The sequence below is a fragment of the Pelobates fuscus genome, chromosome 2, assembly GCF_036172605.1.
Source record: "Pelobates fuscus isolate aPelFus1 chromosome 2, aPelFus1.pri, whole genome shotgun sequence".
NCBI classification, from domain to species: domain Eukaryota; kingdom Metazoa; phylum Chordata; class Amphibia; order Anura; family Pelobatidae; genus Pelobates; species Pelobates fuscus.
In genome coordinates this window covers 303,513,782-303,657,960 of record NC_086318.1, presented here as the reverse complement: position 1 = coordinate 303,657,960, position 144,179 = coordinate 303,513,782, and the positions used below count along the sequence as shown (strand labels likewise).

At 41.4% G+C, this 144,179-nt stretch overlaps 2 protein-coding genes, 1 long non-coding RNA gene and 1 other non-coding gene across 4 annotated transcripts; 3 read left to right on the top strand and 1 right to left on the bottom strand.

Moving 5' to 3' along the window:
- Nucleotides 1–9,229: 9,229 nt before the first annotated feature.
- Nucleotides 9,230–37,708, top strand: LOC134585799 (nephrocan-like). The gene is made up of 3 exons (XM_063441269.1): nt 9,230–10,127; nt 33,638–34,539; nt 37,114–37,708. Exons 1-3 carry the CDS (start codon nt 9,900–9,902, stop codon nt 37,559–37,561), a joined length of 1,578 nt encoding a protein of 525 aa, XP_063297339.1. The 5' UTR covers nt 9,230–9,899; the 3' UTR covers nt 37,562–37,708.
- TRNAC-GCA (transfer RNA cysteine (anticodon GCA)) lies at nt 9,241–9,312 on the bottom strand. Its single transcript has one exon. It is a non-coding gene; the product is annotated as a tRNA-Cys (tRNA).
- Nucleotides 37,709–62,244: 24,536 nt separating the features above from the next.
- Nucleotides 62,245–79,714, top strand: NUS1 (NUS1 dehydrodolichyl diphosphate synthase subunit). The gene is made up of 5 exons (XM_063441268.1): nt 62,245–62,801; nt 70,007–70,135; nt 73,133–73,285; nt 75,875–75,974; nt 79,087–79,714. Exons 1-5 carry the CDS (start codon nt 62,375–62,377, stop codon nt 79,175–79,177), a joined length of 900 nt encoding a protein of 299 aa, XP_063297338.1. The 5' UTR covers nt 62,245–62,374; the 3' UTR covers nt 79,178–79,714.
- Nucleotides 79,715–80,054: 340 nt separating this feature from the next.
- Nucleotides 80,055–133,294, top strand: LOC134587232 (uncharacterized). Its single transcript, XR_010086620.1, has 2 exons — nt 80,055–80,140; nt 132,302–133,294. It is a non-coding gene; the product is annotated as an uncharacterized LOC134587232 (long non-coding RNA).
- Nucleotides 133,295–144,179: the final 10,885 nt, after the last annotated feature.

Here is a 144,179-nt window from a genome sequence, read left to right as displayed (position 1 = left end):
GGGTACTAACAGAGGCCTTTCCAATACACAATGGCACACGCCAGGGCTGTCCCCTCTCCCCGTTACTATTTGTGTTGGCCCTGGAGCCATTCTTAAACACCATCAGATGCCACCCCGACATCACCGGCCTATATACAGGGGATACACATCATAAAATAGCCGCATATGCGGACGACCTGTTATTCTTTATCACCCACCCAGAGGTCTCCCTACCCAACCTAGTGCAGGCATTCCGGGCATTTGGGCTCCTCTCGGGCTTGAAAATTAACTTTTCCAAATCTTATATACTAAATATCAATGTACCCGCGCATAGAGCCGACCACTTGCGTAGGAGTCATAACTTCCAATGGGCTTTAGACAAGATACGCTACCTAGGCACCTGGCTGACAGCGAACGCGACGAACTTATACTCGGCCAACTTCGTCCCTCTGCTGACCCAGTTTCGAAAGGAGATGAGGGAGTGGGCCTATCCCCACATATCCTGGCTAGGTAGGGTGCAAATCGTAAAGATGAATTTCTTACCGAGACTGCTATACCTCTTTCAGGCATTACCCATAGTGATCCCAACTTCCTTTTTCACAACACTCCGGGGAGCACTGGGAACCTATGTTTGGGATGGGAGGAGACCCAGACTGAAACATACACTACTGTCACAACCCAAAGACAAAGGCGGTCTCGCCCTACCAGACTTTGCCTTATATTACAAAGCATGTCACCTGCAACGTGTGGTAGAGTGGTCCAAACCGGGGGTTAGCAAGCTTTGGAAAACAGCAGAGGAGTGCGACGCGGGCATACCAGCCGCCCTCCTTCCGTGGCTCCCCGCAAGGGGGTCAGGGAGGGAAACACGATACACGACCTACACAAAAGCGACACTGACGGTGTGGCGAGGCAGTGTCGGACGTCATGCCCTCTCCACATACCCGTCCCCACTGCTACCCCTGGTTCATAACCCGGACTTCCAGCTGGGCCTGGACCCGAGGGCCTTCAGGGCACTGGTGAACGACCCCATGCCTCGCCTACGACACATCTGCACTAGACGAGGAATGAAAAGCCTGACAGAATTGTGTGGGGAGACCTCCCAACCCTTCCTAACACGTTTTAAATATAAACAATTACGCAATTTCATAAAGCTACTCCCACAGGGCCAGGCACTCGGTAGAGATCTCACGGTCTTTGAAAGACTATGCTCTGACCCGGACCCCTTACCACATGGGGTATCGCACCTGTACTCCCTTCTCCAGTCACAAACACCAACTGAAACACCGAATTTTATGGGTAAATGGGAGGAATCCCTGAACCAAACCTTTAGCGCCCTGGAATGGGAGAAGTTGTGTAATATTATACACCACTGCTCCATATTCAGCAAGAGCCAAGAGACAGCCTACAAATTGCTCACACGCTGGTATCGCACACCAGCCACAGCACATCACATAAACACGAATGAGTCTCGCCTCTGCTGGAGGTGCGAAAAGGCGATAGGCACACTCAGACATATCTGGTGGGATTGCGAACTGATACAACCCTTCTGGCACACAATTCACGCTATTATAACCCGCTTTTCGGACAATCCCCCACCATTTGAACCGGCAGCCATGCTGCTCCACCACACAAACATCTCCACATCCAAATATAAAAAATCGCTCACGATCCGGATCATAAACATAGCAAAGCAGACGATCGCAAGGTACTGGAAGACGAAAGAGACCCCGTCCTTACCCTTATGGTTTGCCCAAATGGAAGACCTCAGAGCCATAGAGGAACTCACTATGTACGCGGCTGGACCGCAACAACAGACATACCTAGACATCTGGACGCAGTGGATACTGACGACTGCGAAACCAGACTTCCAGACGATACTGACGAATCTAACACCTACGAGCCCAAGACCGACTGACACAGAGACAACACACTAACCCTACTCCTCCTTCCCTACCCGATAAATCCCCCCCCAACCCCTGTCCCAATTGATACGCACCGACCAGAAAGGTGCGGAGCCCTAACCTAGTACACAAGGCTTAAATAGGTCGGTTACCCGACAGGGATAGGTAGAAGCTGCAGAAGAGATCGACTATTCCCATATGTTATCCCTGGCTCTTACAGAGTCCATATGACCCGGAATATATGCTACAGGTTAGGATCTGTCACAATTTCTGCCATGAATGAAGCTAAAAGATTTCATTGCTACCCGGTTCATTAGACAGGACCGCTTACTATGGTTGAGGACCTGCGAGTCCGATGTTATGGCGGGCCTGCGCGCCCAACCACACAAGATACATATTGTGCCTTACGCTTTCTTCTGTTCCGACACATGTTGTGTCCTATACAATTGATTTACATGCAACTGGAGACCTGCGAGTCTCACATTGACCCGTTTCTGTGATAATAAAAATCATATTTACAAAAAAGAAACAGGTCACCTTGCAAGCGGAAAAAATGGCAGATTCTGAAGACAGGAGCAGGCGTAATAATTTGAGGATCAGGGGGATACCTGATAATGCACAACCAAAAAGAGGTAAAAGCGCACACACACACCAACCAGGAGTGATTACCTTAAATCGGACAGATAGGTATCTCCTCCTTTATATACAACAATAAGTATCTCTATTGGAAAATCCCTATACAAAAAATATAAACACAGAGAAGAACATAGTGCAACCTGTATATTATATATAAAACAAAGGGAAATTCTGAGATGAAATCACTCACACTTTTATGAGCCGTTTAGAAGTAGGCTCAGGACTTATGCAACTTTCATGTCACTTAAATGGGACATGTGCATTTCCTTGAATCCTCAGGCCAGTTCCCCTTAGGTCTCAATGATCATCTAGTTTGGAGTCAGGAGTCAGGAGCCAGGAGCCAGGAGCCAGGAGTATCAGGATAAGTAGTTTTATTTTAACAAAATTGTTAAAAAGATAAATAATAAAAAGCAGTATTGCAACACAACGCGTTTCAACCAACTGTTTGTGGTCTTCCTCAGGTGCTCTTCCAAATCACAATGGATGTATCACAGTTTATATAGGGGGTAATATTACATGCTTAATTGTTAAATCAGAAACATATGTATAGGTAATTACCCATATATGGTCCGGACCGGATGTGGTCTGCCACCTCCAATATGGCTGCACATCCGGTTCGGAGGAACACACAAAATCAAATACAATAATGCATAAGTAGCAATAAAGCACAGTATTCATAGTAAAAGCCATCTCCCATCGTAATCAACATCCATGATATAGTAAAATCATGTGTGACTACGAAAAGGGAGGTATTGGGAGTCATATCGGTATTTCGTTGCCCCACTTCCGGTCACGTGTCTAAAGATGGAGTCCGTCCGTCGCGTCACTTCCGGTGACGTGTATAGCAGCTGAAACCGTCCGTGTCACTTCCGGTTTCACAATTCAATTCGGTTTCCGAACCATAGTGTATCTAGACACTTCTCACAACACCATAACTCGGATCCCAAGTTTCTAAGTTTTTTCGCTATTGAAAAAGTAGTAGGGCACTGGAGAGGTGGGGACATATCCAAAGCCCTTAGTTTAAAGGAATCAAAATGGATTTTTGAATTGCGTTCCCTGGCTCCAAAAGGTCTAAATATCGATTTTGAGATCAACAAGCTGCTATAACTGACGTCATCCAATATTTTTATTATTTTTTATATAGTTCTTATCTCTATGGCCCTTTTTACTTTTTTATTGGGTTTTATAGTTTTTACCTATTTATTGGAGACAATTCGATTTTCTGTTCTGTCTAGTTGGGGATCAAGAATTTGCTGGACAGCTGCTTTTATATATATATATAGGATTGAAGTTGCCCTTGCATAGTGATTTTGCATTGGGTTTATGTACCATTTTTGAGTTTATATTGGAGTTTCCCTATTATTTACATTAATGAGTATCATTAGGGATATAGTTATTTATGTTTAATTATGTAACTAATATGTGTTTTTTATTTTGCTTTTTCTTTGTATGCAATACTTGCCACTTGCAATGCATATATTTGCATGAGGACTGTTTGCCCACTCTTAAGATGGCCACCTTATCCTCAATGGACACCTTAGAATGGACATGATTATACCCTTAGAGGAAGAAAGAGAGCTCCTTTCGCTATTGAATTGTGAAACCGGAAGTGACACGGACGGTTTCAGCTGCTATACACGTCACCGGAAGTGACGCGACGGACGGACTCCATCTTTAGACACGTGACCGGAAGTGGGGCAACGAAATACCGATATGACTCCCAATACCTCCCTTTTCGTAGTCACACATGATTTTACTATATCATGGATGTTGATTACGATGGGAGATGGCTTTTACTATGAATACTGTGCTTTATTGCTACTTATGCATTATTGTATTTGATTTTGTGTGTTCCTCCGAACCGGATGTGCAGCCATATTGGAGGTGGCAGACCACATCCGGTCCGGACCATATATGGGTAATTACCTATACATATGTTTCTGATTTAACAATTAAGCATGTAATATTACCCCCTATATAAACTGTGATACATCCATTGTGATTTGGAAGAGCACCTGAGGAAGACCACAAACAGTTGGTTGAAACGCGTTGTGTTGCAATACTGCTTTTTATTATTTATCTTTTTAACAATTTTGTTAAAATAAAACTACTTATCCTGATACTCCTGGCTCCTGGCTCCTGGCTCCTGACTCCTGACTCCAAACTAGATGATCATTGAGACCTAAGGGGAACTGGCCTGAGGATTCAAGGAAATGCACATGTCCCATTTAAGTGACATGAAAGTTGCATAAGTCCTGAGCCTACTTCTAAACGGCTCATAAAAGTGTGAGTGATTTCATCTCAGAATTTCCCTTTGTTTTATATATAATATACAGGTTGCACTATGTTCTTCTCTGTGTTTATATTTTTTGTATAGGGATTTTCCAATAGAGATACTTATTGTTGTATATAAAGGAGGAGATACCTATCTGTCCGATTTAAGGTAATCACTCCTGGTTGGTGTGTGTGTGCGCTTTTACCTCTTTTTGGTTGTGCATGTTTCTTTAAGTATATATAGTGGTGATATACTTGGTTTTGGCTGCACCATCCACCTATTTGACCCTTGAGCGCCACATCTATACTGTTTTCTGTTACGGATACCTGATAATGTGGACACCTCAGACTTGATACATTATTTCCAAAAAATGGTTAAAACGATTTTACCCAGAGCTACTGATTTGGATCTAATAGTGGATCGTATCAACAGACTCCCTAAATCTGGCAATGCACCTGCAACAGTTCCAAAACACACTATAGTGAGACTACACTTTTTTTCATATAAAACAGGAACTCCTGAGCACTATTCGCAAATCAGGTCTCCCTGCGGATTATAAATATATAACATTTTTACAAGATTTCTCAGCCTACACTATGAGATGCCGCAGAAAATTTTAACCCTTCATGACAGAGCTGAGACAAAGAGAGATTCGTTACAGATGGGGATTCCCTGTAAAACTACTCTTTCATATGGGTGGCAGAAATTTCACAATCACTTCTCCTGAGGAAGGGATGGATCTTCTTAATGCCATGAACAGACATCAAACCCAACCTCATGTAACCTCACCCTCTACTCCAAGACACACCCATAAGAAAAGCAGGGCGGATGACACTTGAAGCTACTGTCTTTTCATTTTTTGAAGGCACAAAAGCTCCAACATACATATTGCCGATTTCGATTTATTACTTTCTCCACGTTGTTTTATCACATCCATTTTATTACTTACAAATAGTTTTTTCTCTTTCCCTTTTTTTTTTTTCCCTCTCTCTCCCATTTTTTGGTTCCACATTCTTTATGCTCTTTAGTGTGCATCAGCACTTGGTTCAATGTCTATAGGACACTGACGTTCTTGAATGTATATTACTGATTTCTGTTATAGGCCTGGGACATACTGAGCATATATCGGACTTCATTAGAGATGTGATCACGGAACTAGAAGGACTCCATTCTTTATTGATCTTCTCTTCATACCACTGTTCATTTTTTCTTTTTCTTTAACGCTCTGATTGTTTTCCCCTTGCCGAAGGCAGTTTCTCTCCCCCCAACCGGGGCCTAATACCCTGAGATGGAGAATTATTTTTTATTTTCCCTCATGGCCCTTTTTCTAAACATAGTTTTTTTTCTTTCCCCGTATAGGGGAATTTATCCAAGTTTATCATTCACCATTTTTTATTTTTCCTTTTTATCCCATCCATTTACTAATGCACTGTAAGCAATTCAAGAAGCTTCAAATGTTTTAGCACGCTCACTCTTGTCTAAACAAATGTATTTGTTATTACGATTGTTGGATTTCATAACTCTCCTCTTGGGACATGGGCCTTTGGGTACAGGGTACATTGGGGATATCTATATAAGACACTGAGCAGATTTGATATTTCACAATCTTTCATTACTCCGATGAAGGCGCTGTACAGTGCACCCACAGCTCACGTATCGGCCTCGGGTTTCCAATCCAGAACGTTTTCTCGAACTAATGGGACGCGTCAAGGCTGCCCCTCATCTCCAATTCTCTTTGTCCTGGCGATGGAACCTCTGGCCGAACTGATTAGGATGACCCCAGAAATCGCAGGTATTAATATGAAGGGATCCACTCATAAAATAGGGTTATTTGCAGATGACGTCATTCTAGCACTCAAAAACCCAAAAGACTCTCTGAAATCTCTCAATACTATTCTACTCCAGTTTGATAAACCCCGCTGAGTGAGGTGATAAAACCCGCTGTATGAGGTGATAAAGTCCGCTGTGTGAGGTGATAAACCCCGCTTTGTAAGGTGATAAAGTTCGCTGAGTGAGGTGATAAACCCCGCTGAGTGAGGTGATAAACCCCGCTGAGTGAGGTGATAAAATCCGCTGAGTGAGGTGATAAAATCCGCTGAGTGAGTTGATAAAGTTCGCTGAGTGAGGTGATAAAATCCTGCTGCGTGAGGTGATAAACCCCGCTGAGTGAGGTGATAAAGTTTGCTGAGTGAGGTGATAAACCCCGCTGTGTGAGGTGATAAAACCGCTGAGTGAGGTGATAAAATCCTGCTGCGTGAGGTGATGTGTGAGGTGATAAAGTTCGCTGAGTGAGGTGATAAAATCCTGCTGCGTGAGGTGATAAACCCCGCTGAGTGAGGTGATAAAATCCTGCTGCGTGAGGTGATAAACCCTGCTGTGTGAGGTGATAAAACCTGCTGACTGAGGTGATAAAACCCGCTGTGTGAGGTGATAAAGTCCGCTGTGTGAGGTGATAAAACCCGCTGTGTGAGGTGATAAACCCTGCTGCGTGAGGTGATAAACCCCGCTGAGTGAGGTGATAAAACCCGCTGAGTGAGGTGATAAAACCCGCTGAGTGAGGTGATAAAGTTCGCTGAGTGAGGTGATAAAACCCGCTGTGTGAGTTGATAAAGTTCGCTGAGTGAGGTGATAAAATCCTGCTGCGTGAGGTGATAAACCCCGCTGAGTGAGGTGATAAAGTTTGCTGAGTGAGGTGATAAACCCCGCTGTGTGAGGTGATAAAACCGCTGAGTGAGGTGATAAAATCCTGCTGCGTGAGGTGATGTGTGAGGTGATAAAGTTCGCTGAGTGAGGTGATAAAATCCTGCTGCGTGAGGTGATAAACCCCGCTGAGTGAGGTGATAAAATCCTGCTGCGTGAGGTGATAAACCCTGCTGTGTGAGGTGATAAAACCTGCTGACTGAGGTGATAAAACCTGCTGTGTGAGGTGATAAAGTCCGCTGTGTGAGGTGATAAAACCCGCTGTGTGAGGTGATAAACCCTGCTGCGTGAGGTGATAAACCCCGCTGAGTGAGGTGATAAAACCCGCTGAGTGAGGTGATAAAACCCGCTGAGTGAGGTGATAAAGTTCGCTGAGTGAGGTGATAAAACCGCTGAGTGAGGTGATAAAACCCGCTGAGTGAGGTGATAAAACCGCTGAGTGAGGTGATAAAACCCGCTGAGTGAGGTGATAAAATCCTGCTGCGTGAGGTGATAAACCCCGCTGTGTGAGGTGATAAAGTTCGCTGAGTGAGGTGATAAAACCCGCTGTGTGAGATGATAAACCCCGCTGAGTGAGGTGATAAAACCCGCTGAGTGAGGTTATAAAACCCGCTGAGTGAGGTGATAAAATCCTGCTGCGTGAGGTGATAAACCCGCTGTGTGAGGTGATAAAGTTCGCTGAGTGAGGTGATAAACCCCGCTGTGTGAGGTGATAAAGTCCGCTGTGTGAGATGATAAACCCCGCTGAGTGAGGTGATAAAACCCGCTGAGTGAGGTGATAAAACCGCTGAGTGAGGTTATAAAACCCGCTGAGTGAGGTGATAAAATCCTGCTGCGTGAGGTGATAAACCCGCTGTGTGAGGTGATAAAGTTCGCTGAGTGAGGTGATAAACCCCGCTGTGTGAGGTGATAAAGTTCGCTGAGTGAGGTGATAAACCCCGCTGTGTGAGGTGATAAAGTTCGCTGAGTGAGGTGATAAAACCCGCTGTGTGAGATGATAAACCCCGCTGAGTGAGGTGATAAAACCCGCTGTGTGAGGTGATAAAGTCCGCTGTGTGAGGTGATAAAACCCGCTAAGTGAGGTGATAAAACACGCTGAGTAAGATGATAAAATCCGCAGGGTGAGGTGATAAAGGCGGGAAAAATGGAAATGCTGAACGAGCCTATTAGAAGCTAAAGGGTAACAAAGCAAATCCCTTTAGACAAGTAAGACAAGGAATAGAAATAAAAGAAACATGTAACAAATGAAAAATATATATTAAAAGTAAACTATCAAAAGTTACAAGGTATTTTAATTTAAAAACTTAAGGCAATATAATTAGAATAGACTCGCCTGAAAGGCAAGCAACAAAGAAAGAGGAAGTGTGAGGAGTCTGATTGCACTACATGTTATTGATATACATTCTGATTGGTTGATTTTTTTATTTATTTTTTATCCACATTGTTAACTATTTCTTTGCTGCTGAGTGGTTTCAGTAAAGAAGGATAAGCAAATATGAAGCCTCCTGTCTTGCCATAAAATTGGCAGCCAACTTCTGTCCAGGTGATCTAGACCTCCCATGATGTTTTGCCATTCTTTATCTAGTAAAGAAAGTATAATTTGTATCTGTAACAACTAGAGGACCAGCACTGCAGCAATGCCAACTTCCTTTGTGGAATGATTTGGATTAGAGTAATTTTAAAATATGTGGTTTGCATAAATAGGCAATATAGTAAATATTACATAAAGGAAAAATAGAAAAGCTGTGAAGGGGGCACCCGGATTTGAACCGGGGACCTCTTGATCTGCAGTCAAATGCTCTACCACTGAGCTATACCCCCACTTGCTCCTGCCAGTTGAAATAACTACTAACAACCACAAGGAGTGCTGTAGAACAGTGTTGTGCATTCCTGGGATTGTGCAGCTTATATAAATAATACAAGACATAGATTTACTGTTGTCATAGAACTGCAACTCACATGATGCGTTACCAGCCTTAGGGTTGGCAAATCATCAAGGGAGCTGCAGTTCTGCAACACCAGGAGAGCCACCTTAACCCTCCCCCTGTAGTTTTTTTTACTATTTAGAAAGGCTTTCCAACTACTCCTCTTGTTGTGTATCCTCCTTCTGCAGTTCATGTGAAATCTCTTATCACACCCCTGCCTTATCTTTAATTTGTAAAGTATTCAGTAAATCCAATGAATCCAACCTTGTTTAACCATGATCTCCTGTAGGATAACAGGGTCAGCTCCCAGATGCTCAAATCCCAAAAATTCTAAAGAGAACCTACCTTCCTTGGTGTATTTACTATGATTTCTTGGGGATTAATTGCTCTATTGTCTATGTGGCCTGTGTCACCTTCTGGTTTAGATAAAGAGCAACAGTGGGATTAATTCTTAATCAGATGGCATGATATATTGGTGTGGGAATGCAGTCTAGCAGCCATTCTGAGTCAGCTCTTCTGATGATAATGTTTCTTGCCTGCCTCTTGTGTCTGGCTGCCCACCTGGGCAGCAGCCTGGCTTCTTGTCCCAAAAGATGTACTTGCAATTTCCCCAGGTTACTTCAGTGTTTTAGGGTGTCAGATGTACCTGGGGACATCCCTGACAGCACCAGGAAGCTGTACATCAGCCACAGCAAAATCAAGCACTTTCAGGTAATTATAATACTATTATTATTCTCATTACTGTCAATTTATTTATATTATTGCTAATAATACTAATAATACCTTAGGACTGATTTTTGTTCCTTTTCAGATGTTATTATTTTAATGATATGCAATTTTGTTTTAAATATAGTATACACTATATAGGATTTGCATTGTCATAAATATATTTATTCTCTTAAAAGTGCTATTGAGATTAGAATTGTTATATAAATATCCAAGCAAAGTAATTTTATGAATGACATAGTAGGACGGAATAGATATAAAATGGTCAAATAAAAAGTGTAAACATACAAATCAAAACAATGTCCAGAGATGTGAAGATTTTTTTTTAAAGTTATTTATTTGTCAGAAACAGAAAATAGTTTCAGATTCGGGCGCCTGCCAAGAGACATTAACATTGACAGGGTTAGTCATTGACATGATGACATTTGCATTTTTTTACAAATGAAATCAGAATGCAAAACCGAAGGAAAAAAAAAAAAAGTTAAGTTGATCTGAAATTTTTTCCAACTCGGCTATAGTTGCAACATTTTGCCCCAGTTTTTCCATTTGAATTTAATTTGTGAACATGTAGAGTTTAGTGAATAACCATGAGTATCTCGTTGTCTGCCCCCCGTTGTGTATGTTTGTAGTGACTGTATGTAATGTGTTTGATGGATATTTGTAGTGTGTGTGTGGTGTTCAGTGGCAGTGTGTAATATGTGAAAATAAAAGAAGTAGTTACCTAAAAGATAGATGGTAATCCAAAGACAATCAATCAAATCCTACATCCAAAGACAATCAACATAATGTAGTGGACCAGATTGAATCAGGCTCTGAAACAGTACAAAGAAGATACCCACATAGTGTAAGACCTTACTAACAGAAATTGATTAAAAAAAAATTATAATCGTAGGAACACTCACAAACGTAGAACTATGAACCTAGCTCTGGTATGCATAACTTCGGGTCCATTATGGCGACCCACCCCTATAGAGAAATCTGTGTGTGGTCCTAGTAAGGTCTTACACTATGTGGGTATCTTCTTTTTACTGTTTCAGAGCCTGATTCAATCTGGTCCACTACATTATATTGATTGTATTTGGATGTAGATTACCATTTTAGGTAACTACTTCTTTTATTTTCATATATATAAGCGCCACACTATCTACCACTTTGTCTATTGTATTTTTTGTGCCTTATGGGAAAGTCACTTTCTTCAGTGTTTAGCAGCTAGTATATAAATATTTCTCTTATATATATTTCTATATTTTTATTATATTAGCGCTGGTACCTATTCCCAATTTTTTTAATTATAGTGTGTAATATGTGTGGTTTGTGTAATCTGTGTATGTGGTGTCTTCTGGTTGTGTTTATTGTTTGTGTGTGTGTGTATTGTCTTTAATGTGTGCTTGTAATATAAATGTATTGTCTGTTTGTGCGTGTGCTTGCTGTGTTTTGACCCCTCTTGCTTACATTTATTCAGCAAGGTGTCTAGGATACCTGTTGGCCCAGCGGGGGTTATAAGGCCTGGTGGATAAGTAGTAGGGGGTTAAACTCACTGGATGTGTAGCTGTGATTATAATCCTTGGTAATCTAGCAGTGTTCCTGTGCTCCACATGGAGACTAATCTCCATGATGGTTAAATGGTGCAGACCACAGTAATCACTCCTTCTCGGTAAGTCAAAGCACAGGCTGGGAATAGCAGGGGCTGTGCTTTGACATTAGTGATTGCCTTGACTGCAAGGGAGCAATTTATGTAGTCTGTACGCAACAGAGGTGCAGACCACACATATCCTTGTCTGTCCTGGAATACCCTGGGTTTACCAGCAGCGGCCCTGTATTTTTGCACATGGAAGGGCTAAAGGAAAAAAAACAACTGCCTGTCCATCACCCACAACTGCATGTGCCAGTTGATAGGAATTACCCATCTCTGACTTCATCTTAAAAGGTAAGTCTAAGCACCGTGATCACTTTAGTGATTGGAAGTTGTCATGGTGGTATGAGCAGGGCCGGATTAAGAGCACAGTGGGCCTGGTGCTGACAATTATGATGGGCCTAATTATGGAATTTTATCGACCAAAAACACTAAAACAGTCATACCTCCCAAGCGTCATGTATCTGATGGAGATGGTGCTGGAGGGAAACTCATAGGATGCAGCTATAAGAAAACACATACTCTATGCTAATTTCTCTCTAATTTATGCTTTCATCTTTCAAGTAAATCCATAACCCCTAACAGCAGTGAAGCAGGAAGTCAATGGGTGGGGTAAAAGGTTGTGCCACTGGCGCAAATCACGTGACAAGACCTGCCAAAAGGGGTGAACATGCCCAAAAAGGGGGCATGTTTGTCCAAAGAATTGGAAGGTTAGCCTGGCATGAATGCATGTCAGGCTGCCTGCCAATCCTGCAGGCTGTCCAACTAAGGGCATACTATGCAGGCAGCACCTTGAGCTTGACATAAATGCGTCTAATGATGCGCTCACTCCATGCTTTCTAAGGACTGTCCCCTAGCACTCGCTGGTCCACTTGCCTCCTTACCTTCTTACTAGCAGGCAGAAGTTCCTGGTATATAGTCTGAGACAGAGAAAAGGTGTATGTAGTTAGTGTAGAAGAAAGGGGACATGCCACAGTGTTAGAGAGACCAACGTCTGCATTACTTAAACTAATTTTAATATCAGCCAGTCCACAAAAGTTTTGTTCCCATACATCCCTCTTAAGCTTCCAAACTTAAAGGGACACTATAGTCACCAGAACAACTACAGCTTATTGTATTTGTTCTGGTAAGTAGAATCATTCCATTCAGGCTTTTTGCAGTAAACACTGTCTTTTCAGAGAAAACTCCACTGGCCGCTCCTTAGATGGCTGCTAGAGGTGCTTCCTGGGGCAGTACTGCCTAGTGTGCAGCACTGCCATTCAGTGTCTCCACCATCTGCATGCAGACACTGAACTTTCCTCATAGAGATGCATTGATTCAATTTATCTTGAGGAGATGCTGATTGGCCAGGGCTATGTTGGACTTGTGCTGGCTCTGCCCCTGATCTGCCTAGTTTACAGTCTCAGCCAATCCTATGGGGAAGTATTGTAATTTGCTCAGACCACCACTTCTGAGCCAGCAGCTGCAGTAATGAATACAAGTAATATTTTACTATATTTAGGGAGGCAAGAAGGGGCCAGGGTGGTGGTTTTAACATAATAGGGTAAGAAATACATGATTGTGTTCCTGACCCTATAGTGCTCCTTTAAGCAAGAGTATGTGACGAGTAGTTAAGGTTGCCACCTTTCTTGGAAAAAAATACCAGCCTTAATCATTTGTATAATTAATTAGTTATGCGTGACATCACATGATGTAAATCACAAGGAGTGACATCAGAGAAAATTCTGTAAAATCACCAACAAACTACTCACAGTTTGATTCTGCTGTATAGATGGATTGCTCCCAGTGTCTCCCTGTCTCCCAGTGTCTCAGTCTCGCAAGTCACCCAGTGTCTCAGTGTCCCTATGTATCACAGTGTCAGTGTCCCCATGTCGCCCAGTCCCCTAGACTCCCAGTGTCTGTGTCCCCATTTCTCCCAGTGTCCCAATGTGTCAGTGTGTCCCCATGTCACTAGGATACTGGGGACACAGAGACATGGGGACACAGGGAGACATGGGGACACAGATATTTAGGGAAACTGGAAGAAATGGGGACACTGAGACACTAGGGACACAGACACTTGGGGAGACATGGGGACAGTTGTGGACATAGACATGGGGACACTGGGACATATAGGGACTCTAGGCACACTGAGAGACATGGGACACAGACACTGGGAGACTTGGAGACACTGAGACACTATGGACACTGGCTGGGGGACATGGGAACATAGTGTCTCCGTGTCCCAATGTCTCAGTGTTTCCCAATGTCTCTATGTCTCACAGCGTCCCCTAGTGTCTCAGCATCCCCATGTGTCCCAGTGTCCTAGTGTCTCAGTGTCCCCATGTTTTCCAGTGTCCTCAAGTGTCTGTGTCCCCATGTTTTCCTGTGTCCCCATGTTTTCCTGTGTCCCCACGTGTCTGTGTCCCCATATGTCAGTGTCTCAGTGTCCCCATGTTTCCCTACTGCCTTTCCCCCATCCCTCACTTACCTGAGCTGTAGAGCTGCTGTCTGGACTGTCCACGGACCACGGATCAGTGAGTAGTAGAAAGAGGCAGGGATATGCTGTAACTTCCTATCCCTGCCTCTCTCCACACACAGTGACCCCTACTGGCCGGTGCTGGTATTGCAGAGTAATCTCCATTTATTCAGAGAAAATTACCTGCATTTGTATTGCCGGCACGGCCAGGCAGCCTCAAATACCGGCTCGGCCAGTAAAAAAACAAAACAGTCAGGTGGCAAACCTAAGAGTAGTGTGTAAAAAAAAAATGTTTTTTTCTTCTTTTTTTTTAAATGGGCCTATTCCATGGGCCTGAGCCTGGAGCTGCAGCTCCATCAGCCCCTATGTTAATCCGGCCCTGGGTATGAGTCTGTATTTGCAGCAGTTTTGCTTGAAATACTGCACATCCAGAGATTTATAACCTTTTGTGCTGGGGGATAGTTAGACCCCATCCCCCAGCACCCCCCACCACACGTGATTTTGGCAACCCACACCAATTGGACTGCCAAATGTCAATTCAAATGTGCATAATATTTCAGCTGCTCCCTCCCTCTTTGTCTCTCTGCTTTCACCAGCTAAATAAAGTACCGTATTTTTCGCTCCATAAGACGCACTTTTTCCCCCCTCAAAAGTGAGGGGAAATGTCTGTGCGTCTTATGTAGCGAATATGAAGCTTTACTTACCTGTCTTGTAGCGTTTCTCGGCAGCACAGGGCGCACCGCGGTACTGGAACTTGAATTTCATGTTCCGGTTTCCGGCGGGACTGAAAGGAAGTGCGCACTCAGCTCAGAAATTCAAGTTCCAGTACCGCGGTGCGACCTGTGCTGCCGAGAAACGCTACAAGACAGGTAAGTAATTATGGGACATGGGGAGGGACAGAATGGGAGAGAAGAGAAGACTATGGGGAGGGGTGGGGAGGGGGGATGAAGACTATGGGGAGGGGAGGGGGGATGAAGACTATGGGGAGGGGAGGGGAGGGGGGATGAAGAATATGGGGAGGGGAGGGGGGATGAAGAATATGGGGAGGGGAGGGGAGGGGGGATGAAGAATATGGGGAGGGGAGGGGGGATGAAGAATATGGGGAGGGGAGGGGGGATGAAGAATATGGGGAGGGGAGGGGAGGGGGATGAAGAATATGGGGAGGGGAGGGGAGGGGAGGGGGGATGAAGAATATGGGGAGGGGAGGGGAGGGTGGATGAAGACTATGGGGAGGGGAGGGGGGATGAAGACTATGGGGAGGGGAGGGGGGATGAAGACTATGGGGAGGGAAGGGGGGATGAAGACTATGGGGAGGGGAGGGGAGGGGGGATGAAGACTATGGGGAGGGGAGGGCAGGGGGGATGAAGACTATGGGGAGGGGAGGGGGGATGAAGACTATGGGGAGGGGAGGGGGATTAAGACTATGGGGAGGGGAGGGGGATGAAGACTATGGGGAGGGGGGATGAAGACTATGGGGAGGGGAGGGCAGGGGGGATGAAGACTATGGGGAGGGGAGGGGGGATGAAGGCTATGGGGAGGGGAGGGGAGGGGGGATGAAGACTATGGGGTGGGGAGGGGAGGGGGGATGAAGACTATGGGGTGGGGAGGGGAGGGGAGGTGAAGACTATGGGGAGGGGAGGGGAGGGGGGATGAAGACTATGGGAAGGGGAGGGGGGATGAAGACTATGGGGAGGGGAGGGGAGGGGAGGAGAGGGGAGGGGGGATGAAGACAATGGGGAGGGGAGGGGAGGGGGGATGAAGACTATGGGGAGGGGAGGGGAGGGGAGGGGGGATGAAGACTATGGGGAGGGGGTGGATGAAGACTATGGGGAGGGGGGGGAGAAGACTATGGGGAGGGGGGGGAGAAGACTATGGGGAGGGGGGACACTATGGGACAGGGGAGAAAAAAAATATTCTGAACAAACTGTCCCATAGTAAGAAACACTATGGGACAGTTTGTTCAGAATATATTGTTTTCTGGGTTTTTTCCTCTAAAAACTAGGTGCGTCTTATGGTGAGGTGCGTCTTATGGAGCGAAAAATACGGTATGTTTCCATAGCTTTTAAAGTGGGTAAGGGGAGGAAAGCCACCTACATGGTGGTTTTAACACTATAGGGGAAGGAATACATTTATGTTTCTGACCGTATAGTGTTCCTTTAAGTCCACTGCAAGGTCCGTATTATGGTTCTTCTATCCCTTCAACTGTTTCTTTGTTAGTGGCTGACATATCTTGCTGAAGATCCGATCTGTTCCTGTGTTTGAGTGTCTGCATACAACCTCCACACACAATCACTTTCACACAACCTCACCCTCAATCACATTCAGACAACCTTAACACATAATCACACTCTTTGCCAAATTTGCAATTAAATATCAGACTCAATCAACCACCACAATCACACTCAGCCAAGCCTCACACACAATCACACAACCAACCCCGCACAATCACACATAGCGCTCACACACATTCCACTCAGGTCTATTTCGAATGGGACTAGGTCTAGGGAACATTTGCGCAGGAGTGCTCTTTTGTGCATGCTTAAAAAAAACAAAAAACTCTTTTTCAGGAAGTGTGTAGGGAGGCTGTGTCTTATCAGGGAGGATGAAACAAAATAAATTAAAGGGACACTATAGTCACCAGAACAACTACTTAATGTAGTTCTGGTGAGTATAGTCAGTCCCTTTAATTTATTTTGTAGAGAAAAGGCAGTGTTTACATTGCTCCCTAGGGACATCTCCAGTGGCAGTTGCTCAGACAGCCACTAGAGGTGCTTCCTGGGTCACGCTCTGCATCATATGCGTGCACAGCCTATTGCTTATAGATGTGCACCCTAAAGCACAAACACACAAGCCGCATGTGTGTGTTTGTATATGTGTGTGTATATGTATATATATATATATATATAATGGCACTCACCCTTGCTGGTGACACAATGCTTAGTTAGATGCCCTGGTGCACTCCCACGCTGAAGTTATATATAATATGTATAAAGAAAGGATGCACTCTCTGGTCTTTCAAACAGTAGAAAAGTATTTAATCCATCAAAAGGTATACAATAATATGACCGACGTTTCGACCCATTCGGGTCTTCCTCAAGGTCACCTATAGGTAAGCAGGGGGCTAGAGTTTATATAGGGAAAAACTCCTCCCACAAATTTAGGCCTATGGCCTTTTACTTGTGGTCAGAACTTAAATCGCACAGTTGCAAGAAAAAGTATGTGAACCCTTTGGAATGATATGGATTTCTGCACAAATTGGTCATAAAATGTGATCTGATCATCATCTAAGTCACAACAATAGACAATCACAGTCTGCTTAAACTAATAACACACAAAGAATGAAATGTTGCCATGTTTTTATTGAACACACCATGTAAACATTCACAGTGCAGGTGGAAAAAGTATGTGAACCCTTGGATTTAATAACTGGTTGAACCTCCTTTGGCAGCAATAACTTCAACCAAATGTTTCCTGTAGATGCTGATCAGACGTGCACAACGGTCAGGAGTAATTCTTGACCATTCCTCTTTACAGAACTGTTTCAGTTCAACAATATTCTTGGGATGTCTGGTGTGAATCGCTTTCTTGAGGTCATGCCACAGCATCTCAATCGGGTTGAGGTCAGGACTCTGACTGGGCCACTTCAGAAGGCGTATTTCCTTCTCTTTAAGCCATTCTGTTGTTGATTTACATCTATGCTTTGGGTCATTGTCCTGTTGCAACACCCATCTTCTGTTGAGCTTCAGCTGGTAGACAGATGGCCTTAAGTTCTCCTGCAAAATGTCTTGATAAACTTGGGAATTCATTTTTCCTTCGATGATAGCAATCCGTCCAGGCCCTGACGCAGCAAAGCAGCCCCAAACCATGATGCCCCCACCACCATACTTCACAGTTGGGATGAGGTTTTGATGTTGGTGTGCTGTGCCTCTTTTTCGCCACACGTAGTGTTGTGTTTCTTCCAAACAACTCAACTTTGGTTTCATCTGTCCACAGAATATTTTGCCAGTACCGCTGTGGAACATCCAGGTGCTCTTGTGCAAACTGTAAAGGTGCAGCAATGTTTTGTTTGGCCAGCAGTGGCTTCCTCTGTGGTATCCTCCCATGAAATCCATTCTTGTTTAGTGTTTTACGTATTGTAGATTCGCTAACAGGGATGTTAGCATTTGCCAGTGACTTTTGTAAGTCTTTAGCTGACACTCTAGGATTCTTCTTCACCTCATTGAGCAGTCTGCGCTGTGCTCTTGCAGTCATCTTTACAGGATGGCCACTCCTAGGGAGAGTAGCAGCAGTCCTGAACTTTCTCCATTTATAGACAATTTGTCTTACCGTGGACTGATGAACAGCAAGGCTTTTGGAGATACTTTTATAACCCTTTCCAGCTTTATGCAAGTCAACAATTCTTAATCGTAGGTCTTCTGAGAGCTCTTTTGTGCGAGGCATCATTCACATCAGGCAATGCTTCTTGTGAAAAGCAAACCCAGAACTGGTGTGTGTTTTTTATAGGGCAGGGCAGCTGTAACCAACACCTCCAATCTCATCTCATTGATTGGACTCCAGTTGGCTGACATCTCACTCCAATTAGCTCTTGGAGATGTCATTAGTCTAGGGGTTCACATACTTTCTCCACCTGCACTGTGAATGTTTACATGGTGTGTTCAATAAAAACATGGCAGCATTTCATTCTTTGTGTGTTATTAGTTTAAGCAGACTGTGATTGTCTATTGTTGTGACTTAGATGATGATCAGATCACATTTTATGACCAATTTGTGCAGAAATCCATATCATTCCAAAGGGTTCATATACTTTTTCTTGCAACTGTATATGGAAATAGAGGAAAGGTGGAAAGTTGGTAGTGGTGTGCCGAAACCAACGTACGGGTAGGCCTGTAATATAGAGGGCAAAAAGATAAACACACTTTATTGGAAAACACACTTTATTGCATACTCATAATACTAAACCTTTAAAAGCTTTCCTGAGTTCTTTCTCAGGCTGCGGGATATACGTGCTGTAGACAGAGGATTTCCAGCAGTCCATTCTTTTAATGATATGGACTGGTGTGTCTGTACTGGAGGCTGCCCCAATTCTGAAGGAGTGACCAAAAAACAAGGTGGGGTTATGTCCCAATCTTAGCAGCAAGGTTTTATCATGAAATATGAACTTGGAAGTGGTAAGTGGGTGTCCGTGAAGAAGTAGTAAGAGAGAGTTAGCTGGGAGACTGTTGCGCGTGGATAGAAATGAGTTGAGTATTTTAACGGGACACTAGAGGTAATCTGGTGTAAGAGAGGGATTGTAGTAGGATAGTTAGTGTGGTTAGTCTTAGATTTGTGTAAAGACATGACGTAATGGTCGCCGTGCTTGACCATGTCCGATAATTTTAAACATGTGCTGATATCGGATTGACGGACCACAGTGAACCCTTGGGGTCTAAGGAAGCCGTAGAATGCAATGTAAATGGCTACTTTGTTGATAGAGTTAGTCTGGACGTGAAAGGGGCTTCTGTTCAATAGGTCTGATATGTTCCTGAATATGGGTCCGTCTATGGGTAATCTATTGGTAGTAAGAGGTCAATCTATTTTGTTGATGCCTTTAAGAATGGTTTTGATGGGGTATATAGAAAGGAAAGATGGGTGATTGGGAAAGGTAGTAAGGACGTGGTGCTGTATACCTGTAAGATATAATTTGATAGTGTTATATGCTAATTTGAGTTGTAAGTGACAAAAAGAGGCAAAAGCCACCATGCTCTCGATAGAGTAACTATCTAAAACGTGAAAATCCCCACCAAATTTGCAGAAAACAATCAACTCCCTATCGTATGCTGTCTTAGTGTTGGCTGACAGAGTGTTGTGTGAGAGTCACCGTGCATGGGTCAATAATCCCGTTAGTCCAGGATTAGCTTTGGAAATGTCGGTATTCTGGATGGGAGCTCGTTGGCGGAGAGATGCACCTTGTAGAATGCCTGAAAATTAGACTGGGACAAAGCATTGCCGTGTCATGAATGCCCGAAATGTGTTCGCACACCAAGAAAAATTGTAGTTTGGTGGCCAGTCACATCAATTTTCATACCAATCGCATTATGGTGAATGAAATTCTACTTTAGTCTTACTAACAGCTATTTGTTCACAATTTACCTGTTTTAGTGCCTTACCCTCCTGACCTTTTCCAACACTGCTTCTTTTTTGTTCAGAGTATTCTCGATGTAGGGGTACTCTATTCTAGTAGCAAGGGATAGATTGAGTCAGTACTACTAGTATACAGTTGACTCTTTACTTATATGCACATTCTATCCTCCTGATTTACCCTATCATTTAATATATGCTGTCCTAGAGGACATTCTATATAGGGATACGTTCTCTGGAGTATTAGGAGGAGATAATATATGCTTCTGAGCATCTACTGGTAAAGACTGAACCTTTTTTTCATATTTCCTTTTGTCCCCTCTGTATTACTATCTTTTCAGTTACATAGACTTTAATAAGCAAGTATTGCAGGACATGTGTACACTTATCTCTGTATCCTGTTTAGTCTAACTGATTTGTACTTCCATACACTACGATCTCATATATAACTCAACACTACCCCTTACCTAACTCTCTTCATATTTATCTCCTGTGAAACACACATTTAAAGGGACACTATAGTCACCAGTACAACTACAGCTTATTGAATTTGTTTTGGTGAGTAGAATCATTACCTTTAGGCTTTTTGCTGTAAACACTGTCTTTTCAGAGCAAATGCAGTGTTTACATTACAGCCTAGTGATAACTTCACTGGCCACTTCTCAGATGGCTGTTAGAGATCCTTCCTGGGTCATGGCTGCCTAAAATGCATCCAAACATTCAGCGTCTCCTCCCTCTGCATTCAGACACTGAACTTTCCTCATAGAGATTCATTGATTCAATTAATCTCTATGAGGAAATGCTGATTGGCCAGGGCTGTGTTTGCATTGTGCTGGCTCTTCCCCTGAACTTCCTCCTTGTCAGTCTCAGCCAATCCTAGTGAGAAGCATTGTGATTGGATCATGCCACCACTTCTGATGATGTCAGCAGACAGCTTAATTTTCTGAGGCAAACAGCATGCAGAGCTACAGCTTCAGGAATAATACAAGTAAGATTTTGCTATATTTATGGAGGCATGAAGGGTCCAGGGGGGCTATATGGTGGTTTTAACACTATAGGGTCAGGAATACATGTTTGTGTTCCTGACCCTATAGTGTTCCTTTAATTCTGTGTATTACTCATCCAGGATAGTAATAAGCAGTCTGTTACTTTTGTAACACATTGGTCTTAATTACTAGTACTAAGTTGTTACTTTTGTAGCTTGTGGAGTTCCCAGCTGTAGTGCTTATGTTTATGGTACAATGCTAGCAGTCTTTTAACCCCAGTCTTTTAACACAGCTTTAGAAGCTTGTCTTTCCCTTAAGGACACTAGCCATTTTTGAATTTTTTTGCTGTTTGTGTTCAAACGCAATTTGCATCTCTGTCATTTATTGCACCAACACATATTGTATACCGTTTTTAGAGGGCAAACAGGGCTTTCATTTGATGTCACATATACATAGATACATTCTTATTAATTATAAAAAAAAAGCCAAACCAATTAAAAACAAACAAAAAAAATACATTTTTGCACAGTTTTGGCAATAATAGTGTGTGCATAATATGTCCAGCTAAGAAAAAGTAATTCAAAATAAATTCATGTTTCTTGATTTATAGAGTACATCATATGTATAAGATTTCACCTTTATTTGAAAGTTACAGGTCACAAAATAAAGGACTAAAATGAAATTTTAATTAGCAAAATTTTTAGAAATTGGTATGTTTGTCTTGTAGGTTTAGTAGCCATCACAGAAAAAAATTGCCACACAAAAGAATATATTTATATAAAGTAGACATCACAGGCTATTTTTCTAAGGTTAGTTTGACACTTTTTACGTAGCCATTTCATCGCCAATCTCTGCTAAATATTGGAGTAAAATTGTGTTTTTTTCTTTATTTTGGCATATACACATATAACAAGGTTTTTGTAATGTGTATTTCGTAAAAAGCTGGTGTGTGTTATTCCTGCACAGAACCCCATATTGTGTTCAGCTACATCTGCTGAGTATAACAATACCCCCATTGTATGCCTTTGGCACTACTCTGTAAAGCTACAATGTCATATAAGAGACAAGGCTATTTCAGTTTCTATAGTTAGAATTTTCGTAGATAGATTTGACGGGCCTATGTCTCATTTTAGGGTATTATAGCAGTGTGACTGTTAAAATAACCCCACAAAGGGCTTTCATTTAAAAAAGCAGACACCCCAGGGTATCTTATATGGTGTATATTGTGCCTTAACTTGTCACCATTTTTTCCACCAATTTATGTCAATGTTTGTGGTGAGGGGAAAAAAAATTGCATTTTTACATATATGTTGCATTTTTTGCTGAGTATTTCTTACACTTGATATGTACCACTGTCATAAAAAAAACAAATTATGCTAAATTACATCTTCTGAGTAAAACAATATGCTCAATGTATGACCTAGACATGATTTTGTGAAGTTACAGTGCTGTAAAAGAGACGTGACAGGTTCAGGTTTTTAAGTGTGAATTTTCATGGAAGGTTTTGATGCGTTCGTGTCCAACTTTGGAGCACTTGAGCAGGCTACATATTCCAGCTACACCATAAAGGCATACCATTTCTTAAAGAAGGCATCCCAGGGTATTTCAAAAGGCATATTTTGAACCTTGGTGTGGGATCATTTTTCCGCTAGCTTGTACCAAGTCTAGTAGTAATAAGCATTTTTTCAGCCTTTTTGACACACAAAGTGAGTTTGCACAGTATATTTTGCAAACCTTATGTGTGCTACGACTGTATAATACTTCATATGTTTCTCAGCTATGTCGTCTGAGTACAGCAATACCCCCATATGTACCTTTGCCAGGTATGTGTGGACATTGAAGGGGCACATTTGAGACACAGTCATTCCAGTTTTTTTCAAACTTTGAACTTTTATGCTGGGTCCATGTCCCATTTTAGAGTATTTTATCAGGCTATATAATCCAACTACCCCATAAAGGCATACCATTTCTTAAAGAAGACATCCCAGGTTATTTCAAAGGGCATATTTTGAACCTTAGCATCATTTTTTCCGCTAGCTTGTACCAAGTGTAGTGGTAATAAGTGTTTTTTTGCCTTTTTGACAAACAAAGTGAGTTTGCACAGTATATTTTGCAAACCTTATGCATGCTACAACTGTATAATACTCCATATGTTTCTCAGCTATGTCGTCTGAGTACAGCAATACCCCCACATGTACCTTTGCCAGGTATATGTGGACATTGAAGGGGCACATTTGAGATGCAGCCCTTTAGTTTTTTTCCAACTTAGAAGTTTTACGCTGTGTCCATGTTCCATTTTGGAGTAGTTTTGCTGGTTGGTTATTCAAACTTCCCTACAAACACATACTATTTATTAAAGAATACACCCCGGGGTAATTCAAAAGGCATATTTTGAACCTTAGCGCGGGATCATTTTTTCTCTAGTTTGTTACAGGTGTAGTGTTAATGAGCATTTTTAAATGTAATTGTTTACTTTTTAAAACTTCTTTTACTTTTTGAAACTTTGTTGTGCTTATTACATTTTTGAAACTTTTTTTTTACACATTTAACATTTTTATAAACTTTTTTTTTACCGTTAACCCCTAACTAACAGTAAGCAGCACTAACAGTACTAACAGTAAATTCCCCAATTTCCCATAACTTTCCCATAACTCCCACCCCAGCTAGCAAAATATATAATTTTAAAATATTTAAATTAATTCATGAAATAAATTAAACCCCTGAGGGTAAAAAAAAAAAAAAAAGTTAATCACAGTATAATACTGTGATCTGTATATTGATCACTGTAGGTAGTGATCAACTGGCATTATTATTATTATTATTATTATTATTATTATTATTATTATTATGCTATTATTTATATAGAGCCAACAAATTCCGCAGCGCTGTACAATGGGTGGACGAACAAACATGTAGTTGTAACCAGACAAGTTTGACGCACAGGAACTGAGGGGTTGAGGGCCCTGCTCAATGAGCTTACATGCTAGAGGGAGTGGGGTAAAGTGACACAAAAGGCAAGGATAGTATTAGACTAATGACAGTTTCAAGAGAGGAATCAGTAGGGAGCTATTAACAGTATAATTGATACGCTTTTATGAAGAAGTGGGTTTTTAACGATTTTTGAAGAAGTTGAGACTGGGTGAGCATCTAACGGAGGTTATCCACAGGAACGGTGCAGCATTTCTCTCTCTTTAGTAACTGACTTCTCTCTCTCTTTCTCTCTAGTAACTTACTGTATTTCTTTTTTTTTAGTAAATCTCACTTTCTCTCTTTAGTAACTGACTTCTTTCTCTTTCTTTCTTTAGTAAGTCTGATCTCTCTCTTTAGTAACTCTCACTGGTGTGTGTCTCTCTGGCTCTTGTTCCAAGCCTCTACTTATGTCTCCCATCCTAATCCATTCTGCTCTTGTCTCCCTCACCATTTATGTTTTCCTCCCCGTGTCCCTCTGTGCTTGCCTTTACCTTGTGCATGGTGGCTGGGTGCTGCTGCCTGTCCTCCATCCTCCCTGCACACATTGCTGACAATCCCTGGAGGGTAGCGGCTAGTTCCTATCCGGTAGAAGGACCCTGAAGGAGCTGTGTGTGTAGTGGGCGGGGCTCTGATGTCAGATCCTGCCAGAGCCCTCACACAAACAGGAAGTTCCTGCAGTACGGAGCACTCCCGTGTGTACCAGCCGGCAGGATAAGCAGTGCGAGAGGCAGTGTGTGCAGTCTGGGATGCCTGTAACTAGCACTCAGCTAGTATTGTGGGCTAATATGGAGATTTACTGATCTCCATAACTGACTCAATACTTCTCAGCTACTGCTGGGCCCCTGCCTGCTCTGAGCCTTCGTTCCGTGACCGAAGTGCCCGACTGCTCAGTCCGCCCCTGCACCCTAGATTAGGGTGTACCCAGGCACACCCCGTGCGCACGCCTATGCTCTGCATGGAGAAGCTGAACATTCCTCATAGAGATGTGTTGATTTAATGCATCTCTATGTGGAGATGCTTATTGGCCAGCGCTGCGTTTGATTCTCGTCCAACCTCCTTGGCTGAGATCAACAGAATTGACAGTCTTCACCAATCCAACAGTTTCCTATAGGAAATGGATACTTTTTACCTAATTTAAGGGTAGCAAGGGGGGGATATAGAGTGTGTAGTGTGTGAGTGTGTGTTTATAGGGGGTATAGAGTGTGTGAGTGCAGAGAATGTAGTGTGTCAATAGGGGTCAGGATGGCAGGCGGTGTAGTGGATTACCATGGGGTAAGATGGCAGGGGGTGTAGTGGGTTAATAGGGGGTATTATGGCAGGGGGTTAAGTGGGTTAATAGATGGTATGATGGCAGGGGGTATAGTGGGTTAATAGATGGTATGAAGCAGGGGGTGTAATAGCAAGACATTCTAAAAGTAATTAATGCAAGTAGAATGCAAAACACTACAATTATTTAAGAGTTGCTAAAAATAAGTACAAGATCCAGGTTGAAAAGTAATCTAGATCTGAAAATGGATATCTCAATGTGTTAATTGGCTGAAAATTGCATGATTTTGCTATTACATGACGAAAAGTCATGATTTTATTAAAGACACGGAGGCGAGTATTGCATATCCCTTTCTTTACTGTTGACAAATAGCAGCAAAGGAAACATACAGAATGAAAAAAAGAATGAACATGTGATAACCTAGGCCCCTCCCCCTCAGGTCCCAGTATAACAGGCAGCACTTCCCTTCCATTTCCCTCTTTCTGCAGATGCGACCAAAGAACAATGTCCATAACTAGAGTAATGCGAGAATAAAGTCCCAAGGTAATAACAGAAAAAACCGAGGAGGTATAACATCACAAACTGGGAAGTGTGGCCGTAGAATCCATAGGACCGATGGAGGACAGCGGGAGGAGACCAATAAACCGGACCCTTGCTAGACGTCTTGCCAGATTAAGCTGTGGAGACATAAAGGACAGGAGCCAACAGGTTAAAGTCGATACTTGTAACTAGTACAAGGTTACACCAGTGGGAACAAAGACCCTTGTATATACAATCCCACAAAACAATCAATGTTAACATATCCAGTAATATTGAAAACAACAAGTATAAGGACGGCCCCACTTACCGTCCCAAACTATAACATGTGGTGTATCGTGGTATGAGTAATATGGGTGGGGAGATATATACTTACCAGCGTGAGAGTAACAAAAAAAGGGTGGGGCAATACTCGCCTCCGTGTCTTTAATAAAATCATGACTTTTCGTCATGTAATAGCAAAATCATGCAATTTTATAACAAGACACGGAGGCTCATATTGCAAGTTTAAAGCTGATCCATTATTACAGCGAATGTGTGTGGGGCCGGCCGAAAGTAGAATTCTCGGAAGGTAGATTCCCTAGACCAATCAGCTGTTCTCATAATGTCTTCTAGGCGGGCGCCCGCAGACATCATAGAAGAGGCCGAAGCCCCTCGTACTGAGTGGGCGCCGAACACTGTAGTGTCAATGCCCGCTTGGGCCAGCAGCCATTTCACCCAGCGTGATAAGGTAGTGCTGGAAACTGGGTGAAAAGGGGGGCGGAAAGATAAGAACAACTGACGGGAGGCAGTAGATCGGTGTGGTTCGGTGCGAGATTCGTATTCACGAAGGCAGGTCACTGGGCATAGCGAAGGAGAGGCAGGGAAACTAGGGTAGGATACCGCCTTGATGGAAGTCTTAGTGCGTCTGCTGATGTTAAAAGTTACCCCGTCCGGGGTGTATGACTTGGCATCGACGTCCAGTGCACTGACATCCGAGACTCTCTTGCATGAGATGAGACAGAGCAGGCACACCAATTTGGCCGACAGCTGTTTGAGGGAGAGTCCTGCGTTGGCGGGCCAGGATGAGAGGAAAGCCAATACAACTGAAACATCCCAGGTCGTGGAGTAGCGGGGCCTGGGTGGCCTTGAAAATCTAGAGCCCTTGACGAGTCGGCACACTAGAGGGTGTTGTCCCGCGGGGCGGCCCTCGAAGCCTTGGTGAATCGCCGAGATAGCGGAGCGGTAAAGGTTAATGGTCCTGTAAGCCTTACCGGCTTCGAAGAGAGACGTCAGGAACTGCAGGATCGTTGTTACAGGGGCCGAAACGGGATCCTCGTTCCGAGCCATGCACCAGCTAGCCCAAGCTCGCCAAGCTGACCCATATGCCCGTCTAGTGCCGGGAGCCCATGCTGCAGCCAATAAGAGTCTAGTTGCGTCCGAAACTCCTTGGATTTCCCAGGGTCCCCGGAGATTCGCCACGCCAGAAGTGGGAGAGAGCCCTCCAGCCGGAGGGGATGATAGCGACCCGTCGGGTCTTGTAGCAGGTCGTGGCGACCCGGCAGGAGTCGAGGATAGTCCAACGTCATCTCGAGCATTTGGGGAAACCAAGACTGCGTCTCCCAGAATGGGGTGACCATGACTAGCTCCGCCCGGTGTTTGCGGGTCTGCAGGAGTGAGCGAGGGATCATGGAAAATGGGGGAAAGGCATAGAGGAGGCCTCCCTTCCACTCTTGTAGGAAGGCATCCACTGCCTCCGCCATTGGGTCCGGCCTCCAGCTGAAGAAGCGTGGGAGTTGAGTATTGAGCCGGGAGGCGAAAAGGTCTATGGTAAATGGTCCCCAAAGAGATGATATGTTGGAGAACACCTTCCTGGCTAATCTCCAGTCGCTGGTGTCTGAAAGATAACGTGAACCCCAGTCCGCTTGGACGTTGTGCAGGCCAGGTAAGTACTCTGCGTAGACCATCAGGTTCCGTTCCAGGCAGAATTCCCAAAAATCTTTCGCCAACCTGGCCAGGACCGCCGACTGTGTACCACCCAGGTGGTTGACATATCTCACCGCCGAAACATTGTCCATGCGGAGCCGAATACATGATAGGGCACGGTCCTTGGCGAAGCTGCGGATGGCGAAGGAGCCTGCCAGGAGCTCCAGGGCATTGATATGTAGTCGGGCTTCGGACTCCGACCACCGGCCCCCAGTTGAGATGCCCTCGCAGTGGGCTCCCCAACCGTGTAGACTCGCATCCGAGTCGATCGTGAATTCCGGCGTTAAGCCGAAGATGGCTTTGCCATTCCACGCAGACAGGTTGAGAATCCACCATCGCAACTCGTCTTTCGTCTCGTTGTCCAGGGAGACTAGGTCTGCGTAGGATGCCCCGGCTCTTAGGTGAGCGATTTTTAGGCGCTGTAGCGCTCGGTAGTGGAGTGGGCCTGGGAACACGGCCTGGATTGAAGAGGCCAGTAGGCCTATGAGGCGTGCCAATTGGCGTAAGGTGAGCTGGGGTCGGATAAGGGCCCTGCGCAATTCTTTGCGGATGGAACGAATCTTGGATATCGGGAGACTCAGCGTCGCTGCCCCCGAATCCACTTGGAAACCTAGGAATTCCAAGCGGGTGGCGGGGGTCAGGCATGACTTCTCCCAGTTGATTATGAAACCTAAGCGTGACAGGAGGTTTATGGCTAGTCGTAGGTGTGAGAGGAGGGTGGAGCGCTCCTGAGCCATGAGTAGAATATCGTCTAGGTAGACGATTAGCCGAACTCCTCGACTGCGTAGCCAGGCCATAACGGGCCGTAGAAGTTTTGTGAAACACCACGGGGCTGAGGATAGGCCAAAGGGCAGACAGGTGAATCGCCATATTTCGTGTCGCCAGTAAAAGCGTAGGAGGTCCCGAGAGGCCTCCGCTATTGGCACTGTCAGGTACGCGTCTTTTAGGTCTAGTTTCGCTAGCCAGTCTCCGTGGAGGAGGAGATCCCTTAGCAGGTGAATACCCTCCATCTTGAAATGGCGGTACCTGACTACGGCGTTGAGGGGGCGCAAATTTATGACTGGCCTCGATTGGCCGCCTTTCTTTTCCACTAGGAAGATATTGCTTATTACGCCCGCAGGGCTGGGGGGTGCTAGTTCGATAGCCCCTTTGAACTGGAGGGATGAAAGTTCTTCGTCGATCCGACCGCGATCCTGGATGGAAAAGCGGATCGGTCGGGGAGGGGGAATGTGTGTAGGGCGGCAGGTGAGTTCTATATGGAAGCCCTGAATAGTGGCCAGTACCCAGGGATCTGAAGTGATTTGTGACCAGGCTGGGAAAAAATGTTGGAGTCTGCCCCCTATGTAACCCGGAGAAGAAATGTGTGGTAGAAGGCAACTCACCGTATGGTCGTCTGGAGTTTGGGTTACTCCGAAGGCCTCTGGATCGCCATTGACGTCCACGGGATGGAAAAAACATGGGGCGGGAGGTCTCCTGGTATTGGTGATACTGTTGAAAGGAGCCTCTTCCCGTGCCACGGGATTGGGGATAGTTGCGGCCGGACAGACGGCTCCTGCTTCTGCCGGCCCTGGTAGAGACCCGCCCCTGGAATACTCGCCTCATGGAGGCCTGGGCCTTGTCTAGAGCCGTGAATGCCCCCACAAAACGCCCCAAGTCTTTGATGAAGGAGTCTCCGAAGAGGAGTCCTTGGGCGTCTTTGCCCGCCTCCGTAAGGGCGAGGTTGGCTAGTTTTGGCTCAATTTTGAACAATATGGCTTTACGCCTTTCAATAGACAGGGAGGTATTTACGCTCCCAGCAATACAAATTGCTCTCTGGACCCAACCTCTAAGGTCTTCAGGGTCGACCATGCGGTTCTCCGCTCTGGCGTCTTCCGCCAAGTCAAATAATTTGGCCAAAGGCCCGAATATGTCCAGGTGCTTGTCCTGGCAGGACTTCAAAGCGGACTCTAGTCCTTTACGGGGGTTCCAGCCCAGTTTAGTGAGGAACTGGGTCATTTTTGGATCAACCTCTGGGGTGTCACACACCTTGTTGGGCACCAGAGGCCTAGGACACTCCGCCCTCAATTTGTTGCGGGCCGCCTTGCTTAAGGGTTTTCTGACCCAATTTTCCAGATATGTGGCAACGTGGTCGGCTGGGAGCCACTCCGCCGACCTCGGATGATGAAGGTCATCCGGGTCGAAGAGTGGGACCCCCGAAGGATCCACGAGGGATGGCCCCGCAGCCGCAGGGTTCCTGGTCCCCGTCTCGCCTCCGGGCATCTCTGCCTGAGCAGAGGAAAGGAGGTCGAGAGCGCCATCGGCGGAATCCGCATCAGAGTCGGAATCTGACTCGTTCATAGCCTCCTCATTTGACCCGATTTCTGAGTCGGTGCCGCTCTCAATCTGTGCTCTAGCACATTTCCAAAGCCGCGCCCGTTCTGCCTGGCGCGGAAAGGCTCTTTTGCGTGGATGGGACACGCTTTCTGGGGCGACCGAAGGTACGCCAGTCATGGTGTTTCTGGAGGCAGAGGAGTGTTTAGATTTACGGGCAGCCTTTTTGAAGTCCCCTTTAGATACCTCTCCCTGGGGTGTCGAGGTGCCCGAGAGTTGCTCGTCTGAAGGACGGGGCAAGAGGGCTTGTGAAATGGTGTGGGAGAGGGTGGAGGACATAGACCCCATAGCAGCCATAATGGCGTCTGTCACTGAGCGCTGTAGCGCCAGAAACTGTGGTCCACCGGGTTGGGTAGTCCCATCCGCCATAGAAGGCGAAATATCTGAGGTGACAGGGACCTCAGTTCTGATTACTGGGGAATCCGACTCCCCAGAGTGAGCGGACCCAGTAGATAGTCTGGGTTTAGGCATGATCAAGGACGTATGGGTTAGTCACCCAAACAAACTAAGCAAAGGAAAAAACGCTCTCACCAGGGCCCAGACCAGCGACACACTAAGAGGTAGGGACAGAATGACAGAAAATGGCCGCCGGGAATCTCGCGGGATTCGCGGCACCCGCAAGCTACGCGGAGGAATAATGAAACAAGAAGAAGTGCGCAGAGAGGCGCTCGAGCAGAAGAAACAGACAAGGTTACATAAGCAGGGGAGGTCTGGGCCCTGAGGCTAGTGTATAACGACACAATTACTAACCTTAGAAATAAAAGACTAAATAAATACAAATTAAATAAAAATCCATTAAATTATCAATGAATAGTATATAAGAGAAAATATGGCATGTACTTATCTTTGTGTCAGAGCAGCAAAGAAAGAGGGAAATGGAAGGGAAGTGCTGCCTGTTATACTGGGACCTGAGGGGGAGGGGCCTAGGTTATCACATGTTCATTCTTTTTTTCATTCTGTATGTTTCCTTTGCTGCTATTTGTCAACAGTAAAGAAAGGGATATGCAATATGAGCCTCCGTGTCTTGTTATAAAATTGAGTGTTTGTGTGTATGTAATATGAATGAATGGATGCATGTTTTATTTTGCCAAATAAGGATTTCAGATAAGCAAAGAACAAAGCAACAATAAATAGAATTATCAATTAGCAAGTTTCCCGTGTTTTTTCGCTGCTTAATCAATGTAATCATTAAAATATACATAATCCTCTCCCCCTCTCTCTAATTACCTTGCCGGGGTACAGGGGAACGGGCTGGTGACGATCCCTGGTGGTCCAGCCGGCTGGTCATTTTGTCTGTACCTCCACAGGGTACAAACCATGCTTCTCCCTCTCGCGAGCGCCGGTATTAGCGAGCGTTGTTGTGAGTTACCATGGCAACGCTCTGATAATATCAGAGCTCACAAGAGAGACAGGCAGACACGCACGGATTCACTAACATTTCCTTCGGCCTGTGAAGGGACAGTGGTCTGTGATCTCCCCTGCCGGCCTCGGCTCATGGCCATCGCGGCCCACCGGGTATTTGCCTGGTTTGCCCGATGGCCAGTCCGGGCCTGCATACACATATATATGATGCTAAAATACCAGAGTATTGCAGTATGCACTGATACCTTTTTTTATTGGACTAACATAATATATAAAATACATAATATATAAAATACCAGAGTATTGCATACTGCATCTTGTCTATTGGACTAACACAGCTAATCCAAACTAAAATGTGGTATGTATGTGTATATATATATATATATGCGAATACCACATTTTAGTGCAACTCCTAGCCTATCTTTATAGGCTCTGTGGGGACAGCTCTAGCTCTATGGGGACAGCCATTTTTAAAGGGACACTATAGGCACCCTGATCACCACTTGATCTCATTTAGGAGGTCTGGGTGCAGTGTCCCTGTCCCCCTTTGCCCTATAATACATTGCAGGGTTAATACTCCTTCTAGTGGCTGCCTACAAGACAGCCACTAGAGGCACTTCCTGCTTTTTTACAGAGTTTGACTTGGTGGACTCGGAGATGTGAGTGAAAGAGAAGGTTATTCAGTGCTGCCGGGGGAGGGGGACACTTTTTTACCAACACTATAGTGTTCCTTTAACTCCTCAGAAACACAATGTATCTGCCAAAATATATACAGGTAATCAAGAACTAGAGCGCATTCAAGAATCCCAATGCCACGTGCAAAGCATCCCCAAAAATGCAATCTGTGACTGTTTCTCCCATTGAAATTGTACATGATCTCAACAGATATGTTATTTATGACCAAAGAGGATGGTGGCTTCTCCCAAAGAATAAGGGTAAACCTGGAGAGGTTATTAACCTATACATATTAATAACAAAATAATGCATACAATGGCTATTTTACTTAATGTACTCTTTTTTTCTTCACCTATTTTGTTAAAAATAAAATTTGAACTCTGTGGTGTTATGTAGCGCAGGACTTTATTGTCCGTTGACGGCAAAGCCAGTCATAAAATAAAAGTACAAGCTGCTGGCACTAAAGAACCCCATGTATCACTGGATACCTGAGGGTCCCCTTTATCAGCTGGGGTCACAATTAGTAGCCCAAGACCAAGAGATAAACTATGTGTAGCGTTCGAAGTGAGAGCTAATAATTAATTGAAATACTGCAGCTGACAAATTTTTCCCCATAGTGAAATAGACGCCCATGGTCTATCTGTAAGACTGAGAAAATTTTTTTTTTTTTTTTTTTTTACATTTTATTCATATTTAATATTGTGTTATGTAAACATAAAGGGTATCATATGAAAGACCTCTTTCTTTAAAAAAAAAAAAAGGATATATAATATGTATGGGTGGACTTAAGGATGAAATTGTGGTAGAATAAACACATGGCATAAGTGCCAAAAAGGCCTTGGTCACAAATGCATCACATCTTAAAATGACTACCCTTCATAAAACTGGCTTGAAAAATATGTTTCTATTCAAAACCAAGTTTTATGAATGGGGAGTCACTGATTGTCTGAGAGCATCCGCTGACCACTCATCCAATCTGCAGTGCCGTCTGCTGGGAGTGTTCCTTTAAGAAGAAATTTAGAAAGTTAATTTTGTAACAAATAATAAAAAGGACATACTTGAAAACCAGAGTAATCTGAATGTACCTTTCCTGGTTAAATAATTTGTTATTATTATTATTATTTTAATACAGTAACCTTACGTTTTTGTCCCTAGATTTCTGTCTTTGGTGGAATGTCAAATTTGCAAGAGCTGGCACTTTATTCAAGTGGAATTGAATCTGTTGACAACAATACACTTAAAGGTTTAAGTAAATTAAAAGCTTTAGAAGTATGGAAAAATAAATTGACACGTATTCCAAGACCTCTGCCTACAGATTTGGAAGTGTTAAAGTTGGGAGACAATTCTATCAGTTTTATTTTTTATGATGATTTTAAAGGTTTGAAGAAACTCAGAGTGCTTGAAATGCAGAATAACCTCATACGCCAATTATCATTCAATGTATTTTCTGAACTTTTGAATGTGGAAAGTGTGACTTTGGAGGGCAATGAGATAGAGACTATATCAGGACAGGCTAGACTTCCGCAGCTGAGATACCTCAACATGGACAATAACAGACTTCAGTTTTTCCCTGAAAACTTTTTTGCCTATTTTTCAAGCTTGCAGTATCTGAGAATGGCAGGCAACCAGCTTTTAAAGATCCCGGGTCACCTGCCCAAGACTCTCCAACACTTAAGATTAGAGAGAAATCACATAAAAAATGTAAAGATCAGAGACATTAAACATCTGGACAATCTTTCGGAGCTGAATCTCTCTGGGAACCAGCTTTCTACTGCAGATAGTGTACAAGTTCTCAGCAATTTGTCCTCATTTGATATCTCCAAGAACCAGATTCAATTTCTGCCTCATAAACTTCCAACCAAGCTACAGAGACTTGATTGCAGTAATAATCAAATCTCTAGGCTAACAGTGCTCAACTTTAAAAACCTACAAAGTCTCAAGCATCTATTCCTGGATAATAATATTGTAAGCAGTGTTGATGATAATTCATTTCATTGGTGTGTTCACTTATCCAACCTGGCAATGGAGCAAAATTTATTGACTTCACTCCCAGTAGGGTAAGTACTCAGTAAGATCATGTAACTAAAATGGAATGGAATACTTTTAAAAAAATAGCCCAATGTCGTATTATTATATTTATTCAGAGGTTTCAACATGGTGCACATTTTTCTTAATTTTGTTTTCACCAGCCATTCGAAAGTGTTACTCCAGCAACACAATGGGAGAGATTTTTTAAAAATGTCAGTAGTAGAAAGAATAGCAATCACCATGACAACCAATCAAATCAGCCCACCATTATTCTGGAAACATTTTTATAAATATTCTCCATTGTACAATAGCTCTCATCTTAAACAGATGTCAGTCATTTTTTTTTCACAAAAAAAAAAAACAGTTAGCAAACTCATATAAGCTAATTCATGCACTAACTCACATTTTAGAGAAGGGAACCGCAAACTGTAAGAGACAACAATTAGATTATAGAATTTTGGACAACATTCTCCAAATCAGCTGCTTTCACAATTCTGGTCCGAGTGTTATTTCGCCAGAATTCATGGTAAAGCAAATTAAATCCATAAGAGCAGCTCAAAGGATGCAAAAATGTATAGTAATTAGTTTTAATAATTGAGTAACAAAATGATTAAAGGGACACTCCAGGCACCCAGACCACTTCTGCCCATTGGAGTGATCTGGGTGCCAACTCCCACTACTCTTAACCCTGCAAGTGTAATTATTGCAGTTTTTTCATAAACTGCAATAATTACCTTGCAGGGTTAAAGGACCACTCTAGGCACCCAGACCACTTCAGCTTAATGAAGTGGTCTGGGTGCCAGGTCCAGCTAGGGTTAACTAATTTTTTTATAAACATAACAGTTTCAGAGAAACTGCTATGTTTATCAATTAGTTAAGCCTTCCCCTATTTCCTCTAGTGGCTGTCTCACTGACAGCCGCTAGAGGCGCTTGCGTGATTCTCACTGTGAAAATCACAGTGAGAGCACGCAAGCGTCCATAGGAAAGCATTATGAATGCTTTCCTATGTGACCGGCTGAATGCGCGCGCAGCTCTTGCCGCGCGTGCGCATTCAGCCGACGGGGAGGAACGGAGGCGGAGAGGAGGAGGAGAGCTCCCCGCCCAGCGCTGGAAAAAGGTAAGTTTTTACCCCTTTCCCCTTTCCAGAGCCGGGCGGGAGGGGGTCCCTGAGGGTGGGGGCACCCTCAGGGCACTCTAGTGCCAGGAAAACGAGTATGTATTCCTGGCACTAGAGTGGTCCTTTAAGTCCACCTCTAGTGGCTGTCTACTAGACAGCCACTAGAGGGCACTTCCTGGTTTTTAGCACAGGAAACCTGTGCTAGAGCGTCGCTGGAGGTCCTCACGCTATGTGAGGACCTCCAGCGTCGCTCATTTCCCCATAGGAAAGCATTGAAATGCATTTCAATGCTTTCCTATGGGAGCGCTAACGCATTAGGTCTCCTCGGCCGGTGGGCGGGATCAGTCTCGCCCACCGGCCGACGCAATCAGAGGGAGGAGCGGCACGGAGGGAGAAGCAGCGATGTTGGACATGTCGCTGCCTCAGGTAAGTTACTGAAGGGGTTTTCACTCCTTCAGCAACCGGGGAATAGGGGGTGGGAGGGAGAGGGGACCTGCAGTGCCAGGAAAACGGATTGTTTTCCTGGCACTGGAGTTTCCCTTTAAAACATAATATATAGTCCATGGGATAGACATCCTGTACATGTGTATACTATAAGAACGCAATATGAGACACAGAATTTTTAAAAAGACCTTTAAGAGGAGTCAGTGTAAAGTTCCTCATTTGCTATGAGCACTTGCTCAAAGCGGAAGTGAGGTCTGCTTCATAGAGATGTATTGAAACCAGGTATGGCAATGGTTTCTTTACATCCCTATGAGAAACATTGCGGGTGATTCAGATGATTGTTGTGCCTATGAGAAGCACTGGGAAGATTATCACTAGTGATGATCTCCAGAAGGTGGAATGACGCTTTAGTGAGAAGATAGATTAAAGCTAGGTAAGTTATTTTTGAGAGGGCCAAAAAAAACACAAACATTCCAGTGTTAGAAATAGATGTATTTATTTCTAACATTGTATTGTTTAATTTATAATAGATTGAAACACTGTCCATACTATGATACCGTACGAAAAAGATTAAAGGAATACTTGGCCTTGACCAAGGTTGTCGCTGATTGGCTGAGAGTGTCAGCTGATGCTCTAAGCCAGTGATTCCCAACCCAGTCCTCAAGTACCCCCTCCTTACCAGTCCAGGATTTAGGGATTACCCAGTTGTGTCTAAAGTGGCTTTCTTTTTTTTTTTTAACATCTTAGACACAATTGGGTTGTCCCTAAATCCTGGACTGTTAGGGGGGAATTGAGGACTGGGTTGGGAACCACTGCTCTAAGCCATTCAGTAGATACTCATTCACAAAACAACTTGAGAAACGTACAATAGGCAATGTAAGCTGGCGCAAGGGACCTGCTGGCCTCGTAAAAACTTTATTCCAAAATTGTCATGGCGCCTGAAGTGGTCCTATAATGTTAAAATTGTAATCTAATTTCATTAATATTCTGTTATAATTGTATACTTTGTAATTTATTTTATGTTATCATTTGTCATTCTTAGGCTCCCAGTCACATTAACAAGGCTGGATCTTAAAGGGAACAAAATAGAGTCCATTGGAGAATCAGACGTGAAAGGTTTAAGAAAACTCCAAGTTCTGAACCTTCGAAACAACAAGATTTCCTTGCTAGACCACCAAGTGTTAGAATGTCTGCCACGTCTCCGGCACTTGTATCTTGAAGGGAACCCCTGGAATTGCACATGCAAACTTCTCATGGTCAAAAGATTTTTAATTGATAAAGGAACCGATATAAAAGGAGGGCAATGTGCCGAGCCTAGCATATCTCGTGGAGAAAGCTGGATGTCCTCTGACACCATTTTAAGACACTGTGAAAACACATTTAGCAAAAGTAAAGAAAACAAGAAAAAGCTCAAAATAGATGAATTCTCTAATATGAAAATGCAAATTGAAGATGAGGATGATGAAGATTATGATTATGACATAGAATAATGATTTAACCGTACCTGTAAGAGTTACCATTGGTTTTTGTATTTGTTTTTAGGAGAAATCCATTATTTATTAGTTAAGCTTCAGGTAGTTCATTTATATTTAAACTATATGATTTATTGATTGACTTGGAATCCTGGAGACATAATATATATAGTGAGAGAGAGAGAGAGATAGTGATATGCAATGCTGTATAGTATGGTCTATATATTAATTTATAGATTATGCTAGCTTTAGTGTACCTATAATCTTAATTTTATTAATGACAGGAGGTGAGTATTTGCTTAAGTCTCTCTTTACTAGAACTCCACAGCAGCACAGAAAAAACAACCAATCAGAAAAAAGTTAGGTACTATAAAACTCCCCTCCCCATGCATCATTTCCTCTTTCAAGCTGCAACAAAAACAGAATAAAAGGCAGAAAACATAATGGGGAAGAAACGAAGTCCTAGATACGATGAATACAACGATGTCCACCATCCGAGAAGAACTGCCAAATCAGAGAGTGTTGATGGACTGTAAACTGAAACGAGAGAAAAAAAAAATCGAACAGGTTGATTATCCAATGAAAAGTACTCTGAATAAACATGTGTGCACCCAATGTAGCAACCAAAAATACCTTAATATGTAGATATCCCAACCCTACTTATGAAAAAATAGACATAAGAACAGGCGACAGGAGCAGAGACAACAAGCAGAGTTGCATACGTACCTGATTAAACCAAACTATTAACATAAAACAAGGGAGGGATAAGAATGGGTGGGAAATACTCGCCTCCTGTCATTAAAAAAATTAAGATTATAGGTACACTAAAGCTAGCATAATCTACAATTTTATAACATGACAGGAGGCTTCGTATTTGCTGTTTTAACGCTCAGTCAACAAATCCAACGCTGTTTGTTTCGCTGGTACCTATTCTCTGAGCTACCCGAGCAATCCTAAATGAACTTACCAACTGCGATAGATGACAATACACCGATCGATGGAGATGCCAGTTGATGAAGTATCCCAAAAACTGAAAAAACATCATCCGCCGATAGATCCATTGTACGTGGGGTTGCGACCTGTTACCTACCAGCTGGTCCATGAGCTGGCAAGCTGACCTATTAGCCATTTCCCTGCAGTTATAAAATGTCAAAGGTCCTTTGCGAGCTTAGGGCCGCGATAAAACACTGCCACCATGTCTCAATTCTTGATGTGTAAGGTTGCTTCACCGAACTTGCCAGGGTCACCCGGCAATGTGGCCTTGCAGGCAGATCTTCAATCTCAAGGAATGCGCCTGAGTCCACCACCAAATCGCAAGAGAGCCGAGTAGGATTTTTTCGTTCCCTCCTGGCCTACCTGGTGAGATGACTCATCCGAGAATACATTTATAACGCAGGCAAGAGTGTGGTCAAACTAGCCGTATCCTAAGTGATTCCAATATTCCAAGTGGACTGTGTAATCCTCGGATGCGGTAGAGGAAAGACTCCAAAAAGACGTCCATTCAGGGTTCCGAACTGAACTTGTGTGGAGGAACGGTGGTCGACTATTCTGGAAATAGTGAATCCCAGAAATATTCAAAGGGATGGGAAGTGCAAGCCGGAGTGCAGATTTCCATCCATATATGTCCTCGTCTAAGCGTGAAAGATGTCTGTGTAGGAGTCGGGGCACACCAGGTACTCCCATAAAGTCTCGTAGGTCTCCTTGACGGTAGTTGAAAAGTAGGTTAGCGCGAATCCAAAACAAAACGGCTCCCGTGAGGGATAAATAGAGTATAGACGGAGGACCCACCATCTCCGAGACCCTGTTCACCAGTATGCGTACCGAGGAGATGGGGCAGTCCTGCCATCTTATCCCAAGATCGTAATGACCGGGGAACTCAAGACAACCGGGGTTTCCGGTCTTACCATGTGATCCATGCGAAAGGTTTACCTTCAGACCGGGTAATAGGCCTTCCTTAATCTTGTTACTCGAGCAAGGCAGTGCCCGTTTGCTCCATGAAGGTCTCCGTATCTCCTGTCATCTAAATATGGAAGAAACTGTCTGCGCAGTTGTACGTAATGGACTGGATATCGAAAACAGAAAGCAATCCTCTGGTTTATATGGTGTAGAATATACCAAAACCTGTACTCACGTAATACCTGAGGTCCATCCGTTAGCTGTACTATCTCCAGGGGTGTGTGTAAATAAGTGGGGGTCTCCCCCCGTTATACCTCTGTGAGAATGTCTTGCGTGTGTTACAGCGGTCCGGATCCAGTAGATCCATTACAGGAGATAGAATAGAGGGATCAAGTCTAAATATGTATATCTTGCATAACCAGGCAGTCCTCTATAACGAAGTTAGTAGCACGGACGTCAGATCCAATTTAATGCAGGAGGGATGCCCCTCCATGTAGTCACCGATGTCTTGCACAAGTACAAGCCTGTGTGATGAACAAATGGCCGGCACTGTAGAGCGTCGAGTGTATGAGAGAGCGCGCTCTCTACTAATGTGATCGAATATCGTGATAGCGCCCGGCTGATAGCCTGAGCGGGCCGTACCTGTAAATAACCAAACAGTAGAGTCTACATCCGTGACCGGTTCTCTCTATGAGAATATGTCCTCCAAACATGTCCTCTGTATCCAGCTCAGTAACTGGTTGAGGTTGAGGGAGGGCTGCGCCCTCTAATAACAAATCAGTGTCCGGTTTCGTATCTGAGAGGGGTTCGCTCTCTGTTCCTGAAGATAAAATATTCTCGGATCGAGGTGATGGAGGGCCACACCCTCCTGTGATCCAAACTAGGAGCTAACCAATGCAGGAATAACTACCGATACCATATGGATACCGGGAGGCAGATACGGAGTTAGTTGTTAAAGACAAGGAAAACATTGTGTTCTCCTGTAGGTGTCTGAGTATCGGTCCTTGCCTGTGCGAAGCTCTCCTTGGAGATGTGCCATCGCCGGTCTGGCGTAAACCGTGGATGTGTGTCCGGGGTCTTCATAAGAAACCTTGCCCTACAGGCATGAGGTTTAGGGCCTTCACCCTTCCCACCATATTCAGATGGCCGTATACTGGTGTCCTCTTGGATAGTATGGCAATGGTGCTTGTCTGGACACCTGCCTATCTCCATGTCACTGGTGGGCACTGGCTTTTCCTCAGTGAAATTCCCCCAGGCCTGCGGCCAAAAGGAGTTCGGTACCAATAGATCAGGCCCATCAGAAGGGCAGAGGCCCAGCAGGCCAAACGAATGGACACAGAATAGTTGGCCAAGCAAATAGGCACAGACATAGCAGGCCATTCAAATAGGTACCGATATAGTAGGCCAATAAGTGGGGCACAGACATAGCAGGCCAATCAATGGGGCACAGGCATAGCAGGCCGTTGTAATGGGCACAGACATAGCAGGCCGTTTTAAATGGGCACAGACATAGCAGACCGTTCTAATGGGCCCAGACATAGCAGGCCGTTCTAATGGGCACAGACATAGCAGGCCAATCAATGGGGCACAGACATAGCAGGCCAATCCTGGTTTGTGTAATATTATTATATTATTATTATGCTATTTATATATAGCGCCATCCAATTCCGCAGCGAGTTACAATGGGTATTGAATGAGTAATGGGGACCTCTGAGTTTGGGTAGAGGTCCCTAAAGCAATTGTAGATCCTCAGAGCATCCTGTGACATAGGACCCCTAGACACCAACCCTTTTAGGCAGCGTACTGCCGTATGAATAACCTGAACCGGGACTGGCAGTCCCTAAATGCCCAGCAGGCAAATAGTGGTATTCCAGCTGTATTGGGTATAAGCGGAAGTAGTTCCAGTGACTATCATGTCCATGAATGTAAGATACACTGAGCAATACTCTCCTTAAACTGTGAATTGGTATGCCCATGCTCACACAGATCTGCTTGAAGTTTCTTATCATTATTATAGATTACCATCATCATACCACCTGAAGGGTATTGTAACCATGGACACTTCCAGGAGTAGGGCTAACGATAGCCAACTCAATGAATTCCCACGAGAATCTGATAAAATTGTATAGTATCAGCGTAGACTGGTCTCCCCTACCAGTTGAGTCAGAGCCAGGTCTGATAGCTTATATATATGCCATGGACAGAGAATTCACACCAGAGTAGTCTCATCTGAGACCTCCTAGCTGGACCAGAAAAAATATATACTGAGAAGCACATGAATCCTAGAGCTAACTGGCACTGTATACACCCTGTACAGAGCCTGAACAACTGAGTTCATATATACCTGTAACTCACAGTAATCTGTGATATACCCTGTCACAGTGATATACACTGTCCGCAAAACTCACAGCAACCTGTGATATACACTGTCAGCAAAACTAACAGCAATCTGTGATATACACTGTCAGCAAACTCACAGTAATCTGTGATATACACTGTCAGTAAAACTCACAGCAATCTGTGATATACACTGTCCGTAAAACACACAGCAATCTGTGATATACATTGTCAGTAAAACTCACAGCAACCTGTGGTATACACTGTCAGTAAAACTCACAGCAATCTGTGATATACACTGTCAGCAAAAACTCACAGCAATCTGTGATATAGACTGTCAGCAAACTCACAACAATCTTAGATACATTGCCAATAAAACTCACAGCATCTGAGATATAAGATGCCATGGAAACTCAGAAATCAGATATGTAAAATGCCAAAAGACTCACAGTAATCTGTGAGATATACACAGTAATAAAAACATAATACACATCTGAAGAAAACTGGAGGAGGGGCCGCGAATAGGTGCACTCTCCTCCACCCGGTCGGCCGCCCGCGGCTCTTAGAAGAAGTTGAGCATGGCGGGCGGCCACGTGGGTGAGCGGAGCGGCCGCCGGGTACTCGCGTCCGACCGCGAGTACCTCGGTTGCCGATAGAGTCACAAAGGGGTTCGGGGAAATCAGCAGGAGCAGCCAGAAGCTAGTCTCCTGAAACCCCGATACAACACATGCAGCCCGCGGAAAATAATGGCGGGACAAAGAGAGTGGGGCAGCGAGGGGGGGGAAGGCATGACTGAAAAGGAATCCCGAAGAACTTCCCTAAAACCACCACAAAAGGAAAGGAATCCCCAAGAAGACAGGAGAAGCAAAAATCAAAAGGCAGGAGTCCCAATAACATAACCAATATATCTAAATACAATATACATATACCTAAGCAGTAAGAAGTAAATATATATCAGAAAAATATAACTAAACACAAAATATATAACATATAAATATATAGTAAGTAGAAAACATATGATACTAAATAAATAAGTACAGTATAACAAAAAAGTAAATATACTAAGATACCAAATATAAATCATAATAAAACCCAAAGCCACCCTCTAGAAGCAGGAGGCAGTGGTACTCTGACCTGTACTGTCTGCGGAGCAGCAAAGAAAGAGGAAATTATGCATGGGGAGGGGAGTTTTATAGTACCTAACTTTTTTCTGATTGGTTGTTTTTTCTGTGTTGCTGTGGAGTTCTAGTAAAGAGAGACTTAAGCAAATACGAAGCCTCCTGCCATGTTATAAAATTGTAAAGTATGTTTGCAGTCCAATGTGTTAATGTAACTGTTAGTTTATTTTCATAACACAATATTGTTTCTTATAATGTGTATTTTTCTTTAGATATACTCACATTATTATAGTTTTATGGGGTAATCGGGGCAGATCAGTGATGGAAATTGTGCCACTGACACCACCCAAAGGGGAGGAGATGTCCAGAAAGGGGCAGTTCCACTCAGAGAATTGGCAGGTCAGCCTAGCATAAATACTAACCATGTTGCCTGTCAATCAAGCAAGCTGGCCCACTACAGTTTCATTGCTCCCTGCAGGATTCTACTGCAATGAGCATAGCGAGAGCGCTTCTAATGATTAGTTCACACTGTGCTTTCTTGGGGCAGTTCCCTGGTTTCCACAATCATGGGAAACCCGGAACAAAATTCAGAAGGGAGGGAAAGAACCCTGAAATCAGGACTGTGCCGCTGAAATTGGGAATATTGGGAAGTGTGCATTATGCCAACATGTTCATGAGGTTCACTATAATTTTCTGAACTTTGAAATATATGCTAGGATTATGTATGTTCTTTAATAAATTTAAATTCCAGGCTTATGTTATATTTATGTTGTAATAACCTGCAGGAACACTCTTCAACCCCACAACGAGTACAAAAACACAACAAAAAACATGCATGTTTCTGGAATGGAATATAGTATGCTTTGCTTCTTTGCTTTTTATTTGTTGCTTTTTTGAGCCTGAACTGTAATTTTTTTTTAATATAGAAAACAAACAAAGATGATACAGCGCTGTCTCCAATGGCAACAAAATTTGTGACTTGCACACCTTAACAATCCAAGATTATCTGAAAGAATGCATAGAAAGAAATAAAAAAAAAACAGGTTGCGCCAAATAATAATATGGGTACAAATAAACAATGTTGTCTAATGTATACTTAAAACTGATTTAAGACTGGTTTGTAAATGATACAGTATGGTTCCAAAATAGTCTTTGTGGTGAAGAAGGAATCTTGGTGGAGATATCCTCAGAACAGTCTAATATCCTCACAGATTCAGATAGGTTTCATGAAAGGTCAAGACAATAAACATATAGGGAGAACCAATAGTGTGATATTGTATAACCAAAGGTGAAATGATTAAATAAATAAAAAGCATCGTCACTTGAAAAAGCTTGCTGGTGAAACCAGGGCCGTTTCAAGGAATTTGGGGGCACCAAGCAAAATGGACATGGAGGCCCCCCCAAACTCCCTCCCCCCCTATGTTTTTTTTACTCTCCCCCTCCCTATGTTTTTTTTACTCCCCCGTGTTCTTTTTACTCTGCCCCCCTCCCTCCCTATGTTCTTTTTACTCCCCCATGTTCTTTTTACTCTCCCCCTCCCTCCCTATGCTCTTTTTACTCCCTTCCCCCCTCCCTCCCTATGTTCTCAGTTCTCACCTCCTCTTCCCTGTAGCGTGGCCGAGCTCCTCTTCCTCCTGGCTGTCAGTCTGGGTACCGCGCGGTAACAGGAGATTCAGTTTCCTGTTCCCGGACGGACTGAAAGGAAGTGAGCACTCAGTGCCACACTACAGGGAAGGGAAGGACAGAGGTGACGAGAGAGGAGTGCTGCAGCCGCCTGAGGCTCTCTATAGAGCGCTCAGGCGGCTGCAGCTTTATAGGAAGCACCGGCTCTGCTTGGGGCCCCAGGCCAGCTCGGGGCCCCAAGCAATTGCTTGGTTTGCCTGCCCGGTAGCAAGGAGCCTGGGTGAAACGAATTGTGATTTTATAGAAGAGTTTTTATCTGTCTGATTTTATTTACGTATTTATTTGTTTGGTAAATTGCAATAAAAGTTGTTTTTATCATCCAAACTTATTTTATGTTGTCCTGCATCCATCCTGATATCTCTTCAATCCAGAAAATTTCTATTGGCACTCAGTAATGGATTGACAGTGGTCTGGGCCCAGAGGTGCACCTATGGTCTCCAGCCCAAGAAGCTGTATTCCCCCCCACCCCCACTCTCTTCTGTCTTGGCACCCCCCCCCCCCCCCCCCGCCCCAATCATTAAAGAGTTAAAATTTAAGTTGTTTTTCTTTTTACATCAATTTCCATCATTTTTAATTGTCTGCATAACCATTAAAGATAATGTTTATGTTATACAGTCCCTTTTCAATTGTTTTGACTCAAAAACAGATATTGCATATAAGCATAGTACTCAGATGAAATTTAGGCTAAACATGTGGTATCACATTCAGAAGAAATATAAAACCCTAATAAGTTTAATAAGTTTTATATTTTTTCTGATAGAACTCATTTTACATTTTTAAAGGTGCAAAGTATATTAAAAGATAATAATCTGTATTCAGATTATATTAAAACAATATTATTTTTAATGCTATGTTTTTTTTTTATCAATTATGGATAAATCTCCAATTGTGTTTATATGTAATTTTGGTGTTTAACAAAGAGGTGTGTTTGTATGTAGTGTTGACGTTTCAATGCAGGAGTGTGTTTTTATGTAGTATTGAAGTTTGAATGCAGGGGGGTACTTGTGTGTAGTGTTGATGTTTTGAATGCTCAGATGTATGCACATACACATACACTGCCACACACACACTGAAACACATGCAGATACAGACTGACAGAGATACACACACTAGTAGTAAAAAATAAAACAAGGTAGGCACACTCCAAAATTAAATGCAAGCTAGCCCAAAATGGAGCTCTATACAAATGAGAAATAGGGTGCTCACTTACAAAAGGCTCTATCCCCAAAAGCCCAAATACATACAAATACAAATTGATTAAGGAGCACAACCATAAATGTTTATATACAAAAAAGTCTTTATTCAGTGGGTACACAATACTGGAATATCTCATTACGTGAGAAACCAAGATATAAAGTCATATCATATTATAAAGTAACAGCCAGTACAATTCTGGATTTATATATAAACGCCAAATGTGTAATGTATAAATAGCAAAGTATCAGTACAATAAGTAGTTAAATGAGATACCAATACAATACAATCCCACAAATATAAGTACATATAAAAAAATACAACAAGCATACCAGACCCATTGAGAAGCAGGGACAGAGTAACTCACCAAAGCACCCCCAACGTTTCAGCAACAATGCCTTTATCAAGGGAGCCTCACAGATACACACAATGACACATACACATCCTGACATATATACAGACACACGGCAAAACACACTGACTGTATATACAGATATACACACACAGGTATGCACACACACAGACACAGATACACAGATACACACACTAACTAGGGATGTGCATGGTCAAAAGATTTGGTTCGGTTCGCACTTCCGAAATTCGGGACTTTGGCAATTCGGGACTTCGGCAATTCGGTTCGGCACTTCCGAAATTCGGAATTTTGGCAATTCGGGACTTTGGCACTTCCCTAGAGTTATGGGTAGGGTTAAGGGAAGGTTGGGGTAAGGGTTAGGGTTAGAGGTAGGGTTAGGAGTAAGGTTAGGGTTAGGGTTAGGGTTAGAAGAAGGTTGGGGTAAGGGTTAGGGGTAGGGTTAGAGGAAGGTTGGGGTAAGGGTTAGGGGTAGGAGTAGGGTTAGGGGTAGGGTTAGAAGAAGGTTGGGGTATGGGTTAGGGGTAGGGTTAGGGGAAGCTTGGGGTAAGGGTTAGGGGTAGGGTTAGAACAAGTTTGGGGTAAGGGTTAGGGGTAGGGTTAGAGGAAGGTTAGAGTAAGGGTAAGGAGTAGGGTTAGAGGAAGGTTGGGGTAAGGTTAGGGGTAGGGTTAGGGCTAGGGCTAGGAGTAGGGTTAGGGTTAGATTTCTGTCATCATTCCCTTAATTTTCCCTCCCTCTCCTGTTTTGACACTTTTCAGAAATCCGAAGCACTTTGGCATTTCCGAAATTCAGTTTGGCATTTCCGAAATTTGGCACTTCTGCACTTTGGAAATTCGGTAATTTGGCACTTCGCCAATTCGGACATTCGGAAACATCCGATTGTCTGAATTGCCGAAATTCATACAAATTTAAATTCGGACCGAAACGAATTGCACATGTCTAACACTAACACACATAGACACATGCAGATACACATACACACAGATACACACACAGTGGCGTACATACCCAGTGTGGCCAGCCTCTTCTCCTGGAGGGCCCAGGAGCCGGCCACCTCAGGGCCCCCCGAGGCTGGCCCTGGTGTCACCAGGCGGACGGGCTGGCAGGCGCGCGAGGGAGCACTCTCCCCTGAGTGCTCCCTCTTCAGCTCCCTTGCGCACCACACTGATGCCATATTCCGGCTCTGGCATCAGTACGCGGCGCGTGAGGGAGCTGAACATAGAGCACTCAAGGGAGGCTGGGGGATTAAATTTAAAAAAAAACGTGCTTGTGTTAGTGTGTGTGTGTTAGTGTGTGTGTGTAAGTGTTAGAGTGTGTGTGTGTGTGTGTTAGTGTGTGTGTGTGTTTTAGTGTGTGTGTAGTGTTAGAGTGTGTGTGTGTGTGTGTGTGTGTGTGTGTGTGTGTGTGTGTGTTAGAGTGTGTGTGTGTTAGTGTGTGTGTGTGAGGTTAGTGTGTGTGTGTGCAATTTACAAACCAGTCTTAAGTATATAATAACTAAAAGTCAGTTTTAGGAATACATTAGACAATATTGTTTATTTGTACCTATATACATTTTTGGCACAACCTGTTTTGTTTTTTTTCTTTGTCATTTTTGTATATACACAAGGATTTATCACTCTTTCTGTTGCTTTTCTGCCGAAGTGTTTAGTTATCTTTTTTTTTCCCACTAGGAATTTGTCAGTCTTTTCTGAAATGTATATATACAAAAATGGTGGAATTTAGCAGAATTTTTATTTTACACATTTTAGAGCAACTTAACCCCTTAAAGACAGAGGCAATTGTACAAGTTCTGATCAAAATATAACGTAAACAAAACCTGGAATTTGCGCTACTATGTCTGTTCAACTGTAATTCACCTCTTTCATATTACGTGCACCCACACTTATCATATATCATTTTGTTCAGGAGAAACAGGACTTTTATTTCACATCAAGTATTTATATAAGAAACATAATTTAATATGAATAAAATTTAAAAATAAATTGGGAAATTAAGACATTCTGTTATTTTTTTAGTTCTGCATTGCATTTTAATGGTGAATGTCATAATACTGTTAGCTTTGACGGCAATAAAATACACATATTTGTATTCAGTGATGTCTAACGAGTACAACAGTACCCCCCATGAACAGATTTTATTGTGTTTTGGAAAGTTACAGGGTCAAACTTAAAACATTAAATGTTTCAGTTTATACACATAAAGATTTGCCAGATTAGTAATGTTGCCAATAAGACCGTGTCAGAGTCCAGGAATGAGAATTACCCCCATGATGGCATACCCTTGCAAAAGTAGAGAACCCAGGGTGTTCAATATGAGGAATGACCAGTCATTTTAGTAGCCACTTAGTCACAACACTAGCCAAAGCTAGCTTTCATATTTGTTTTTGTGTGAAAAATGCAAAAAACAAATATGAAAGCTAACTTTTGCCAGTGTTTGTGACTAAGTAGCTAATAAAAAAGACTGGACATACCCCACTTGCAATACCTTGGGTTGTCTACTTTTGCAAATGGTATGCCATCACGGGGGTTATTCTCATCCCTGGGCTACCATATGGTCTCAAAGACAACATAACCAATCTGACAAATTTCAATGTGAAAAAACTGAAATGCAAGCATTATAGTTGACTATCTAACTTTCCAAAACACAATAAAACATGTACATGGGGGGTACTGTTATACCTCGGAGACTTCACAGAACACAAATATTCATGTTTCAAAACAGTAAAACGTATTACAACAATATCGTCGGAGAAAGTGCCGTTTGTGTGTGAAAAATGCAAAAACGTCACTTTCACTGATATCATCGTTGTAATTCAATCTACATTTTTAAACAGTAATATTTGTGTTCATCGAAGTCTCCTGAGTAAAACAGTACCCCTCATGTAAAGGTTTTAGGGTGTCTTGGAAAGTTGCAGGTTGTGAAAAGATACACAGAGGGGCTGAGTGGGGGACAAAGAGACACACAGAAGGGCTGGGGGAAGAGACACACAGAGAGGAAGGGGAAAAAGAAAAAAACATAAAGGGTTTGGGGAAGAAAGAGACGCACAAAGGGGTTGGGGGAAGAATTTCCCCAACATTAAACGTTTGGAAAGCTCTGTCCTAAGGTATGACTCCATGACAAGTTATTCAAATAAAGTTAATAAAACAAATGGAACATTTAAATGTCTGCTTGCTAATGCAAGACGCTTGTGTAAGATTCTAACCATAGTACCAGGGGAATTCAGTGACTCACATGTCTATTCCTCTTTTTACATACGTATATACAAATCATCAATCCTCCACGCACAGTCACTGAGATCACAAATAGGTCACATGGGCCTTCCACAAATAGGCAAAATGCAAACCCTATCTGTTGTGGTTTAAATTCAGCAGACATCAATGTTTTCTCTCAGGTATGAAGACAAGGAATGGATACAGCAGAAATACAAGCTCGGAGGGCAGTACTCTGTCACACAAGTGTATGACAAAATACTCTCCTGATTCTAATGGGGAAAAACACAGATCTTATAACAAAATTCTGTACACATCCAAAAGGGGTTGTCTTTACATAATACAGTCATGTCCTGTCAATTGCATATTCAAAGAACTTAAAGCACATTTGGTATTAGCTGGTCAAAAGGTGTTACTTGATTAAACAAACACTTCCCAATAGTCATAAAGACAAGGTGTTAACAGGATATGCAGTGCAGGAGGGGGGGGAACTAAACATGGGTGTACTAAATTAAAATGTGTAGAATTATGGGGGAACACATCCAAAACAAAATTGCAAGACAGCTTCAGTGTATGTGTGAATGTGTGTAATGTATGTGTAGTGTGTGTATGCGTATGTGTGTAGTGTGTTTTTCTGTGTGTGTAGTGTATCTGTCTGTGTGTGTAGTGTGTATATCTGTCTGTGTATGCGTGTGTGTAGTGTGTTTATCTGTGTGTGTAGTGTATCTGCCTGTGTGTGTAGTGTGTGTATCTGTCTCTGTGTAGTGTGTATCTGTGTGCAGTTTGTGTATCTGTATTTGTGTAGTGTATCTGTATGTGTGTAATGTGTGCATCTGTCTCTGTGTAGTGTGTATCTGTATGTGTATGTGTCAGTGTCTGTATGTGTATATGTGTTTGTTAGTGTGTATCTCTGTATGTATGCCAATATCTGCATGTGTGTCAGTGTTTGATACATTTACTGACACACATGCAGATGCACAGACACACATTCAGATGCGCATACATACATACAGTTGCATAGACACACTGATACATGTGCAAATATACAGACACACATACAGTTGCACAGACTCATTGATACACATGCAGATATACAGATACACAGATACAAACACTGCCACACATGCAGATACATAGACCAACATATACAATCACTGACACATATGCATATAAACATACACACACACAATCTGACAATTACATGTTATAATTTTTTTTATATATTTACAGCCACCCTCCTGTTAGCTTACACTTAGAAACAAAGAAACATAGAATGTGCCGGCAGATAAGAACCATTCGGCCCATCTAGTTTGCCCAATTTTCTAAATACTTTCATTAGTCCCTGGCCTTATCTTATAGTTAGGATAGCCTTATGCCTATCCCACGCATGCTTAAACTCCTTTACTGTGTTAACCTCTACCACTTCAGCTGGAAGGCTATTCCATGCACCCACTACCCTCTCAGTAAAGTAATACTTTCTGATAATGTTTTTAAACTTTTGCCCCTCTAACTTAAGACTATGTCCTCTTGTTGTGGTAGTTTTTCTTCTTTTAAATATAGTCTCCTCCTTTACTGTGTTGATTCCCTTTATGTATTTAAATGTTTCTATCATATGCCCCCTGTCTTGTCTTTCCTCCAAGCTACACATGTTAAGATACTTTAATCTTTCCTTGTAAGTGTTATCCTGTAATCCATGAACCAGTTTAGTAGCCCTTCTCTGAGCTCTCTCTAAAGTATCAATATCCTTCAAGAGATATGGTCTCCGGTACTGCGTACAATACTCCAAGTGAGGTCTCACCAGTGTTCTGTACAATGGCATGAGCACTTCCCTCTTTCTACTGCTAATACCTCTCCCTATACAACCAAGCATTCTGCTAGCATTTCCTTGTCTGCCTCCTTTAAGTCATCAGAAACAATCACCCCTAAATCCCTTTCCTCAGATGTTGAGGTTAGGACTCTATCAAATATTCTGTACTCTGCCCTTGGGTTTTTGTCCAAGATGCATTATCTTGCACTTATCCAAATTAAATGCCAGTTGCCACAACTCTGACTATTTTTCTAGTTTACATAAATCATTTGCCATTTGGCTTATTCATCCTGGAACATCAACCCTGTTACATACCTTAGTATAATCAGCAAAAAGATATACCTTACCATCAAGACCTTCTGCAATATCATTATCTTCGCCTCACTAACTTTTATTAGGCTAGATTTTATGCTGAAGGATAGCATAAAATCTAGCCTAATTAAAGTTAGAGTCTGTTTGGGTTACGTTAGAATTTGGTAATCACACAGAATGTGTAGGTGTGATTTATAGGCCCCCAGGACAAATAGAAGAGTTAGATAATCAACTAGTTGAGGGAATAGCTAAAATGACAATGAAGGGGGAAGTTATCGTCATGGGTGACTTTAATCTTCCTGATGTGAATTGGAAAACAAAATTAGCTGCTTGTGCCAGGAGCACACATATTCTAAACTCTCTACTGAGATTCTCTAAATCAAGTCGTTGAGGAGCCAACTTGTAAGGAGGCCATACTAGATTTAGTTTTAACAATTGAAGATTTGGTATCAGATATTACTGTAGGTGAAAGTTTAGGATCCAGTGATCATCAGTCAGTCTGGTTTAATATAAAAACAGTGACTGAGTCACACCACACAATAACAAAAGTTTTAGACTTTACAAAAAAAACAGACTTTTCTAAAATTAGAATATATGTAAATGAGTCATGATCAAATTGGAGCAATTTAAATGGAGTCCAAGAGAAATGGGATTATTTAAAAGTTGCACTGCTGAAGGTAACAGAAAATTGCATTAGGCTTGTCAGTAAAAGCAAAAAAATCTAGAAACCACTCTGGTACTCCGCAGATGTGGCCAAAATAATATAAAACTAAAAGAAAAATTAATCCACCAATCAGAGTGTTATGAGTCAAATTACACAGCGTGGGAAATTTCCAAAGAACTTTCCCACGCTGTGTAAAATGACACAGAGCACTCTGATTGGTGGATTTCAAGCCAACCAATCAGAGTGCTGTGACAGGTAAATGTAGAGACTTACCTGTCAGTCTCTTCATTTATCTGTCAGAGCACTCTGATTGGATGGCTTAAACCCACCAATCAGAGTGCTCTGAGCCTAATTGCCGGGCGGGGCAAGGCTTTATAAGCCTTCCCCTGCCCTGCAGAGCTCAGTCTGCGTGGAGCCCTCCATGGGTGAAGATGGATTAATATTTTTTTGCACTCGTTTTTTTCTATTTATTTTTTAGAGTGCGTCGGTTATTATGGATTTTTTATTTGGCCTTTTTTGGGGCTGAAAAAAGAAGCTTTTTAGAAGAAAGAAAACATCAAATGGTAAGTTTTATTATTTTTACAGGTACTTGGTTAATGGCCCCCCCTCATTATTTTTAGGGTGAGGGGGGTGGGTAGGGGCTAGTTTTTTTCTTGGAAGGGGGGTGACTAGGGGTTTGGGGTCACCTGGGGGGGCTAACATTTTTTTTAGGGCCCCCACCTGCCGCTCAGGGGTGGGGGGCAGGGGGAGTACATTAGGTCCCCCCCTTATTAGTATTTAGGGCCCCCACCCACCGCTCAGGGGTGGGGGCCAGGGGGGAGGACATTAGGTCCCCCCTTATTTTACTGTAGGGCCCCCACCTGCCATTCAGGGGTGGGGGCCGGAGGGGGGGCAATAGGTCCCCTAGGCTGCTCACTGTTTAATAGACATGCCCCTACTCGTGGTATAGCGAGTAGGGGCATAATTTACTAATAATAAGTAATCTTTACTTAGTATTAGTAAATTTGTCTGAAAGACCAATTTAGGTCTTTCAGCCTTTTAGTAGATAGCTCCATAATACCGTGGGAATTAGGGAGTTATCTACTTATTCATTCCTGTCATTACATTGACAGGCTAAGTAACTTACATTTTATATGAATTTATGTTACTTGATTGCTGTAAGTGTTGCAAATGCTTACAGCTGAATCCTGGCTATGTTTGTATACTTTTTATTTAAAATTGTATACAGTGTAACATTCTTCATTCTTCCACTGGGTAAGTATATTAGTTTTTAGGCAAAACTGTGCTTCGGAACTTCGGCACTTCCACACTTCGGAACTTCGGCACTTCAGCACTTCGGAACTTCGGCACTTCGGAAATTCGGTAATTTCGGAACTTCGACAATTCAGCAATTAATCTATTTGGACATTCGGAAGTACCTGAATGTCCGAATTGCCCGAAAGTCGAAACGAAATGCACATGTCTAAAAGGGACCTCAGTTAGGAAAAAGGACAAATTAGTCATTTATTACAGGAGTAGTCCCAGAAGATTGGAAGTTAGCGAATGTTGTGCCCATTCACAAGAAAGGTAGTAGGGAGGAGTCGGGCAACTATAGGCCAGTAAGCCTTACTTCAGTAGTGGGGAAAGTAATGGAAACCATGTTAAAGGATAGGATTGTTGAACATCTAAAAACACATGGAAGAAAAAAGAAGGTGGAAGCTAAGGGAAGAACACTCAAAAAATAGGGTTAACCCACAATTAACTACCAAGGTAGTAACAGGAAAGAGGAGACAATCTAAGAGTGCCCTTAATAGAGTGGGATAATTTTTAAATTTAACTTTTAATAGTACAAAAATATAAAACACAAAAAATATATATAAAACAAACAAAGGGAGAAAAATAAGGTACTAAATGTACTAGTATAGGTCTGATGGCCAATTAGCAATTACAATATAACAAAAGTAATACAAGCCAAGAGAGAAGAACAAAGTACTAAATGTACTGATGTAGATTTGATGGCTGGGTAGCAGATACACGTGCACCAACACTGTAACAGTATATTTCGAAAAAAAACCAATGGTTACTGGTTGTATTTTGTTATACTTGCACTTACTTCATAGACCTAGCGTCTACTACTATAACTTTGAACTTCATTCTAATTGAGATTTGATGTAGACCTGCCGATATATATACTGCACTCCTTATCAGCAAATATCGTTTTTTTTTACATAGGTTACAGGGTGAGCACATGTTTCGTTATATTATCTATTATGCATTCCCTGCATTATTGAATCTCACTCCAACTGAGTTTTGGAGTGCCTTGCCGGGATTTTGCATGTACAACCAGTAACCATTGTTTTTTTCAAAATATACTGTTACAGTGTTGGTGCACGTGTATCTGCTACCCAGCCATCATATCTACATCAGTACATTTAGTACTTTGTTCTTCTCTCTTGGCTTGTCTTACTTTTGTTATATTGTAATTGCTAATTGGCCATCAGACCTATACTAGTACATTTAGTACCTTATTTTTCTCCCTTTGTTTGTTTTATATATATTTTTGTGTGTCTAAAAACACATGGATTTCAAGATCAGAGACAACATGGGTTTACTTCAGGGAGATCATACCAAACTAATCTTATTGATTTTTTTGATTGGGTAACTAAAATAATAGATCAGGGTGGTGCAGTAGAGATTGCTTACCTAGATTTCAGTAAGGCTTTTGACACTGTTGCATATAGAAGGCTTATCAATAAATTGCAATCTTTAAGTTTGGATTCCAATATTGTTGAATGGGTAAGGCAGTGGCTGAGTGACAGGCAACAGAGGGTTGTAGTCAATGGAGTATTTTCAAAGCATGGGCTTGTCACCAGTGGGGTACCTCAGGGATCTGTACTTGGCCCATTCTCTTTAATATTTTTATTAGTGATATTGCAGAAGGTCTTGGTTAGGTATGTCTTTTTGCTGATTATACTAAGATATGTAACATGGTTGATGTTCCAGGAGGGATAAGCCAAATGGCAAATGATTTAGGTAATCTAGAAAAATGGTCAGAGTTGTAGCAACTGGCATTTAATGTGGATAAGTGGAAGATAATGCATCTTGTATGTAAAAACCCAAGGGCAGAGTACAGAATATTTGATAGCGTCCTAACCTCAACATCTGAGGAAAGGGATTTAGGGGTGATTATTTCTGATGACTTAAAGGTAGGCAGACAATGTAATAGAGCAGCAGGAAATGCTAGCAGAATGCTTGGTTGTATAGAAAGAGGTATTAGTATTAGAAAGAGGGAAGTGCTCATGCCATTGTACAGAACACTGGTGAGACCTCACTTGCAGTATTGTACGCAGTACTGGAGACCGTATCTTCAGAAGGATATTGATACTTTAGCGCGGGAGGAGGGAGCGCCCGCCCGACAATGAAGAGGGAGAGCCAGCCGACTGACAGTCCCATCAGCCCCAGCCAGCCACCCTCCTGCAAAGACAAGGTAAGAAACAGGAGGGTGGCTGTAAAATGAGCTCTGTGTGTATGTCTGTCTGTTTGTGTGTATGTCTGTCTGTATGTCTGTTTGTGTGTATGTCTGTCTGTATGTCTGTTTGTGTGTATGCATGTCTGTCTGTTTGTGTGTATGCTTGTGTGTATGCATGTCTGTCTGTTTGTGTGTATGCATGTCTGTCTGTTTGTGTGTCTGTCTGTCTGTGAGTATGTATGTCTGTCTGTATGTGTGTCTGTCTGTTTGTGTGTATGTCTGTTTGTGTGTATGTCTGTTTGTGTGTATATCTGTCTGTGTGTCTGTCTGTTTGTGTGTATGCATGTCTGTCTGTTTGTGTGTATGCTTGTGTGTATGCATGTCTGTCTGTTTGTGTGTATGCATGTCTGTCTGTTTGTGTGTCTGTCTGTCTGTGAGTATGTCTGTCTGTGTGTATGTCTGTCTGTGTGTATGTCTGTTTGTGTGTATGTCTGTCTGTGTGTCTGTCTGTTTGTGTGTATGTATGTCTGTCTGTGTGTATGTCTGTATGTATGTCTGTATGTCTGTATGTGTGTATGTCTGTCTGTATGTGTGTATGTCTGTCTGTGTGTGTATGTCTGTCTGTGTGTGTGTATGTCTGTCTGTGTGTATGTCTGTCTGTATGTCTGTCTGTATGTTTGTTTGTGTCTATATCTGTATGCATGTCATTATGTGTATGAATGTCAGTGTATGTATGTCTGCATGTCATTATGAATGTGTGTCTGTATGAATGCATGTATGCCAGTATGAATGTATGTCTGTATGTATGTCATTATGAATGTGTGTATGTATGGATGTCAGTGTCTGTATGAATGTATGTATGCCAGTATGAATGTATGTCTGTATGGATGTATGCATGTATGTCTATCTGTATGCATGTCATTATGTGTGTATGAATGTCAGTGTATGTATGTCTGCATGTCAGTATGAATGTGTGTATGTCAGTATGAATGTCTGTCTGTATGTCATTATGAATGTGTCTGTGTCTGTATGTCCTTATGCATGTGTGTCTGTATCTATGTTAGTATGTGTCTGTCACTATGTACGCCTGTGTGTCTGTATATGTGTGTATGTCTCAGTATTTGTGCGTCAGTATGTATGCCTATATGCGTATCAGTGTGTGTGTGTGTGTGTGTATCTGTGTCCTTTTGTATCAGTTAATGTGTTTGTGTCTGTGTGTGTATTCCTGTGGGTGGGATTTGGAGGCGGTCTCTGTGGGCGGTTTTGGAGGCGGGCCCCAGGGGCCCAGACCCTGAGCTCAGTTAGGGGCCCCAAAATTTCTGGTGGCGGCCTTGAACACAGTAAAGGAGGAGACCATATTTAAAAGACGAAAAACTACCACAACAAGAGGACATAGTCTTAAATTAGAGGGGCAAAGGTTTATAAATAATATCAGGAAGTATTAATTTACTGAGAGGGTAGTGAATGCATGAAATTGCCTTCTAGCTGAAGTGGCAGAGGTTAACACAGTAAAGGAGTTTAAGCATGCGTCGGATAGGCATAAGGCTATCCTAACTAAGATTAGACTAGATGGGCCGAATGGTTCTTATCTGCCATCACATTCTAATATATTAACCCCTTAAGGACCAAACTTCTGGAATAAAATAGAATCATGACATGTCACACACGTCATGTGTCCTTAAGGGGTTAAAGAGAATGGATCCAAGTACAGATCCCTGAGATACCCCACTGGTGACAAGCCCATACTTCAAATATACTCCATTGACTACAACCCTCTGTTGCCTGTCACTCAGCCACTGCCTAACCCAGTCAACAATTTTGGAATCCACTTAAAGATTGAAGTTTATTGATAAGGCTTCTAAGTGCAACAGTGTCAAAAGCCTTACTGAAATCTAGGTAAGTCTACTGCACCACTCTGATCTATTATTTTAGTAACCCAATCAAAAAAATCAATAATGTTAGTTTTGCATGTTCTCCATGAAGTAAACCCATGTTGTCTCTGATCTTGAAATCCATGTGATTTTAGATGTTCAACAATCCTATCCTTTAACATAGTGTCCATTACTTTCCCCAATACTGAAGTAAGGCTTATTGGCCTATAGTTGCCCGACTCCTCCCCACTACCTTTCTCGTAAATGGGCAGAAGATTTGCTAACTTCTAGAATCTTCTGGGACTACTCCTGTTAACAATGATTGGTTAAATAATTCTGTTAATGGTTTTGCTAGTACACCACTAGGCTCTTTTAATAACTTTGGGTGTATTTCATCAGGTCCCATTGACTTATTTGTCTTTACTTTTGACAGTTGAAATAGAACCTCTTCCTCTGTAAACTCACATGTAACAAATTACTCATTTGTCCTTTTTCCTAACTGAGGCCCCTTTCCTTTATTTTCATCTGTAAATACGGAACAGAAATATTCATTAAGGCAGTCGGCTAGACCTTTATCCTCTTCTACATACCTTCCTTTGTTTGTTTTTAATCTAACTAATCCTTGTTTTACTTTCCTTTTCTCATTTATGTATCTAAAAAAATGTTTTTTCCCCCCTTTTTTTTTTTTTTACTGACTGTGCTATTTTCTCTTCTGTGTGAGATTTGGAAGCTCTTATAACTTGCTTTGCCTCTTTCTGCCCTATCCTATAGATCATTCTGTCTTCCACACTGTGGCGAAACCGACCTCGCCACGTGTCCTTGGAGGGGGCTGATTGCCCGCCTCTTGCCTTTGGACTATGGACCAGACTTTATGGGAATGTGATACCCCAGATAGCCATACCATGGAGCCTATTCATATAATGAAAGACTATGGGAAAGACTTTAGCTCCATGGCAATTGTACTGTGTGAGTAGGATCTGCGCGCTATTCTGTAGTTTTGTGCGTGCAGATCCCAGCTATCTGGGGATAAGTGAAATGTCTGTGTGCTATGTGTAAATGTGACTTTATGTATTTTAAAGTGTTTTATGTTGTTTTGCAACCATGTGGTTAATGGAGTCTGGCTTTAGTCCTGGGTAATTGGATTACTTCTCCAATTAACTCCAGGGCAGAAGGGAGGAAACCAGGGTGCATTGTGGGGATGTTTTTCTGCCAGCCAGAAAGGAACAAAAGATACTTTTAGTATCTTTTGAACCCCTGGTCGGATTCATGCCATTTTTTAATATGTTGTTCCCCTGAATGGATTGATTGTGGATATGTATTTTTATGTGAATGTGATGTATGGTTTTAAAGTTATGAAAGTTGTGTAAAAGTATATTTTACACTGTATGCATAATGGGATTATGTGTCACACTAAGGGGAGGGGATGTGTGGGAGGTAACATCTATGTCATTGGTTCTTTTATGCCTCCCCCTGGGTGTGGCCTGTATGTGTGAGTTGGAAATAAAAGCCAGGCTGGATGAGCCAGTCCAGAGTTCCTGTTTTACCCTCAACTTGAGTCCTGTGTCTTATTGGGGGAATCTGCTACAAGGGATTGCTATGCTAGGCATATTCCCTTGCTATAATCACTGAGCTCTTGTAAGAGCTTGTTCCTGCTTCGTTCTGAAGGGAGATAGCTGCAGCCTGCGGTGCTTATGGTGTCTGGTGGAGTGCTTGGAGTCCTCTGGAAGCGCTAGGAGCATCTTTCAACGGAGGTACCCAGTCGGGGTGCCAGTGGATCCGTTACACACACTATGGGCTTTTTTTTATAATTACTAAATGCTAACTCTTTGTTTTTTACAATTTTGGCCACATCCTCGGAGTACCACAGTGGTTTCTTGAATATTTTGCTTTTACTGACAAGCCTAATGCAATTTTCTGTTGCCTTCAGCAGTGCAACTTTAAAGTAATCCTGTTTCTCTTGGACTCTATTTAAATTGCTCCAGTGTGATAATGACTCCTTTACACATATTCTAATTTTAGAAAAGTCTATAACTTTTGTTTTTGTGTGGTGTGACTCAGTCACTGTTCTTATATTAAACAACACTGACTGATGATCACTGGATCCTAAACGTTCACCTACAGTAATATCTGATACCAAATCTCCATTTAACACTAAATTTAGCATGGCCTGTTTACGAGTTGGCTCCTCAACGACTTGTTTTAGAGACAATCCCAGTAGGGAGTTTAGAATATGTGTGCTCCTTGCACAAGCAGCTATTTTGGTTTTCTAGTTCACATCAGGAAGATTAAAATCACCCATCTCACTTTGTGTCCAGGACTTTGTATTCCGGAGGCTGGCTTGCTTGGAGTTCTGGTCCTGGCTGAGGCTGATGGGAGTGGGCATGCAGCAGCTCACTTCAGCCTTTTCTCTGTTTCCTTGGTGCTGCTGCCTCCTCTATCCTGGGCAGCGTTTTGTTTAAAGCTGGAAGGAAGTGATCGGCTGTCACTTTCTTCCTGCTGATGCTACGTGGTCTTTTAAAGTGCTGCAGTGCCCGACCGGGCCCCTGCTCAGAGATAAAGAAATAATACCCATAAAGTGCAAATTATATACAATATCCCGGAAATCACACACACACACACGATCTGACATACACTGTATGTCGGATTATGTGTGACTTCTGGGATATTGTACACCCTGTTCCAAATTATATTTTTCTCATTTACCTAAATAATTGATGTAAATAACAGTCAGCATAATTCTCATGTTATCAACTATTAAGAGTAAAATTCAAATTTTATTGAACAAACCTCCTAATGATAACAGTATTTATTTTTAAACACAAAAAACTTACAATGCACTGTTCCAAATTATTACGCACAGTAAGTTTCAAAACACTTTATAGGTTGTAAAGAACTGAAAATTGTCATTTGTTGTGTTTGCAGCATATTTACCGAAATCAAAAGCTATTTCAATCAAACTTATAACAACATTTTAACTTTTTAAACATTTTAACAAGTCACGTTACATTTTAACATAGGACCCCTTATTTGATAGCAGCTTCACACATCTTGCATCCATTGAACTTGTGAGTTTTTGGACAGTTTCTGCTTGAATTTGTTTGCAAGATGTCAGAATAGCCTCCCAGAGCTGCTGTTTGGATGTAAACTCCCACCCTCATAGATATTTTGCTTGAGGGTGCTCCAAAGGTTTTCAATAGGATTGAGGTCAGGGGAGGATGGAGGCCACACCATGACTTTCTCTCCTTTTATCCCCATAGCAGTCATTGATGCAGAGGTATTCTTTGCAGCATGAGATGGTGCATTGTCATGCATGAAGATGATTTTATTACGGAAAGCATAGTTCTTCCTTCTGTAGTAGGGAAGAAAGTGGTCAGTCAGAAACTCCACATACTTTGCAGAGGTCATCTTTACACCTTTGGGGACCCTAAAGGGGCCGACCAGCTCTCTTCCCGTGATTCTGGCCCAAAACATGACACCACCACCGCCTTGCTGACGTCGCAACCTTGTTGGAACAGGGTGGCCGTCTACCAACCATCCACTACTCCATCCATCTGGACTATGCAGGGTTGCACGGCACTCATCAGTGAACAGGACTGTTTGAAAATTAGTCTTCATGTATTTTTCTGCCCAACGCAGCTGTTTCTGCTTGTGAGCATTGGTTAGTGGTGGCAGAATAGAAGGTTTATGCACAGTTACAAGACTCTGTAGGACTCTACACCTTGATGTGCTTGGGACTCCAGAGGCACCAGCAGCTTCAAATATCTGTTTGCTGCTATGTAATGGTATTTTAGCAGCTGCTCTCTTGATCCGATGCATGGATCTGGCAGAAATCTTCCTCAATGTGCCTTTATCTGCACAAACCCGTCTGTGCTCTGAATCAGCCACAAATCTCTTAATAGTGCGATGATCACACTTAAAGGACCACTTTAGTGCCAGGAAAACATACTCGTTTTCCTGGCACTATAGTGCCCTGAGGGTGCCCCCACCCTCAGGGACCCCCTCCCGCCGGGCTTTGGGATGAGGAAAGGGTTAAAACGTACCTTTATTCCAGCGCCGGTTTCTCTGAAACTGCTATGTTTATAAAAAAAAAAGGGTTTATCCTAGAGGGACCTGGCACCCAAACCACTTCATTAAGCTGAAGTGGTCTGGGTGCCTAGAGTGGTCCTTTAAGTTTTCGTGAAATATCTAATGTTTTCATACCTTGTCCAAGGCATTAAACTATTTCACTCTTTTCGGCAGCAGAGAAATCCTTTTTCTTCCCCCATATTGCATGAAAATGGTGGAATGGGGTAAAGGAGGCAGGGCAATGATGCAATTGCCTTTTTTATCTGGTTGGTTCTGCCCAAATTAATGGCACTGGGATGGAGGCACAGAACTAAAAATTTGGGACTGTCCCACTAAAATCCTGCAGAATATAGAACATGATGTGCAAGAATAGGTCCTTTCCCATTAGTCATGGTTGCTGGGAAATGACAAAAGTTTATAGAAGAAGCTCCACTTTTTATCAGCTCTGGCTTGGCCTTATGATACCTTTTAAATGTATTCAATGAAACTCTAATGCAGTCATTCAAAGTATTCCATATCTTACATCTTCATAAAGCACACAAACGAGACAGAGCTGCTCTAAAGAATGACCAATCGTGACAGGAAGTCGTTTTGCTATTCTCCCCTCCGACCACTAGGGGGCAGCCCTTCTTCACGTCTCTCTTTCCTCCGTCTTTCTCTATGGTTCCAGAAACCGCTTCCTAGATTCAGGCTCCAACCTTCGCTAGACACGTCACTCGGCAGCCTTCGAGCGGAAGTGACGTCACGGGAGCGTGTGACCAATCGCGTTGGCTTAGCGAGCCGGGCGGGCGGTCGGTTGGCTCAGCATGTCAGTGAGCAGGAGGATGCCGCGCTGGCCGGCCGGTCATTGAGGGCCATGTCTGTGCTGTACGCGCTGGCCTGGCGCCTCCTGCAGGCGGTGCTCTATACCCACCGCGCCCTGCTGCTCGTCCTGCTCCGCTGCTGGAACTGGAGGCTGTGGCGGGCGGCTGCCGCACTCCTCGTACCGGCCGACCTCGCTCTCTGGTACCGGCGGGGAGGGCGGCGAGACTGCGTCCGACAATGCGACCATCCCCGGCACTGCCGCTGCACGGAGCCGGGCCAGCCGTGCGAGTGCCAGTACCTGCAGTGCGAGCGGCCATTCGCCGAGCGCGGGGGGAGCGACGTGTCCGGCCTGGCCAAGCTCCCCGTGCACATGGCGCTGCTCATCAGCGAGGAACACGAGAGCTACACGGACGTGGCCAACCTGGTGGTGTGGTGCATGGCGGTGGGCATCTCCTATGTCAGTGTGTACGATCACCAAGGTAACCATAACAACCTAATGTAATGGGGCAGCTCATTGTCAGCCTTGTACTGAGAGTGATGGGAGTTAGTGTGCAATGTAAAGGGAAATATACAGCTCCTGTAGGACTGCCACTACTGTCCTGTGTACTCATTCGACCTTCAGGAGGAACTGTCATGTTTACAATTTTACCACAACCTAATGGCTAGGTAAGTTAGCTGTAGGTTGTGTTAAAGTTTTTTTTTTATATATATATATATATACAATTTGCTCTCTTATGTGTTGTGCCATGCAGAATCCAACAAAGTATGTGTATTAGTTAATACTGGCAGAGCTGTATCCTTGCGCATCTACAACACTGATGGGGTGCGAACATAATGACATTTGTCAATTAGATGAGATTGGCAAGTCCCCTCAATTTAGAAGCACAGTAGATGTAAGTTCTTGTTTTTTGTTTTGTAAACTCCCAAAATACCATTTACTAGGATGCAGACTCAAGGAAGTGACTGTTCCACTTCCAAGGAAATTTCCAAGCCAGGAGTAAATAGTTTTAGAACAGTATGACAACTTCTCTTAGCTCCTGCAGGCGCCCTACGAGACCCATGCAAGCTGTCAAACCATCCTTACACTGCTTGAAAAACAGTTTAGAAAGTTTCCGAGCACTTTTGGCACCATTGTTACCACTACAGCGAGGTATTACGGTTGTAGAGATTGTCGTGTTCCTTTTAGTTTGACAAATTATTGTTCATTTTAGTTTTACAGTTGGGGATCTATCTCTTGACTACCCCTGACCACATTGTTGATCAAAATTGAATTAAAGGGAATTTGCCACTATTTACCTGACACTCTGCTCCAATGCCTCACAGAGATGGGTGATGGGTGTTTTAAGTCAAACATCAACCGCCTGTCCTCCCTCACTTCTCCCGTGGGCTTTACTGATTTGCAGGTAATACCACAAGCAGGGCGAACCTCTTGCATGACAGCAACATGCCTGCTTTGTTGCAAGCATGCTGGCGTGTGAACAGAGTGACGTCAGTCAAGGCATTCCTATACACCTTACCCAGTGTTAGCATCACCGACTAGTTACCATAGTAATCACAGCACTTGTGTGGGTGGAAAGTAGGACCATTGGGAGGTCCCACTTACTCTCCCTTTCAATGAATTCTTCGCAGAGTCTATGCCAAATTGATTGACAGGCTACCATGTTCCTAGCACTCTCAGAAGATCAATGTCATTCATGCTGAGTCAAATTAACATTTATAAAGCAAAAGTGCTATTTCCATAATCAGAATGGCCAAGGGTCTTCCTGGGGGATGCCAAGAAGACTATTGGTTTATTTCAAAACGTTCTTCAACAGTTTAGTATTAAACTGCGGCATAACTACAGTGTGCTATAATGATTATGTTGCGTACATATACAGTGTGCTATAATGATTATGTTGCGTACATATACAGTGTGCTATAATGATTATGTTGCGTACATATACAGTGTGCTATGAGTAATGTTGCGTACATATACAGTGTGCTATAATGAGTATGTTGCGTACATATACAGTGTGCTATAATGAGTATGTTGCGTACATATACAGTGTGCTATAATGAGTATGTTGCGTACATATAATTAGGAAAACCAAAATATTATCTATCTATGTGAGAGCACGTGATAGTTAAAACATAACTTTTATTACTTCAGTAAAATAGGTAATTAATACACCTAAAATGCTCGGATGAGCTAACTGGAGAAATGCGCGCGTCAGGGGCTCTGGTAGCTTTTCATTTACAGTAGGATGTCAGCCTGTTATTGCCGCATACCTGATTGTGGAAACTAACATCTCCGCTACCACCAGTGATACTTTATCTAGTTTCCAGTAAGATTTACTTTTCCTCGGATCTATAGTGGCTTGCGCCTTAACCCCTTAAGGACACATGACATGTGTGACATGTCATGATTCCCTTTTATTCCAGAAGTTTGGTCCTTAAGGGGTTAAAAAACCTCTGTACCTTGTCTATACTAATTATTACCGCAGCATTATATGCGGCGATATCCAGCTAATGAGCTTGGCTTATTCTCTAATAACCTTATCTGGTGATTTTTCCTTGACACTGATGATTGGGCAAGGTGGGCTAAAGAGAGAGGATAGAATTTTGGGTAAGGGGTGCCCTCGGAGACACTTTAGGTTGCTCTAACTATCCAGATTAGGACTATCTATACTCTCTCCCTTCCCTATCTATACTCTCTATTGCCTTATAGTTACTATTTAGCTATCTTTTGTAATACAAGTTGAAGGCATATATATTGAGAGTGTCTAATACCTATTCTTAGCACATCAATGCGCAACTATTTCCTCAGGTAGTACTACAACCACTTCAGGTACTACTTGTGGATACTAGCATTGAACTGTCCTCATAAGTGGAAATTACCTTGTTTGTAATCACTTTATCAATATATGAGGTTTATTTTAATCATTTTGCGTTTTAGGTGTATTAATTACCTAATTTATTGAAGTAATAAAAGTTAAGTTTTAACTATTATGTGCTCTCACATAGAGCTGTGGAGATTTATTTTGTTTTTCCTAATTGAATTAACCATTTAGGGGTTCTTCCCCCCACCCCCCTTCTTTTTCTTTTTTTTTTTTTAAATAAATCTCCCAGTATCTATTCCTATTCATTGTTGTACTGGCTCCTTTTTTTCTGTATCTGTTGCTTACATATAACATACAGTTTAGTTAATTTTATAAATTATCTGCCAGCCTCAAAAGAGTGGCAAATTCTGAGAATTGAGTTCCTGCCTTTGTTAAATTCATGATTTGAGCTTTGAATCTTAAATATGTTGCATAGGGTAACCATCTGTATGTCTGAGCTGTGGGGGGAAAAAAAACAGTTTTTAATTGTAAAATATTACCTTAAGGCATTGAGTGGATGACTTTCTATATATATAATTTTTTTTTGAATGCTGCACATTTGAGTCATGTTGCCAAGCCACATCATTTTTTTATCTAATTCATAGAGCTTCCGTTTCAAGCACTGATTAGTAATGGTTACCTTCTCTAAACAGTGTTTTTACTCACAGACATTTGTTTATTTTGTTTATAGAGCTGGTAAATAGATACACTGCTCTGGAACAATATGCACCCACTTTAGTGTTCCTAGCTTTCATGCTTTGCCTAAGATGTTATAAAAAAAAAAGTAAAAATACTCTAACCAGGTTGGAGATACTGTGAACGTATTATATTGCACCTTTGGGCATTTAAAGGGCCACTCTACGTTCCATGAACACTTTATCCTATTTAAGTAGTTATGGTTACTGGAGTCCCCAGGTGCTGTCCCAAGGTACACTTTTTAAGGAATACTTGAGTGGTGCAATAAAAATTCAATAAAATAAAGATTTACTCACATTTTATTCCAGCTCATTATCTACCTGTGCCCTGCTTACCTCTCCATATCCGTGAAGTGCTTACGTGTAACTTCTTTAATAAGGTCCATATGAGCAGTGTGAATTTAAAGTCTAGGAACTGAGCTACCTAGTCTATTCTTAAAATAATCTGTTAATGTATTTTGTTACTTCAAACCATTGTGCCTTGGTAACTACCCCACCATATGACTCACTGGCATATGCAAGTAATATGAATAGATACTTTGTGAGGACTTTTTGCTCTTTGTCTGATAAGTTAAGAAGATGAATTTGAGAAACCAACGCATTGGTTTTGCAATACTGCACTGTCTTCCTATAATTACTAAATTTACTTCTTGTTGAGAAGGGAAGAAATCTGATTGTTCCAAAGTCAATATGTTTTAACTCCACGTTTGTTGCATTAATTGTAATCTCTTCAAATTTAGTTTTTTTTTTTTTTTTTTTTTGAGAGGGGGAAAGGTGGGGGTTGTTTTTGAAAGGTTGAACTTTGCATGAAGTGGAAAGAACTACTACTCCAAACAAATTGTTTTCTGTGGTTTTACTGCAACATTCAATGACCTTCTTGGAAGGAACGTCCTAGTCCAGTAGTATGTACATGTTTGCACTGATGTGTTAATGCTGGAATGTTGGATTTCTATTAGAGGAATTCTTGGTTTCTAGTAGACATCAGGTCTAGTGCCCAGAGTTAGGTTTCTAATGAAAAGAACTCTACAGACTCGATATCAGACATCATGATTACCACATTGAGAAATAGAGGGGTAAAGATCAGCACTTGTGAAAGAATATTTAACTCCAAATACCTAAAACACTTGCTTGAATTACTTCATGTATGAATAATGTGCTCTCTTCTCTTCATATAACGAAGTGCAGTTTTCAATAGAAATTAGCATTTTTACAAATTAGCCTTGCTACAGCCCGTGGCCGTTAATACCGGTCCTGTTACTTTGTTTAACTCAGTGGAGCTAAATTTTAGAGTCAGGCAATTCTCAGTGAGCTGCATTGGGAAGTCTGGGTTGGGGAACTAGGGGCAGTTTGTAAAGGCTTCAGACAAGAGAGCTGCGTTATTTGCAAGCAGTGTTTAAATATACCCCAATGAAATAATGCATAATTAAACACGTTCATAACGTTCATGTTTTCATTATGTCTAATAAAGAGTGATTTAATACAAAAAAAATTAATTTTTTATTTGGGCAGTTGACTTTCCCTTTAACCCCTTAAGGTCCAAACTTCTGGAATAAAAGGGAATCATGACATGTCACACATGTCATGTGTCCTTCAGGGGTTAAGAGCGCAAAGTGTCTTTGAGAGTGACTGTTTATTTCCGAAATAGCATTCACAATATTAATAAATAAAAATTCAATTTCTTTAATAATAAACCATAATTATGCATTCAACCGTTACCATATTTATTTGCACAGGGTTCTTAAAGGGACACTCCAGGCACCCAGACCACTTCTGCCCATTGGAGTGGTCTGGGTGCCAACTCCCACTACTCCTAACCTTGCAAGTGTAATTATTGCAGTTTTTTATAAACTGCAATAATTTCATTGCAGGGTTAACTCCACCTCTAGTGGCTGTCGACTAGACAGCCACTAGAGGTCACTTCCTGATTTCTAGCAAGGATTTTCCTTGCTAGAGCGTCGCTGGACGTCCTCTCGCTGTGTGAGAACCTCCAGCGTCTCTCATTTCCTTGAAATTCATGACATACAGACATTGACTCGAGTATAAGACTGGTGAAAAACTCGTCTTATACTCAAAAAAAAATAAAAAAAATAAAAAAAAAAAAAAATATATATATATATATATATATATATATATATATATATATATATATATATATGACAGAAAAATTCAGTGTGCATAATTAGTGCAGGTTAAGAAAAGTAATTAAAAATAAATTCATTTAGTTCTGATTTACAGAATATATAATGTGTCTGAGATTTAAATTTTTTTTTTTTGGTAGTTACAGGTCACAAAGCACAAGGAGTAAAATAAACTTAACGCGGAACGATTTTAGAATTTGGTATGTTTGTCTTGTAAGCTGAATAGCCATTAAAGAAAACAAAATTGCCACACAAAAGTATATATTTATAGTAGACACCACAGGCTATTTACCCAAGGTTGTTTTGACACTTTCTACGTAGCCATTTCACAGCCAATCTCTGCTAAATATTGGAGTAACCTGTCGACCCCCACTGCTCGTCAAAACCCACAAGGGTTAATTTACTTTCTAATTGCCTTAGTCTCTCATGCCCTATGCGGTCATTCTCGGTCTCCTCCCGAACCCACTGGACTGTTGTCCCATGGTTCCCAGATCCTCTGGAAAGCTACCGTGGTTCCTTTTACCCTAGCTGTCAGGTCGTCCATTAGTTTGCTTTCCTTGATCCTAGAGATTACTCCCGAGAACGTTGAGCCCTCCGGTGACAGCCACGCAGTTGCTATTGCTCTACGTGCGCTTAAGGTGATCTTATGCACTAATTTTTGTTCTCTCCTGGTCCATCCCTCCAGTGATCTATTTAAAAGTTATACCCAGGGGTCCAGTTCCAGGGGTCTGTCAAATATCTGTTTCATCCAGTTCTCTCCTGACTTCCAGTTCAGACAGCTATGATGGCTCTCCTTCTTGACTGCCTTGTGCCCCAACACAAACTGGACGTTAGTGCTACTCAGAGAGAAGCTTTGGATTTGGTGCTTCTCTATGGTAAGCATTGCAAGTACACCAGATGTTTTGCAAGCTCCTTGCCTTCCGGTGGAAAAGCAGTAAATTGGTCTGGAGATTATTGGTACTGATGATGTCTCAGAGGCAGGCACAAACAATTGCCAGGTGCCCTCTCATGGTTGGATTAGAGCAGGCTTCCCCAAACTCTGGCCCTCCAGATGTTGCTGAACTACAACTCGGAGAATTATGGGAGTTGTAGTTCAGCAACATCTGGAGGGCTTAAGTTTGGGGAAGCCTGGATTAGAGGCAAGTTATCCCTTTATTTAACTAAAAGGGGTACCCAGTAAACGAAACAATACTTTGTTATAAATAATACGTATGTGACTATAAAATACTTGCTGCATTCATCTTTATTGTGTATTTTTCAGCTCTCTCCAATTTTGCTGTTTTTGGAGTTACTGACAAAACAAAACACATTTAGATATATCCCCAAACACGCATGCTTTAAATTATGCATTTTTATTTCATTTGGGGTATATTTAAAAATTACTTGTAAAAGCTTCAGATCTATTGTCTACAACATTTAAAAGCTTTCTTCAGCAGCCCAGACATTCTGTGGCTGTCCAATTTCCTACTTCGCAATGCAGCTCAATGATAAGTCTTTAAAAAGTAGCTGCTCTGGGCACTTGCCAGCCCTTTGAGTTGAGCTCTGCTCAGCTAAGTAACCATTAAGTTACAGGACTGGTTATATGTAAGCCTTGAAGGTACATTCATAAAAGTATCAGTTTCTTCTGAAATCGGCACTTTTTGTAAAATGAAAAGAGAATGCTCCTTACAAACATAAAGTACTTAAGCAAGATGTTTGGAGTGTTCCTTTTTACTATAATTAGTGAATAAACCGATCTTTACGAGAATCAGACATTTAGAGAGTTTTGTGCCCCCCCCCCTTTTCTTTTTCTTTTTTTTTAAGGTTCTGTATGTAGTTCTTGTATAATTCAAGGTGATCTTGCTCATAAATTCCTCCACATTCATAACCATGTGATGAGATTGTTTAACTAGTATGTGTTGGTTCTGGGTTGATTTAGCAGACTTAATCTGTTTAATAGCAAACACAACACGGTACATGTAAACATAATTTTATATTTTTTTCTCTCTCTAAGGCATCTTCAAACAAAATAGTTCCAGGCTGATGGATGAAGTATTAAAACAGCAGAAAAAACTCTTGGACCATGAGTATTGCAAGTACCCACTAGAGTATGCAAATGGAAGCATAGACAAAACTGGTAAAGGTATGTTCATTCAACACAGGCAAACTGAGATGGAACTATTAACAAGATGGAATTGGAAAATTAAAATGTTTCCAAGCTATGTATGTATTTTTGTTTTGCTGCTTTGTCTTTCATTCCCCTCCTCCTCACTCTTCCCACCCCTATCTAGACATATAAACTGTCAGTCCATGAACAGAAAGTCCAGTGTTAAGTTAATTATGCTTGTTTTTTTTTTTTTTTTTTAACAACCTTTTTCTTTTTTGGGCGGTTTAATAAGTTTTGCTCCATAGTTCTGCTTCTCCGAGTTATCTTCTTTGCTCCATTAAGACAATTTGCACATCTTCTGGATGCACTGCAAACATTTCTTGGGGATGTATTACAGCTAACAGATTTAAAAAGAGAGAGCTTGTAAGTTAACTAAAGCTCCCAGAAACTCTTGCTCTGCCTCTAAAGCCCTGCTTTGAGGGGTTGATAAACCCCAAAATGGCACCTGACTTCAACAAATTTAGTTTTTGGAGTGTCAGCAGCCCTAAGGATATCTGTCTTGACCACCACCATAATCAGTAGAGATCGAATCTTCCTAACCATTGCGTGCCTTTCCTAATGTGTCAGAGCAGCAGTATGAAGAAATAACATTTGAATTCATTATTGTAGGAGGGAGCAGGAAAAATAATCTTACAAGGGCACAAAGAAATGCAACAGAAGCTAAGTTTTGGCTTGGTGTTAATGCTGTGCGTCTAAACATCCGCACAGTACCATCTACTTGACTCTCTTTGTTCCCTAAGAATAAATTCTCTGCCCCTTGAAAATAAAAACCTGTGAGTCTTCCACTATCTGAAGTTTTGGCCAAAACTGATCTTCAGATAGTTGCTGTCCTGTGCATCTATTTGTTTTATAGGGTAGATTCTTGTGGTGTGGTGGTTATGGACTGTTATGAGAAAGGGTCTTTGAACCCATAAACATTAGTAGTATGCATATTCTCTGTTAATAAATAGGGCCACAATAATGAGCCTTTTCACTGTTGCAAAGTGCTCAGTTTGAGGTTATGCTCTTATAGCAGTTTAGTACACACAAAACACTTTATCAGGGCTATTCACTAAACTGTCCATTGTCAAATTAAATTCAAAAGCAATTGGAAATTGCATGTGGATTTCAAATAACAAGGAACATCTTTAGGATTAGAAACATTTTCTCCTAACCCTATAGTGCTTTGTTAACCTTTTGGGGTCTGGAGATAAGGAGTAAAACAGTGGTTTTACTTGCCGTTTCTCCCTTCCAGTGCCGTTGTCAGCGCTGCCATCTTGCCTCCAGGGCTGAGATCACCAAGGTTGATGGTCTCAGCCAATCCAATGCTTTCCAGTATGTACGAATTGGGAAGCTAGTGTGCACGTGCAGCACTCTGCTATTTCGGTGAAATAACTTCCAGTGGCTAAAAGCCATTAGAGGTATTTAAACCCTGCAATGTTTTACTTGCAGTGTTAAAACTACAATTAAATGTAATTTAAAAACTACTATAGTAAAAACTAAAGTTGGCAAAGCTTCTGCTAGCAACAGCGTGGGAAACATGGCATTGTCTATCATATTGCAAGACAATATCAATGGAGGCTCCTGCAGTCTCGATTTCTCCATAAACACACAAGTACAGCACTGACGTGGTCTCCTGGTGGATAAATAACCATGAGCTTAAGATTAAAGATGGCAGCAGATGCGGGGGACAACTTCAGGTAAGTAGAACTCACCCATGCTGCACCCAGAGCAGTGATGTCACAATGGGGGGGGGGGGGGGGGGTCCTGGAAGGTCACAGCAGCTTTAAATCGCTTGATTAGAAAAATTCTATGTAGAGCAGTTTAAGCTTGACTATTTTCAGCCTGAAATGTTTAGTTCCTTTGTAAATTCTCAACTAGTATCTGTTTAATAAATAAACATAAAAGGAATTTGTGACACTGGATTCTTCTTGATTGAATTAGTGAGACTATTTTTCCAGTTGGATGTAAACAATACAGTACAATGGGCGGCTTTTGTTCTTATTTGTAGACGTCTGTTTAGGCTTCATTTTGTAATCCTCTGTGGCTAAAAGTCTTCCCTGGCTTCTAGTCTTAATACCATTTCACATTAAATTAATCTAGTCATGAGGCCGAAAAAGATTGTTCCCACTGAGAAACCCTGTTATACAATGTTTTTTTTTCTCTCCTCCTCACCCTTCCTTTCCTTTTTTGTGAAAGTCAAATTTTGTACAAGGGGGTTTTAGTAACTTGCAGAAGTAGCATGGGTATTTGGTGTGGGTTGAGCAGACCTAGCTTAGTGGTCTCTTGTGCATTATAGCTACAACACTTCTCACAAATTTGTTTGTAATATGTTTTGTAGAACACTGTGATAAGCTAAAGTGTATTTTATATAAATCAAGATAGTGTTAATCTAATTTATCTCCTTCTGTATTCCTTAACCGATTCGTGACCAGTGCTTAGGTATATCCTAGCAAACACTCCATCAAAAAAAGTGTCTTAATAAAACATGGTTTTGGATGGAGCAACACCTACTGGCAGGCCTGCCCACAAAAAAAATACAGAAAATTCACTTTGTCTCAGTGTCAAGGCAAGTTCTCTTGGAAGGGCTGTGCCACCAGCATGTTGTGCATGCTGACCACAAATGCAAACTACGCACAATACAGTAGTAGGCCCAGAGCTCCTTTTCTCCTTATCTTTGTAGCCTTTTCTTGTATATGGCTGCTGCAAAACCAATGCCGTGTGAATTAGTGACCTTTAGCCATCACCCACACTACTGATAGTTCTGCAAGCAAGACGAGCCACCAGTTCTGAGCACAAATCAAAACCTTTATTTTTGTTTTCTGACCATTTACCTTTTAACTAAAAACTTTGTCTCCTGAACGGTAAATCTGTGTTTACAAAGGCAAGCCAATAGTACCACATTTCCCCTACAATGTATGAAGGTAGCAGATACATTACTCTATTTCATACATGGCTGTAACATTTGCAATACCATTTGCACTCTCTCCACAGCATTTAGCAACTTGCCTATTCTGAAGATGTTATCCGCAGACGATGGGAAGGCTGCGATTGGAGAAGCTGCCCAAAGATTCTGCCAATTAGTAGCAGAAGAGAAGAGGAAACCTTCTGATATGGATGTGCATGTCTTAGACCGTTTACTAAGAAGTAAGTAGATTGTTCAAAATATTTTCCACTATATTTTGTAGTGAAATTCCAAATGACTTGGGCATGTTAAAGGAACACTATAGTCACCTAAATTACTTTAGCTAAATAAAGCAGTTTTCGTGTATAGATCATTCCCCTGCAATTTCACTGCTCAATTCACTGTCATTTAGGAGTTAAATCACCTTTTCTGTTTATGCAGCCCTAGCCACACCTCCCCTGGTTATGATTGACAGAGCCTGCATGAAAAAAAAAAAACTGGTTTCCCTTTCAAACAGAGGGAATTTACCTTAAATAATTGTATCTCAATCTCTAAATTGAACTTTAATCACATACAGGAGGCTCTTGCAGGGTCTAGCAAGCTATTAACATAGCAGGGGATAAGAAAATCTTAATTAAACAGAACTTGTAATAAAGAAAGCCTAAATAGGGCTCTCTTTACAGGAAGTGTTTATGGAAGGCTGTGCAAGTCACATGCAGGGAGGTGTGACTAGGGTTCATAAACAAAGGGATTTAACTCCTAAATGGCAGAGGATTGAGCAGTGAGGCTGCAGGGGCATGTTCTATACACCAAAACTGCTTCATTAAGCTAAAGTTGTTCAGGTGACTATAGTGTCCCTTTAACGTCCCACAACATAAACAAGCGGAAATGTATAAATCAAGAATCTCTTTGTAAAATGCTGTGTTGACCACTTAACTCTGTTCATTTTAAGTTATTTGTGAAGATAGAATGTTTATGGAAAAACTCCTATAGATTGTATTGGAATTACTGGAAGCACAAACTCAGTCAGAAGATAGCTCTTTTGTAATAGGTGGTTGTGGGTATTTATACAGCTGATGGGGGGTGAGAAAAGTTGTAAGGCTGAAATGTCAAGGTGATGTGTGTTCAGATTACCCTCACTGAAGCAGATTTGCGAGATAGTCTTTGCTTACGTAAGACGAAGGAACGGATACTTTATTTATGTATGCATTAAATTCTGGGGAAATGTGACAGAAGGTGCTGCTCTTCCCTGTAAAAAAAAAAATAATAATAAAAAAAATAAAAAATAATATAAATATATATATATATATATATATAATATATATATATTTTCCAAAGAGGTAGCAGCACTCACGGTCCAGATAAAAAAAATCCACATTTTATTAAAGCATATTTAAAATGATCGACGTTTCAGTCCACTACACGGGACTTTTCTTAAGATCAACAGTTCTGCTTGAGAACTGTTGATCTTGAGGAAAGTCCCGTGTAGTGGACTGAAACGTTGATCATTTTAAATATGCTTTAATAAAATTTGGATTTTTTATCTGGACCGTGAGTGCTGCTACCTCTTTGGATTTTTTGGATATTTAAAGCCTTGGTTTAGCACCCGGCACACAAGGGACATTTAAAGCGTGAGTGCAAGAGCATTTTTTTCTCTCTCTCTCTCTCTCTCTCTCTCTCTCTCTCTCTCTCTCTCTCTATATATATATATATATATATATATATATATATATATATATATATATATATATATATATATATATATATATATATATATATATATATATATATATATATATATATATATATAATCTATCATCCCTCCACCTTTTACAGTATATGTACGTATGAGTGTTGAAGTCAGCAGGTTAGTACACAGTACACGGATATCTTTCTGAACCTGAAAATAGCAAAATTTATCGGTTGCCATTTAAATGAACACTATAGTTACCCTGACCACCTCATCTAATTGAAATGATCTGAATGCATAGTCCCAGGACATTTAATAACTATGGTGGTGGATCCAAACATACATACAGGATTGGGACAGATCATTGACACTTAAAGTATACTTTAGGAACTCACAGATTACGGACATCTGTGTGCCCTCAATTTTTTCCAGTTATTTGCTTTGTGTAGATATATATTTGTTTGTACTTTAGTGTATTGAGTTATATATTTATGTTGATTTGGCACTAAGCACTTTAGTGTTTTGTACTTTATATATGGTGGACTAGTAATGGGATTTGAGATGTTTACTTCTATATAGGAGAGATTAGCCCTCTTATCTATACTTCTATGTTGTCAATAAACTACCCTTTTTTCTATTTTGCCTTAAAATTGAGTGCGGTATCATTTTGGTATCTTCTATAATTATATGGTGGTTCTTTAGAGGTGACTCTGATATCTGCACCAAATTTGTGATTAAGTGCAAGTACCATTGGATGTTTTGGGTTAATCTGATATTGTTAGATTTGAATGGCATTCTTGTCTTTGGGTGCAAGTTAGGGTGTGGCTGGGTATTTAAAAAATAAATAAATAATAATAAAAAAATATATATATTTTTTTGATTATTATTCCCCACCACCCCCTGCTTATTAAGAATATTACAAAAACAAGCTTGTCAGCTGTGATTTTAATTAATTTTTTTCATTAATTACAACAAACTTTAAGATGTTTGCCATTCATTACAACTAATCAACTTTGTTCCATGTTTCAAATTCATATACTGTATATAGTTGATTACATAGTCAAATAAGCTATTTATTCATTTGAGTACCTTTAAATATTATTAGTGGTATTTTCAAATCTACATTTCTTTCCTGCTCTAGATACACATAAATTCCCTGACCCGGATCTTATATTAAAATTTGGCAATGTAGCCAGTACCTTAGGATTTCTGCCTTGGCACATCAGACTTTCAGAAATCATGTGAGTATCCTGTGTCATCATAGCTGTACTTCTCTAAATTATTTCTAGTCACATGTTATTATCTACATTAACATAATGCGAATTAAAAAGGGTAAGATATAATACACTAAAACAATGCACAACAAAATGACCTCTCCTTGTCTCTGTCAGTCTGAAAAAGTAATATATGGATGCAATTGCTGAGACTGTGTGCAGGGGCTTGATGTCATTTTATGGCAATGCAAATAGATTTCAGAAGCCAGTGTAAGTAGGGTGAAGCGTTCACGCATAGCTTGTTAAACAAAAGCAAGATTATAAAATTACCTTTCAAAATCTAGTTATTTTTTATGGAGTGATTAGGGCATCTAAGGTAGGTTCCTTACAGTGAACCTGAAAAAATTTACTTACCTGAAATCGCTCACATATACATTAAATACACCATATATCACAAAATTCATGGTGTATTTAATGTAAACTATAAAGATTTACTCACTTTTTCTCTGTTCCAGGGCTGCTTTGTGGGTGTTACTCTTCATGTTTATACCCACTTCCTGGCCATCCTCCGCTTCGCCTTCGCTCCTTCTGATGTTTTCTTTGTTTTGCACAGCTTCAGGCACCTCCTCAAGCAGAGCAAAATTTGTTTGTGACGAAGCAAGTGTACCAACGTTGGAGTGAAGTGATGTTCCTATTCTCCCTAGGCGGCACTAGAAACAGTCTTAAGGAGTTTCCATAGCAACCATGGTACATGCACTGTGGCTGCTATGGGTGGAGAGCAAAAGGACCTCCTGTGGGAGGTGTTTTCTGCTCTGTCAGTCAATGCCTCGACACGCCTAGGGCTTTAAATGAAAGCTGGGCAAAAAAACTATTTTTAAATAGATTTTTCTCCTAAGCTATACATTTCCTAGCAAAACTGCTAGTACACTGAATGTATAGATAAAATCTCCTCATGCTCAATCTCATGAGCATACATTGTTTAGGACATGATAGGTGCCCTTTATACGCTTAAAGAGACGCTTTAGTCACCATAACAGCTTCATCTCATTGAAGTATTTATAGTGTCTGGAGTCCCCGGTACTGTCCTTTCATTAAGCATTAAACTATTTCCAATGTCTCCAGCAACCCATTATTCTCTGTTCTGCTTGAGCTGACTAGGAAGCACTAGTGTGAGTGTGATTGGCTGAGAGTGTCAGCTGAACACATGCAGCCTGTCACAGTCCAATTGCTGGTATGAATACGTATGGCTACAAGGAAGTGTGTAATATCTTGCCTAAGCCATACCTTCAGTGGGTGCAGGGCTATGGAAAGCTGGGGACCCTCATTCTGTATTAAACTGCTCAAAATGGCTTAATACTGAATGGAGAGACAATGATGGGGGACTCCAGATTCTATAACAATTCAATGAGATAAAATGGAATGGTTATAGTACCTACAGTGTCCCATTAAAGGGAAACTCCAGTGCTTGAAACAATCCGTTTTCCTGGCACTCGAGGTACCCTCTTCCTCCCACCCACCAATCCCCGGTTACTGAAGGGGTGAAAACCCCCTTCAGTCACTTACCTGAGGCAGCGGCGATGTCTCTCGTCGCTGTCTCCTCCTCCGCGCTGCTCCTCCTTCTGATTCCGCCGGACGGTGGGCGAGACTGATCAATGCCACGCATGCGCATTAGCGCTCCTCATAGGAAAGCATTGAAAAAGATTTTCAATGCTTTCCTATGAGGAAATAAGCTAATCTTTGCTAGAAATCAGGAAGTTCCCTCAAGTGGCTGTCTAGTAGACAGCCACTAGAGGAGGAGTTAACCCTGCAATGTAATTATTGCAGTTTATAGAAAACTGCAATAATTACACTTGCAGGGTTAGGAGTAGTGGGAGTTGGCACCCAGACCACTCCAATGGGCAGAAGTGGTCTGGGTACCTGGAGTGTCCCTTTAAGTACGCATGGTATGTTGATTCTGTCATGGATGTTCTTTCCACAGTTTGTGCCCCCAGACTTGACCGATGAGCTGTATGCAGTGGCTGAGGTGAGCACTGCATAAGCCATTGTTTCTGTTTTTTTACAACAAACAAGTGGCCGCATGTTAAGGCAAAAGAAACACTCCAGGATATCTCATACACCATATGAGAGATCCTAGAGTGTTTACGTTCACGAGTAGGCCTTTGTGGAGTAATTTGTCAATCTGCTATAATGCCACAAAATACGACCTAGGCCCAGCAAATGCATCTTTCAAAATGTTAACTGTTGAACCTGAAATGATCCACACTCTGACCTGTAGCTTCACAGGATAGTGACAAAGGCATACATTAGGGGTATTCTATTCAGAAGATGTAACTGAACACAATAAAGGTTTTGTGCAGGAGTAGCACAAATCAGGTTTAAGCAATACACATGAAAAAACTTTGTGTGTTAAAAAAAATCTGAATTTTACTGCAATATTTAGCAGAGATTGGTAGTTAAATGACTGGTAGTAAAAACTGTCAAAATACTATTGGTAACTAGCCTGTGATGTATACTTTAAATATATGCTTTTGTGTGGCAGTTTTGTTTTGAGATGGCTATTAGTCAAAACTTACCAAATTCTAAAATTAATCCACATTGAAATTGCATTTTACTCTTTGTATTTTGTGACTAGTAACTAACAAAAATAAATTGTGGTATTGCTGCTCCAGTTCAGCTTCATGAAAGTCAATAGTTTTCTACACAAATGTTTGGAACGGAGCATCCACAGAGGGTACATTTATGACTTGTCCTTTGTTCCCTTTGACCTTTGCAAAAGACCAAAGTAAATGGGTTTCTCACAGATCTGCTTTTTTTGTCCTGATTTGTATGCCTTTGCATTCTAAGGATCCTGATCATCTGTCTACTTGGGCACAGAAGGTAATTATATTGCAGGAAGGCTTTCACAGGGTGTTTTACCAGTGACTGGTATAATTGCATATGCTTTTCAACATTTCATAGTCTCTTGCAATCAAGGGTTGTTTATTTTATTTTTTCTTCTTGTTCAATATAGTTATCAGAACTAATATGAAACCTTGTTGCATATGCCCAATCTAGCAAGCTCCCTCTAAATGTTTACAATATATATTTCCTAATTTATACAACATATATTTCATGTTAATTTTGTGTCTTCTTTCCGTAGTTGTATACCGACACATGTGAATATCTGCTATGAAGACTTTTATTCTGCTCTCCGTTGCTACGCAGGTTGTGAGCAGCGGCTTGGGAAATAACCTTGTTCTCTGAGATGGTTAAATGCTTCCTTCAAAAGGGATTCTGTACATCTGTTTACAATGAATCTGTGTCCAGCCTAGCTGGTTCTCGGCTTCTACCCTAGCTTTGGATTTCTCATTATTATCCAAAATTCTCATCAACCTTAAATCATCTGAAGTGTGTCAGCCATCAGTTTGGAAAATCACCAATTTGCTTGACAGAGATTGATTGTTTGGATACAAGTTCAGCCTTTGAGTTACAGCACTTGCTTTAGTAAACCAAATTATATAATTTATATGAAGAGCATCTCTACTTACCAACATTCCATATTGAATCATTTCAGAGCCTACATGAGTACAGCTACAGTCTGTATAATGTAACAACATACATCCAACTACCTTCTGATCAAGAAGAAAAGTCCTCAGGTCATCAGTCCGTCCTGTTTTCATCCTTGATTTGGACATTTATGTTGGCTGACCAAAGCTTTGGGATCATTATTGTAATAAATATATACATTTGATATATGGAATGTAGAGAGCAGGGCAGGGTCCACCGCAATAGAGGCTTTGTACATCTTTTCGACCAAATGCATAGGAGCAGGTGTTAACAGAACTACTTGCATAAAGTTTTTTTTATTCCCCCCCCCCACCACCTTCACAATTTGAGGCTGAGACAAGGGCAAAGCTGGCATCATTCAAACCAAAAAATAGGGTTTGTTTAGAAAGTTCTCTTGTAATAGTGTAAATTGTGAATGTTTTGTTTTGTGTTTATTTTTTTGTTTGTTTTTTAAAAATATATTTTATATTGCACTGATGTTATATGGTAGCCAATAGAAGTTTTTTTTTTTTTTTTTTTTGAGATTTGGCTCCCCCCCCCCCCCCCCCCCATGCATTTTTCTTTCAAACCACACCATTGAGATATTGCTTTCTGTGTCTAGGGCAAAGAAAAGATTGTCACCATTCTTAGCAAATTACTATTACTATGTCACCGTGGGTTCATGGGTGCAAGTCATGCCATGTACTTATAAACTGTCCAGTGCCGTACTATAGCCTTTTAGTATTCGTATGTAAAGCACTTTTGTGCAACTTGAAATGGTTAAGGGCTTTCTCAATATTTGTACATGTTTCTTTAAATAGCTAGTGAGATGGGAAGGCTCTGATTAAAATGCTGAAATACTGTTGTCAAATACTTCTATTTAATTTTCTTTTATGTGTAATAGTTTGATTATTTTGTTTGTTTTTCATGTTATGGGTCCCACGAGGTGTTTATTCACCAATCAGTAATTAGTGGTGAGAAAAGAAAATTTTAACTTTGGAGCTCTTGTGCTTAACAAAGTAGGGGATTTTGAAACTTGCCTTTTAGGCCTACAGTTTGCAAGCTCAAACTCAGCCTTGTTTGCTATGTAGTGAATAAACCTCTAAGCAATCTGTATGACTAAAAGCTTCCTATTTAATGATACTATCCCTTTGCTCTTGTCCAGTAACACATTACATATGCATGTGCTGCCTATATATCACAGGACCTGTCAGCTGACCTTTTCAGCCTTGCATAGATAATGACTTTTATCTTGAAAGTCTCATATGGTTAAGAGGACACATCCAAATATTTTCTTCTATAAAGGAACCATTTTGCAGCAACATTTCAAGAAAAACCTACATTACCGTCAGAGTTCCTTAGTAGAAATTGGAGTCTACGAGTGAAAACCACTATTCTGTGTCTGATAAATCTTCTTGCTCGCCCCCTTGCCTTCATCTCAGAATAGGAAGTGATATTTCTGACAGCCTTCAAAAGCCAAAATGTGAAGCCAGGGTGAATATTTGAAATCTGATTTTATTTTTTTTTTTCCCCTGGTCTACTTCCTTGAAATATACTTTTAAGAATGTATATTTACAAATACACTACCTTTGTGCCATCCCCCAACTTTCAGAGAAAAAAATGAAAATGCAGTAAAATGTCTCAAAAAATACTTGCAGTGTGCTTGTCTTTGTTCTAAATCTCGCTTAAGCAAAATAAATGGAAAGATGTGCAATGTAGCTTTGCTGCAGTCACATTTATGTGTGAAAGAGCCTAAACTATACATTCACGTGACATTTTATTTTTCCAGTCTACTATTACTCTCTAAATTAGAAAAGAGTCCTTCTGCTGAAATGTTTTTTAGACCTTTTTAGTCTATTTTAAGAATGCAGTTATTGGCTCTGAACCTAATACAAGCAACCTTCATGCAATTGTTGCTAAACACACACATTTATTTAATTTTACGTAATCTGTTTTTCCCCCTCATACGTCCATGCACCAGTCTTCACAAATCGATAGTTGCCCTTTCCTCTCTCACAGGACACGTAGTATTGAAAAGGTATAAAAACAAAGCAGTGTGCTAGTCTTGTAAAAGGCATCACAATATTGTTTGTCTGCCAGGTGTGGATGCATCACCTTCCTGTTTTTTTTTGGTGTTTTTTTTGGGTGGACTTCTCAGGGATTAACCAAAGGGAAGAATACGCTTTCATTAAACCTGATTGTCCAAAATTTTAGATTTACATGGCTGTAAGCTGTTTGCAAGATGTCTTTTGTGGTTTGAAATTCTAATGTGGAACTAATATAATAAGGGCACTCTAAGTAGCATGTCCACTACACTTTATTGTAGTGGAAAGCAGCAACAGGTTTGTGTGTGCTGTCCCCAGTTTATAACGAAACAGTTTTTGAGTTCTTGGACAAAACCTGGCTTCTTGTTACACCCAAAGCCCAGCCACTCAGAATATGCTAAGTTTTCACCTGCATTATGCATCCACAGCTGTCCAACCAGTTACAACCAGGCTTCCTAAAAGGTAGATCCCCAGAGGTTGTAGAACTGTAACTCCCATGATCCTTCGCATGCCTTTAGAATGACATGGCATTATGGAAACTGTAGGTTTAAAACATCTGGGAATCTACGCTTTGGGCACCCATGAGTTCCAATAACAGACTTGTACTGACCCTTTAATGCGGCTTTAACCCCTTAAGGACACATGACATGTGTGACATGTCATGATTCCATTTTATTCCAGAAGTTTGGTCCTTAGGGGGTTAAAAAGGATTTAATTTTACCACATGGCTCTGTTATGAGAGAGTCAACCACATAAAGATTTCTAGGCTTATTCTAGTGCTGTTAAGGTTTTTCCATTCAGTTTCATGCTATATTATCTTTTCTTTTATTATAGATGATTTAAAATATTTTCAAACGTGCTTATTCATGCCTTTGAGGGCAACTATAGGAGTATTTTACAATATAAAGACACTTTTTTTCCCCCCCTTAAATTGTATTACAATTTATTAAATGTGAGTTAAATGTTTTCTGATATCTTAGTTATAAATTATTTCTTACTGACTGTAGTATTGCACTGTTTAACTATAAAATATCATCTTAGTCAAGAATTCATATTGCCCGACCAAGCACACTACCCAACTCTGGGGCCTGTTCAATTAATCTATTTGAAACCGTTATATGGGTTCCATACAGTATTCATGCCATTTGTATAGAAGAGTACTTTGTGTCTTGTATTGCAGTAATGTTTGGCTAAATGTAAATATTGTGAAACGTTTTTATGGGTTTAAAAAAAAAAAAAAAATACTGAAGGAAAAACCAAACCAAACATTGTATCAAGGTAGGAGAAAATAAGTCTTATTAGACACTACCCTGCATAAATGTGGATTTTTGCAATTTGGATGCACATGCAAATATGTGGGGAAAATAACCATTCACATGCCATGAATTTAAATGTTTAAAAAAGATTCAATGATAAATAAAGAGTCACTCTTAGAAGCATAATCATTCCAGCCTCCTGTAGTGGATATGGTTCCTAAAGTGCTGTGATACCATTGTTTAGAAATGGTTTGATTAAAAACTGAGGCCTTTTATCTGTGCCAAAGGACTGTCCTGTCTCTTGATAGTTCAGAATTAACATTTTTGCATCATCTCTGGATGACACTGATTAGCTGAAAGTGATGGACAGATGTCCTCTTTGTGCACCATTTAGTCAATGTTTAGTCAATCTATGCTGTCCAAGTTGAATGAAATTAGCAGAAGTGTTAATTCTGCAATTTTATGAATGGGGTTTTCTCTAATGAGAAGTGCTCTGGTTAATATCAAGCCATTCAGGAACAAGTTTAAATTGAGGGTTGTGGGGAGTGCCTTGTTGTTAATAATGTGTCCATCACTTCCTATTTCAGTGTAACAGAACCATTTATTGAAGGTGAATTTACATTTGATTTAATCTCTTAAGGACATCCTAACGAACACCATTTAAATATCATGTGTACAAATTATTAATCGTATTGAGCAGCAATTACTAAACAAACAGTTTTCCACACTAGCAAAGATCTTGTCAGCCAGATTGTGGTAACAATATTGATCCTTGAGAAATTAAAGGGGACCATCACTTCTTAAACCTAAAAATGTTTCTGAGCATTGTGTATGACCCCCGACAAACAATACATAGGTCTAACCCACCTCTCGATAAGATGAGAGAAAATCAGCATTGTAGTGTATTAACGGGCCTGGTATCGCACAAAGCTTTTAGTAAGGTGAAACACATCAGAAAACAGGCAAAGAATAGTCAAGGAGCCTAGGGATATAGAAGATCAGTGTTACAGTATGCAAAGTGAGGTGTACCAGAATACAGAATAGTCAAAATGCAAGCCATGTCAATAATCAAATAATCCACAAAAATAAATACTTTTTTGGTATTCAGAAACAATAACAGAATGAAGGAAAGTCTTTGTATTTGGCATACATATGATAGAAGTGTCATTTTCAATGGTTATAATGGCGTCTTCAAAATGTGCCTGTGCGGTATCGCATGATGGACCCATAGGAACTTGCGTCTGAAAAATGACGGCTAGCAAATGAGTAAAAATCTGAGAAGCCAAGTTTGGTATCTGAAATGATGCAAAGGTGTCGCACAGAGTTACGGTAACTGGCTTAAGTTTCATATATAGTGACAGTTTAGTTATCCCCTAGATTTATCGTGTTTGTGACCCCCCCCCCCCCCTTTTTTTTTTTTTTTTTTTTTTAACCCCAATGCAATGTGTGCCATGGCCGTGCTAGAACTACGATGGATTGTGTTAACTACTAAATCTTTATTATACATTTCAAAGAAAATGGAATATCATGTTATAGATGTATTTCAATGTTTAATTTCTAGAATACAATTTGCTATGGTTTGGGTAGTTGTAAAAAAAAAACAAAAACAAACAAACAAAGCAAAAACTTATTTCTTTTATGTTTCTATGTATGTGACTTTGTGCATCAGATTGTATGTGACCCTCTCAGGGTTATTTACCAAAGTAAGAATTTCTAAGTGAATTTAATATTTAAGCTCAGAGCAGCCAAATTGAAGACATAGCTCACATAAAAAATGTTTCCAGTATAGCAATTTTGATCTTAAATTTGAATTTCACTTTGAGTTCTCACTTTAGTGAATAATCCTGTGTGTGAGGATATGCATGTTTGTGTATGCATGAATGACTGTGTTGCCTAGTGAATGACCAGGGTTTGGGTAGGCAACCTGTGGTACACCGGATGTGAACTACATTTCTCCTGATGCAATGAGTAGCTGGTAGATGACCTGATCGGAACCGATAACTGGAAGAATAGTGATGTGTAAAAGTAATATGATATGGCATGGCCAAAAAATGTCATGGGGAGGAAGCTTGCACAATAAGACTGAATGAAAGGGAGTTTAATGAAAGTAGGTATGGAACCTAACATGAAGAAAGGGGCAACTGATTTGAAAGGATCAGCAAATAAAATGATGAAGCTGGTATGCATGAGGAGAGAAGACATAATAGAATGGTGCTGACATGTTCCATGAATGAGAGAAGGGAAGCCAGCACTAAAAGCAACAGTGATGTTGGCATGAATGTTAGGGGTGATGACATTTTTAAGGACAGAAATGCTTTAAATGGACAGGGTTCTGGTACAAAAGTAGTGTTGGTCATTTGAATTAAGGTAGAGGGAGCTGGCATAGATGGAAGTTGTAAATATGAGAGAGTTGAAATAAAGGATAGTGATGTCCCGAACGGTTCGCTGGCGAATAGTTCCTGGCGAACATAGCTTGTTCGTGTTCGCCACGGACAGCGAACATATGCGATGTTCGGTCCGCCCCTATTCGTCATCATTGAGTAAACTTTGACCCTGTACCTCACAGTCAGCAGACCCTCCCTCCCAGACCCTCCCACCTCCTAGACAGCATACAATTTAGATTAATTCTGAAGCTGCATTCTTTTTTTTCTTTTTTTTTTTTGGTGTTTGTGTTTATTATACATTATCCTCCATAGCCAGTAACCTGTGTTTATTATACATTATCCCCCCATAGCCAGTAACCTGTGTTTATTATACATAATCCCCCATAGCCAGTAACCTGTGTTTATTATACATTATCCTCCCATAGCCAGTAACCTGTGTTTATTATACATTATCCTCCCATAGCCAGTAACCTGTGTTTATTATACATTATCCCTCCCATAGCCAGTAACCTGTGTTTATTATACATTATCCCCCATAGCCAGTAACCTGTGTTTGTTATACATTATCCCTCCCATAGCCAGTAACCTGTGTTTATTATACATTATCCTCCCATAGGCAGTAACCTGTGTTTATTATACATTATCCCCCATAGCCAGTAACCTGTGTTTATTATACATTACCCCCATAGCCCGTAACCTGTGTTTATTATACATTATCCTCCCATAGCCAGTAACCTGAGTTTATTATACATTATCCCCCATAGCCAGTAACCTGTGTTTATTATACATTACCCCCATAGCCCGTAACCTGTGTTTATTATACATTATCCTCCCATAGCCAGTAACCTGTGTTTATTATACATTATCCCCCCATAGCCAGTAACCTGTGTTTATTATACATAATCCCCCATAGCCAGTAACCTGTGTTTATTATACATTATCCTCCCATAGCCAGTAACCTGTGTTTGTTATACATTATCCTCCCATAGGCAGTAACCTGTGTTTATTATACATTATCCCCCATAGCCAGTAACCTGTGTTTATTATACATTATCCCCCATAGCCAGTAACCTGTGTTTATTATACATTACCCCCATAGCCCGTAACCTGTGTTTATTATACATTATCCTCCCATAGCCAGTAACCTGTGTTTATTATACATTATCCCCCCATAGCCAGTAACCTGTGTTTATTATACATAATCCCCCATAGCCAGTAACCTGTGTTTATTATACATTATCCTCCCATAGCCAGTAACCTGTGTTTATTATACATTATCCTCCCATAGCCAGTAGCCTCTGTTTATTATACATTATCCTCCCATAGCCAGTAACCTGTGCTTATTATACATTATCCCCCCATAGCCAGTAACCTGTGCTTATTATACATTATCTCCCCCCCTAGCCAGTAACCTGTGTTTATTATACATTATCCTCCCATAGCCAGTAGCCTCTGTTTATTATACATTATCCCCCCCATAGCCAGTAGCCTCTGTTTATTATACATTATCCCCCCATAGCCAGTAACCTGTGCTTATTATACATTATCTCCCCCATAGCCAGTAACCTGTGTTTATTATACATTATCCCCCCACGACCAGTAAGCTGTGTTTATTATACATTATCCCCCCCATAGATTGCAGGATAAAACTTACCAGGAAAGGTTAAAGGATCTTAACATGTATTGCTTGGGGGAAAGACGAGACAGGGGGGATATGATAGAAACATTTAAATACATAAAGGGAATCAACACAGTAAAGGAGGAGACTATATTTAAAAGAAGAAAAACTACCACAACAAGAGGACATAGTCTTAAATTAGAGGGACAAAGGTTTAAAAATAATATCAGGAAGTATTACTTTACTGAGAGGGTAGTGGATGCATGGAATAGCCTTCCAGCTGACGTGGTAGAGGTTAACACAGTAAAGGAGTTTAAGCATGCGTGGGATAGGCATAAGGCTATCCTAACTATAAGATAAACCCAGGGACTAATGAAAGTATTTAGAAAACTGGGCAGACTAGATGGGCCGAATGGTTCTTATCTGCCGTCACATTCTATGTTTCTATGTTTAGCCAGTAACCTGTGTTTATTATACATTATCCCCCCCATAGCCAGTAACCTGTGTTTATTATACATTATCCCTCCCATAGCCAGTAACCTGTGTTTATTATACATTATCCCTCCCATAGCCAGTAATCTGTGTTTATTATACATTACCCCCCCCCATAGCCAGTAACCTGTGTTTATTATACATTATCCCCCCCCCATAGCCAGTAACCTGTGTTTATTATACAGTACCCCCCCACATAGCCAGTAACCTGTGTTTATTATACATTATCCTCCCATAGCCAGTAGCCTCTGTTTATTATACATTATCCCCCCATAGCCAGTAACCTGTGCTTATTATACGTTATCTCCCCCATAGCCAGTAACCTGTGTTTATTATACATTATCCCCCCACGACCAGTAACCTGTGTTTATTATACATTATCCCCCCATAGCCAGTAACCTGTGTTTATTATACATTATCCCTCCATAGCCAGTAACCTGTGTTTATTATACATTATCCTCCCATAGGCAGTAACCTGTGTTTATTATACATTATCCTCCCATAGCCAGTAACCTGTGTTTATTATACATTATCCCTCCCATAGCCAGTAACCTGTGTTTATTATACATTATCCTCCCATAGGCAGTAACCTGTGTTTATTATACATTATCCCTCCCATAGCCAGTAACCTGTGTTTATTATACATTATCCCCCATAGCCAGTAACCTGTGTTTATTATACATTATCCCCCATAGCCAGTAACCTGTGTTTATTATACATTACCCCCCCCCCCCATAGCCAGTAACCTGTGTTTATTATACATTATCCCCCATAGTCATTTATCATTTGACCTAGGCAGGATGATGTCTTAGGCCGGCCCAGAGAGTGAGTGAGTGAGTGAGTGAATAATATAATATATATGTTCAGAAACATATTAGTAATATATGTAAATCGGGTTCATGCAAAGAGCGTGAAGAGGTATTAAAGAAAAACACACTTATTGCATCAAATTTACAAAGCCAAACTTTTAAAAGCTTTCCTCATTTCTTTCTCGGGATGAGGAATATATCGGTTGTAGACTGAGGATTTCCATCTGCCCAATCTTTTAATAATATGCACTGGAGTGTCAGTGTTGAAGGAGACCGAAGCTGCCCCTGTTCTAAATGAAAGACCCGAGACATGGATACAACCCAATCTTAGGAGTAGTGTTCTGATGTAGAAGATGAATTTAGCTGTAGTCAGAGGGATTCAGTGAGAGTAGTGGTGAGATGTGTGTGGCATGGCTGAGTGTGGGTAAGTAAGAGTCAAGTATTTTAACTGGGCACTAGTTTTAGGTGGGATAAAGTGGTATAGCGGATGGATGAGTAGTTTGGTTCGTTTTAGAGGTTTGTAGAGAAAGTATATAGTGATCATGATTTTTAGCGATATCCAATATTTTTAAGGTGGTCTCAAACAAACATAAAATGCTATATAAAATTTGTGGGAATATCGAATAGTCGTGTACAGTAAATCAGAGAGGGCTCAGAATATCGAACCATTGATCGGTAACCTGGATGACTCCTGCCTCCACACGAGCCGCATGCGGCTTGATCTCCTCTTCTGACTTAGCCGCGTGCACTGACCGCAGTGATCGGTCACGTGGTCCGCCTGGCACTAGGAGCACGGCTCGAGTCACGAGCTCGCTCTTAAAAGGGCAGTGGGAGCCAAAAGTTGATTCAGGCTCCCATTGGCCCACGTCATTCCAGCACCCCCACACACGAACGTTTTGGGGGCGTAGGCATGACGTGGGCCAATCACTGTACATTAAAAAAAAAACTAGAAATTTGACTGTGAAATAATAGCAGTCAGTTTCCTTCACACATGTGCGTTTCAGGGCCTGCCAGGGCACAGTGTCACACCAGTGCAACTCATATCTGGTGTAACAGTAGTGTACATTTAAAAAAAAAAAATACAGGGGGCTTGTTGTCACCTTTCGAGGACCCTTGGTGTTGTACGTTGCTGGGAGGAGGAAGAGACCTTCAATGACATCAGTGAGGACAAGGAACGGGACATGGCTAGCTTGGTATCCAACCTTGTGCAAATGGGGAGTTTGCGGTTGTGCAAATGGACTGTTTGCGGTTGTTTGCGGTGCGTTAAACGGGGAGTTTGGTATTTCACTGTGAAGCGGGCGTAACCCTTACACTACCTGATCGATACAACCTCATACCTGATGTTTTAAAGCACGTTATTCCAAACAATTTAGGAATGTTAGGTGATTTATGCCCTTTATGGATTAAAACCAGACTCTGCATCAACTATGTAATTTTCCATGGGAGTTTTGCCATGGATCCCCCTCCGGCATGCCACAGTCCAGGTGTTAGTCCCCTTGAAACAACTTTTCCATCACTATTGTGGCCAGAAAGCGTCCCTGCGGGTTTTAAAATTCGCCTGCCTATTGAAGTCTACGGCGGTTCGCCCGGTTCGCCTGTTCGCGAACATTTGCGGAAGTTCGCTGTTCGCGAACGGAAAATTTTATGTTCGCGACATCACTAATAAAGGAATAAGGTTTTTTAAAACAAGGGCACTGTGCTAGATAAAATGAAAGCAAACCTGTTGTTTTTTTCTTTCCTGATGCCCCCTGTATCTTATTATTTTCTCCTCCTTGGCACTTGCCTCTATTTATATTTATTATCTTTTCTTCTGTGTCTGGGTGCCGCCATTTTATTCTCCTATGTCCAAGATGTTTGCAATCTCCCCTCTGTGGGATTGATTTTTCTCATGAATTGTGGGTAAATTTGATTGGCAATAATACAGAACCTTGCTTTAAGCTCCACCCATTATAAAATTTTGTGAGATTCAGATATGGAACTGCATAGAAACAGATTGTATGAATTTTATTTTTGATGACAGACCCGCTTTAAATCAGGATGAGATCTGGAATGAAGATGGAGAAATTAGAATCTAATATAAAGAAGGAAAAAGAAATTCGGCCCGGCAGAATTATGGACCAAGTTTAGGCCTATTCAGGGTCTTAATTACAAAATGCGGATATTGATGAATTCCATACAAAAGCGGGACTGTTGGAGTCGTTTGTGTTTGTAACTTCAGCCTCTACACATATTTCATTATAAATGGTACAATATAGTAACCAAAATAATTTTAGCTTAAAGGGACACTATAGTCACCAAAACAACTTTAGCTTAATGAAGCAGTTTTGGTGTATAGATCGTGCCCCTGCAGTCCGACTGCTAAATTATCTGCCTTTTAGGAGGTAAATCACTTTGTCTATGCAACCCTAGTCCCACCTCTCTGCATGTGACTTACACAGCCTTCCTAAATAGTTCCTGTAAAGAGTCATCTAATGTTTACATTTCCTTTATTTCAAATTCTCTTTAATTTTGAATTTCTTATCTCCTGCTCTGTTAATAGCTTGCTAAACCTCCCAGGAGCCCCCTGTATGTAATTAAAGTTCAATTTACAGAACAAGAAATAATAATGTTTAAAAGTAAGTCACATCTGATTGAAAATGAAACCATTTTTGTTTCATCCAGTCAGTGTGAGTCACAGCCAGGGAAGGTGTGGCTAGGGCTGCATAAACATAATCAAAACTGATTTAACTCCTAAATGGCAAATAATTGAGCAGTGAGACTTCAGAGGCATGATCTACACACCAAAAGTGCTACATTAAGCTAAAGTTGTTTGGGTGACTATAGTGTCCCTTTAATGAAGCAGTTTTTGTGTATAGATCATGCCTCTGACCAGGGGCGTACCTAGAGCATTTGGCACCCGGGGCGGACCCTGAGTGTGGCACCCCCTCCCCCCCCCATAATAAAAATGTAAGAAAACACCCACAATTTTTTCAATGTTTTCAATAATATTTATTGCACAAATTTGTAAACTGTATATCAACTTGAAAAAAATGGAACTATGAAAAATAAATTAACTTAGAAATAAATACAATTTAAATAGTTAACATTTACTTAACAGTTAATACGCTTTCTATAAACAAAAAACAGAGATCCAAAGTGACCACTCAGTCTATTCGGCAGAGGTAATTTGCAATGATTCACATCCGCTGCCTTCGAGCCTTCATTTCTGCAAACTTATCGATTACGTCATCAAAGCCAATCTTCCTTGCATATTCATGCTCAATTGAAAGTATAGCTAGATTTGTCAACCTTGTCTCACTCATGGTTGAGCGAAATACATTTTTTATCAATTTTAATTTGGAAAAACTTCTTTCACATGAAGCAATAGACACACAGAGAGTCAAAAAGAATCTTAAACACAGTGACAAATTTGGCAGAGATTCACAATAATCCCATTTAATAATGAACTCCAGGAACTGCAATGCCGTCCATTTCTTTGCTTCTTCAACACTGATCTTGGCAGCTTCCAAATGCCTCCGAAGACGTTCAATTTCCCTAAAGATGTCTTCATCAGAGAATTCGTCAAAAATCTCAGTCAATTTTGGAGTATAATTACGAATATCTTTCTCTGTTGCCACAACCAGAGAGTTTGGCTGAATAACAGCAAACATTGAAAGGATTTTTTCAATTGCCTGGGAACGAATTTCCAACTTGTGATGAAAACGATCAAGACACTCAAACATAGCCCTTTTCATTTCCTCTGGCAATGTGAGACCAGCGTCCTTTGCCTTCTCTCCTGGCATTGATTTACGGAGCTTTACTCTCCCTCTTCTTTCCATTGAAATGTCAATTTCTTTACACGTAGTAGTTGCATAACAAATGGCCTTCTCCACAATTTCACTGCGCTGATCTGCTAGAAACGCTTTCAAACCTTGTAGTTTCACAATGCACTTTTCAAGAGTGAGTCCCACAGTTTGCAAATATTTCTGTGTGATATTAACTTCTTCTAGAACTTCACACCAGAAAGAAAGGTAACACAAAAAAGAAAAATCACATACGGCAGACAGCAACATCTGAGACGATCCTCTTGTGTCCACATTTTCTTTGGGATTACACAATTGTTCAAGAGCTGAAGTCAGTTTTTCAAAATTTGCCCTCACTGGCTTCACAGCATCATAATGAGCGCTCCATCTTGTTTGGGAAAGTCTTTTCACTGTCACACCTAAATTCTCCATCAGCACTCCCCAACGATGTGTAGAAACCGAAAAAAGGAATACACTCTCTCCAATGTTCCAAAAAAAGTCACACAGGAAGCAACACTTCCAAATGAGTGCACCCCACATAGGTTCAGGGAATGGTTTGCACATGGCATAAACAAAGCCTTGGGATTAAGCTCTTTTATTTTTGCCTGAACACCACCATGAATCCCTGCCATAGTTGCAGCATTATCATATCCTTGACCCCGGCAAAGGCTTATGTCTAGTCCATCTTCCTCGAGATGTTGCAGGATATTTTCTGTGAGCTCAGCAGCAGTCTTTTCAGCAACAGGAAAGAAGCCCAAGAAGGATTCCTTTACTTCAACATGGTCCCCTTCAATATGAACATATCTGATCACTTCACACATCTGATCAGTGTGGGACACATCAGGGGTGCTGTCAAAAAGAATCCCAAAGTACTTTGCTTTCTTGATATCAGCCACTATTTTGTCCTTCACATGATTTCCCAAAAGACAAATTAATTCATTCTGAATTTTTGGAGAGAAATAGGAAGTCATTCTCTTTCCAGATGCAACAGCATGTTTCAGCCTCATGAAATGTTCCTTTAAAATGGGATCATAGTTTGAGAGCAATTCTACCAATTCGAGGAAGTTGCCTTTGTTTGCGGATGACATGATCTCTCTATGACCACGAAAGGGAAGATTCTGGTGAGCCAGAAACAAAGTTACATCCAAAAGGCGATGCAAAATATCCCTCCATTTCCTTTTCTCTCTGTCCACTGTTGTTTGATGGACATGATCAATGCATTTTGTAGCTTCAATCCTGCTCTCAAGGTCTTCCATTTCTCCAAGCATGTAAGATGCTGCTCAGAAGCCTCATGATCAGACACCTTTGGGTTCAGTTTCCACCACAATTGAAACCCAGTAACAAAACTGGATGCCCCTGTTACTTTGTCATCAACAGCAAAAAGTCTGCAGCAAAAACAAAACAAACTTTGTTTTGATGGAGAGTACACCATCCACGTTCTAAGAATTTTTTCGCCATTAGGCAGAGCCTTATAGAACCATGCAGTGGTCAGCTGTCGACTCTTCCCTTTTGATTTCTCTCCTTGCCTTTCAACAGGACTGAATGGCCCATCCCTATTTTGGAAAGGTTCACTTCCCCCTTAATAAGGTCCACTCTTAAAACATATGGAACTGGAACTGGCCAAGCAGCAACATCAGAATAAACTGACAGTCGAACAGTCTCCTCTTCTTCATCATCATCATCATCAGAGTCTTGCTGATGCAGGCTTCTGCTGGAATCTCCTTCATCTACATCACTTTCACCGCTTGAAGATAAAATGATCTTCTCCAATTCTTGCGCTTTCACATGTGAAGCTTCTTGAGAAGATACTTCAGGCATTTCACCTCTGGATTCAACAGACTGAACGTCTTCAGCACTTTCTCCTACTGCGGTAGATGTTGAAGGTGCAACATATTTTAAAATTGATCCAGACATCGCCTCAGCTGACTTTTCTCTTGCCTTCTTAATTTTTCGTTGCTGAGACCCGCTTGGTCGATTTCGCTTCATATTGGTGTTTTCTGCAGAAAAATTCTAAATTTATTTTGGCTCTAGTGTTCGCTAGTGCGATATCTGTCTTCTATTTCCCATCTTGGCATACCATTTGTAAAAGTAGACAACCCAGGGTATTTAAAGGGACACTATAGTCACCCAGACCACTTCAGCTCAATGAAGTAGTCTGGGTGCCAGGTCCCCCATATTTTAACCCTCCAGATGCAAAAATCGCATCCAGCTTGCAGAACGTCCATAGGAAAGCATTAAGAAATGCTTTCCTATGGACTGTTTGAATGTGCGCGCGGCTCTTGCCGCGCATGTGCATTCGGCTCCACTCAGGAGCTGACGTCGGCTGAGGAGGAGAGGTCACCAGGGCCGAGGGAGCCCGGCGCTGGATTAAGGTAATTGGCTGAAGGGGTTTTAACCCCTTTAAACCCATTCAGCCACTTACCTTTCTCCAGCGTTGGGCTCCCTCGGCGCTGGTTACCTCTCCTCCCCCTGCCGACGTCAGATCCGAATGCGCATGCGCGGCAAGAGCCGCGTGCACATTCAAACTGTCCTTAGGAAAGCATTACTCTATGCTTTCCTATGGACGTCCAGCGTCTTCTCACAGTGAGTTTTCAGTGAGAATTGCGGAAGCGCCTCTAGCGGCTGTCAGTGAGACAGCCACTAGAGACTGGATTAACCCTGAGTGATACATCTCTGAAACTGCTATGTTTTCAGCTACAGGGTTAAAACTAGAGGGACCTGGCACCCAGACCACTTCATTGAGCTGATCCTTTAAGGGGTTAAACACATTTCTAGGAAGAGAAACAGCATAGGAAAGGGATTTGGGTTCAAAAGATGTAACGGCTAGGGCAGAGGTTTTGGAGAAGGGGGCCAGGGCAGAGGTTTTGTTCAAATCCGCCAGTTTTGTAGAAGGGGGAAGACCAGTGCTTTTGTAGAAAGGGGCTGGTGAGAACCTTCTAGAAAACTCCTGCCCTGCCCCTTTTCTACAAAGCCCCTTGTCTCGCACTTCTAGAAAACCCCTGCCCTTCACCCTTCATATAAAACCCCTGCACCCCGATCACATAAATTTCATACACTCCCTACACATAAAAACCCTGCACCCTGATCACGTAAATTTCATTCACTCCCTACACATAAAAATCCTGCACACCCCCTTAATAAAAAACAAAAACATGCACAACCCCTCTTAATAACAAAAAACCTGCACACCCCCCTTATAAAAACCCTGCACACCCCCTTAACAAAAAACAAAAATCTGCAGTGCACATCCTCCCTTCATAAATAGAATACTGCAACCCCCTTAATAAAAAAAACCTGCACCCCCATTATTTAAACCTCCCCCTTTAATTCTTTAATCCACAGCCCCCTTTAATTAATGCACACCCCCCTTAATTAATCCACACCCCCCTTAATTAATACACCCCCCTTAATTAATCCTCACTCCCCCTTAATTAATACACACCCCTTAATTAATCCACACCCCCCTTAAATAATACACCCCCTTAATTAATCCACACCCCCTTAATTAATACACCCCCCTTAATTAACCCCTTAAGGACCAAACTTCTTGAATAAAAGGGAATCATGACGTGTCACACATGTCATGTGTCCTTAAGGGGTTAATACTCACTCCCCCCTTAATTAATACACCCCCCCTTAATTAATCCACCACCCCCTTAATTAATCCACACCCCCCCTTAATTAATACTCACCCCCCTTAATTAATACACCCCCTTAATTAATACACCCCCTTAATTAAAACTCACTCCCCTCTTAATTAATACACCCCCTTAATTAATACACCCCCTTAATTAATACCCACTCCCCCCTTTATTAATACACCCCCTTAATTAATACACCCCCCTTAATTAATACTCACTCCCCCCTTAATTAATACACCCCCTTAATTAATACACCCCCTTAATTAATACTCACTCCCCCCTTAATTAATACACCCCCTTAATTAATACCCCCCCTTAATTAATACTCACTCCCCCCTTAATACACCCCCTTAATTAATCCACACACCCCTTAATTAATACACCCCCCTTAAATAACCCACACCCCCTTAATACACCCCCCTTAATAATCCACACCCCCCTTAATTAATACTCACTCCCCCCTTAATTAATCAATACACCCCCCTGAATTAATACACCCCCTTAATTAATACACCCCCTTAATTAATACACCCCCTTAATTAATACTCACTCCCCCCTTAATTAATACTCCCCCCTTAATTAATACACCCCCTTAATTAATACACCCCCCTTAATTAATACTCACTCCCCCCTTAATTAATAAACCCCCTTAATTAATACTCACTCCCCCTTAATTAATACACCCCCTTAACTAATACTCACTTCCCCCTTAATTAATACACCCACCTTAATTAATACACCCCCATTAATTGATACACCCCCCTTAATAAATACTCACTCCCCCCTTAATTAATACACCCACTTAATTAATACACCCCCCTTAATTAATACTCACTCCCCCTTAATTAATACACCCCCTTAATTAATACTCACTCCCCCCTTAATTAATACACCCCCTTAATTAATACACCCCCTTAATTAATACACCCCCCTTAATTAATACACCCCCTTAATTAATACACCCCCCTTAATTAATACTCACTCCCCCCTTAATTAATACACCCCCCTTAATTAATACCCCCACCTTAATTAATCCACACACCCCTTAATTAATCCACCCCCTTAATTAATACTCACTCCCCCTTAATTAATACACCCCCTTAACTAATACTCACTTCCCCCTTAATTAATACACCCCCCTTAAGTAATACACCCCCATTAATTGATACACCCCCCTTAATTAATACTCACTCCCCCTTAATTAATACACCCACTTAATTAATACACCCCCCTTAATTAATACTCACTCCCCCCTTAATTAATACACCCCCTTAATTAATACACCCCCCTTAATTAATACTCACCCCCCTTAATTAATACACCCCCTTAATTAATACTCACTCCCCCCTTAATTAATACACCCCCTTAATTAATACACCCCCTTAATTAATACACCCCCCTTAATTAATACACCCCCCTTAATTAATACTCACTCCCCCCTTAATTAATACCCCCACCTTAATTAATCCACACCCCCCTTAATTAATCCACCCCCCTTAATTAATACTCACTCCCCCTTAATTAATACACCCCCCTTAATTAATACACCCCCTTAATTAATACACCACCTTAATTAATACTCACTCCCCCCTTAATTAATACACCTCCTTAATTAATACACCCCCCTTAATTAATACACCCCCCTTAATTAATACACCCCCCCTTAATTAAACCTCCCTCCCCTTTAATTCTTTAATTAATCCATTATCCACCCCCCCCCTTTAATTAAATTATCCCCATCACATAAAATTACTACTTACATTTTTTGATGCCTTGACCGACTGGGTGCCTCACCGCCCGGATCCTTCCGCTGAAGATCCGTGAAGGCGGGCTGACGCTGCGGCCCGCAACACTCCTCCCCTTCTTATCCATGTGGTAAGTCTTGCCGGGTGCTGCGGCTGTGCACAGCGTAATGATGGGGGCAGGGGGGTGACACATGACACCGGACATCATGGCACCCCCCTAGTCAGTGGCACCCGGGGCGGGCCGCCCCCCCCGCCCCCCTTAGTACGCCACTGCCTCTGACGTTTTACTGCTCAATTCACTTACATTTATAAACATATATGCATCTCTGAGTTCCTGTTCTCCTGTGGTGCTGGTTTATGATATCCATCTTCTGCTGTCACCTGACTGCTCTCAGCCAATGAATAAGTATCTATGCATATTTCTAATAATGACACTCTATTTCCAGGCTGGCAAATGATGTCCCAATGACGCTGCCATAATGAAAGAGGTTAAAGATACTCGTTTTCCTGGCTCTATAGGGTCTCTAGGTCCCCCCCCACCCTCAGGGCCCCCCTCCCGCCGGGCTCTAGGGGGTGAAAGGGGTTAAATGTACCTATTTTTCCAGCGCCGGGCGGGGGACTCTCCTCCTCTCCTCTTCCTTCTCATCGTCATTGGCTGAATGTGCACGCGCGGCACGAGCCGCGTGCACATTCAGCCAGTCCATAGAAAAACATTCTCAATGGACGCTGGCGTCTTCTCACTGAGAAAATCACAGTGATAAGTGCGGAAGCGCCTCTTGCGGCTGTCAATGAGACAGCCACTAGAGGCTGGATTAACCCTATTATAAACATAGCAGTTTCTCTGAAACTGCTATGTTTATAGAAGAAAGGGTTAATCCTAGCTGGACCTGGCACCCAGACCACTTCATTAAGCTGAAGTGGTCTGGGTGCCTATAGTGGTCCTTTAACGTTCGTATGTGCAAAAAACAGCACATACAGACTCCAGGCAACATGACCAATTCAAATACCTGAAGTGGTCATTGTGTTTAGAGTAACCCTTTAATTCATCCAGCCATTGGAGGCAGCACAGGATCACAGGAAGCCCGTCACCAGACAGACTAGGAAAGAGATATGCTAACTGTATCCACTGGTACTGGCAGGTTAGCTGACCGCTTTATAGACATGAGGTAGGTAGTAAAAGACTAAGGGAGTTTATAGATGGTGGAGACCTTATAAAAGTATTGGGGTGGTGGGGGTTGAAACAGCAACCTGCCTGAAAAAACACATATGGAACTGAAATAGAGGTATAGAGGTTCTAAGAGACAATAATTAAAAGCAGCAAGAAGTACGACTATATAAAGTATGAGAAATAGCATTGAAAGAACATATGACAAGGAAAGGGGTAGTGAGATATGGCATTGAAACAGATGGGGCTTAATATGAGAAGATACAACATTGCAAACCCAGACACTGACCATTCACACATATAGACTCCTGCAAACACATAGTTACCACTCATTCAGAAACTTTCCAACATTTTCAATAGACAAAGATGGACATTTTCATTTTAGGGGTTTGTGAGGGGGGTGTGGTCAGGTGTACGGCTATTCTGAGACATTTTAGCTGATTTACTAATACCAATTTTTGCCACTAAAATGTAATTAGAACAATAACAATGTATCCTTTTTCTAAACACATTTGTTGTAATTTTAAGATATTACTACAGTGTATAACAAAACTCAATTATTGTTGTGGAGTTCTGTTATACACTTTACTGTTTTTTAAGGGGGCTCATGGTGGGAGAAGAACAAGTGCACCATGACTATGGCTTACCCAGTCCCACTTGTATTGAGTTTAAAAAACCTGGGACGAGGTTAGAAGAAAAATGGATTTATAGAAATGCTATTATAAAAATACTGCTATAACGCAATATACATACCTCCCACCCATGGGGCTGCATGCCATAAAAGGTGATGACTACAGAGACAGGTCCGCATTAAAAGGGAGCGTGTCAGAATGACTGAGTGATGCTCTTGCTGGTCCCACTCATAAATGCCAATGAACCAAGCTCACCCTAACAGAACTCTGCATCGCGTCTAATGATACATTTCCCTGGTGTTCTCACTTGCAGGAAACAAATGAGATACATGATTCTGTATTTTGGACAGTAACACCAGAATGGGACAGTAGGAAGGTATAAATATATATTTACTTTAGTAATATAAAAAAAAAATTGAGTTGTGGAGAAATGAAAAGAAAATTGCAAGTTGTAAAAATAGCTGGAGAATGTATACATGTTGTCCATTATATAGACAGACATACATACGTAGACATACATACATGCAGTCAGACAGACATAGACATACACACAGACATACATACAGACATACAGACATACATACAGAAATACACATACATGCATCCAGACATACATACATAGACATACATGCATACAGTCATACATACATACATACAGACATATACATACAGACAGACATACATACATAGACATACGGACAGGCATACATGCATGCAGACAGACATACATACACAGACATACATACATACACAGACAGACATACATACACATACATGCATCCAGACAGACAGACATGCATGCATCCAGACAGACATACATAGACATACATGCATACAGACATACACATACAGACAGACAGACACAGACAGACAGACAGACATACACATACATGCATACAGACACACAGACATACAGACAGACAGACATAGACATACACACAGACATACAGACAGACATGCATGCATCCAGACATACATACATACATACATAGACATACATGCATACAGACATACACAGACAGACAGACATACATACATTCATACATAGACATACATGCATACAGACATACACATACAGACAGACATACATAAATAGACATGCATACAGACAGACATACACAGACAGACAGACATACATGCATACAGACACACACATACAGACAGACACATACATACATACATACATGCACACACACAGCTCATTTTCTAGCCACCCTCCTGTCTCTTACCTTTTCTTTGCAGGAGAGTGGCTGGGGATGATGGGAGTCGGCGCGGCTCCCTCTTCACTGCCTGGCTCTCCCTCTTCACGGCTGGGCGGCCAATCCTCCCGCGCGGAGTGAGCTGGGAGGAAATGACCACTTCCTCCCAGCAGCACTTGCGGCTGCTTTTTTTTTTTTTAAAGGGGCCCGGTCGCGCTATACAACGGCCACAGCGCTGACCGGTCCCCTGAAGGAGGGGGCTCATCGGGTGGCCCTAAGTGTGTGGGCCACCCGATGGGCCCCACACGTGGGGCCCGGGCGGCCGGGCCCCACAGGGCCGCCGGGCCCGTGACAACTGTTATGGTTGTCACTCCCTGATGGCGGCCCTGCCTAGAAGGTAGGAAACAGGAGGGTGACTAAAATATTTTGTGTGTGTTTGTTTGTGTTTGTGTATGTGTCTTTGTATGTATGTCTTGTGTGCGTCTGTCTGTATGTATGTGTCTGTATGCGTGTGTATGTATGTGTGTCTTTATATGTGTCTTGTGTGTGTGTGTGTCTGTGTGTATGTATGTGTGTCTTGTCTTTGTATGTATGTGTTGTGTGTGTATGTGTCTTTGTATGTATGTGTCATATGTATGTGTGTGTGTCTTGTGTCTGTCTGTATGTGTGTATGTGTCTTTGTATGTGTGTGTCGGTATGCATGTCTGTGTGTGTGTCTGTATGTATATGTGTGCCTGTCTGTTTGTATGTATGTGTCTTGTGTGTGTGTGTGCGTGTGTTTGTATGTGTGCCTGTCTGTGTGTCTGTATGTATGTGTGTGCCTGTCTGTCTGTATGTATGTGTGTCTTGTGTGTGTGTGTGTGTGTCTGTCTGTATGTATGTATGTGTGCCTGTCTGTTATAGTGGGCTATAGTAAGTAATAGTAAGTGGGATACCTAGCTCAGCCTTCCTACTGGGCATTGCTATAAGGAATGTTAAAACATAAAAAAAAAAAAAAAAGGTGGGGACGGGAACTGAGGAGGGAGAGGAGGGGAGCTGACGCACAGATGAGAAATCATATTATGCGCAAACAGAGAAGTCGTCTGAATATCACCGAAAGAGGAAACCTTTGTTTGTTCCTTACGTAAACCGAACCATTATTTAGGCTTGCAACATCAACCTCAAGGATCTCATTAATCATTAGTAAAGGTAATTTCAATTTACTTTATTGTTTACTCATTAAACTTTATAAATTTAAAAACATTATAAACATGCATTAAGTAGAAATAAAAAGATAAATGTACGTACATTAATTTTTTAAAAAACACCCTCCTTTCTAAAAAATATTCTGCACTTGCGCGAAAACTGGTGGACGGTAAGGAAATGTTTTCAACCAAAAAGATGCATTAGTGGGCGGTAGGTAGAAAAAGGTTGACTACCACTGGTTTACATCATCTAAACCATGCAAAAAGCAGTTGATAAAAAGAAAAAAAGTATCCCAGCAGATGGCAGCAAATAGCAAGGTTCCACTAAACCTAGCACTATGTTTTCCGACCTCCATGAAGTATGGAATGATTGCTCAGGCTTTAATTTAATAAAACAGCATAGATGGCTTCACCAAAGAGCTTCTATGTATAGCATTTCTATTGGGAAATAAAAGGTTTCTAATGTCAATAAGTCATTGATAAAGAACATTTCCAGAACTTCAGTAATTGGTTATTTTACATGCAGCAGAATAGACTGTAAAACAATAGGATAGATATATCACATGTAGTGAGAAGTGGAAATGTTTGAATGTGATAAACTTCCTTAACGTACCAAAGAAAGGCAGAGAATTTGTGGCCGACTTAAAAATCAACAGTCCACTGTTGTGGTTATGGTGCCACTGTTGTGGTTATGGTCACAGATAAAGGGATAAACTGTAAAAAACAAAGAAATCAATTACCTGCGACTATCCCAAATCCCTATAAAGGATATATTGCTTGCCTCATGTCATGTCGGGTGCCAAGCCTCCTCTAATGGCAGGTGAACTGGCATCCAGCGTCTGCAGAGCTACAGAAGCTGAATGCCAATCTTGACGTTCATTCATTGGCTAAGAACATCAGCTGAGTGCTCTCAGCCAATGAATGTACCTCTGTGCTTGGAATATACATAGAATTAAAATTTTCTCTCCCAGGAACTCTCATTCCTGGCTGGCTAATAAAGGCTGCCGGAGGTGAAGCAGCAATATAAAATAAATAAGTATGTGCAGTGTTTCTTCCTGAAAACACTGAAGTGGTCATGGTGCTTAGAGTAACCCTTTAAAACAGCTATGCCGCTTTTTTCTGTTTTAGAATGTCCCATTTTTTGTTTCTGTTTTTCATACTCTTTTTTTATCTTATTTTTTTTAAGTATGGAAAATTAGGGAATACATTTCCTTATGTATAACCTACAGGTTGACAAAGGGTGGAACTAGACTAGCCATCTAGTTCTTTACTTAATTACTTACCTCCATCCAGCGTTGCGTCACTCCATCCAGCATCGCATCGTGGTTCCATCTGTATTGTAGCTGTACCGGTGCCAGGGTCAATAAAGTTGTGTCTGGAGGGGAGATTCGTATTTTAAGAACCGGGGGACTAACCAGGGGTGCAATCGCAATCCAGGGGAACTCAGTTCCCTCACTAGTGCTTGTGAGTCAGAATTACAAGGAATTCAAAGTGAATTTGAAATGTAAGGCCAAAGCAGCCACACTGAAGACAAAATTGGCTTGGATAATTTTTCGAACTCAGTTATTTTAGACATAAACCCACAGCTTTCTGCCTGCAAAGATCTTGACAGGCAGATATATGCAAATTATATTCTAGGATCAGTGAAATTTGCTATCATGGATTGTGAGCTAACCTCTGAGAGCAGCTCTGCTTAGTCAAAATATCTAATTTTCCCTATGTAAGTGCAGTTTTTCAGTAACCTGGGAAAAGACTGTTTGGAGCTATAATGAAGTAATTCATTATAGCAGAATAAGTGAAGTTTAAATGTAAGAACAATGTAAAAAAAAAATACTGGCTTGGGTCTGTGAGACCTCAGCTTATAAAAAAACCAAGATGTAGATGGTGAATTAACCCTCTCAGTGCTACTATAGCAATGTGCTTCTCTCAAGTCCGGCCCTCCTTTATACATACTTTAGTTATAGTAGACCCCACTATAACCAGGGGAGTGCCATCACCTCTTTCTTCTTTTTCTACCAAAAGTGCTATGAAGTGCCGTGCAGGATAATGTAATGGCAGGTAGGGTGTCCCCAAATCCCCTTCCTAGTAACATTATAGGATCAGTCCAGGTGCCCAGTTCTCCTAGCCCTTGTAATACTTGTAGGACTTGTCGATGCCCAATCCTTTGGCCCTAAAGGGTTAACTCACCCCAGTTTCTAGGGATTCTCAATGGCAAGCCACCACCAATATAATATCCTACCTACATTCCTTCCTTTAATAAGTATGTATACTTTTTCACATTATTGGGTAAGTCTTGTCACAGTGTACTGGTATTTTACTATGGCAGGGATGTATAAAAGGCCTCCATGGTCTTGAACGGTCTTTCAGTTATGGAGAGAAAAATAAATAGCAAGAGAGATTAGAACGGACAACAGCTCAATTAGCCTGCCCTTCGGTGGGACCCCGCTCAGAACTCAAGCTGTTTTTTGCTCATCTTGTGCCATTACAGAGAGAACATCTCTGAAGCATATCAGACTGGTCCCACCCGTACGGGCAGTTCAGATCCAAAATGCCAGCAAGTTCCCTCTGCATGAGAGATACGGCAACCCCAGACGATAGTCTTTCAGTTATGAGCCCTCTAGCTTGCCATTTGGAGGGTAAGAATACATTTTGTTTGTTTATGTGTTTGTGGTCTTAGCAGTAAAGATTTTTTTTTTCATTTTATGATTTGATGTCTTTGAAAATGTCTTTGGAAATATTTTTATGGCCAAAGAGAGAAGAAAACAAAAAGAGAAGAACTACGAGTAGAAAAGAAAAGTGAAGAGAGAAGAATCTGAACGTTCTTAAAGTGAGACTTTAACAGGTGAGTATGACATTGTGTTTGTTTATTTTAGTGTTTACTACCTATCGTCTCTAATACTTTTAGTGGGAGGGGCTATAGTTAGTATATTACTGTAGGGGGATCACTAGGGTCTTGGATTGGGGTGAGAAAAGTGAAATTCTACTTATAATAAACGCAAACCTTAGTCTAACACAACTACTTTTTGGGTCATTTTACCCCACTCTGTCTAGCATGTAAGCTCTTTGAGCAGGGCCCTCAACCCCTCTGTTCCTGTGTGTCCAACTTGTCTGGTTACAACTACATGTCTGTTCGTCCACCCATTGTAAAGCGCTGCGGAATTTGAATGAATGGATACTGACCAAATAGCAGTAAAAGTTAGACCAGAACTAGCTATGAAGTGTTTTGTTCTCTAAATCAATACGCTCAGAAAACTCGTATATCTTATTTTAGTAAAGGTGCAAATGGCTGAATTTGAAAAATAATTTCAATGTGATCTATTTGTTCAGTTTGATTATTTTGACTTAAAATTCACTTTGAATGCACTTTATATTCCTGTTTTTTCAAAATGTAGTGAATAAACTCTACTGTGTTATTATATTATTACAAAATTATGAAGAGTAATTGAATAATGTTCAGGAAAAAAGGCAGGACTGACACGGTTGTAAGATGGCCAAAGAGGCAAAAATCACCACACAATTTGGGACTTCCAAATGAGGAAGAACAGACAGCTGACTTTACTATGGCAAAATACAGCTAGGGACAGTGAGGGAGCTGTGATTACTATCTTGCAACAATGCACAAATCCCTTCCGTGCCCTGTAGTGAATCAGAAACAAAGTGTGATGTCACCCAGGTCCTGGCATCTGCACAAGGCATGCAAGTGAGCTTTGCAAGTAATGGACAGCTAACCCAGCTGCCCCAGTTGACACCAGGGAGAGGATCCACGCCAGCTCTTCCAGGCAATGGTAGGTTGTGTTTGTGAATGTGGGTGTGTGAGAATGTGCATGTTTGTATTTAAGTATGTGTTTGCTTGATAATGTGTATGTATATGAGTGTGAGAGAATGTGTATGTATTTTAGGCATTGCTTCTTAAATTCTGCACCAATTGGAGCATTAGAAGAACCCATTGCTAAGCCGTGCAGGAAATATTAAAGCCGGAAGCAGCACGCAAGGGAGCAGTATCCTTCCTGCAGTTCCTCTCTGCTCCCTTGCGTGCTGTTTAGTGACATGACGTCATTCCGGCCCAGGAATCACTACAGAGAGTGCACAGGGGAGCAAACAGAAACTGCAAGAAGATTGAGAGGAGACACACTGTAAGTCAGGGAAAGATCCACTCAGCTCTCCCAAAGGTAGGGAGGCTGGGTGGATATAAATAAAAATAAAAATAACAATTTGTGAGTGTGTCTCAGTCAGTGTGTGTCTCAAAAACAACAATGTATGTGAACACAACCCAGTGAATAAAAGATAATATAATATGATACAAAGCGAACCAGGACTTCCCTTAATGTTTCAGGTGAAGTATCCCGATAACTCCCCGAAGACTTCCTCTTGTCTTCAATAGATATATGCACATAGATAGGGGAAAATCTGCTAAATATAAGTACAATGAAAAAACATAGCGTTTAACTGTGTGGGGATTGGCACTGTTTTATAGTTACAATTGGTCACTCACAGATTTGCAGAATTTTAAAAGCCTTGAGTGATATCTTTCAGTGTCCAGTATGTTGTCCCTCCTCACAGGTTCCTCACAGAGCAGAATGTATGTATCTCAAAAGAAAAAGATATATACACAAATGTAGTACACTTCCAGAGTTGGATAAAAAAGTATTTAATGACTTACATATCAGTATAAAATAAACGGCTTGTCACCATGCACGTCCTACGCGTTTCGTCCTGAATATGGACTTCCTCAGGGACTTAGTGCAGTAAAGTGCAGAAGTAAAAATAGCAGCATAAAACATATCCCCCCTCCCAGTCCTTATATACATCCCCATTTAGTCCGAAATGTTCGTCAGCTGGTTTTCAATTTTCGCGGCATGGAACCTGGTGACGTCATCGCGTGTGCCGCGGTGTTTTTCCTAGTGACGTCATCACGTTCGGCGTGTGCGTTCCATCCTGCGTTTCACAGACCCGGAAGTGGGTCGCGGCCATTATAAATCTCTTGTTCTTAATGCATTGACTCAGAACGTTTATATGTAAATAAAGAAGACCGGGGTGGGGAGAAAAAAAGAACAATTAAGAGAACTCTGGGTGGTACTACTCTAAATAGAAAAAGCCAAGATATATATTTTTCTACTGTAGTTAATATTCGTCATACAAACTGGGATTCCACAGTTTGTAAATACATCTCGCTATATAAATAAAATGTAAAAAATATAATAAAAGAAAATAAGGATTCATGTACATACATAAATTGACTGTTCTGCATATGTGTGTGTGTCTCAGTCAGAGAGTGTGTTCCTGTCACTGGATGTCTGTCAGAATGTGTGTATGTCTGTCAGTGTGTGTCTCAGTCAGAGATTGGTGGCGGAGTTTGCATACAGTGAGGCTATCTTCCATTCAGGGGCAGAGCTTGTGTGCCAAGGAAGCTGCTGCACAGTGGCGGAACCAACGTAGAGTGGGCCCTAGTGCAAAAAAACTGTTTTGGACCCCTGAAGACACATGCCCATCAGGTGGCCCTAATTGCACAGGCCCTTCAATGGGCCCTTGTGTAACCGCAACACCAGCACTGCCTGTAGTTCCACCGCTGCACCTTCCTTATTACAGGCAAGACACCTTTTCACGGAAACTGGGATACCTTTTCAGGAGATGCAAGATAATTTTCCATGGTGTTTAAAAGGGGCTGTGGTGATATGTGTGTATATAGGCAGGCATGGACTGGCTATCGGACAAACCGTGCAAATGCCCAGTGGGCTGCGATGGCCATGGGCCGAGGCCGGGGAGATCCAGCTGGTCTATGCATGGCCGGCGCTATCTGAGCGCCGGCCCCGCTGTGTTCCATGAAGGGCCGGTGAGGAGATCAAAGATCTCCCTCACCGGCCCACATGCTGTCAAATGCGGCCGCCAGCGGGGGAGAGTGGGGGGAGACAGCCAGACTGGAGAGAGGACCCGGCGGAGCTTTAACTTGCAGCTCCGCTGGGTTTCTCTCGCGAGATCTGGGCCGTTGCCATGGCAACCAGCCGGGTCTCGCGAGAGCGAACTCTAGCCCCACAGGCTAGAGTTCACTTACCATGAGGACCACCAGGGATGGATGTCAGCAGCACGACCGCCCATCCAGGCTACAGGTAAGAAGGGAAGAGGGGGATATAATCTATTTATTTTTATAAATAAAAATACATCAATATTGGCATTTACCTGCCTACCCCAATACACAATCCTTGCAAACACACACATCACCCTCACCCAGCACCCTAACATACCCACCCAGCACCCTTCACACTCACCCAGCACCCTCACACTCACACAGCACCCTAACACTCTCACAGCACCCTAACACTCAGCACCCTCACACAGCACCCTAACACTCACACCAACCTTACACTCACACAGCACCCTTACACTCACACAGCACACTCACACAGCACCCTAACACTCACACAGCACCCTTACACTCACACAGCACCCTCACACTCACACAGCACCCTTACACTCACACAGCACCTTCACACAGCACCCTAACACACACAGAACCTTCACACAGCACCCTCAGACACAGCACCCTCAGACACACATACTGCCCCCCCACACATACAGCACCCTCCCACACACACAGAACCCTCCCACACACACAGCACCATCCCACACACACAGCACCATCCCACACACACACACAGCACCTTCCCACACACACTATACTCCTCACAAATGCCCACTACACCCCTCACACACACAGCAGCCCCCAAACACGCTGCACCACTCACACACACACACTCACTAGATCTTCTATACGCACTCCTGAGTCCTTCACACACACTAGATCCCCTACACACAGATGCTGCACCACCTACACACACACACTACATTTCTGACATACACACTCTGGATCCCCTATGCACACTAGATTCCATTTAAGCAAACACATAGTGTCTCCATAAATGGGATACCGTGAGTATCCCAATTAAGGAAACCCCTGATACAAGTTTCAAGCAAACACAACGCGAGCATGTTATTAAATTTGCTTGCGCTGTGCAGAACAAATACAGGGCCCTTTTCTCATGCCCTGGAAGAGCATTGAACCAACATGCTCACTTTGAGATGGGGCGTGCTTGTCATTGGGGATGACAAAACACACCCTATCTGGCCCCACCCTCTTTTCAGTGGCCCGCTGTGAATAAAAAATGCCCGGGCCAAATGTTTTCCCCAGTCCGGCCCTATATATAGGAGTCTGTTTATGATGTACTATGTGTAACTAGGGGGTGTAGTGTGAGCACATGCTCACATATAGGAGCTTTTGAGATTGTGTATGTGCTGAAAGGGCCTGCAAAGTGTGTGCGTGTGCATCTAGGGACTGCAGTGTGAGTGTATGTGTATTGGGGTTGCTTATCAAGGAGCTGTAGTGTGAATGCATGCATGTGTATAAATAAATATATATATTCGTGAGATTCGTGTGTGATGGGGTGAAGTATGTATGTATGTAGGTGTGTGTGGAGGTGAAGGTATGTGGGGAAAGAAGTGTGTATGTGGGTGAAGAGATGATGTCTGTGAGAGGTGCACTGTGTGTGTAAGCAAAAGTGTACTCTGTGTTGGTGGGAGTGTACTGTATGTGGGGGGGTTACTGTCTCTTAGGGTGTACTGTGTTCAAGGGGTGTAGAGATTGGGGTTGGGAATAGCTTTACAATTTGTACTTTCATAATTGTTAAAAAATAATAATAATAATAATAATATTTACTTTCCCTGATCTTACCTTGCAGGGAGGGGATAGTACAATCAGATTTGTGGTGATTGAAAGGCTGCCTATCCATAGGGTACAGGGGAGGTCACAAGATGAGAGGTATCTCTCTTGAAACTCAAGCACTTACACAGACTGACCCATACAAACCCATAGACTGACCTATACAAACTCACAGACTGACCCATACATACACACATACACACGCTGCCCCCCCACAAAGACTAACCCATACACACACACAGACTGACACCCCCACACACAGACTGACCCATACACACAGACTGACCCTGCCTCACACAGACTGATCCATACACACACAGATTGACCCCCCCCCCCACACAGACTGACCCACCCCACACAGACTGACCCACCCCACACAGACTGACCTATACACACAAATACTGGACCCCCACCCCCATACACAGACTGACCTCCACACACAGACTGACTGACCCATACACAGACTGACCTCCCCACACACAGACTGACCCATACACACACAGAGACTTAATCCCCCCCACACACACACATACACACACAGACTGCACCACACACACTGACTGACACATACCAGAAGCTGCTTGGATGCCTCATTCCCCCCACACTTTGTGCAGAGCAGAGATTCCTCTCCCTGTCTTTCCCCTGTGCTGCTCTCTATGACCCAGGATGAAGTACTCCCAGCACAATGCCCCCTTTGGTTGCACATGGGAAAGGGTGGAACACAGCTCCACAGTGACAGTGCTGCCACAGCTTGTGAAGGGAGACTGAGTGCTTCTGACTTTAATTTGAATTGGTGGTGGGGGCACGGCCATGGCCCCCCCCTCTCTCCCCAGTGACGCCCCTGCTAACACTTGTATTCTCCATGTAGAAATCCTAAACTCTTTAATGGGTACTTGTAGAACGATGAGACACACAAGGGGATCTACACAGAAGAATATATCCTAATCATAATCACAAGCATGGAATCAGGCTGTGTTTGCTGAGAGTTTCAAACCAAAGGAGCTGCATTGGTTGACAGGTTGAGACAAGCTCATCATAGCTTGCCCTGGTTATTTTCTCCTTCTCCCTTTACTGATATACCATGGAAAGGGCTTAAGTGATTGAGACACAATACCTCTATATCCCCTGCCTCTTGTCCAGAATTTGAGGATAGTGAGGGGAGGAGATTTAGTTTTACAACATGACAGGAGGCTTCATATTTTGCATAATCTCTCTTTACTAGCTCCACAGCAGCAAAGAAACACATAGAAAAAATAACTAATCACAAGAGAGTAGGATTTACATGAGGTATAATGACCTAATCACTTCCTCTTTCTTTGCTGCTCCATCAAGCAGACAGGTCAGAGTATTAGAGTTTGGAAAAAATGGGATACAGCTGTAAACCTAAGAGAATATTAAAAACAAAATAACATAGTGTAGTGTCCCTTTCAATAATAAACTAATATTATGCACTCACAGAATATTGCAATGATAGTTGCCTGTAGGGTGCCTCCCCCGATGGCACTGGGGGCAAAATGAAATCTTCCTCTCCTTCCCCTTCTGGATATATAGGAGTTTGGATAAAGCAGGAATCAGGCAATTGATAATAAAAATCTCATCTATTGCCAAAGGTTAAAAGTGTAAAACAAATACTAGCCCTACGCGTTTCGTTCCAATATTGGAACTTCTTCAGGAACTTTGTAAAAATAAAATAAAATCACAAGCTTACAAAATGCAGTGTAACAGTGATTACCGCCTGAAATTCCTCGCCCCAAAATGCAACTTATATAGGCATACTATCTGACAGTTTATTGGTGGTCCCATGGATGTTTCTTAAATCCAGTTCTTGATTCGCCGCTACAAGATCTTTAACAACGGTTTTCGGTTGCGGGTTCATGACGTAATCCCTTATGCACGCATTTGCGTGCGTTCCGGCGACGTCAAACACGTATGCGTTCCACTACCAGTGAACCTTGCATGTCCATTATATTCCATACTCAAATACTCGTATCTGTCATGCACTCATAGATGTTCACATTTAAAAAGAAATGGTTATACATCGAATCAACATTTAATTAAAAATATATATTACTTCAATTAATGTTGTTTATTGACATATTTTTTTTTACATATAAAGTGCTAATGAGTTATCTAAAGTGCATTAAATATAAAGTGCACATATACTTTTTTAGAACTAGAATATTTTATTTCGATGATACTACATATACCGTATATACTCGAGTATAAGACGAGTTTTTCAGCACATTTTTTGTGCTGAAAACCCCCCACTCGTCTTATACTCGAGTCAGTTGTCTGTATTATGGCAATTCACATTGCCATAATACAGACATGGACCGGGGGCTGTCAGGAAGCTGTAACTTACCTTCACAGCAGCTCCTGTCAGCTCCCTTCTCTCTCCTCCGGTGCGTGCAGCTCCCAGGTCAGCTTCCTCTGCAACTCTCGCGAGAGCCGCGGGGTCAGAGCGTTGCCACGGGTTACCGTGGCAACGCTCCGCGCGGCCGCGAGAGTTGAAAAAGGGAGCTGACCTGGGAGCTGCACGCACCGGAGGAGAGAGAAGGGAGCTGACAGGAGCTGCTGTGAAGGTAAGTTACAGCTTCCTGACAGCCCCCTCCTACAGCCCATCCACTGGACCACCAGGGAGTGAGAGCCCCCCTCCCTGGCCAGCTAACAAGCAGGGAGGGGGGACGAAAAAAATAAATAAAAATATTAATAATAAAACAAATAATAATAAGAAAAAAATAATTAAAATAATAACATAAAAATAATAATACAAATAATAATAAAATAAAAAAAATAGTTACCTAAAAAAAATAACATTAAAAAAATATTAAAATAATAATTAAATATTAATTAATAAAATGCCCACCCCCCACCAATGCTCTGCACTCACACACACACACTGCACTGCATTCATTATAAACACACTGCATTCATACACACTGCACTCATACATACACACTGCACTCATACATACACACTGCACTCATACACACACTGCACTGCATTCATTATACACACACTGCATACACACTGCACTCATACATACACACTGCACTCATATACACACTGCACTCATATACACACACTGCACTGCATTCATTATACACACACTGCATACACACTGCACTCATACACACACACTGCACTCATACACACACACACTGCACTCATACACACACACACTGCACTCATACACACACACACTGCACTCATACACACACTGCATACACACTGCACTCATACACACACTGCACTGCATTCATTATATACACACTGCATTCATACACACACTGCATTCATACACACACACACTGCACTCACACACACTGCACTCATACACACACACTGCACTCATACACACACTGCACTGCATTCATTATATACACACTGCATTCATACACACACTGCATTCATACACACACACACTGCACTCATACACACACTGCATTCATACACACACACACTGCACTCATACACACACTGCATACACACTGCACTCATACACACACTGCACTGCATTCATTATATACACACTGCATTCATACACACACTGCATTCATACACACACACACTGCACTCACACACACTGCACTGCATACACACACACTGCATTCATATACACACTGCATTAATTATATACACACACTGTAAATAAATATTCAATTAATATAATTTTTTTAGGATCTAATTTTATTTAGAAATGTACCAGTAGCTGCTGCATTTCCCACCCTAGTCTTATACTCGAGTCAATAAGTTTTCCCAGTTTTTTTGGGTAAAATTAGGGGCCTCGGCTTATATTCGGGTCGGCTTATACTCGAGTATATACGGTATACAGATTTCATTCTAATTTGAAATAGTATAACAATAAAAAACTAAAAAAAAAAACATAAATCTACATTCCATTTATAAAAATGGCTTTGACTTCCTGTCTGTCTGTAGACCATAATGTGCCCACTAATAAACAATAAAATAAAAATAAATATAAAAGTAAAAATATAATAATAATAATAATAAATAAAATAATAGATAAAAAATGAATAAATAATAAAATAAAAATAATAATCAAAAAATAGAAATTTTTTTAAAATTAAATTAAAAATGAAATAATAATGAGAGTAATTAGTTTACAACAATCATAAATATGAGATAGAAAACAATATATATATCAAACATAAAAACATCTGATATAAAAAGAGGAGTGTAAATGAATACAGACAGACATGGAGAAGACATATTTCTATTCATATAAAACACACCAAGTCTATGTCAGAATTTAACTCACCTGAGTTCAGAGTTTGCATCCTGTAGATCCAATACGTATCCCACTGGGATAATTTGTATTACTCTTTTCCATTAATTTATGTTTATTTTGCCTCTTCTGAGGTTGTTTCTGTATTTTTTTTAATATACTTTGCTGTTTGTTGTTTTATATACTATGCTTCTGTACTATGTGCAGCTGTGTTTTTTTCTATGTTATTTATTGTGTTTCTACCCTATTCTTGGCTTCTGCCCTCTCACCTCCTTGCTCTCAATTATCTGGGGCTAGAGGGGCTTTTGGGTCTTACTGGAGTTGCATGTTAATGTTGACAATCCCTGTTTAAAGGGATTTCACCCATAACCTTGTATTAACTATTATAGCATGGATTAGAGCTCTCTGTCAGGACTAGGGCCTGCACTCAAGGAATGAGCCCACTACTATATTTTTACTGCACTGTGCTACTGAATGGAAACATGCTATTGCAGCCTCTGTTAAAGGGAAGCCATAGTGCCAGGAAAACAAACTCGTTTTCCTGGCACTGTAGCTTCCACTTCTGTCAAAGCCCCTCCAGCGGCACTGAAGGGGTTAATAACCCCTTCAGTCACTTACCTGAGTCCAGCGCCGATGTCCCTCGGCGCTGGCTCAGCTCTGCCCACACTCCTCCCCCGCCGCTGGCTGCTGGCGGAAGTGTAACGAGTATATACCCCTACACGCAGGATCCAGCCAAACAGAAGACAGCACAGAGGAGAGATACGTCTACCGGACCTTAGAGTGGCCGGACTCGACGTAATAGGAGAAGTACAGAGTCAGGAACGATCCGAGGTCAAGGGCACAAAGAGACAGCGTAAACGAGAACTAGCCGGGGTCTGGTACACAGGAATCAGCAAGCCGGCAAACAGTACAGACAAGGAGAAAGCAAAAACGAAGTCAGAATACAAAGCCAAGGTCAAATACGGAGAAACACAACTGAACACAACAAGCACTAAAGGGAACTGTAGCAGAAACCACGATAGGGCAACGAACTAAGGGAAAAGGGTAAGTATAAGTAGCCTTAAAACTAATGTGATTGGCTCCTGTCACTTCCACATCCCCAAAAGGTAAGTGTATGGGTTGATTGGCATGACAGGAGCCAATGGGAGCCTTTTTGCAATTTAGGCTCCCACTGTCTCTTTAAGAGCGCGCCCGAGACTCGCGGCGCGCTCTTAGCTGCAGGCGGGACATGTGACCGCAACTCGCGGTCACTGCCCGTCTTCCTGTTAAGAGAGTCGGATGAGCCGCGCGCGGCTCGTGCAGCCGCAGGACCGCGCGCGGCTTGAAGAGAGGACCGCGGCCGGCCCCCGGATAAGGTAAGTAACGCTACAGTACCCCCCCCGAGGACACGCCCTCCGGGCGGGCAGGACCAGGCCTGGCAGGAAAACGCGAATGGAAAGAGCGCACAAGGCGGGGAGCATGAACAGCCTCCGCAGAAATCCAACTGCGCTCCTCAGGCCCATAACCCTTCCAATGTACCAAGTACTGAAGCCGACCCCTAAGGAAACGAGAGTCAATAACAGCAGACACTTCGAACTCCTCATGACCCTCCACAGAGACAGGAGGGGGAGGGGGAGTAAGCCGGGTAAAGCGGTTGCGTACATAAGGCTTCAACAACGAGGTGTGAAAGACATTAGGTATACGCAGGTTCTTAGGCAGACCCAAGGCATAAGAAACGGGATTAACCTTATGTATAATGCGATAAGGACCAATAAAGCGGGGAGCCAATTTCATAGAAGGCACTCGGAGGCGAATATTCCGTGTGGAAAGCAAAACCCTGTCCCCCACAACATAGGAAGGAGCCGCTCTGCGATGCTTGTCAGCCTGAGCCTTCTGGCGAGCAGCAGAGTCCACCAAAGAACGCTGAACCTGTTCCCAAGTATTACGCAAACCAGCCAAATGCTCATCCAGAACAGGCATGCCCTGTGAGGAGAATGCAGCCGGAAGAACAACGGGATGCTGGCCATAGACAACGTAAAAAGGGCTTTTGCCGGAAGAATCATGAGTGGCGTTATTCCGAGCAAATTCAGCCCAAGGAAGCAGGTCAGACCAATTGTCCTGATGGTGAGACACAAAACAACGGAGGTACTGCTCCAGAGACTGGTTGGCACGTTCAGCAGCTCCATTAGACTGGGGATGGTAAGCGGAAGAAAATGAGAGAGAAATACCCATTTCTGAACAAAAGGCTTTCCAGAACCTGGAAATAAATTGGCTACCCCTATCGGATACAATAGATACGGGAATACCATGTAACCGAAATACTTCTCTAGCGAAGATAAGAGCCAGTTCCTTGGAAGTGGGCAACTTGCGAAGAGACACAAAGTGAGCCATTTTGGAAAACCGATCTACTATCATTAGGACGACTGTGTTACCATTCGAAGGGGGTAATTCAACAATAAAATCCATTGATAGATTAGACCAAGGTCTCTCGGGAACGGGTAACGGATGCAACAGCCCACAAGGAACTCTACGAGAGGATTTCATACAAGCACAAGTAGTACAAGCACTTATATAGTCATTAACGTCCTTACGTAAGGTATCCCACCAGAAATACCGAGAAACGGCTGACACCGTTTTGGAAATACCAGGATGTCCAGCGGTCTTAGTATCATGATACAGTGACAGAATATCCCGTCTCTCGGGAACGTCAACGAACAATTTATCATTAGGCCTCTCGCTAGGTGCCATGCTTTGTTTCGCTTGTATGGCCTGCAAGAGGGACGAGGAAATAGACAATATAGTAGTTGCTATTATCCTGTCTGGGGGAATGACAGGAGGGACATCAATCTCCTGTTTGTCAATAGTCTCGAACTGTCTGGACAGAGCGTCCGCTTTAGTGTTCCGATCACCTGGCCTATAGGTGATTATATAATTAAAATGAGACAAGAACAGTGACCACCTAGCCTGCCTTGAAGACAATCTTTTAGCTTCGCTAAGGTAGGATAGGTTCTTATGATCTGTAAATATGAGGATAGGATCCTTAGTGCCCTCTAACAAATGTCTCCATTCTTTGAGTGCTAAAATGATAGCAAGGAGTTCGCGATTACCCACATCATAATTCCTTTCTGCTTTGAACATTTGTTTAGAAAAGAAGCCACAAGGATGCAATGGCTTGTCAGGAGACTCTCTTTGGGATAAGACAGCACCTACCCCTATATCGGAAGCATCAACCTCAAGTATATATGGCAATGAGGGGACAGGATGCTGTAAAATAGCTGCAGAGGCGAACGTAGTCTTAAGAAAGTCAAAAGCCTGAAGTGCCTCGGTAGACCAGGCATGTGTATTGCCATCCTTTTTAGTCATACGAGTAATAGGTGCTACTATAGACGAAAAACCTTTGATAAAACGTCTATAATAATTAGAGAAACCCAGAAAACGCTGGATGGCTTTCAGACCTTGCGGCAGAGGCCATTCTATGACCGCAGCGAGCTTCTGGGGATCCATCCGAAAACCTTTAGCGGAAATCAAATACCCTAAAAACTGGACCTCGGATTGGTCGAATAGACATTTTTCTAGTTTGCAATAAAGACCATTAGCAAGAAGGGTCTTCAGAACTGTCGTAACATGTCTGTGATGAGTGTGTAAGTCTGTAGAATATATTAAAATGTCATCCAAGTACACAATAACAAATGAGTGAATAAAGTCCCTTAAGACATCATTAATAAATTCTTGGAATACTGCTGGGGCATTGCAAAGCCCAAATGGCATGACGGTATACTCATAATGACCTGACCTAGTGTTAAAGGCTGTCTTCCATTCGTGGTCCTTTTTTATACGTATCAAATTGTATGCTCCTCTAAGATCTAATTTGGTGAATACCGTAGCATGTTTGAGCCTGTCAAACAATTCTGTTATTAATGGTATAGGGTAAGCATTTTTGATGGTGATTTTATTAAGACCTCTATAATCAATGCAAGGTCTTAAATCACCTTCTTTCTTTGATACAAAGAAGAACCCCGCTCCAGCCGGAGAAGAGGATCTCCTAATAAATCCCTTATCTAATGATTCTTTAATGTACTCCTCCATGACACGGTTTTCTTGAACCGATAGAGGGTACACCCTGCCCTTGGGAGGTATAGTGCCAGGCAACAAGTCAATAGCACAATCGTAGGGTCTGTGAGGCGGTAATTTGTCAGCCTCTCTTTTATCAAAGACAGTCTTTAAAGATAAATACTGAGAGGGTATAGCCGTAGACAAGGGGGGAATGGTAGGAACATTAATAGAATTCACAGGCGTGACTTCAATAGTACATGACTCATGGCAGGCTTCACTCCATGATTTTATCTGCCCTGTCTCCCAGTCAAAAATGGGATTGTGGGCACGTAACCATGGATACCCTAACACCAACTGTGAAGAGGGAGAGGTGATGACCTGGAACCGAATGGTTTCATAGTGTAGAACCCCTGTGTACATGTGTAGCGGTGCAGTCTCGTGAGTAACAACTGGAGATATCAATGGTCTACCATCTATGGCCTCAACCGCCAAGGGTATCTCCTTCTCCCTGATGGGAATATTGTTTTTCTTTACAAAACCAGAGTCTATAAAATTCTCAGCTGCCCCAGAGTCAACCAGGGCGTATATATTTTCAACTATACAACTCTCTCCCATATGTAAAGAAACAGGGAGAAGCAGTCTGTTAGGAGGCAATGTAGGAGACTTAGAAATCACACCCAAGGTCAGTCCCCTATAAGGTCTTAGGTGCGAGAGTTTTCCGGGAGCAAAGGACACTCCTTTACCATATGGTCTCTCCTACCACAATATAGGCAGAGTCCCTCCCTTCTCCTATGTAATTTTTCATTATCAGCGAGTTTGGCAACCCCTAATTGCATGGGTTCCTCTTCAGATACTTTTACACTCTCCGGTGTATTAACTCTGGGGTGAAAAGGTGTAACAAAACTTCTATTCCTGTTCTTGGTATAGAGCCTGTCACGAATCCTATTATCTATATCGATGAGGTAGTCAATAAGGTCTTCTAAGGCAACAGGAAGCTCCTTAGCTGCTACCTCATCCAATATAGAGTCTGATAAGCCTTCCATGAAGGCGGTAGTTAACCCATTGTTGGTCCAATCTACCTGTGAGGCAAGGGTACGAAACTGTATAGCGTAATCAGCCACAGACCTAGAACCCTGTTTAACCCTCATTAATGCTCTCGCGGCATTTTTAGACCTTTTCATAGTGTCAAAAGTTCTGCGAAAAGCTGTAAGGAAACTGTGAAAGTCATGCACCATAGGCCCATTAGCCTCCCAAATAGGGTTTGCCCATTCAAGTGCTTTGTCGGTAAGTTGGTGCATAAAGAACCCAACTTTAGACCTCTCTGTGGGAAATGAACGTGGATACATCTCAAAATGAAACTCTATTTGGTTAATGAACCCTCTGCATGTCTTAGGATCCCCTCCATACCTAGGAGGAGGCGTTAAATGGGCCGTAGCATACTTCAGGAGCATACCGTCGATACTTCAGGAAGCAGGGGTGTAGGAGGGTTAGGTGCGGTTGCTGGAATGGTTCTAGCTAAGAGCGTCTGGAGAGCCTGAGCTATCTGATCCATACGGTGTTCCTGCTCTACAAATCTAGCCTCATGGGACGCCATCTGTTGAGCTAAATCTGCGGGGTCCATGGCCCTATCGTAATGTAACGAGTATATACCCCTACACGCAGGATCCAGCCAAACAGAAGACAGCACAGAGGAGAGATACGTCTACCGGACCTTAGAGTGGCCGGACTCGACGTAATAGGAGAAGTACAGAGTCAGGAACGATCCGAGGTCAAGGGCACAAAGAGACAGCGTAAACGAGAACTAGCCAGGGTCTGGTACACAGGAATCAGCAAGCCGGCAAACAGTACAGACAAGGAGAAAGCAAAAACGAAGTCAGAATACAAAGCCAAGGTCAAATACGGAGAAACACAACTGAACACAACAAGCACTAAAGGGAACTGTAGCAGAAACCATGATAGGGCAACGAACTAAGGGAAAAGGGTAAGTATAAGTAGCCTTAAAACTAATGTGATTGGCTCCTGTCACTTCCACACCCCCAAAAGGTAAGTGTATGGGTTGATTGGCATGACAGGAGCCAATGGGAGCCTTTTTGCAATTTAGGCTCCCACTGTCTCTTTAAGAGCGCGCCCGAGACTCGCGGCGCGCTCTTAGCTGCAGGCGGGACATGTGACCGCAACTCGCGGTCACTGCCCGTCTTCCTGTTAAGAGAGTCGGATGAGCCGCGCGCGGCTCGTGCAGCCGCAGGACCGCGCGCGGCTTGAAGAGAGGACCGCGGCCGGCCCCCGGATAAGGTAAGTAACGCTACAGGAAGAGACCTAATGTGCATTCCCGGCAACGGCCGTGCGCGTGTGCATTAGACGTCCCCATAGGAAAGCATTATTTAATGCTTTCCTATGGGGATTCTGGCAACACTCGACATCCTCATGCAGAGCGTGGGGACATTGAATATCATTTATCCCCTTAAGGACACATGGCATGTGTGACATGTCATGATTCCCTTTTATTCCAGAAGTTTGGTCCTTAAGGGGTTAAAACACTTTTCGGGCTCTAAGAACACGAAAGCACCATCTAGCGGCTATCTGAGAGACAGCAACCACAGTGTTTTGACCACAGTGTTTTGACTAACAGGGCTAAGGGGAGAGGGGCAAGGCACCCAGACCACTCCAATGGGCAGAAATGGTCTATGTGCCTACAGTGTCCCTTTAACTGCTGGACAGGATTTCCAGGACATACTGCTTAAAGACTATTTCCCATTCTCCCAAAACCTTGAATTAACTGTTTGAGCACATATTAGTGTGACTCTCTGTCAGAGCTGTGGCCAGGTTTATACCCTGTGCTCCTGGGATGAAACCCCCTTCTATATATTTTACTACACTGTGCTACTGAGTGGAGACATGCTGCTACAGCCTCTGTTAACTGCTGGACAGGATTTCCAGGACATACTGCTTAAAGGAATATCTCCATAACCTTGAATTAACTGTTTGAGCACAGATTAGTGCTCTCTATCAGGGCTGTGGTCTGTACTTAAGGGTTCATACCCTGTGCACATGGGGTGAGCCCCCTACTATATGTGTGCTGCACTGTGCTTCTCAGTGGAGGCATGCTGTTGCAGCCTCTGTTTACTGGGTGAGCCCAGTTTCTGAGAGCATTGCCTGCTACTATTGTTTGCCCTGCATCCTGCAATTTCCTCCTAATTTGTGCCTTCTACAAGAGTCTACTTTTTTGGGTGAGCCCCAATTTTGTGTGCACGAGTTGCCACTATGGAAGATTCCCTGGCTAACCCTGTGGAATTTCCGGTCATGAAACAAGCAGCAGTGAGCGGCATTCTAAGAGAAAATACTTTCAAATGTGCTGACAGGAGGGATTGCCCCTCACCGATACCAGCCAGCAGACCACTACGGAGCTGACCCTGATGCCTTGGAGGTCTCTGCTAAGGGGTCTCCCCATCACAGCAAGTGCCACTGGAATGGCAATGGCACTAGACCTTTACGATCTAAGGACAAAGCCTCTGCCAATACAGTAGGCTGACTCCGGCACCTGCCCCTACCCCACGGAGAGACACCTCCTCAGACGAGGACTGTGATCTACCCCATTATTTGGCCATCCTGGACAAAAGGCACGCGGAGACATCAGGTTTGGACGATGACTGAGGTTCGGAATCCACATATGGCTCCACATTCGTATGCAAGACTTTTATGGGTGTGCCTCGCATGCTACTCAGAGCCAGATTAAGAGCTCAGTGGGCCTGGTGCTAACAATTATGAGGGGCCTATGTACAGAATCTTATCAACCAAAAACACTAAAAGTCAAAGCGTTACGTATCTGGTGGAGATGTTGCCGGAGGAAAACTCATAGACGGCAGCTATAAAAAAAAACTCAGATTCTCTTAAAATATGCTAATCTCTTTCTAATCTATTCTTTCATCTTTCAAGTAAATCCATACCCCCTAACAGCAGTATTCAGTGAAGCAGGAAGTCAATGGGCGGTGTAAAAGGGTGGGCCACTGACGCGGATGATGTAATAAGAAGTTCCTAAAGGGGCGAACATACCCAAGAAGGAGGCGTGTCTGCCCAAAAGAATTGGAAGGCTAGCCTGGCATTAATGCATGTCAGGCTGTCTGCCAATCATGCATGCGGGCCAACAGCATCCTGAGCTTGGCATAAATGCATCTAATGATGTGCTTGCTCCATGCTTCCTAAGGACTGTTCCCTAGCACTCACATGTCCACTTGTCTCCTTACCGTCTTACTAGCAGGCAGAAGCTCCTGCGTCCCCATGTCTCTGTGTCCCCATGTCTCTGTGTCCCCATGTCTCTGTGTCAACATGTTGTCCAGTGTCCCCATTTCGCTCAGTGTCTCCATTTCACCCAGTCCCCTAGTGCAAGTGTCCCCATGTCACTGTGTCCCCATGTCACTAGGGGACACTGAGAGACATGGGGACACAGACACTTGGGGACACTGGGAGACATGGGGACACTGGGAGGCATGGACACACAGACACTAGGGACACTAGGAGACATGGGAACACTGAGACTCTAGGGACACTGGCTGGGAGACATGGGGACATGTTTCCTCATGTCTCAGTGTCCCCAAGTGTACCCATATGTTTGTGTCCCCAAGTGTCTGTATCCCCATGTCTCCCAGCGTCCCCTAGTGTCTCGGTGTCTCCTAGTGTTTCAGTGTCCTCATGTGTTAGTGTTCCCATGTGTGTCTGTGTCCCCATTTCTCAGTGTCCCCATGTGTCTGTGTCCCCGTGTCTCCAAGTGTCCCCAAGTGTCTCAGCATCCCTATGTCTCACAATGTCCCTTAGTGTCTCAGTGTCTCCATGTCTCCCTGCAGCCTTTACCCCATCACTCACTTCCCTGAGCTGTAGGCTGTCTCTGCAGGCTGGGATTGTGGGCATGTTCGGTGTCCGGCGTGAGCGGACGCATGGGGTGAGGTCTCCTGATTCCTGGTAGAGCTGGGGGAGACGCATGAAGAAAGTGTAGCAGTCGGTCGATTTATCCCGTCGAAAAACGAGCAGAGTGAAGAGCGCAGAGTGTAGAGTGTACAGATTGTACAAAGTGGTGTGCCGGTGAGCCGTGAGCTGTCTGGAGTGGTGGCCGGCTGGAGACCAACTGGAGACCGGCTGGAGACCGGCTGGAGACCGAAGACCGGAGACTGGAAGACTGAGGACTGGCAAACGGCAAAAGGAGATGGGGGTGTCCTTAAGCAATTAAGTTGTTAAGCCTATAAACAGAATTAAGCCAGAAATAAGCTAAAAATAAGCCTATTACAAAAAAGAATTTATATATCTATATATGGCTTAAAAAGGCTACATTAAAGCACATATTAAAAGCTAAGAGTTATGAGCTAATTAAAAAAAAAGAGTAAATATTCACAGACTGCTTGCAAAGCTAAGCATGAAGGCTAAGTGAATGAATTAAATGGTTTAACAAGTGGTTTAACAAGTAGCAGCATACAGCAGCTTGCAACATTGTACCAACATTGCAACATTGTAGCAGGAATCAGTATTTCGCAGCAAGCTGCAAACGGAAATAAGTGGAAATTAGTGATCTGAAGTGGAAACTGCTGTAAGGAAGCAGAAGGGAATAAATAAATAAATATATATAAAAAATACATGATACAAATACAAATATCAAAACGGTTTGGAAAACTTTAATTGTATTTAATCCCTCTCAACCTGCTTAATACTCATCTGATAATAAGCTGCGAGGATGTTGCTGAGGAGTTGTTAATGAGGGGTTGAAATCCTCTGTTGTTGGTGAAGCTTAAGGACGCCGGTAATTCCCTAAGTTATAAGTTGATATAGGCAAGCGGGCCTCTGGTATCTGCTGTCTGTTATTTATTTTCTGTTATATAAAAAAAAAAACGGAAGAAGAAAAAAAAAAATGCCTCCATCTAAACAGACAAAATTGACGGATTCGACAAGATATGCAAAGAAAGACAGGCAGCGACAAATATAGGAGGAAGATGATGAGGCTATGGCCGTTGCTGGAGTAAGAGATACTGAAGAGGAGGAGTGTGATCTCATGCAAGATAATAAAGATGAAGGGCACATATCTAAGAAATTTTTAAAACAAGTTCTTCAAGATTTAAGGATAACTATAAAGGAAGATTTTGCCAATATTATAACTAGTATACATCAGGAGTTATCTGAATTAGGAGATCGCACTGATCACTTGGAGAAAAAAATTGGATGACCTGAGTAAAGCGCATAATGAATTAGATGAGAAATTCATTAAATTGGAGGAAGAAAATAGAAAATTATGGTACAAAGTAGCAGACCTGGAGGACAGGTCACGCAGGAATAACGCAAGATTTAGAGGTGTGCCAGAATCAGTTGAGGCTAATAAAATTGTGGAGTACATTACAACACTATTTTGCTCCCATCTATGGATAAGAGCTGTTGGGGTATTGAAAGAGCTCATAGACTGCCAAAACCTGCAAGATTCACGTTGGATATACCACGGGATATTATTGTTTGTTTTTATCGTTATACTGCGAAGGAAGCTTTATTTTCTGCAATACGTAAGACACCAATATTAACCACTCCCTATGAAGCTGTAACAGTTTATACAGACTTATCACCTCTCACTATGGCAAGACGTCGGGAATTCTCCCAGTTTACCCAAGTGCTACGTGATAAAAATATAGCTTATCCATGGGGATTCTCTACAAAAACCATAATATGGAGGAATGGGAAGTTGACAGTATTGGAAGATCCAGCAAAGGGCGAGACTATTTTAAAAGAATGGGGATTTGAAAATAAAGGGGGAAAAGCATTGAGACAAAACGCCGCATCCCAAAGTGTATGACCAGAATGGAAGATGGCAGGAAGATCCTCAACAAAACCTTAAGGACAAATTATATTCCTACATTTTTTCCTCCAAATATATTTGTATATTTTCAGATTAATGGGCAATGGGATACTAATATTTTGTGATTAGGAGGGGTTAGGGAATCACTGCAAGGTTATCATTTTGTTTTTTGTTTAGCAATACGAGTTTTTGCATGTATATAGAATAGAAATGTAAGCGCTTTATGGCAGAGGTATGTCTTAAAACGGCTTTTGAGATGGCTTAATATACATACTCTATGAATAGGTTCACAATAAATTTGGATAAGGTTTATGGGACTGTTTATTTGATGATTCAACGAGTGGGTATTGGTGCCGTTTGTGTCCCAGCTGTTTTAAAGAGATAATAGGTATATTTTTGGTTCTGGATTAAAAGCGGTGGTAGCATATGATCAGGACTTTGACCCTTTGATAGAGGGGGGAGTAAGGAGTAAGAAGGAAGAAGAAAAAAAAAATAGACTGGTTATGCGTATGGAAATAGTATATCTAATATCGCTAAATTATTGTAGTAGGGAAAAGTACTCAGTATAAAATAATAACAATAAGCTTATATTATTAAGGACACTTGTTCCGACTGAGATACAGGATAGCTCCCCGGCTTCTGTTTCTGGAGGAAGATCTGCCCGACACGTTCCATAATGGGATTTAAACTGGAGCATGCCTACTGCCACTATCCAGCCTATCCCCAGGTAAACCCTCATAGTCGAGAGTTACTGTACATTTTTTGTGTGTTTTTTTATGTTTTTTGTGTTTGTTTCTTTTTTGTGGTGTATATATCTAGAATGAAAAGTACCATAAAAAGGTTAATTATAATTATAAGAATATTCTCTGCAATAGAATAAGATGAGTAACTACTTATCGTGTTTATCGCTAAATGTTAATGGCCTTAATAGTCCAATAAAAAGACAATTAGTTAAACAAGAACTAATTAAATCAAAGGCATCAATAATATGTTTTCAAGAAACTCATTTACGAAGACAAAATCCGCAAAATTTTGAGTTGTCTAGATACCCTCACATTTTTCATGCATTTTCACCCCATAAATCTAAAGGTGTTGCAATCTTATTCCATTCAGATTGGCTTTTTTTCAATTAGATAAAATTTATAGGGATGATATGGGAAGACTTTTGATTGTTGTGGGATTGTTGAATGGGATACAAATTACAATAGCCTCGGTCTATGCCCCAAATAAAGATCAATATGCATTTTTGGCAAAAACTTTTGCATTAATTAATAGGTATCAGAGAGTGTATATAATGGTCTGTGGAGATTACAATTCTACATTAGATACTAAATTAGATATTAATAGGGCACATGGCAAAAAAACTCTCTCAGGCTATCTCTTTAAGCAAAAAGTTTGCCTCATTATTATTTAAATACGACTTATATGATACTTGGCGTAACTTATACCCGACTGGTAAAAATTATACTTATTTTTCGCATGTTCATCATACATATTCACGTATAGATATGTTTTTAGTTGATAAACAAACATTACAAAATATTTATGAGGTAGAGATAGGGAGTAAAATTTGTTCAGATCATGCCCCTGTAATTGCTAAGTTTAGGACTTTATATTCTGTAAGAGGCAGGAGTACATGGCGGTTAAATTAAGCTATTTTGGGTGAAGAATCTTTGTTAAATTTGTTTAGGAAAAGGATTCAAGCATTTTATGATGAACATGTTCAGGATAAATCCCATATCACTATTAAGTGGCTGGCTTTTAAGGCAGTAATGAGGGGATTGTTTATACAGGTGGGTTCAAGAAAAAAGAAGCAAGAGTATGGAGATAAAGAACGACTTTTAGAAGAGCTTACGGTGTTGGAGGAAGAAAATAAACGGAACCCACCAAAAATAATATCTTCTCAACTCAGTAAGGTTGAAATTAAAATTCAGGAATTGAATTTGAAACTTTTGGAAAGCCACATGAGAAAACTAAAATTGACTCAGTATACGCAGAGCAATAAAGTTGGGAAAAAGCTAGCTAGGATATTAAAAAATAAAGTCCAACAATCAAAAATGCAATTTCTGGTAGCAGCAAATGAAGCAAAACTGTTTAACCCTCAAGATATTGTGGAAGAACTCTCCGCTTATTATAAAAAGTTATATAATTTAAAAAATGAGCATGATACATATCAGCCCACAAAAGAAGAAATTAGGCATTTTTTAGCAGATATAGATATGCCTTCCCTATCAGAATTACAAAGTCAGTCATTATTAAAACCTTTTGAGGAGGAGGAAGTATTGAAAGTGATTAATGATCTTCAGAAAAAAAAGGCCCCAGGCCCGGATGGGTTTTCAAATCTTTTTAAAATAAGTTTTGCAAATTTATTTATTTCTCACCTTACGGGCGTATTTAATTTTTTTAAAAATTCAGGGTCTATGCCGGCTGAAATGCAATTGGCCCATGTAATTACCTTGCCCAAACCAGGGAAGTCACCTACTGAAAGTGTAAATTTAAGACCAATTTCACTTTTAAATGTTGACACAAAAATGTATGCAAAATTACTAGCATTAAGAATAAAACCATTTTTGATTAAGTTGGTTTCTCACGAACAAGCAGGTTTCGTTCCTTCTAGGCAATTAGGGGATAATACCCGCCATTGTTTGAATATATTTAACTGGGCCGATATTAATAAGCAACAATTATTATTTCTAGCTTTAGATGCCGAGAAGGCCTTTGATCGCCTAAATTGGCAATATATGAAAGAAGTTTTGGTAAAGATGGCCTTCCCCTCAGCTTTTTTAGAGCATTTTTGCCCTTTATACTTATCCATCAGCGAGAATACATAATACGGGGTTTTTATCAACGACGTTTCAGATCACAAATGGTACAAGGCAGGGGTGTCCTCTCTCCCCCTTAATATTTATATTAAGTTTAGAACCACTAATAAGACACATTAAAAAATAAAACAATATTCGGGGTATTCGCACGCCTGCAGGAGAATTGAAAATAGAGCTGTTTGCGGATGATGTTTTATTATTCTTAACAGATCCGTCAACATCACTTTTAAACTTGATGCAATTATTGAATAGTTATGGACAAGTGTCTTATTATAAGAATAATCCAAAAAAATCTCAAGCTATGCCAATTCATCTTCCAAAACAGTTAGTAAAAGAACTGCAAGATCTATACCCATTTGACTGGTGCTTATCATCAATAAACTACTTAGGGGTTAAATTATCTAGCAATTCAGCCCAGTTAATAAAAGATAATCACATCCCATTGATTCATAAACTGAATAAACAACTTAAAGTATGGGAGGGGAGAGAGATATCATGGCTTGGTCGTATTAACACGATAAAAATGATGATACTGCCCCTTATTTTATTTTTATTTAGAACTTTACCAATTGTGTTAACAAATGCTCTCTGCCAGTACTTACTTTTTATACCAGCAAGTTCTTTCACTCTCTGCCAGTACTTACTTTTTATACCAGCAAGTTCTTTCAAACCCTTTCTAAACCTCTCTTTCCTATGACTAAATGCCCATGAAGGCATTTTTTCCTACTTTGTAGCAATCCTAAGGCTTTGATTTGTATCTCTATGGCGCTCTCTCAGCTATCACCCTATGCTGGACTAGATATTAGCACACTCCGTATCTAGCCAACAAAACTTCTGTAGCATTGAGAACTATCAGGATCAATAGGATTTCTATGATCCGTGCAATAGTTATCCCTCTATACGGACCCCCCAAAGTATCTTGGTGTGGTGCCAAGGGCTACACTGCTTACCGTAGCACCTGTGAAATTGCTGAGACAGCTAGACTCACTTGTACGGATCATCCCCATTGTAACACAGTATCTATAACGATACATTATTACAGTGACCACCTCAGGATAACTTGGTTAACTTCCTGTAGCGCTAGAGATTCACTAAGTGATTTCCTACTGAGGCTTGGACACTTCCTGTAGCGCTAGAGATTCACTAAGTGATTTCCTACTGAGGCTTTGACACTGGCTAATAGTTTGGCTATAAGGTCTGGACCACAGGGATTCTCAGAGGTATATCCTCATCCCGGTCCATCCAGACTATCTGTACTGGAACCGACAAATTATTTGAATGGTTGTCACTACAAGCTTACCATTTTAGTGAGAGATTTAACTATTATGGGAGTATTGGTGTAGTGGATCACACTTATCGTGGCAACACATCTTCTGCTACACTTTGTGTCTTTTTGTCCTCCCAACCCTCCCCCATTCATTTTCCTGTTTCCCACCTCACCCCCTAGGTACACGCCTCCATAGGTGTTATATCCATTACTCTGGCTACCAGCTACTAGTTAGCCACGATACACTGGATTAAATACACTGGGGACAGTTTACCTTAGGAACGTTTTTTGTTACTCATTAAATATTGATTTTTAAACGTTTTATATTCTAGAGCACATTATTTTGAATAATTGTGACACTTGACGTTGGGAACGTCCCTTGTGATACCAATATTCACTAATGTGTTTTCATTCTTTAGGACAGTGTTCTCTCTCTTTGTGTTTGTGTTAACAAATGCTCTTCTAAAAAAGTTCCAAACAACTATTAATGCACATATTTGGAAAAGGAAACCACAGTGTATTGCACAGAATTGCCTTTGGAAACCATATACGAAAGGAGGTCTAAACATACCAAATATTTCCTTTTATTATAAAGCAGTTTTCCTTGCACAGGGCATGTCTATTCTTGAGCAGGGTACAGCCCCAATTTGGTTGGGGTTAGAGAATGCTTGTATTAAGGAGGGCTCAGTGGAACAGTTACTCTGGCTTGGTCCAGGGAAACAAGAAAAATTATGCAATATGTTGCCTTCTACGAAAGCATTGATAACAATTTGGGGACAAGCTATTTTAATGCTAAGAATATCTAAGGCGTTGGCATTGGAAGCTCCTTTTAAAATGATGACATTCCTGAGCCCTGATCTATTTTTAGATACATGGATGGAGCGAGGGGTAAGACAGATAGGCGATTTATATAATGCAAGTGGAATAAAACCATTCCCGGAGCTTCAGAAGCAATATGTTCTGCCGTCACATGAATTGTTTACTTATTTACGTATTAAACATATTTTGAATAAAATAAGATGTACTTTAAAAGATAGGATAAATAGCTCCCCTTTTTTTTATGCAAATGCACAGGGAAAATTCCAAATAAAAAAGCTCTTTCATTTTGCTATAGCCCTCTACAGATGTGGATACTATAGGTTATTTGCAAAAATGGGAAAGAGACTTAGATAAGCAAATACCGCAGGAAAGTTGGTATAAGGCCTTAAAAATTACGAAACATGCTTCTAGAAGCTTATCACATTGGGAGGCATTCAGCAAATTAAATATGAGATGGTATATGGTACCCTCCAGATTAGCTCAACTGTATCCGGGAACATCTACAGCTTGTTGGAGATGCCAAAAGAGTATAGACAACTTGTTGCATATTTTTTGGGAGTGCCCATTGATCATACCACTTTGGCAGGAAGTGGAATCCTTTTTTTAAAATGGGATTAAAGGTAGATATTAAGTGGCAACCAGAAAGCTATCTGTTTCATATGTTTCAGACAACACCTAAGGAGGAAGTATTAACAATAATGATACATTGTTTATTAGCAACTAAAATAGCTATAGCTTATAGGTGGAAACAAATTCAGCCACCTTTGTTCAAAGAGGTTATGGTACGCTTAGACTCTTCAAGTCGCTATGAGAGAATGGCAAGTCGTTTGGCAGGAGGGGAAGGAAAATGTAAAAAAATTTGGCAAAAATTTTTAATGTTAGGAATATGTATATATAGGAGTTAGGTTATGGTTAAGAAGGTGGTAGAGAAATTAAATTAATTTAAATAAAATAATTTATTAGTTAGAGGCGATATAAAAAAGTCTTATACTCTCAAATAAGCTTTATATATTGGTTTATGCACTTTATAAAAGTATATATTAGCGTAGCAGTGTACTACATAAGCGTAAAAATTGTAAAATATGATAGCATTGTTTTTTTATTTTATTTATGTATTTATTTGTATGCAAGTACGGTTTATGGATATAATAGAGATTGGGTTATTAGGTTTATACACCACTAAATAATGTTGGTTAGTGATGTGATATGATTTTATGTTTTGTTTTGTCCTTTGTGTTTTGTTTACTGGTTTTTGTCTATGTAATTGTTGAAGTATGTATATATATACTGAAATAAAAAAAGGAAAAAAAAAAAAAGAATATTATCAACCAAAAACACTAAAAGTAAGCGTTATGTATCTGGTGGAGATGTTGCCGGAGGAAAACTCATAGACGGCAGCTATAAAAAAAAACTCAGATTCTCTTAAAATATGCTAATCTCTCTCTAATTTATTCTTTCATCTTTCAAGTAAATCCATACCCCCTAACAGCAGTATCCAGTGAAGCAGGAAGTCAATGGGCGGTGTAAAAGTGACGCGGATCATGTAACAGGAAGTTCCGAAAGGGGCGAACATACCCAAGAAGGAGGCGTGTCTGCCCAAAGAATTGGAAGGCTAGCCTGGCATGAATGCATGTCAGGCTGTCTGCCAATCATGCATGCGGGCCAACAGCATCCTGAGCTTGGCATAAATGCGTCTAATGATGTGCTTGCTCCATGCTTCCTAGGGACTGTTCCCTAGCACTCACATGTCCACTTGTCTCCTTTTGTCTGCTTTTTTTGTCCTGATTTGTATGCTTTTGCATTCTAAGGATCCTGATCATCTGTCTACTTGGGCACAGAAGGTAATTATATTGCAGGAAGGCTTTAACAGGGTGTTTTACCAGTGACTGGTATAATTGCATATGCTTTTCAACATTTCATAGTCTCTTGCAATCAAGGGTTGTTTATTTTATTTTTTCTTCTTGTTCAATATAGTTATCAGAACTAATATGAAACCTTGTTGCATATGCCCAATCTAGCAAGCTCCCTCTAAATGTTTACAATATATATTTCCTAATTTATACAACATATATTTCATGTTAATTTTGTGTCTTCTTTCCGTAGTTGTATACCGACACATGTGAATATCTGCTATGAAGACTTTTATTCTGCTCTCCGTTGCTACGCAGGTTGTGAGCAGCGGCTTGGGAAATAACCTTGTTCTCTGAGATGGTTAAATGCTTCCTTCAAAAGGGATTCTGTACATCTGTTTACAATGAATCTGTGTCCAGCCTAGCTGGTTCTCGGCTTCTACCCTAGCTTTGGATTTCTCATTATTATCCAAAATTCTCGTCAACCTTAAATCATCTGAAGTGTGTCAGCCATCAGTTTGGAAAATCACCAATTTGCTTGACAGAGATTGATTGTTTGGATACAAGTTCAGCCTTTGAGTTACAGCACTTGCTTTAGTAAACCAAATTATATAATTTATATGAAGAGCATCTCTACTTACCAACATTCCATATTGAAGCATTTCAGAGCCTACATGAGTACAGCTACAGTCTGTATAATGTAACAACATACATCCAACTACCTTCTGATCAAGAAGAAAAGTCCTCAGGTCATCAGTCCGTCCTGTTTTCATCCTTGATTTGGACATTTATGTTGGCTGACCAAAGCTTTGGGATCATTATTGTAATAAATATATACATTTGATATATGGAATGTAGAGAGCAGGGCAGGGTCCATCGCAATAAAGAGGCTTTGTACATCTTTTCGACCAAATGCATAGGAGCAGGTGTTAACAGAACTACTTGCATAACGGTTTTTTGTTTCCCCCCCCCCCCCCCCTCTCACAATTTGAGGCTGAGACAAGGGCAAAGCTGGCATCATTCAAACCAAAAAATAGGGTTTGTTTAGAAAGTTCTCTTGTAATAGTATAAATTGTGAATGTTTTGTTTTGTGTTTATATTTTTTTGTTTTTTAAAAATATCTTTTATATTGCACTGATGTTATATGGTAGCCAATTGAAGTTGTTCCTTTTTTTTTTTTTGTAGATATTTGGCTTTTCCCCCCCCCATGCATTTTTCTTTCAAACCACACCATTGAGATATTGCTTTCTGTGTCTAGGGCAAAGAAAAGATTGTCACCATTCTTGGCAAATTTCAAATACTATCAGAGTGCTCACTATGTCACCGTGGGTTCATGGGTGCAATTCATGCCATGCACTTATAAACTGTCCAGTGCCGTACTATAGCCTTTTAGTATTCATATGTAAAGCACTTTTGTGCAACTTGAAATGTTTAAGGGCTTTCTCAATATTTGTACATGTTTCTTTATATAGCTAGTGAGATGGGAAGGCTCTGATTAAAATGCTGAAATACTGTTGTCAAATACTTCTATTTAATTTTCTTTTGTGTGTAATAGTTTGATTATTTTGTTTGTTTTTCATGTTATTGGTCCCACGAGGTGTTTATTCACCTATCAGTAATTAGTGGCGAGAAAAGAAAATTTTAACTTTGGATCTCTTGCTTTACAAAGTAGGGGATTTTGAAACTTGCCTTTTAGGCCTACAGTTTGCAAGCTCGAACTCAGCCTTGTTTGCTATGTAGTGAATAAACCTCTAAGCAATCTGTATGACTAAAAGCTTCCTATTTAATGATACTATCCCTTTGCTCTTGTCCAGTAACACATTACATATGCATGTGCTGCCTATATATCACAGGACCTGTCAGCTGACCTTTTCAGCCTTGCATAGATAATGACTTTTATCTTGAAAGTCTCATATGGTTAAGAGGACACATCCAAATATTTTCTTCTACAAAGGAACCATTTTGCAGCAACATTTCAAGAAAAACCTACATTACCGTCAGAGTTCCTTAGTAGAAATTGGAGTCTACGAGTGAAAACCGCTATTCTGTGTCTGATAAATCTTCTTGCTCGCCCCCTTGCCTTCATCTCAGAATAGGAAGTGATATTTCTGACAGCCTTCAAAAGCCAAAATGTGAAGCCAGGGTGAATATTTGAAATCTGATTTTATTTATTTTTTTCCCCTGGTCTACTTCCTTGAAATATACTTTTAAGAATGTATATTTACAAATACACTACCTTTGTGCCATCCCCCAACCTTCAGAGAAAAAAATGAAAATGCAGTAAAATGTCTCAAAAAATACTTGCAGTGTGCTTGTCTTTGTTCTAAATCTCTCTTAAGCAAAATAAATGGAAAGATGTGCAATAGCTTTGCTACAGTCACATTTATGTGTGAAAGAGCCTAAACTATACATTCACGTGACATTTTATTTTTCCGGTCTACTATTACTCTCTAAATTAGAAAAGAGTCCTTCTGCTGAAATGTTTTTTTAGACCTTTTTAGTCTATTTTAAGAATGCAGTTATTTAATTTTACGTAATCTGTTTTTCCCCCTCATACGTCCATGCAGCAGTCTTCACAAATCGATAGTTGCCCTTTCCTCTCTCACAGGACACGTAGTATTGAAAAGGTATAAAAACAAAGCAGTGTGCTAGTCTTGTAAAAGGCATCACAATATTGAGTTTGTCTGCCCTCAGGACAAACAGGTGTGGATGCATCACCTTCCTGTTTTTTTTGGGTGGACTTCTCAGGGATTAACCAAAGGTAAGAATAAGCTTTCATTAAACCTGATTGTCCAAAATTTTAGATTTACATGGCTGTAAGCTGTTTGCAAGATGTCTTTTGTGGTTTGAAATTCTAACGTGGAACTAATGTAATAAGGGCACTCTAAGTAGCATAACCACTACACTTTATTGTAGTGGAAAGCAGCAACAGGTTTGTGTGTGCTGTCCCCAGTTTATAACGAAACAGTTTTTGAGTTCTTGGACAAAACCTTGCTTCTTGTTACACCCAAAGCCCAGCCACTCAGAATATGCTAACTTTTCACCTGCATTATGCATCCAAAGCTGTCCAACCAGTTACAACCAGGCTTCCTAAAAGGTAGATCCCCAGACGTTGTAGAACTGTAACTCCCATGATCCTTCGCATGCCTTTAGAATGACATGGCATTATGGAAACTGTAGGTTTAAAACATCTGGGAATCTACGCTTTGGGCACCCATGAGTTACAATAACATACTTGTACTGACCCTTTAATGCGGCTTTAACACCTTAAGGACACATGACATGTGTGACATGTCATGATTCCATTTTATTCCAGAAGTTTGGTCCTTAGGGGGTTAAAAAGGATTTAATTTTACCACATGGCTCTGTTATGAGAGAGTCAACCACATAAAGATTTCTAGGCTTCTTCTAGTGCTGTTAAGGTTTTTCCATTCAGTTTCATGCTATATTTTCTTTTATTATAGATGATTTAAAATATTTTCAAACGTACTTATTCATGCCTTTTGAGGGCAACTATAGGAGTATTTTACAATATAAAGACACACTTTTTTTCCCCTTAAATTGTATTACAATTTATTAAATGTGAGTTTTTCTGATATCTTAGTTATAAATTATTTCTTACTGACTGTAGTATTGCACTGTTTAACTATAAAATATCATCTTAGTCAAGAATTCATATTGCCCGACCAAGCACACTTCCCAACTCTGGGGCCTGTTCAATGAATGTATTTGAAACCGTTATATGGGTTCCATATGGTATTCATGCCATTTGTATAGAAGAGTACTTTGTGTCTTGTATTGCAGTAATGTTTGGCTAAATGTAAATATTGTGAAACGTTTTTATGGGTTTAAAAAAAATACTGAAGGAAAAAACCAAACCAAACATTGTATCAAGGTAGGAGAAAATAAAAGTCTTATTAGACACTACCCTGCATAAATGTGGATTTTTGCAATTTGGATGCACATGCAAATATGTGGGGAAAATAACCATTCACATGCCATAAATTTAAATGTTTAAAAAAGATTAAACATTCTCCCATTGGCCCACGTCATTCCAGCACCCCCACAAACGAACGTTTTGGGGGAGTAGGCATGATGTGGGCCAATCACTGTACATTAAAACAAAAATAGAAATTTGACTGTGAAATAATAGCAGTCAGTTTCCTTCACACGTGTGCGTTTCAGGGCCTGCCAGGGCACAGTGTCACACCAGTGCAACTCATATCCGGTGTAACAGTAGTGTACATTTAAAAATAAAAAATACAGGGGGCTTGTTGTCACCTTTCGGGGACCCTTAGTGTTGTACGTGGCTGGGTGGAGGAAGAGACCTTCAATGACATCAGTGAGGACAAGGAACGGGACATGGCTAGCTTGGTATCCAACCTTGTGCAAATGGGGAGTTTGCGGTTGTGCAAATGGACTGTTTGCGGTTGTTTGCGGTGCGCTAAACGGGGAGTTTGGTCTGTCACTGTGAAGCGGGCGTAACCCTTACACTACCTGATCGATACAACATCATACCTGATGTTTTAAAGCACGTTATTCCAAACAATTTAGGAATGTTAGGTGATTTATGCCCTTTATGGATTAAAACCAGACTCTGCATCAACTATGTAATTTTCCATGGGAGTTTTGCCATGGATCCCCTCTGGCATGCCACAGTCCAGGTGTTAGTCCCCTTGAAACAACTTTTCCATCACTATTGTGGCCAGAAAGCGTCCCTGCGGGTTTTAAAATTTGGCTGCCTATTGAAGTCTACGGCGGTTCGCCCGTTCGCGAACATTTGCGGAAGTTCGCTGTTCGCGAATGGAAAATTTTATGTTAGCGACATCACTAATAAAGGAATAAGGTTAGTTAAAACAAGGGCACTGTGCTAGATAAAATGAAAGCAAACCTGTTGTTTTTTTCTTTCCTGATGCCCCTGTATCTTATTATTTTCTCCTCCTTGGCACTTGCCTCTATTTATATTTATTATCTTTTCTTCTGTGTCTGGGTGCTGCCATTTTATTCTCCTATGTCCAAGATGTTTGCAATCTCCCCTCTGTGGGATTGATTTTACTCATGAATTGTGGGTAAATTTGATTGGCAATAATACAGAACCTTGCTTTAAGCTCCACCCATTATAAAATTTTGTGAGATTCAGATATGGAACTGCATAGAAACAGATTGTATGAATTTTATTTTTGATGACAGACCCGCTTTAAATCAGGATGAGATCTGGAATGAAGATGGAGAAATTAGAATCTAATATAAAGAAGGAAAAAGAAATTCGGCCCGGCAGAATTATGGACCAAGTTTAGGCCTATTCAGGGTCTTAATTACAAAATGCAGATATTGATGAATTGCATACCAAAGCGGGACTGTTGGAGTCGTTTGTGTTTGTAACTTCAGCCTCTACACATATTTCATTATAAATGGTACAATATAGTAACCAAAATAATTTTAGCTTAAAGGGACACTATAGTCACCAAAACAACTTTAGCTTAATGAAGCAGGTTTGGTGTATAGATCGTGCCCCTGCAGTCCGACTGTTAAATTATCTGCCTTTTAGGAGGTAAATCACTTTGTCTATGCAACCCTAGTCACACCTCTCTGCATGTGACTTACACAGCCTTCCTAAATACTTCCTGTAAAGAGTCATCTAATGTTTACATTTCCTTTATTTCAAATTCTGTTTAATTTAGAATTTCTTATCTCCTGCTCTGTTAATAGCTTGCTAAACCTCCCAGGAGCCTCCTGTATGTAATTTAAGTTAAATTTACAGAACAAGAAATAATAATGTTTAAAAGCAAGTCACATCTGATTGAAAATGAAACCATTTTTGTTTCATCCAGTCAGTGTGAGTCACAGCCAGGGAAGGTGTGGCTAGGGCTGCATAAACATAATCAAAACTGATTTAACTAAATGGCAAATAATTGAGCAGTGAGACTTCAGAGGCATGATCTACACACCAAAAGTGCTACATTAAGCTAAAGTTGTTTGGGAGACTATAGTGTCCCTTTAATGAAGCAGTTTTTGTGTATAGATCATGCCTCTGACGTTTCACTGCTCAATTCACTTAAATTTATAAACATATATGCATCTCTGAGTTCCTGTTCTCCTGTGGTGCTGGTTTATGATATCCATCTTCTGCTGTCACCTGACTGCTCTCAGCCAATGAATAAGTATCTATGCATATTTCTAATAATGACACTCTATTTCCAGGCTGGCAGATGATGTCTCAATGATGCTGCCATAATGAAAGAGGTTAAAGATACTCATTTTCCTGGCTCTATAGGGTCTCTAGGTCCCCCCCACCCTCAGGGCCCCCCTCCCGCCGGGCTCTAGGGGGTGAAATTTACCTATTTTTCCAGCGCCGGGCAGGGGACTCTCCTCCTCTCCTCTTCCTTCTCATCGTCATCGACTGAATGTGCATGCGCGGCATGAGCCGCACGCACGCACATTCAGCCAGTCCATAGAAAAACTTTCTCAATGGACGCTGGCGTCTTCTCACTGTGAAAATCACAGTGATAAGCGCGGAAGCGCCTCTAGCGGCTGTCAATGAGACAGCCACTAGAGGCTGGATTAACCCTATTCTAAACATAGCAGTTTCAGAGAAAATAACTGCTATGTTTATAGAAGAAAGGGTTAATCCTAGCTGGACCTGGCACCCAGACCACTTCATTAAGCTGAAGTGGTCTGGGTGCCTATAGTGGTCCTTTAACGTTCGTATGTGCAAAAAACAGCACATGCAGACTCCAGGCAACATGACCAATTCAAATACCTGAAGTGGTCATTGTGTTTAGAGTAACCCTTTAATTCATCCAGCCATTGGAGGCAGCACAGGATCACAGGAAGCCCGTCACCAGACAGACTAGGAAAGAGATATGCTAACTGTATCCACTGGTACTGGCAGGTTAGCTGACCGCTTTATAGACATGAGGTAGGTAGTAAAAGACTGAGGGAGTTTATAGATGGTGGAGACCTTATAAAAGTATAGGGGTGGTGGGGGTTGAAACAGCAACCTGCCTGAAAAAACATATGGAACTGAAATAGAGGTATAAAGGTTCTTAGAGACGATAATTAAAAGCTGCAAGAAGTACGACTATATAAAGTATGAAAAAATAGCATTGAAAGAACATATGACAAGGAAAGGGGTAGTGGGATATGGCATTGAAACAGATGGGGCTTAATATGAGAAGATACAACGTTGCAAACCCAGACACTGACCATTCACACATATAGACTCCTGCAAACACATAGTTACCACTCATTCAGAAACCTTCCAATATTTTCAATAGACAAAGATGGACATTTTCATTTTAGGGGCTTGTGAGGGGGGTGTGGTCAGGTGTACATTCTGAGACATTTTAGCTGATTTACTAATACCAATTTTTGCCACTAAAATGTAATTAGAACAATAACAATGTATCCTTTTTCTAAACACATTTGTTGTAATTTAAAGACATTACTACAGTGTATAACAAAACTCAATTATTGTTGTGGAGTTCTGTTATACACTTTACTGTTTTGTAAGGGGGCTCATGGTGGGAGAAGAACAAGTGCACCATGACTATGGCTTACCCAGTCCCACTTGTATTGAGTTTAAAAAACCTGGGACAAGGTTAGAAGAAAAATTGATTTATAGAAATGCTATTAGAAAAATACTGCTATAACGCAATATGCATACCTCCCACCCATGGGGCTGCATGCCATAAAAGGTGATGACTACAGAGACAGGTCCGCATTAAAAGGGAGCGTGTCAGAATGACTGAGTGATGCTCTTGCTGGTCCCACTCATAAATGCCAATGAACCAAGCTCACCCTAACAGAACTCTGCATCGCGTCTAATGATACATTTCCCTGGTGTTCTCACTTGCAGGAAACAAATGAGATACATGATTCTGTATTTTGGACAGTAACACTAGAATGGGACAGTAGGAAGGTATAAATATATATTATCTTTACTTTAGTAATATAAAAAAAAATTTGAGTTGTGGAGAAATGAAAAGCAAATTGCAAGTTGTAAAAATAGCTGGAGAATATATACATGTTGTCCATTATGGCTTACAATGTTCCATTCCTTTGAACATTTTTTCCTCAGTCAAAAACTCTTTTGTATTTTTTAGTTTAGATCATGGGTCGTCAACTTGGTCCCTACCGCCCACTAGTGGGCGTTTCAGGATTCGGTAGGGATTTTCTAATTTTGAGAGATTGGGCGGGTGGGCGGGTGGGTGCGAGCCGGCGGTACCCCTGCGACCGGGTAACATCATCACCACTTGCGGCCCCGGCCCGCGTGGCAAACCGCCGGGGAAGTCGTCTGAATATCACCGAAAGAGGAAACCTTTGTTTGTTCCTTACGAAAACCGAACCAGATATCAAATTTAGTCTTGCAACATCAACCTCAAGGATCTCATTAATCATTAGTAAAGGTAATTTCAATTTACTTTATTGTTTACTCATTAAACTTTATAAATTTAAAAACATTATAAACATGCATTAAGTAGAAATAAAAAGATAAATGTACGTACATTAATTTTTTAAAAAACACCCTCCTTTCTAAAAAATATTCTGCACTTGCGCGAAAACTGGTGGACGGTAAGGAAATGTTTTCAACCAAAAAGATGCATTAGTGGGCGGTAGGTAAAAAAAGGTTGACTACCACTGGTTTACATCATCTAAACCATGCAAAAAGCAGTTGATAAAAAGAAAAAAAGTATCCCAGTAGATGGCAGCAAATAGCAAGGTTCCACTAAACCTAGCACTATGTTTTCCGACCTCCATGAAGTATGGAATGATTGCTCAGGCTTTAATTTAATAAAACAGCATAGATGGCTTCACCAAAGAGCTTCTATGTATAGCATTTCTATTGGGAAATAAAAGGTTTCTAATGTCAATAAGTCATTGATAAAGAACATTTCCAGAACTTCAGTAATTGGTTATTTTACATGCAGCAGAATAGACTGTAAAACAATAGGATAGATATATCACATGTCGTGAGAAGTGGAAATGTTTGAATGTGATAAACTTCCTTAACGTGCCAAAGAAAGGCAGAGAATTTGTGGCCGACTTAAAAATCAACAGTCCACTGTTGTGGTTATGGTGCCACTGTTGTGGTTATGGTCACAGATAAAGGGATAAACTGTAAAAAACAAAGAAATCAATTACCTGCGACTATCCCAAATCCCTATAAAGGATATATTGCTTGCCTCGTGTCATGTCGGGTGCCAAGCCTCCTCTAATGGCAGGTGAACTGGCATCCAGCGTCTGCAGAGCTACAGAAGCTGAATGCCAATCTTGACGTTCATTCATTGGCTAAGAACATCAGCTGAGTGCTCTCAGCCAATGAATGATAGAAACATTTAAATACATAAAGGGAATCAACACAGTAAAGGAGGAGACTATATTTAAAAGAAGAAAAACTACCACAACAAGAGGACATAGTCTTAAATTAGAGGGACAAAGGTTTAAAAATAATATCAGGAAGTATTACTTTACTGAGAGGGTAGTGGATGCATGGAATAGCCTTCCAGCTGAAGTGGTAGAGGTTAACACAGTAAAGGAGTTTAAGCATGCGTGGGATAGGCATAAGGCTATCCTAACTATAAGATAAGGCCAGGGACTAATGAAAGTATTTAGAAAACTGGGCAGACTAGATGGGCCGAATGGTTCTTATCTGCCGTCACATTCTATGTTTCTATGTTTCTATGAATGTACCTCTGTGCTTGGAATATACATAGAATTAAAATTTTCTTTCCCAGGAATTCCTGGCTGGCTAATAAAGGCTGCCGGAGGTGAAGCAGCAATATAAAATAAATAAGTATGTGCAGTGTTTCTTCCTGAAAACACTGAAGTGGTCATGGTGCTTAGAGTAACCCTTTAAAACAGCTATGCCGCTTTTTTCTGTTTTAGAATGTCCAATTTTTTGTTTCTGTTTTTCATACTCTTTTTTATCTTATTTTTTTTAAGTATGGAAAATTAGGGAATACATTTCCTTATGTATAACCTACAGGTTGACAAAGGGTGGAACTAGACTAGCCATCTAGTTCTTTACTTAATTACTTACCTCCATCCAGCGTTGCGTCACTCCATCCAGCATCGCATCGTGGTTCCATCTGTATTGTAGTTGCACCGGTGCCAGGGTCAATAAAGTTGTGTCTGGAGGGGAGATTCGTATTTTAAGAACCGGGGGACTAACCAGGGGTGCAATCGCAATCCAGGGGAACTCAGTTCCCTCACTAGTGCTTGTGAGTCAGAATTACAAGGAATTCAAAGTGAATTTGAAATGTAAGGCCATAATGTAAATGTAAGGATAATTTTTCGAACTCAGTTATTTTAGACATAAACCCACAGCTTTCTGCCTGCAAAGATCTTGACAGGCAGATATATGCAAATTATATTCTAGGATCAGTGAAATTTGTTATCATGGATTGTGAGCTAACCTCTGAGAGCAGCTCTGCTTAGTCAAAATATCTAATTTTCCCTATGTAAGTGCAGTTTTTCAGTAACCTGGGAAAAGACTGTTTAGAGCTATAATGAAGTAATAAATGAAGTTTAAATGTAAGAACAATGTAAAAAAAAAATACTGGCTTGGGTCTGTGAGACCTCAGCTTATAAAAAAAACCAAGATGTAGATGGTGAATTAACCCTCTCAGTGCTACTATAGCAATGTGCTTCTCTCAAGTCCGGCCCTCCTTTATACATACTTTAGTTATAGTAGACCCCACTATAACCAGGGGAGTGCCATCACCTCTTTCTTCTTTTTCTACCAAAAGTGCTATGAAGTGCGCAGGATAATGTAATGGCAGGTAGGGTGTCCCCAAATCCCCTTCCTAGTAACATTATAGGATCAGTCCAGGTGCCCAGTTCTCCTAGCCCTTGTAATACTTGTAGGACTTGTCGATGCCCAATCCTTTGGCCCTAAAGGGTTAACTCACCCCAGTTTCTAGGGATTCTCAATGGCAAGCCACCACCAATATAATATCCTACCTACATTCCTTCCTTTAATAAGTATGTATACTTTTTCACATTATTGGGCAAGTCTTGTCACAGTGTACTGGTATTTCACTATGACAGGGATTGTATAAAAGGCCTCCATGGGCTTGAACGGTCTTTCAGTTATGGAGAGAAAAATAAATAGCAAGAGAGATTAGAACGGACAACAGCTCAATTAGCCTGCCCTTCGGTGGGTCCCCGCTCAGAACTCAAGCTGTTTTTTGCTCATCTTGTGCCATTACAGAGAGAACATCTCTGAAGCATATCAGACTGGTCCCACCCGTACGGGCAGTTCAGATCCAAAATGCCAGCAAGTTCCCTCTGCATGAGAGATACGGCAACCCCAGACGATAGTCTTTCAGTTATGAGCCCTCTAGCTTGCCATTTGCAGGGTAAGAATACATTTTGTTTGTTTATGTGTTTGTGGTCTTAGCAGTAAAGATTTTTTTTTTCATTTTATGACTTGTGGTGTGATTTGATGTCTTTGAAAATGTCTTTGGAAATATTTTTATGGCCAAAGAGAGAAGAAAACAAAAAGAGAAGAACTACGAGTAGAAAAGAAAAGTGAAGAGAGAAGAATCTGAACGTTCTTAAAGTGAGACTTTAACAGGTGAGTATGACATTGTGTTTGTTTGTTTTAGTGTTTACTACCTATCGTCTCTAATACTTTTAGTGGGAGGGGCTATAGTTAGTATATTACTGTAGGGGGATCACTAGGGTCTTGGATTGGGGTGAGAAAAGTGAAATTCTACTTATAATAAACGCAAACCTTAGTCTAACACAACTACTTTTTGGGTCATTTTACCCCACTCCGTCTAGCATGTAAGCTCATTGAGCAGGGCCCTCAACCCCTCTGTTCCTGTGTGTCCAACTTGTCTGGTTACAACTACATGTCTGTTCGTCCACCCATTGTAAAGCGCTGCGGAATTTGAATGAATGGATACTGACCAAATAGCAGTAAAAGTTAGACCAGAACTAGCTATGAAGTGTTTTGTTCTCTAAATCAATACGCTCAGAAAACTCGTATATCTTATTTTAGTAAAGGTGCAAATGGCTGAATTTGAAAAATAATTTCAATGTGATCTATTTGTTCAGTTTGATTATTTTGACTTAAAATTCACTTTGAATGCACTTTATATTCCTGTTTTTTCAAAATGTAGTGAATAAACTCTACTGTGTTATTATATTATTACAAAATTATGAAGAGTAATTGAATAATGTTCAGGAAAAAAGGCAGGACTGACACGGTTGTAAGATGGCCAAAGAGGCAAAAATCACCACACAATTTGGGACTTCCAAATGAGGAAGAACAGACAGCTGACTTTACTATGGCAAAATACAGCTAGGGACAGTGAGGGAGCTGTGATTACTATCTTGCAACAATGCACAAATCCCTTTCGTGCCCTGTAGTGAATCAGAAACAAAGTGTGATGTCACCCAGGTCCTGGCATCTGCACAAGGCATGCAAGTGAGCTTTGCAAGTAATGGACAGCTAACCCAGCTGCCCCAGTTGACACCAGGGAGAGGATCCACGCCAGCTCTTCCAGGCAATGGTAGGTTGTGTTTGTGAATGTGGGTGTGTGAGAATGTGCATGTTTGTATTTAAGTATGTGTTTGCTTGATAATGTGTATGTATATGAGTGTGAGAGAATGTGTATGTATTTTAGGCATTGCTTCTTAAATTCTGCACCAATTGGAGCATTAGAAGAACCCATTGCTAAGCCGTGCAGGAAATATTAAAGCCGGAAGCAGCACGCAAGGGAGCAGTATCCTTCCTGCAGTTCCTCTCTGCTCCCTTGCGTGCTGTTTAGTGTCATGACGTCATTCCGGCCCAGGAATCACTACAGAGAGTGCACAGGGGAGCAAACAGAAACTGCAAGAAGATTGAAAGGAGACACACTGTAAGTCAGGGAAAGATCCACTCAGCTCTCCCAAAGGTAGGGAGGCTGGGTGGATATAAATAAAAATAAAAATAACAATTTGTGAGTGTGTCTCAGTCAGTGTGTGTCTCAGTCAGAGAGTGTGTGCCTGTCACTGTATGTCTGTCAGAATGTGTGTATGTCTGTCAGTGTGTGTCTCAGTCAGAGATTGGGGGCGGAGTTTGCATACAGTGAGGCTATTCAGGGGCAGAGCTTGTGTGCCAAGGAAGCTGCTGCACAGTGGCGGAACCAACGTAGAGTGGGCCCTAGTGCAAAAAAACTGTTTTGGACCCCT

Coding starts and splice junctions, on each gene's coding strand:
- LOC134585799 (XM_063441269.1), top strand. CDS start 9,900: ATGCAGTCTAGCAGCCATTCTGAGTCAGCTCTTCTGATGATAATGTTT. Junction 10,128..33,637: donor GCAAAATCAAGCACTTTCAG/GTAATTATAATA, acceptor TTTTGTCCCTAG/ATTTCTGTCTTTGGTGGAAT. Junction 34,540..37,113: donor TTGACTTCACTCCCAGTAGG/GTAAGTACTCAG, acceptor TGTCATTCTTAG/GCTCCCAGTCACATTAACAA.
- NUS1 (XM_063441268.1), top strand. CDS start 62,375: ATGTCTGTGCTGTACGCGCTGGCCTGGCGCCTCCTGCAGGCGGTGCTC. Junction 62,802..70,006: donor CAGTGTGTACGATCACCAAG/GTAACCATAACA, acceptor TCTCTCTCTAAG/GCATCTTCAAACAAAATAGT. Junction 70,136..73,132: donor CATAGACAAAACTGGTAAAG/GTATGTTCATTC, acceptor CTCTCTCCACAG/CATTTAGCAACTTGCCTATT.